This window comes from Perca flavescens, chromosome 1 (genome assembly GCF_004354835.1).
Source record: "Perca flavescens isolate YP-PL-M2 chromosome 1, PFLA_1.0, whole genome shotgun sequence".
NCBI lineage: Eukaryota > Metazoa > Chordata > Actinopteri > Perciformes > Percidae > Perca > Perca flavescens.
The window spans coordinates 34,427,814-34,571,992 of record NC_041331.1 but is presented as its reverse complement, the minus strand read 5'-3'; the positions used below and the strand labels follow the sequence as shown (position 1 = coordinate 34,571,992).

At 40.4% G+C, this 144,179-nt stretch overlaps 3 protein-coding genes across 8 annotated transcripts; all 3 read right to left on the bottom strand.

The window, feature by feature from the left end:
* Nucleotides 1–29,087: 29,087 nt before the first annotated feature.
* On the bottom strand, nt 29,088–41,173 carry LOC114561085 (retinoblastoma-like protein 2). Its single transcript, XM_028586789.1, has 14 exons — nt 40,991–41,173; nt 35,805–35,924; nt 35,215–35,321; nt 34,728–34,831; nt 34,459–34,596; nt 33,555–33,719; nt 33,296–33,365; nt 33,092–33,201; nt 32,528–32,704; nt 31,704–31,775; nt 31,355–31,415; nt 30,502–30,659; nt 29,756–29,920; nt 29,088–29,524 (listed from the first exon to the last, which is right to left on the bottom strand). Exons 2-14 carry the CDS (start codon nt 35,873–35,875, stop codon nt 29,270–29,272), a joined length of 1,653 nt encoding a protein of 550 aa, XP_028442590.1. The 5' UTR covers nt 35,876–35,924; nt 40,991–41,173; the 3' UTR covers nt 29,088–29,269.
* A 1,210-nt stretch (nt 41,174–42,383) lies between these two features.
* On the bottom strand, nt 42,384–124,231 carry chd9 (chromodomain helicase DNA binding protein 9). Of its 5 annotated transcripts, none has more exons than XM_028585851.1 (39): nt 124,060–124,231; nt 116,852–118,478; nt 95,690–96,096; nt 82,745–82,850; nt 78,185–78,331; nt 77,295–77,366; nt 76,997–77,052; nt 75,434–75,551; nt 74,994–75,080; nt 74,577–74,714; nt 72,287–72,408; nt 70,573–70,816; nt 68,409–68,585; nt 68,155–68,298; nt 66,101–66,356; nt 65,357–65,567; nt 63,011–63,206; nt 62,493–62,675; nt 60,533–60,721; nt 60,261–60,371; nt 59,961–60,160; nt 59,431–59,630; nt 59,154–59,313; nt 56,163–56,252; nt 55,333–55,436; nt 54,798–54,915; nt 54,617–54,674; nt 54,469–54,517; nt 54,047–54,293; nt 53,735–53,940; nt 51,211–52,086; nt 50,857–51,026; nt 50,363–50,593; nt 49,223–49,400; nt 48,732–48,880; nt 48,352–48,582; nt 47,852–48,001; nt 46,843–46,947; nt 42,384–46,012 (listed from the first exon to the last, which is right to left on the bottom strand). In XM_028585851.1, exons 2-39 carry the CDS (start codon nt 118,373–118,375, stop codon nt 45,041–45,043), a joined length of 8,982 nt encoding a protein of 2,993 aa, XP_028441652.1. In that variant the 5' UTR covers nt 118,376–118,478; nt 124,060–124,231; the 3' UTR covers nt 42,384–45,040. The 5 variants fall into 5 exon arrangements, with proteins under 5 accessions (XP_028441652.1, XP_028441675.1, XP_028441668.1 ...); XM_028585874.1 differs by having other exon boundaries at nt 50,414–50,593; XM_028585867.1 differs by having other exon boundaries at nt 77,298–77,366.
* Nucleotides 124,232–126,278: 2,047 nt separating this feature from the next.
* aktip (akt interacting protein) lies at nt 126,279–133,271 on the bottom strand. Of its 2 annotated transcripts, none has more exons than XM_028578899.1 (10): nt 133,023–133,271; nt 131,668–131,792; nt 130,327–130,535; nt 130,074–130,138; nt 129,291–129,391; nt 128,852–128,940; nt 128,336–128,434; nt 127,043–127,150; nt 126,895–126,955; nt 126,279–126,685 (listed from the first exon to the last, which is right to left on the bottom strand). In XM_028578899.1, exons 2-10 carry the CDS (start codon nt 131,713–131,715, stop codon nt 126,578–126,580), a joined length of 888 nt encoding a protein of 295 aa, XP_028434700.1. In that variant the 5' UTR covers nt 131,716–131,792; nt 133,023–133,271; the 3' UTR covers nt 126,279–126,577. The 2 variants fall into 2 exon arrangements, with proteins under 2 accessions (XP_028434700.1, XP_028434692.1); XM_028578891.1 differs by having other exon boundaries at nt 130,327–130,538; nt 133,023–133,267.
* Nucleotides 133,272–144,179: the final 10,908 nt, after the last annotated feature.

Here is a 144,179-nt window from a genome sequence, read left to right as displayed (position 1 = left end):
GGTACAATTAGCAGTGTATGCTATTTGTACCCTGGTGCAATTAGAAGTGCTATTCGTACCCTGGTGCAATTAGAAATGCTGCAATGCTGTAAGTAAAAAAATTGCGTTCGCGGGTCCTGACTTGCGCAATTGCATGCAAATTATCTAATCCAAATTTAAAAAAATAAGATCACCACACAGGGGAATCAAGCTCCAAACTCCCATACCAAAATTAAGCATACTAACCACTCACCTAGCAGTTCTTTCAGGAAGTTGAACAACTGTTTACCTCTTGGTTTCTTCAAGCCTCGGTTGCTAGGTAACCATACTGTATACAAAAAAATAGGTAATAACTAACAAACTAACGGTTGTATGCTTTCACTGAAGACAGAAAGCGCAACTGTAGTATCCATTTTCCGCTAGAAATTCAATTGTTATAAACTTTAGAGACAAAACTTCCCTAATATGCCAGTTTCTGCGGTCATGGAAGATGAACGTCCGCCATGATTTCGGTGCACGCGAGCAACGTTTTTTTGTTGTTACGTCACAGGGTGTAAATAGCTCAGCTGTGTGGCCGAGGCTATTCGTACCGGGGGTGCAAACCATAGACAGTATATAATGGACCAATAGACCCCGTTGCTCTGGACGGAGACCAGTGAAGGCTATTAGAAGCACTTTTCCGGTGATGGCCAGCTTTACTGCGCAGCCTCCAACTGAGAGAATGTGACGTGAGCAACGTGTCTGAAAGTTGTAAGTCTTCTGGTAGCTGTGCCAAGAAAAATCGCAATCATTCCCAATCTTACAGATACGGAGACTGTAGGTGTATGTAAGGAGATAACATGGGCACAGGCTAATAATTGATCACTAACATGCTAGTTAACATTAGTAATTAAACCTAAACAGCTAATGTAAGTCGAAACTGCCTGAGAGCTTCTCCTGTACTATACGGTAATTCCTCTACTATGCGACAGTAAGTCACTTGGTTATGACACAATCGTTAGCCTATTTTTACAAAAACGTCTGCTACGGAGCCATAACGTGAGGTACAAGGTAATGGAGCCTTTTATACATTGTCGTGTTTCTTTGGAACTAAACAACGGACAAATAGAGTCTTTAAACGCTTCAGATGTAAAGTTATTCGCAGTCAAGTGACGTAAAAAAAAAATGGCGGTCAGCGGAATGCTAACAGGAGGTGATGGCCAGTTAACAACAAAATGGCGCCATGATGGCTCGAGTTCTGAAGCGAAGCTTACCCCCTTGGTGCAAACAGACACTCACATTTTTGTACCACCCTGTTTTGACACCACTTAGTAGAAGGGGATGCTGCCCGTTTAAACTCAGTGCTACAGTATACATGTCCATACATGTGCATGGACATGTCTTGTGCACAAATAAGATTTTGGTGTTGACATGGGTCCTGGCTCTCTTTTTTTAGTGTCTCCGTATGTTGTGTGTATAAGAATATTCACTGAGTTACACTTACTCAGTAGCCTGGATGCCAGCCGAACTTAGCCCCGCCCACAAAATTCGAGGTCGGGAAGTTCGGTCTGGAGTCGCTCCGTTGAGACCAATCAGATTGTCGGACAGATGATCAACAGTAACAAAATCAACACGTCACCAAAGAACGCTTGGGTTGAATTTGTTGAGATGTGTAGATTCCACCATTGCGTCTGTTACAGAAGATATCAACAGTGCATTCATTTTAAAATCCTCAGCGGAGGATCCTCAACAACTGCCCGAAAGCACAGTAGCGTTATATGGTGGAGCGAGATAGAGAGAGACTGAAGAGAGAGAGAGCGCTATATGGTGGAGAGACATAGAGAGAGACTGAAGAGAGGGGCGCTAGAACAAAACCGTGAATCAGAGAAATAAAACGTGTTTTCGCCGATCCATCTCTAGAAATGCAACTGTAGCAAGCATGTCACTATCACTATCACTATCCACATTTATATTTACAAGAAACAAATGATATATCCAGCTTCAAAAAAGTCTAAAAGTCGGAAGTTAGAACGAATGCCTTGTGCAGAGTGGTTGCTATGGAAACGATACACAGTGTTGCTCTGATTGGTTGGAGGTCTATCCAATGAATGCAGAGGCATTTTTTTTCCTGGTTCGGTTGGAACACGCCCCATAATCACAGCCCAATGGAGCGGTTTCAGACTCACATTCTGACTAGAATCTGAGTATGACCACGTCAGGCTACTTACTCAGTATTTCATTGAACTGAGCAGAAAGTATTAAAACTTAGGTTACTCATACTAGCAGTTAGAATCCAGCTCACATCTTTGTTGAAGGTTACACTGTCTTTTCACTATCCCTCTCTAAAGCATAAATACAATTAAATAAATAATAAAATATTACATAGAAATGTTCACATCAGGGTAGCACTCGCCTTAGGTTAGTCAACAAAACAATGGAGTCAAATGGACAGCTCAATGTGTCTATTTGTTTAAAGCCTGGCTCACCTTTCTTTTTTTTCTTAGGCAAAGTCAACCGGCGCGATTTATTTTTTCTACTGAAGTGGTATAGTAGTCTCTGCTTGCTTAATATACACCAACTTGCAGTCTCTCATTCCAAAAACATTTATCTTTGCTGCGGCAGTTGGTTAAAAGGAATAAAAATGGAGGGGGAGTGGCCAGCTAAATACCAAGACCACGTAGTGGCTGTCTGTTCATGAGAGGAGCTGTGCTCAATGATTCTGGACTGAATCGCTGGAGGCAGGGCATCAGAATCAGGTCGTTCTGTTTACTGATGAGCCCTGAGCCTCCAGAGAGCCACTGGGCTAACAATGCTGTGCAGAGCAGTGTGGGGAGTGTTCAGAACCCATGTAGATACCCATCACCCTCAGCCAAATTCAGCAGCATCATTTCTAAATGCAATGACCATAAGTCAGAAAAGTTGACATTCATGGATACAAGTGGCAATGCTGTAAATATTCATGATGTGCATTAGTATGAGTAGTGTTCCTGGCCTAAGTAGTGTTAGGGCTTTAGGCTACTTCCCATCCATCCATTCATTTTCTAAACCACTTGTATATACATAAGTAGCCTACATAATTCAGTACAATTTGGGTAAATACTGTAGTTAGGTGCTGGGGTGCATCATAAGTATTTTGTTTAACCCTGTGTTGTAACAAATCACTAAAGACAGCTTTACAGTTTTTTTTTCAAATGTTATTCAGGTATGTGTATTTATATTGAGCACAGACTCAGTAGTCAATGTTTAAGTTTGTGATCAAATTTTAAAAGGATAGGTTTTTTCAAGTCTGTCTTAAAGCAACACTCACATGTCCATGTGTACATTGACACAGTATTCAGTAACTGTAAAGACCTTTGCACACCAAGTCCATCAGATAAAAATCGTCACCTGCCACAATCTATCTTTAAATTCCACATCTCTGTATTCTTTACTTAGTCATAAAGTGCTTTGTGCTGGGAGACAAAGTGAAGCCGCTTATCAGATGCCATTTTGGATGATGATGTTTTGCATGTATGGTAAGGGTGGGAAAATGTTTTTATTATTAGATGCATCATGATTAGTGATGGGCAATCTGGTTTTAATTTCCTGTACATATGAATTTTCTCATCATCTCTTACATTGCAATTGCGTTATGAAAAGATATTTTTAGAGCCATTATGGGAAGAGGGAATTATTACAGCAGCCAATAACTGTTCATTGTACGTATGGATATATACTGTAAATAATGTTTTAAGATGGACTTGAAAATTGTGGACCTATCCTTTTACTGAAACATGATTGTGTCGTCTCCATTGTCACCATTTTGTAAATTGTTAATGTATTACAATAACATTGCAGTGTTTTTCTTACCTAAATGGGTTTTAAACAGAATGTCTTCGAGAACAATTATTATATAAAAGAAGTAAAACGTCAGTCGTCTTTTCAAACACTTTCTGTGTCATATCAGGAACATGTGGCCATGAGAGTCCTCACACTCCTCATCACTCACACCTTAGGGTGAGAAGAGCTGGGACTCATTTTCAGGATAAAGATTTAAAATTATACATTTTTCTATAAGCTCCATTTATGGATTAATTCATACCTTTACAGCCCTACCTGGTAACACAATATGCATCAACTAATCACATAACGGTATGGATGTGTGTGTGTGTGTGTGTGTGTGTGTGTGTCTGCTCTCCAAGAAGGTGCTGATTATTCCTATTAGAATCGTGTTGTGTTTCAGTCACAGTAACAGCAGTGTCATCTGCCAATGTTATTTCATGCTTGGTTGGGTGTGAATCATTTTCATTCCGGGGAACAATTACTGAAGATTGCTGATTTTTTTCCATCCTTCCAATCATATTATTTGAATCAAATCATTGTGTGCTGCTTAACATATAGTGCCAGAATCAAAACACATCAGCTGCTCAGTGCTGTGATCATGTGACATCTATGACAGGTTGTTTCCAAGAGCAAAGCAGTTCTTTGCAAACCGCCATGTTAGTTTCAGTTTCCCTCAATTTAAAACCACAGCAAAAATATTCCTCCTGGTTTTTTCTCCTCTTTTCTCTGGGTCAATAAATACCACACAGGACCTTGGTGAACTCTGACTCAAAGCGTTTACATTGTTGGGGCACGGTAGTCAAACAATACCCTGGATGGATGAGAGATAAAGCCTCACACATTCTCCCATTACTCACATAAAGAATGTCGGCCCCTGGGCGATAGACAGAGAGCCTGGATTCCAGGAACCTAGTTGGGCCAACGCTGACAGTTATTTCTGGGTTATTTCTAAGGAGCCATGCCTCAACAGTTAAAGAGGCTGATCAGTTTGAGGTTGTGCAGCTTTCACTAACGTGGAGGTGTCATTCAAGCCCGGCTACCTCTAACTGGAGGAAAGGGTCCATCCATGGATCACTAAACAACACAGACAGACAGGCCCTCTCCAATTAGAACCGGCTGCAATGTGTCCGCCCCATCTTCCACTAGCTTTTAGTTAGACATGGATAGGTATACTGTTAAGGGTTGAGATCAAAATGAGGATATTTAAACTGGAAAAGCTTAAACGACACAGAAGTGTTAAAAATTACTACTTTATTTTGAAGATCCAACTTACTTTGAGTTTAATGCTTGGTAAGACTTGAATAGAATGGAAATATTTATATTTTATTTCTATTAAATGCTACTTTATAATAGCGTTCAGTCAGATAAGGTGACATTTTACATTTAAGAGATTAAATGCCTACAATGAAATGTTTTATGAAATCGAGTGAGGAGCCAATAATTGTAACTCTCCCTGTGAGAAAGATTATCTGTTCTAGCATCATGTCATTCCTTTGTCACAGAGGAACACCTTGGAGAGGGTGTGTTCGCGGCACACACAGACTTCCTTCTTTCATGCCTTGTGTGCTACTCATCTCTTTCCTGTCCATATCACACAGATACCCGACTGTGTTCAACAAGGCTGCAATCATCAAGCCCAGATTTTTTTTCACTCAGGTCTCCGCAATATCAAATTGACTAAAGAAGAAGCTATTTCTGAAAGAGGCACAAAAGCATAAAAAGCACACAAATAGTAGAACAAGAATCGATAGATTCTCTTTTTGCAACATCAGGGATGTGCAATGTGGTGTATGTTCAATGTGGTGTATTGTATGGTACATCAACCTTCCACCCACACTTTGCAGATCTAAACAGACACTACGCTTGTTTGTCGTGTTGCCACAGCAATATTGCTATTTATCCTGTGAGACAGCTATACAAATAGATGAAGTGCAACAACATGACATTTTCTGTACTTCAATTACTTTGTGGGGCTGAGCCACGTGGGTTAAAAGCCAACAAACCATAACTTTCCCTGACATTTCCTCCCCCCACAGTGACCGTTGATGGATTCTCCCTGACAAAGCATTCATTATCGCGAAGAAGAGAGTGCACTAAAATCTCTTCTCTTTTCTTCTCCCCTCCATCCTCTGCCTCCCTGTCCAAATCGAGATGAACTCAACTGCAGGAACAAAATGGGCTCCGCACTCACCGTCAGAAAGGAAAAGCGTTGAATTGCTGCAGGATATCCACTGGCAATATAAAAGAGTATATCCTTATTGCAGGGCAGCCATTATGGTGCAGTGGGCAGAGGGGCATATCAAATGGAAACAACTGTTCTGTGCCAGCTCAGATTTGATCCTGCTACAATGATAGAGGCTGCTATTGAAATGAGCTATAATGGCATACCATTGAAGATTAGCTCCCTTTTATCATTTATCTTAGAGTTCAATGCACTGAGGCTCAGCGATCCAAGATGCATCGAGTCACCATATGTGGTCGAAAAATGCCCAAACCCCAACCCCCAAAAAGCCCTCTGGAAGGATGTAACTAAATGTAATATTCAGACAGTTTTAATTGCTGAAAGTTTGAACAGCTTACTTTAAAGATGAAATATCAGCTCTGGGTCAAAAATAACACCTGTGTTGCTTTGTTGTATCTGTTGTGACTATTTAACAAGGCAAGAACGCATAAGGGAACAATTTACATGCCAGAGTTGGTGTCCTAATCACACCCCTCTTATATGACTGCAAACAGACAGACACGGACACACACACACACACACACACACACACACACACACACACACACACACACACACACACACACAAAACAAAACACAAACACACACACACACAAACACAAACACATGAAGACGCGCACACACACAGACACACTTATCCACCCACAGGCAGGGGACTGATTGTCTGATAGCATTAGCATTCCTGTCCAACCCTGATAGAAGCAACACAGGAGTCAGGCTCACTTCAATAGGTTCACATTACAGACAGAAACACATCCATTCACTGTGGACAGGCTAATAAATAAAAGAGTAACCCTGTGGCAGTAACAAGCCTATAAAGTATAGCTATGTTTTACAAGTGAATGAGACGGACGGCCAAGAAAGATGGTTACCTTGCGAGAGCTGGGCACTCTGTACTTTACAAGGCTGCTAGGAGTGTGTGACTCCATCCACTACTGCACTCTGCTGCAGATTGACTCTGCTTCATCATGATATGAAAATGTTAGAGTCACCAACATGAGTTACCATGTTTACACTGGGAAGATGATATACGTCTCTTAAGGTGATGGGCATTTTTCTAAAATCTGAATTGGGGTTGGTCTAAGACATTGTGGTTTGGAAAACCTATTCAAACATTTTAATAAATCTGTTGCGTCTCCACAATCTACACACACATTTACATTTTGTATGAAGGGTTCATGGCAATAAATTACATATATCTATAAATTGGTTATAAAATATGGATTGGATTTAAATTATTGGCTTCAATTAGGACAATAATAATAATACGACAAGAATATTTGATGAATTCCTTTGTGGCTACAGAAGAGACCGTGCTGATGATTCGCAGATTTTCTCAATGGATTTTTCTTCATCACAATATCCCAGACTCCAAGTTGAGTCCCAAACCCACGTATATTTAGTGTACTGTCGTAGACGACTAAAGCCAACGGACTGAATGGATTTAGCCCAATTTTAGTTCAGAGTTGGTCGCCCCCTGACTAATTCTGAGAATCGGGGCACATTTCTGCCTGATTGGATGACGTGTGACATACAGTTTGAGGGGGGGTCACAGCGGCAGAGTAATTGCTTGAACAATCAAAAATTGGACTCTCTTGAACAATCGGATGGATTTCTGGCAGGTCAGAAATTTTGGCTGGTTGGCTGTCTTGCGGTTTGAGCAATGCAAAACTGTCCAATTTTATCACATAGCTGCTGTCAAAACATACGTTACAAACTGCTTAAAAATGACAAACGATTAATCAGTTATCAAAATTGTTTCAATTTCCTATTCTGTGAGTTAACTAAATTGACTAAATTAACTGATTAATCAACTAATTGTTTCAGCTCTACTGATACTACAAAGTAGACTATAGGTCAGTCTACGAATACATCCAATATATATTCATGTCAATATATATGTATATTATATGTACTGTACATACAGTTACAGAGATACACACACTTTATTGCCACAATAGGCACAAGTGTACTCAGAAGATAACTAAATCAGAAGTGGACAAAGGACAGCAGAGATTGCCGTGAGGCTCCAGTCTGGCTGTCATGCCACATCCAAGCCTGGAGGACACCAGAACAACTCAGCACAGCTGAACAAAATGACCCCATGTCGGCTCCAACATATGCACGTCAAATACTGGATCAAAAGCGCGCCTGGTGGACACGGGCCTTTATATTTACACAGCGTCTGTTTTACAAGAAGAACCAAAAGCCAACCAATCAGAGTAAGCTAACTCAGCGGCCTCAATTACAGGGAATGTCTGAGCAGCCAAAACACTGGCCTCATCATGTCCGCGTTAGCCCTACTCCAGTCCACCGAGACTGCAACAACACAAATATAAACACATTAGCTTTAATTAGATTGTGGCTGGTGCTTTGACTCCATCAAATCTAATACATATTATGCTGGATGTAATCCAGCTGGTTGCTATGGTATTGTTGCCTCTGCAGTGGAGGGGGGCTGGGAGAATGTGTGCTGCTGGGCAAACAGTGATTTGTTTAACTGGAGATGGGAGTGAGCGAGTCTCTGGTCTGTGTGGGTGTAATGTTTGTGGGCAGGTATAGGTTTGTAACAGTGTATTTAATGTTGCTGTGCATGCATATGCACGTATGTGTTATTGGTCATATCCAGGTGGTTTAGAGAGAGAGTATGTATGTGAATGTTGTTTGGGAGGTGGGGGTTGCTGTTTGTATAAATGCATGGCCACGCACAAGTGTGTCAGTGCGACCATGTGTCACATGCAACATATGCTCCCCAGCAGCTCATCCTTCGGAGGGGTGCTGAGCTGTGGCACACAGCAGGACTTTGCCTGACATGATCCAGGGGGACAACATGGAGCACGGTCCCGGGGGCCAAAGTGCTCAGCCGGGGGCCTTCGGAAGGCTCGAGATCTGTTTGTGTCCTCACTGTCACCATCTTGTCTGCTCACTGCCTGTGTGAGCACAGAGATGGACTGCACTACACATGTGGACACATACAATCTTTAGTACATTCCTACATAATGAAATGTATACACACTGTAACATGCACATACAGTATATGGTGAGCTATCTGACATGATTACCAAAATTGACCTTATCTACATATTTATGACTTTATTTATGAATCTTACTTTTATAATGGATGTTTCTTGGGTTAATAATATAAAAAGTACAGTGTTTGTACTTTGTATACAGCACCAAATGTTTGGTACTCAACAGCTTAGAAATGCATTTCATCAGACTAAGTGTGACTTCTCAGCAGGTTCATACACACTACACACACACACAAACTAAAAATGAATGTATACAACACGTGTTTACAAATGCATGTTAGCACTTGCTTACAGCCAAATACACAAGCAAACATGCACAAGTGTTCAGCACATGCACATACGATATTTTCCCCATTATATATTGATGAATTAATTGGATTAAGGGCTGCAAATAATCAAGTTTCATTATTGATTCAGCTGAAACGTGTTTTCTCAGTGAATCAATGTATTGTTTTGACTTTGTAATGTCAGATAAATAGATAAAATTCTCACCACAGCTTTCCACAGCCAAAAAATTCAATTGTCGTTGTTGTTGTCCAACCACTCAAAACCCAAAGACATTCAGTATCCAATCAGATGGCAAAGAAAAACATCAAATCCTCACACTTGAGAGGTTGAAACCAGCAAATGCTATTTTTGCTTTGAAAATAGACTCAAATGATTTATTAAGGTTATCTCTGAATGTAATAGTGGGTCATCGTCTTTTATAGCTCAATCAATTTAAAAAAAATCACTTATACCAGTAAATACACAACTGGTTGAAACATTAACCAATGGCACCATTATCAGTGACAATTCAACTCATTGGTGATCAGGCTCCCTACCCATATCTTGCATCCACCGTGATTAACTTAGCCAAACGGCTCCAGAGCTACCATTGCTGACACATACCAGTGTCTCTGCAGCCCCCATCAGAACAGAAGAGCTCTGCAGACATCTCAGTCACCTCTGTCTACAATGTATTAAGACACCTCAGGCTGGCCCGTCCACAGCTCCGGCCATTCTTCTTATCCTTTAGGACCTTGGGAAAAAAACTAGTGTCTGCTTTAAAGCTTCCAGTCTGTGCATTATGATGCCCTCCCTGTCGCCACATCTCTGATTTTACTTACTTGGTGCTTTAATGGAATGATGCTTTAGTTCTTTTTCCACTTTGACATGGTCAATATTTTCAGTCTCTGTTATACAGGGATTATTTGCTGCATGTAGCATTTCTTAGTAGTATAGTAAGGAATTAAAGGGAACAGAAAAACAAGTAAAACATAGCATAGCAGTTGCTGTGTGTGTGTGTGTGTGTGTGTGTGTGTGTGTGTGTGTGTGTGTGTGTGTGTGTGTGTGTGTGTGTGTGTGTGTGTGTGTGTGTGTGTGTGTGTGTGTGTGTGTGTGTGTGAAATGTTTCAAATATTTTGAGAAATAGTTTCTTGCTGATCTATCTGTATAACCAATGTGTTTATTATTAAATTGTTTACTAGACCACAACATTGTACAGTAGACTCAGCCTCTTAATTTTGCTCTCAAAGTGCACCAGATTGATGCATTTAACTTTAAAATGTACAAAATGAGTATTCCCTTATTTGTGAACAGAGTTTTCTCTGGAAGATATGGTAAGTCCTTTGGGGTGGACTTTGGGCTTTTTCACTTTGTAAACCTATAACGTGCACAAAAAAGATATATAACACAATAAAGGAAAGGGAAAAAGCCAAAAAGCATAATATGAGCACTTTAACTACCATTTCCACCTGGCCCAGAGTTTATTATCTGCTCAGTGTGTACATTCTGATATCCAAAAATTCATCAATAAATAAATTAAAATAGTGGCAAGGAGTCTGCTCTCAAATGTATTTGTATCATTTAGATAGTTATTGATTCAAATAGTTTTAGTAGGGACTTAATAACTATTCATAGATTAAATTCTCACCGGGATGCCCATGTTTCTAATTATTGTCATTTAACTCAAAAAACAATCCGGTTGCACTTAAAGCAGTTTAAGGTTGTAGCTTCATTGGCCATGAAGGGGAAAGAATTTAAGTCTTCAAATCGAGAGATATTTTTGCAGCGTTGAATGAACCCTCACAGAGACAACCCTCAAATGTCACAGTCGCAGCAGCCCCAGCAGATCTTTGGCCAACGGACACAATGACTGACGTACAGGGCCTTTGCTGCTGTAATTTGCTAACATCACTGTTTGAGCTGTTCTGGCTTTGGCCTGCACTAGTCTCTCTGCCTCTCCAAACTTGGAGAGCAGCACCCAAAGCTGTGTGCAGTTACACGTCTCTAATCCTGTAATTACTGGCCCATCAGCGCCTAGTAAAACCATAATTGGAACCAGCTGTCTATTTGTTTTGTCTTTTCCTTTCCCAATCTGCACCATGACCAATTTGACATTTGCAAACGCATCTCTGGACCTCCAATAAAACCTATTTTTTTAACAAGTGGGGACAATTTGGTCAAGATTACATTTGTCCAGAACCAAGAGCCAGAGAAGGGGGAGCACCGTCAAGTATGACCAACCTTTTCTCAAATATCTCATGATTCCACAGGGCACAGTGTTTGGCTAACTATGAGTCAGACATGTGGTCCAGCTGTACAACAAGCCAAACAACAGACCTGGCTGAAAGAAACATGAAATTGATGATCAGACAGATGGGCATGCTTAAAGGGAGATATACCGTTGTTTATTGCAACCGGGCAGGTTAAATTTAACTGACGTTATGTGGAGATAATTATAGACACTTTTAATAAGAACTGGATACAGTGTGTTTGTGAAGAAACAGTCGGAACTAAGCTAAACGTCCTGGATCTATTTCTCTAAACAGCAATGAGACCAGCAGTAAATGTTTCAATGGATCCTAACTAAGGAGTTTAATTTGCCTAATCCCTTAACTATAGAGGTGTAAGATAAAAATATAAATTTATGGAAGGTACTTACAAACTATTTAGTTGTGTAGGTATGAAGACTTTCTATGTGAACCTGCTATTGATCAGTCTCAATATCACAGTGGGTGTGGGTTAGGCTAGTTCCCAAAATGGTGAAAATATCCTTTTGTCAGGGGTCAAGACTTAAAACAGTGCAAAGGATTACTTCCTATATGTGAAACATTTAAATGGCAGTGATTTATTTTGCTATTTAGACAACTAAAACATGTCACTGGGCTAACACAGGTTCCAGATGGACAGAGGGGACAAACAATATTAAAGTGTACAAATACAATACAAGTTGATGGCACATTTTGCTCCACACTGGAGTTAGCAGTTTATTAGTTACACCTGTGCAATCTGATACAATCCAACACAAGAGCCTTGCTGTAAAACCTACCTTTGTGAACGTCATCATGCACACGTTTTATAGCTGTCAGAGAGGTGTTGATTCAAGTTATTTTTTGATGGAGTAGTTAGTGGTGGCGTGCTTTTGGATTGTGTTATACTAAGATGTGCTCCTACTATTCTGCACTGCTCATTTTGTTAGAGAATGGCAATAAAGAAAACGCTGGTCTGTTCAGAAACATCTGCTTAAACATAGTAACAGTACCTGCAGAACTTAAGTCATTCTTAAAGGGGTGATAGAATGCAAAACTGATTTCACCCTGTCATAGTTGAATAACGACAGTTCGGTGGGTAAATAAGACATACATAGAAGCTCAGTCCCACTGACACCCCTTTACTATGAAAATCTCATATTTTGAAACTGCCGCTGAAAACGGGCGAATCTCAACAAAGCTGGAAGTTGACGTCAACCTCCCAAAAACCGGAATCTTTATCAGCCCATGGGTGTATTAAGAGAATGGTCACGCCCCAACATTTACATAGGCTACACAACTGAACTGAGATCAGGAAGTCTTCTGAATCTAGCTAGGTCACGCAGATCTCTGCTATTCCATTACAAAATTCACTTCTGAAACTTTTTTATGCGAGAAATCAACTATGTAAAGCTCAAATATGGGCCACTTTACGAAAATGGATGGCTAATTGAAAATGTTGTCCGACTGTGTGTCGGAGTTCAGCGCTGGTGCTGCCTCGCCGCCCAGCCTGCCTTCCTTCACAGACCCCGGCCTGCTATGAGGTACTTGGAGCTCCGTCACGACTGGCAGCCCACAGCACTCCATACCCGCGCAAAGTCACCGTCTCTTGGGGCAATAACCAACTAAATGCCCCTGCTCTGACAGAGCTCCAGGGCCTGAAACTCCCCTCTTCCTGCTAGGCCCGGTGTATGTGAGTGAGAGCACGGTCAGCTTGTTACACCAGCAATCTCTTACCACAGGTGTCAGTTAATCTTTTAATGTGTATAATTATAATGTGTTGAGTTATTTAAACAAACGATTGGTGAAATACACGCCTCTTGTCCGCGAGTCTCATTGATAGAGCCTGCGGCTGGATGGAGCTAGCTAGCCTCCTCTTAGAATTCCTCTGGAATTCACAAAAATTCATTAACTTGAAATCGGACACCGTTGTTAGCTTTATAAGACATTTAGTTAGATGTTGTATAAGTGGCGTGACGAAATTCAAACTGTAAATATACTCGGAATTACGCCGAAAATGAAGCTAACTATCCGTGATTTATAGCTACACACAGCTAGGATTGAAGGGACAGTCGCAGCTAACGAAACCCTTACAGTTCACAAATTTTTGGTTGTAATACTCGAATTACGACCAAAAATGAAGCTAACTAGTCGCAATCTTGTACACATAGGATTGTAGGGACAGTCGCAGCTAACGAAACCCTTACAGCTCACAAATATTTATTAACTTGAAATCCGACACCGTTGTTAGCTTTATAAAACATTTAGTTAGATGTTGTATAAGTGGCATGACGAAATTCAAACTGTAAATATACTCGAATTATGACAAAAAATGAAGCTAACTAGCCGCAATCTTGTACACATAGCTAGGATTGTAGGGACAGTCGCAGCTAACGAAACCCTTACAGCTCACAAATATTCATTAACTTGAAATCGGACACCGTTGTTAGCTTTATAAAAAATTTAGTTAGATGTTGCATAAGTGGCATGACGAAATTCAAACTATAAATATACTCGAATTACGACAAAAAATGAAGCTAACTATGCGTGATTTGTGGGCACTGGAGCTCTGTCAGGGCTGCCAGCCTAACGAAGCTCACAGCAGGCCGGGGTCTGTGAAGGAAGGCTGGGCGGGTGGCGAGGCAGCAGCACCGCCGCTGAAGTCCGACACTTACCATACGTCTTACCATATTTGCAATTAGCCATCAATTTTAGTAAAACGGCCCATATTTGAGTTTTATTTAGTTGATTTCTCACATAAAAAAGTCTCAGAAGTGAATTTGGTAATGAAACATTGCAGTGTCTGGAATATGAGATTCTGTCGCTTCTCTAATGTGTGTGTATTGGGGATTCGCTCAACCAATCAGCGCGCATCTCTAATGTCTGCGTATGGCAATTCGCTCAACCAATCAGCGCGCAGCTCATCTAAATATTCACGAGCATACCATATTTGGAAGAAAAGCTCTTGTTACAAATAGGGCCAAAACACAGGGATGCATAAGGGCCAATAAAATATCAACCAGGCCATTTTCAGCCCAACCAATGTTACATACCCCATTAGGAGACCATAAGGAACAGTGTGAAATACTCTATATAATCATTCTATCACCCCTTTAAAGATGATTAGTATTTCTGTAAATATTATTCTTAGTGCATCTTACATTGATAAAGTATATTGTCTCTTAAATAATTTGACTTTTACTGGAGTAAACAGCAGCAAGTAACCGTACCACCACATGAAATTGTGGTACTCATTTTCTGTGTTTACCATTCCAGAAAAGATGTTCCACACAGTCGTGCAAACCTTTTCATTCTGTTTTCTTTGTGAAGGTCATTGTTTGCTTTCCTCTTGCTGTATACATTACATTTCACAGTCTATTGCTTCATCTCGTCTAATGACTTGCAAGCTCCTCTGTCTGATTTGCCAGAAATGAAAGCAGACATGACAGACTAAGTGACTTCAATTCTGCTCTGGAGTAGAACTACATACCCTCAGTGGAAAATAAAACACACCAGATAAATAACAAATAAAGAAGCAGGCAGGACTATCAAGAAATACAATCATGATACAATAAAGCTGCACAACAACAGAAACGATATCATTACAGTTGTTTATGGAATCAAAATGGAAGCAGTTAGTATTATATTGATGAATTCTGCTTTTATAAAATTGCATCCTCAAGTGCATTTTGTCAAGGACTGTACACAGTTATAAAATACTGTCTCTGTGCAATGTTATCTCCAACAAATTATTTTCAAATGGAAGTGTTTTTTCATTGGAAAATTACATTTAGTAGTAAACATAATGCCACACATTGTTTTTAAGGTTTTTCTTCACTGAATAAGACCGTTCATAATGAACATTTTCAAGTATCAACTGCTAATTTTCTCAATTAGATTGTTATTTGGAAGTGGCAACTAACTTACTAATTAAAACAATTAACTCAATTTTGAGATATATCCTGATTAAACAGAAACAAATGCTGTGAAGCAGACTAAATTTCTTTCTTCACAATTGGTTATAAAGTTAGCCCTTTTCAAAGTGGAAGCAACTCCTTTGGAAATAGTCATTGTTTTCAAATCTTTTCCAAAGTAAATGTGTTAGCATTTTACAACCTTCTTATGTAACTGAATCAGGGCTCTAAAGATTAATGCTTTTCCATTTCTTTTTTTCTTGGCAAATTAAGTTGTTTTGATTCTTATTTTATGATCTTAAGAAGGAGAGTTAATTTAGCAATGTCACAGTTTACCCTGTGATATAATATTTAAAAAATGTTAAGCTCCCACAAAGATGGAAGGATGTTTTAATGCTCCATAAAACATTGATGTGAGATAAAAGTATTACTTTACCTCAAATGATAACATCATGCTACGTGTACAGAGTTTGCAGGCTTTGGTGTTTATATGTATGATGTTTGATATTGTACTTTTAGCCAGCCTTGCCTCAGGGCTCATATTTGAAATGCTACATATGCTGTAGCAACACAGGATAATTTAATAGGTTTCTGGCTGCCAATCCCCAGGAGCCAACATGGGGGGGGGCAGCTTTTCTAATGTGTGCTTGGCTCTCTTCCTTGACTCGGCTACAACTAGCACTGATAGGAATGATGGTTTTTATATGTATCGCTTTCTGAGTGGCGGCAGATGTTCCGCATTCTCCAGCAGCACTCTGTTCCGGGGGGAAATCAGGGAAAACTACGCACTATAAAATTAAACCACTGACACTTCACCGGCCCTGAAACCAAATAGGGCCCACAGCATCAGCAAGCTGGAGCGAATCCATCATTTCTCATTTTTAAAGGGTTCCATCTGTGCTAACTTTCATTAACACTGGCTGTATCTGCACTGAACTGCTTTATAATAGATTAACACCGCACTACTTATTTACCAGGGCCCATTGTGTTTGATATCACATGAAAACATACAGAGTGTATAGGATTAGTAAAACCCCATGTGGGTTTAATGCTAAAATCATCTGATTTCATTATGTACAAAGCAGCAATAATTATTTACATTAGCGTGTGCCACAGTTAGACTCTGTCTTGCCAGAAAAACAACTCTGTCCAAAATCTATGCGCTCCAGTTTGAATCAGATATTTCTGGCTCTGAATGGTACAGATGGATAAAAGGATTTCCTAAATGAGTCATTCGAGTTTTATAACAAGCCAACGTCCCAGAAACGATTTGTTGCTCTTAGTAACAGGATCCAAAAAAAAGTTGTTTGGTTGTTTGATCTTTGTTTTGCAGGTTTGGTTAAGTTTTAGAAATGTGATTAATTTCAGTCTGAAATAGGCTGTAACGTCGTTCAACATATTGTGTGAATTCAAAGAACAAAGTATAAAAAGAAGAAATAAGATGCTTGCCAATCATCCACTGACCTCCCTGAGCACGGGGAAGGTAACTTTAAATATTGCTTGAAAATACATTGAGATTATAGTCAGTAAAAATCTGTAAAATCACTGAATGTGCTTTCCATCACTTGAGATGTACTTGTATTTCGTATCTTCTCAGTCGTTACAAAAGGCAAAACTAATGTGAATGCGATTTCTGGTAATTTTGTGCTGTTAGTCAATGCCTTTTTATTTCAATAACTGCATTCAGATCAATTGTTTAGCATTTTGAGTCCTTGACATTGTAATCTCTTAGCCCTCAAAGCTGCCTCCACCAGTAGCCAGTGACACCCAGTTGAACCTGGATAAGGGGATTAGACCTCAGGCATTATGGAAATACTAAAGATCAAAAGAGGACCAGCAACGGTCAGAGTCTTCATGCAGGTAGCCTGGTGGAACAAAGCCTTTTTAATTACCCTTTTAATTGCCCCTTTAACAGTATGAATTAGCATTTTAATGATGGGTATGTAATTAGAGTGGAAAAGGCTACGAGAGCTGCAGGCTGCTAATAATGCCTCTCAGCTCAGGGATCACAGCAACAGGAGACAAGAGCAGCTGCACCTGAGCGCCGACACACTGCACTACTCAGCCAACAATGAACAGATGCTACATATACACATGCATACAAAGAAAGACTTTCTGAACACAGGCACACACACACGGGCACATCTATTGGTGCATATACACAAAGATTTATCAGTCACTGGAGTGAACAATTGGTGGACGTCCAGATACCGAGAGCCATACGCCAACGCCATAACACAAACAATTTTCATACACAAAACCACACGCACAGCCAACTCTGCCCAGAAGCCTGATTAAATCATTGAAACCATTAAACATAAAAGTGATTATATCAACACTCACCACAGTGCATTGGAACTCAAACCTGATGGTGTTCTTTGTTCGTATGGTGGAAAACAATACCCTTGTTAACATCAACATACAACAACTTCTGTACATACAGATATGCACATGGACACAGATGCACATGAAAATGGATGCTTATACATACACACATGCATAGACACACACAAGTACTCTACACCTATCAGTGTCACAGCCTCACAGAGGATAACTTTAAGGACCTTGGCAATTTACCATTTACAACAGGCTCCCCTAACAGCACGCATGTGGAGATTGAAAGATGATAAAGGATGAGAGTAGGCTTTCCAGCTAATTAAAAGACTAACGTAGCCTCCAAATGACCATTAGGAATCATTTGGCTCAAATGCAAAAAAGGCAGAGATATATATCTCATCATGAAATGGGCACAAGATGAACGCAGCCAACATCAAATATGCCATTTCTGTGTCCCAGTCATTTGTCCAAACAGAATGCTTTACCTATGTTTACATGCTAAGCAAATTGTTCAACTGCACAAGCAACATTAAAGATGTTCTAGTAATGGTGTGCTCTCAGGCGGCATGCAGTTTGTTTTCATATGAATATTTATTAACTTAAAAAGGCCTAAAGGAGACACAATGCAGGCAGTAATTATGTGACATAATGGCACCATATGAAAAACAGCAGCGGCACATATCTCATTATTATCCAGTAATGATATCTGCAGTGTAACAATGGAAATATTTGCTCATGTAGCTATCTAAAAGCTCATACTGTATACTGTGAATTCAAAGCATTCTTTTGTTTTGGATGCAATTAAATACAAATGTTCTCCTGGCCCTAGTTGTATTGTTTACGATGCATCCTTAAGCAGCTTCTAGTATTTATTTATGATTGGACACTAATAACATGTGGCAACAATGAGATACATTTTTATGAGCTGAAAAGCGATCAAACCTGACATGTAGTCTTTATTTCTCTGGAACCTGTAATCAGCCTTTCCATTCAATCTGAAACTTGCCCCTCTTCTGGCTAATCTTACTCTAATTGCAGCTGCCCTTTTGCAGGCCACAAACTTCATTCTACTTAGCACCAGTATTAAGATTATTTAACCAGAGCCGAGAGAGAAATATCAAGGCGGGGCTAGCATCAAGAACAGAGGGCCGTCTTTGTGCAGTGTTGTTTCTGGGAGAGACTGAGGAGTTTCTCAGTATGCTCTGAGCGGCCGTCCTAATTATTTTTCCCAGACATGAGGTCACATTCTTCATGGCCCAATCATGGATAGAGGAGAGCTTGTTATTAACAATGTGCAGACAAACAAACATGAGCGCTAAAAGGCATCCATTCAGTATAAGTCCTTAGAGTTTTTTGCTCTAGTCATAATGATCAAATTCAAACAAACAAATGTAGAAACACAGGAAAGGTAAACACATATAATAAAAAATAATCTTAACATTTTGGCCATGAGAGTTTTAACTTGGAACAATAGAACTGATTTGTCTCTTTTCCCTCGAGGCATGCAGGACTGATGACACAGCGGGCAATAATGCCATTAGCAGACTATTATTGTTATTTGATGTGCATTAAGCAACCCTTCTACAGATGGCTTAGTAATGTTCAGGGGTATTAGGCTGTTGTCATGGTGAACACAAAGGCTGTTTGGGAAAATTGTTGTTATTATAATCCTTTTTTATCCTAATGGATTTGTTTCTCGTGATGTTAAATGATGAACAAACCAAGCCGAAGCACGTAGAGTAAACCAAACAGATATACAATAAAATGTACACATTTGCTTAGTTCCTTTTGACATGTGTTATCAGGCTCAGCTGCAGAACAGTCCTAGGGCTCTATCTTGCACCCAGTGCAGCGAAGCGCAAAGCCTGACACAAGTGTCTTTGCTAGTTTAAGACCGACACAGTTGTCAATTTCCTGTCCAGCACCCACGTCGTTTAAATAGCAAATGCACCTGCGTCCATCTGTGCGCCCATGGGCGTGCTGATCTTACAGGGAGGTGTGTTCAGGTGAATTCTTGGCGTATTGTTATCTTGAGGCAGCAGAAGGTAATTGTGCTATTGACCAAGAAAAACCTTGTCTAAAGTTAATAACGCAGCATTTCATTGTTATTTTACACCTGCTTCACCTTGTGGAGTTTTGGTGGCGTAGTGCTCGTGCCATATATGATCTGCTCGCGCGCTCTCACTTCACGCACGAGCAGATCACTTTCTTCTCCTGAAAATCTTTCCTTCCTGCTTAGCAAATCCGCCATCATAATAATAATCATAATGCGCCAAGGTACAAACGCGGCAGGCTTTTTAAAGGGAATGGGACACTCTGATTGGTTTATTGCATGTTGTGCCCAAAACACACCTATGATTAATTAAGAGACTAAGTACAACCCTTTTGAACCATGCACTTGGCGCACGGACCCTTTTTTCCGGTTTATCAGTGTTTTGAGCCCCCAACGTCTCCTTCCAGGCAGCGCTGCCTGGAAGGCACTAGGATTAGGCAATGGTTAGGGTTAGGGTTAGGGTTAGGGTTAGGTGCCTTGAAGTCAACAGTCGCAGCGCTGCCTGGAAGGAGACGTTGGGAGCTTAAAACACCATCAAGCTTTTTTCCGATGTTAAACTAGCAAAAGTGGATTCGTACACGGCCTAAACGAACCTGCGCCAGGCGCTTCACGCCGTGCGCTTAGATCGTTAAAATAGGGCCCCTAGAGTTGTTATTGACTCATGTCTTGCTCAAAGACATTTCAGTAGATGTTGACAAACCAGAGCTTGAAAACAATCAACAGGAAGCAAGTGACCTTTCGCTAAACCCTGCCCCCCCCTCCTTAGTTACTGTTCTACCCCTGTCAAGCTCGGCTAGTATATATTAGCTAATTTGTAAATGGACTGCATTTATATAGCTCTTTTAATCAAAAGCGCTTTACAGTTTTGCCTCTCATTCAACCATTCACACACACACTTACACACCAATGGCAGCAAGCTACCATGCAAGGTGCTGGTGAACCATCAGGAGCAATTTGGGGTTCAGTGTCTTGCCCAAGGAGGCTTCAACATGTGGACATTCCCATTCCTTACACTTTTGCTCTTGTGTTTTTGGTTATGTAAAGAAAGAAAGACATCAGCCTCCACACGCTTACTGTCTAGGAGTCTCTCTCTTTAGCACGCTTTAGCATGTTGAGAAATCCAACACATGAAATGCCTGCCGTTACAGTTGTTAAGCTATAATTGGACAATTGCTGTTTAGTCGATGTTTGATTCAAGCAATGTCAAGATTGCAAAGATTGTAAAATGTTACACTTTACTCTTGTTTGCTTCATGGTGCTTGGTTTTGAGCTACGTTAGATCCATTGTTCTAGCTGTAACATGCCACCTAATCAGAATTAGACAAAATATATGTAGTGAATGGATTGTCCCTGTATTCACAAAGGTTATCTAACAAACAAAACAAAGCAACAACACCTATAACACACAATAGTACCCTTCCATGTCGATAACATATCACAGATCACATCTGGACTCATACTGACCACACTGCATGGCTAACATCACACGTTTGCTTTCATGCAGACTTTTTTCTTATTACATGTGATATTTTACAGAGCCCACTCGTCCATGTTCACAATAGGAAGAGTTGATTCTGCTGAAGGTCAGCCTGACATCCGAGCTGAATGAATGACATTTAGAGTACAATTTCCTATTTTTCCCCATGTTCTTTGAAAGGCGTTACTCTACATGTACGCACACACACACACGCACACACACACACACACACACACACACACACACATTGAATGCTTTCAGCTGTCACAAAGCTCTTGTATTTTACTGCAATGAGTTCTACGTTCCAATATGACTTAGCGGGTCCCACAGTCACTCTGCTTTGTCTTTGGAACACATTAGATACAGAAACACTACGAACTGGAATGACTGCTCAAACATTTATCAATAATTTAAAGAAACATTTGTTTAAGTTGACTAATTTCCCGTATAAGTGTGGTTTACATCATCAGAATTCTTCCATCATTCAGTACTTTTTGTAGGACTTCACTTACTTATATGAATTTTCAACCATTTATAGATGGCTCTTTTGTTCTTGTTATTAGAAGATGGTATTTCCTCTAACCCGGTTGCAAAAGGACACGTCTCTTTGTGCTCCCATCCAGGATAATCAAGTCATCCTTGTCCACATGCCTCCCTGTATCTCTCCTCCAGCGCCCTGACCTTTATCTTCAACTAAATCTTATTTGCCTTCAGGAATTTATAAGGTTTTCCACTCGTTCATAATCTATTTGCAGTGTCCTACAGAATTTTCATTGCTATGACATTTGACAAAAAAACTTAATGGTAAGATATTTCAGTCCCTGTATTCATTTGCGACCGACTTTGAGCCAATCCTTTTGGAAGCAGTGGGTAGATGGATTGTGAGCAGCTTTGCTCTAGGGACATTTTCTCCATAGTTCAAGGAGATTACCTTTTTGACTGTGTGCTCCATTAAGCAGCTCCTCAAATCATAAAAATACTCTAGTCCCAAAGAAAAACTCTGTAGAGTTGCTAATGTTTACTGTCCACTAAAAGGAGAGTGTAATGGACTATATAACGAATCACCACTGTTTCTTGTTTGACTTTTTCTCCTAAAATGAGATGAGATGGCACTGACTCACTGACTGAAAGACATGTCCAGTGGTTTAAGGTGAATGGATGAAGTTGAATGAATACAAAGTGAAACTTGCAGTTAACTATTCATATGATGTATTCTACTCCCGCATAACCTATGGAGCACCTTGTCCATTTTTACATTTGTCACATTTCCAGTTTGTCTTTAAACATCTGGCTGGACACTACTACATCCATCACAAATATCAGATTAAAAAAAAAAAAAAAAAAGCAAAGTAGCGGTGTTGCATGTAACTAGCTGACAATTAGGTTATAACTAGCTGTTTCTGTAGCTTGATGTTCCAATGGTGAAAATGTATTGTTATTGAGCTATAAGTATTATTTGCATTCTTCACAATCACTAAACCAGCTGATTTTTGCTGCATATCCTGCATACTATTATAGTGTGACAAAGAGTGTCCACTGTGCACTTTGTGTTTAGGATAGGGAAATGTTTATTGGGTGCACCTGTACAGTCTAATGTAATCCAGTCTACTTTTAAGAGGACTATATGTTTTGAGACTTACAGAGGTTATAATTAAATTATATGTTTCAGCATTAGGGTCATAGGTGTTAATAATACAAATATAATTGAATTTATACATTTCTAACAATGTCACCAAAAACTGTACATTATGAGCATCGAAAGAAAGATAGATAATATGGCAAGGCTGTTGTGTTGGATTGCACGAGATTGTACAGGTGTACCTAATAAAGTAAAATAAAAAACACTGTATACATTAGAAAACCACAGATATTTGCTAACGTGCAGGTGCAATGTGGACAAATCTTTTCACAGCGTTTCCTTGTTGAAATGCAGGAGGTCAATTAGGGTAACCTGTGGTATTTGTCCTGAAACCTTCAATATTTATTCAAATCAAGTGTCCTCTGTCATTACCTGGGGATTATAAACATATGACATTGTGTTGATCAAGTGCTGTATTACCATATTATTATGCTATTAGACCTCCTTTTTCTGTTTCATGGCTGAAGAGGATAATTAATACTGCAGAAAAACAAAAGTACAAAACCAGTAAGGAGATATGGCATGCAAAATTGTTTGGTTCCAGGAATAAAGAATACCAAAATCATATTATTTGACTGCTACAACTATAGCGCCCAGCCTGCAGGTTATCTCACAACAGAGAGAAGATGTCTGTGTACAAATTGCCCTGACACTGAAACCCATGTCTTCCAGAGAGGTCAACAAAACAAATTTCAAAGTGGGTAGCTCACTGAGAGAGCCTCTGCAATTTGTGTTCAATCAACTGTTTATGAACCAGCACTTCAAAGGCCTTAGTGGCTCTACAAGATCAGATGGTTGTGACAAGTTTTTATGAATATCTGAGGGGTTTTTTAAAACTCAAAATAAAGAACCCCATACCCCTCTAAACAACCAGAGATGCGTTGCTGCACCGCAGTGTGAACAGGATGGTGTCTGTAGCCTGCAGTTGTGGTGATGGTGGGGGCAGAGGAGGAGGAGGGGGCGGGGTGGTCGGAATCAGTGACATTCTTCAAGGCCAGTGTAAGATTAAAGACCAGGGCTGTCGTGCCTCTGATCATATATTCACAAAAGATACCCTATGAAGAACACATCTTTAAAGAGAGGCTGGCTGAAAATAAGACCACTACTTGTGAATATATGTGGCAGCCCCATTATACATATCATATAAATGGTCCATTACTGAATAAAGAGATTACACCCCAGAGAGTTTTTTTTAGTTACCCTTCTCATTTTCAGTTTGCCCTCTTTTTTTTGGCACAATCCTATGAACAGCTGCCTCCAGTGGCACGGGTTTGTCCTCTGTGATGTTTGTATGGAAACATCATGAATTCTAGGTTTGGATTTAGCCGGGAGAGCTATATGTAGTTTTTTTTTATCATACAGAATCACTCCAATATTATAGCATTGTGGCATTGAACTCAAAGAGCACAGATAAAAGAGAAAAAAAGTAACACCCTTGGGCATAATGTGCAACCAGGAGCATTTATGCAGAAATGAAAAATGTCAATAGTACTTCCTTCCATAATATTGCCTATTTCACTGGCACATAACACTGGCCTGTGACTCAAGAACATAAATTCAGCGCACACAGTACAGTAAACCGAATAATGATTAATATAACTTTCATCTTGGGTTTGCTTCACTTGGTGTGGCCTTGGGTCCTTTAATCTTTAATAGTCATGGCACAGTGGAAAATGTAATAGCTTGCTATTCTGCATGTCCTTCAAATAAAATGTTTCCATAATGGATTCTCATTGGTATATATGTATATATATATATATATATATATATATATATATATATATATATATATATATATATATATATATATATATATATATATATATAGAAATCCATTATGGAAACATTTTATTTGTACATGTATGTACTGTAGTACATACATGCATATATACTGCACTGTAAGTCTTGCCCTTTTTGTATTTTTCATGAGAAAGTAAAAAAAAACTATTACAGCAGGGAGGCAAGGGACAGAGAAAAGCTTAGCTGCTGAGAAGTATTAATATAATAATCAAGTGTTTCAGGTTGTTCTTAATTCAATTGTGCCTCTTAACACTTCCCAGCTATGTCAATCAATGTGCTTGCCTTGTCTTTAAAGCAACAAAGGAGTTATACATTCCGGCACCATTAAAACATCAATGTCTGATTTCTGCTAAATGGCAGAGGAAAGATAATTGGCATGTGTGCATGCATATTAATTAACTGATAATGAGACGATAAGGCCCCCTCTCTATCTGCAAATGTGGAACCACTAATCAATTGGCACTGAAATGGGGTAAAATGTGCTTCTTTTATCCCACTACTGAAATTAAAAACCTATTTAGTACCACGTTTTCCAACAAAGTGCTTTTCATTTATCTTTTCCAGCACATTATTCAATCACACTTTCCATTTGTATAATGGTAATATTTTCATGTAATTTCCCCGCTGCCTGTGAGATGGGTATTTTTGATATGGCTTTGTAAAATGGCTATTTCATTCCAGCTCCATTCACTAGCTGGTAATAAACTTACAACCAATATTTCAGATTAAATGTCTTCAGCAAATGGAGCCAGCTTCAGATGTCTCATAGCATTGTGGAAAGATCACTTCTGCTCCCTGGTGGCGACACAGAGAACTACCTCAGTGTTTGCCCATGCCCCCTGGTGGCATAGACTGAAAAGTGTTTGAACATGTTTGTAACCCAACTCTTGGCAGCATTTCATTATTTGCAGTGTAAAACACTCACTGTCTCTGATATGCAGAGCATGCAATCTAGTTGGAGGGCTGCAAGGTACCCACAGCTGAAACACAAGCTGACTATCCGGGTTGCTGCTTTAGCCAGCAGCAGAATTGGAAGCGTTTGAAAGAGTGTGTTGTATCTATCAGCCCTGACCAGAGGTGTGTGAGCGCTTCAGAGGAGGAGGAGTGGAGAATGAACATATAACGGCTTTGAAAAAACAAACAAAGGCGATGCAAAGCATGCCGCAGGCGGCTGTACAAAGATCTGAAAGAAAGGCTAGAAAAGAATATAAAGGCAACACAGGTACACAACAACACAACACAGTATTTGAATCAGCGTATTTATCACAAAATAATTTCTGGAATATGAACATATGAGCTGAATTTTTTTACTTAGTGCGTGTATTGGTGTGTGTGTGTGTGTGTGTGGCTGGCCCAGATGACACAGAGGTTGATGGACAGTAGTGCAGCATCGCCTCCTCCTGCTGACAGGCCCTCCTTCACCCCGGACAGGCCAATCTGTACACACAGCAACACAGACACACTGAGCCCATTTGTCATGTCAAATAGCCTCAGAGAGACACGGCGGTCAAGTTATAGAGGTGATTGTATCAAAGTGACCCCAATGCAATGGTCATAAATTGCTTGCTTTATGGTGAGGTACTATAATCTTGTTCCATAGATAGATATGAAAACAATGAAAGGTCATAGTCAACTGCTAAGTAAAATGTAGATTGTGTATAATATCTGAGATTTTATGAAAAGGAAGTAGTGGAAAAACACAGCTTTTAAAAAAAAAAATCATATTTCTTACCTTGAGAAGAGTGATGAGGTCTAAATATGGCACTCAGCTGGAATTCTCCATTTTTTGATCCTTGTCTTTGTCTGTTGTTCCATTGGCTCCCTCTCTAGACGCCTCCTTGGTGGAAGTTGCTGTCTTCGGCCTCTCCTCTGGCATTTCAGAAGGTTCCATCACTGTGGTGCCCCGGCTTGTGTTGCAACCCATGATTTGGCGAAATCTTAGTTTCTACAGTGCGCTGCTCAGCTGATGGGAGGCAGAGGCGTATGGAGTGTTGGAACACTGGTCATAACCCTAAGACCCTTATAAGTGTTGTGGGCTAAGGTGCTTTTGTTCTCTATGGCAACCTCAAGACTTCCTGTTAAGTTTGGGCACCTGACTGTGTTGGTTTCATTTTACGAGCCTTAGTCTGCCGTCTGTACTGCCTTTTTGTAATTACCTCCTAAGCAACATTGGTTGAGAATTAACTCCGTAGCATGCCAAAACATGGTTACTGATAAACACTGAAGGGGATTGTGTGTCAGTCACAGGGCAGCCATGGTTTCCAACAATGGATGTGCTGGGAGTTTTTGCTTTTATTCCGTCATAGGAATTTAGAATTTTTATTTATCACCAGTCAGTTAATGTCAGAGCAGATCTGTATTTACAGGTCTACTGAGTCTTAGGAAACAAAAAGTGCAGATCATTACTACAGACTGCTTTGTATGAAGGTGGAGTGTGAGACATAAAACTGAAAATCAATTATATTAAATAATACAATTACAGTCTATACTATAAATTATGGAAGTGGGTCCCTTGCTGGTTGGTCATTAGGTAGTACTGCTCTGCCAAGTAAAAACAGGAACCACAGCAGAGTGAGAGCATTAACTTTTAAAATGGAAATTCAACAGAATCCAAACGGTCTTTGCTGTTAAAGTCTGACAATTTTGTTAAAGAATAAAGAGAATAATTTATTGAATAATAGTTTATTGAATAAGACTGTGTAACAAAGTTATACAAAGTTATACAAAGGTTATACAAAGGAATATACAAAGGAATAGGAGACATATTGTCAAAGAAATTTATGTTTATTGTGTATATATCTTTTTTTTTAACACTGATTGCTTTTCAAAAACTAGAGTTCATGGTGACACTTGGAAGATTACATGAAAAGTATTTCAATTTAGCAGCATTTATTTAACAACAATTAAAGACATGGTTTAAGACATGAAAATACTCTGTTTTATGTTTACTTCATACATATTTTTATTATTGTCTATGCCTATTTAGAAAAGAAGATGTCTCCTACTTTACTATAAAGTGAATTATCAGTGTTGGCTATGTGCACTGGAGGTTAAAAGTTTCCACATCATATCTGTGTAATACAGGACCATGATTGTCTTTCAAACAGATGTCACAAAATTCTCGTACACATCTAAAACTCAGACTGAATTTAGAGAAACTTTGTCTCTTCAGCAGATGAAAGTGAAACAGCCTTCTGTCAAGCTGCACAAACAATATTCTGCAAGGTCAAATAACCAAATGATCTAACAATAGGTAAAACACTTTTCTTCAATATAGTATTAAATCACCCATGATATTAGGTTGCAATCAGTAATGGCTGGAGCTGATGATGGGATATACTGTATAAGCATTATTATTCTTAATTCTTTTTTTAGTTTCTCAAATCTGCCTCCCTACTTCAAGTACCATTGAATAAAGTTTCATGCTGCTCCAACTTCTGCACTTTCCCTTCATTCTTGCAAAGAATAAAAGAAATCACGTTTCATCCTGTTTTCTATTGCCAATTTTAGACCCTTATTAGGGGGGCTCAAGCCAGGTTCAAAGCGCTTGAAACAGGTTTGATATCCAGTGTCGCTGTCGTGTCGTGTGTCAGGATTAGTTCCATCATAGTGTTAATAGTGTCAAAAAACGCTAGCTGATGTTGTTCAGTAGCTATTTTAGAGATTATCAGCTTATAAAATTACCAATTTAGCAAGGCACTCTAATTAGGGGCTGGGGCTGAGCCCCCTTAAAGGTCTGGGTCTGATCCTAAAATCGACCCTGATGTTTTCAACAGTCCCAACTTAGCAGGACTTTTAAAATTTTGAGTATATTCAAGAATGTATCATTACAGGATAAAAACGCACTGAACACTTCATCATCCCCCACTTAATCCGAATCGAGCCAGTTAGAATCAAGTATTCATTAAAGCCATAGACACTGATGAAGCTTGGCATTTGCTCACCCACATGAGCAGGCAAGCTTGTCATACAGTTTCAACTGCAGTACTTGGTTTAACTTTATTTATCAACTGAGCACTTTCCAGCCATGCTCTACTTCATACAACATTATGATTCATACACATCCACCAGTAAACTGCTCAGGACGACCACAATCATCTACAATCGGCCACTGAGCTGAGGGTTTAGTGCCTTTTTCAAGGACCGTACGTCTCAGAAATAGTGCAGGGCAAAAAACCCAAAAACATTTGGGGCATTTTTAGGCCTATATTGACAGGACAGCTGAAGAAATGAAAGGGCAGAGAGAAGGGGAATGATACAGCAAAGGGCTGCAGGTCAGAGTCAAACCTGGGTCCACTGCATCAAGGAGTAAACCTCTATATATGGGCACCCGCTCTACCAACTGAGCTATCCGGGCACCCGATATTCCCTTTTTTTAATATTGGCAAAGTGTTCCTTCCACAGATATCTGTAAAGGAACACCTGCCATTGTAGTTACAGCCTCAGAAACTGGAGCAGTGAGACTTCGTGCTCCTCTCTGCTCTAGTGCAGCTTAGGCCTTGTAACTGGAGATGGTTGGTGTTGGTCTCTTCTTGTCACGCGATCATTCACCACATTCCTTAGTCGCCTCTGCCAGGCTGACTGACCCTCCAAGCAAAGCCTCTTCACTGAAGGACCATCTTCCTCCTCTTCCTCCCCTTCTCCCTCCTTTCCCTCTTCTCTATCCAGTGATACCACATAGCATCGCCTGTTGGGTGACCTGCCCGTCCTGATCATGTTATTTATCTCACGCAGACACTGTGGAGAGACAGGAGGGATATTTGTAGCAATATTCAACCGTAACTTATTTACTTAATCATATTTAACTGTGCTTAATCACTGAATCATGATGAAATCAATACTTTTATCTCCATTAAAAAGGTGTACGAATAAAAATTTATATTCAATACCTTCTACCTACACTGTGAACAAATTGAATTTTGAACAATTTCATCACATAAAAATGTTTCCAACATTATGTCCACAGACCTCTCGGGGGCTTGAGTTGAAGTAGTACGAGAGTCCGGGTGTACGGGGGGGAGTGGTTTCTGTGTTGTGTGGTGAAATGTAGATGGAGTGGCTGCTGGACAGCCGCTGTCTGCGAGGAGATGCTTTCCACTGCCGGGGGTATGGAGACAAAGGAGGAGTGTCTCCCTACACAAAGAGTGAGACAGCACGTGTTAAAAAAAAATCCCATCGTAAGTGATGTAGTGATACAGTATTAGGGCTGCACAATATATCGTTTTTTTATCGTCATCGCAATATCAACTGGCACAATGAACACTCAGAGATTTTTTTTGTGTTAGAAGAAAGAAAATATCAGCAGAATACTGCGCTTTAAAATGAAACTGTCATTCTTTTTTCAGTGGTGCCTTTTGTATCCAATTTAATGTTTAATAATAACGAATAATAATGAATGTTAGATATGATTTCCTTTGGTTTGTTTTAAATTCAACAAGCAAGTCATTGTATTTAAGCACAATACTGAAAGCAGCAGATATGCAGAACTGACACTTTTAATATCAGTTTATTTATGGCAAGTAATATCATAATCACGATATTCAACAACGTTATCGCATATTTTCCTCATATCGTGCAGCCCTATACAGTATTATGATATTATGATATTTGACATATACATTAATGGGCTTTTGGGTTTTTGTGACCTCAGCTTGTCTGTTCTTTCTGTTCTTGTTTAGTTGTCAAAATTCTGAGACTTAAAATGGTTCACTTACTGCAGAGGTTGGCGCAAACTGCTTGGCAAAGTGCTGCATCTTTGTCGTGTAGATCTGGTTGTAAAAGTAAATAAGATTTCCCCTCTCCTGGCTTTGTTCTGGGTAATGTGTTGACAGTGTGTTGGGGGTTGGGATACTGACGCCGTGGTTTCCATTATCTGTAATCAACAATGTAATAAATAGTCGCCTCTCACCGTAGAATTACAGTACATTGTCTCCCGTTCCATTACTGATATAATGCAGGTAATATAGTGTGAGTTATTTTGGTAACTTGATGTGTTTCATTTTTTATACAAAAAGTCATTGCTCTCCAGCAACATAATACGTGACTTATGGCTGACATAGATGTGCTGCCTAAAGGGCTTCAGTTAAAGGTAACATGTTGGTGGTGGAGCCAAAGAGGAAAACAATCTGGCCAAGAAATTCTCTAACATGATGCTGGTGATGCTCCCATGTTGATGTAGATGTTAGATGTAGTGTTTCATTTGGGCTAACAGGATGTGTCTGTCATTGCGATAGCAAAATCAAAGCATGTGTAATCTTTTAATTAAATTAGCATTGTTTTAGCAACTTTGCGCAAAACAATAAATAAAAAGTTGCAAGTAAAAATCATTTAGTAAGTAAAAGGCTAAACAAAGTGGCTAAACAAACACATGTACAGTAATATGAGTATAAAGAAGGAAAAGTGAAGTTAATATATACTGATGTATTTCTTAATTTGTGTAAATCAGCTTGTATTCCTCACCTCTGGGTAATGAGAGGAAATACTAATTCCATACTGTATTTTCCTGCATGCAGATGAGTGAGTGTACTTTTTTTTTTTTACATATTTTCTTACTAAAGGGTTTCTTACTGTTGTTTCCCGTGAGATCATTTTCTGTCTCTCTTCTGGACATCAGCACATTTTTGCAGACCTGAGAACAGAAAATGTCTGTGTTCATAATTTTTGAACTAATATAGCTGAAACCTTAATCACACTTTCAGTATGTTAACCACACAATCTGTCAATTTGATGCCACAGTTTTGATATTCAGTAACATCTAAGTCACACATCTTATATTTTAACTATCCAATTTTGTAAGCAATTTAGCTTCTTGATATGACAGTGACAGAGAGTATGCATCAGCCAAACTGTTTTCTTTATGGGTCACAATGACAAGCAGGAATTATCAAAAAAATAAATAAATAAAATAAAAACTTACACTTTTGCTGGCAAGTGGCTGAGACTTGTAGCACTTCATTATGCATTTGAAGGGTATCTCCAGCTTTGTAATCTATAAAAGCAATGCCATAAATGAATAATTGTTTATGTAATATGTGTTGTTACAGTACATGCCGGAATCTGAATGGAGTCAAACCATAAACCTTTCCTGGAAAAAAACTATTATGCAGGTGACATAAGCTGCATCAGGACAACACACCACAAATGGACAAAACTTAAGTATAAAATGGTGAACTAGGTTAGCCTAAAGGTGTTCTTTTTACCACTTCTTGACCAACAGTTATAATATCCCCTAGACACAGACATCCAGTTGCATATACTGTACACCAGCATGTTTACCAAATCAACAAATGACCATAAAAGGTGCTGAGAGAGTACTCTCAGAGCTATCAGTGTCCACACAGCATTCCGGGATGGGAGAAAAACGTGCTCTGGTTTATTGGCATTTCTTTAAACCAATCACAATCGTCATCATTGGACAGTGCTAAGCGCTGGACGGAGCCACGGTGCCGCTGCAAGAAAGCCTCGGGAAGGAACTTGTTTGGTGGAACATGTGTACGTTCAAAAGTTGTTTTAGTCGTGCAACAGAAAACCCAGATTGTACAGATAGTCTAGCTAGCGATCTGAGGAGCAGCTAACCATAGTCCTCATAAATCGACCGGAGTTTAAAATTACAACACAAAGAAAGCGAAAGGTACCGGACATTCGGCCGAAAAAAGGGACATCCGGCGGAATTTCTGGCAGCACCGGAGCAATCCCGGAAGTGGAACGTTGTGGATATACTGTAGACTAATCAAAGCCCACCTTAGGTATAATGTAGATGGCACACAGGAGCAGTTGGTCCAGGTGACGGTCTACCATGAGGTCAGTGGAGTGGACCAGAGAGTATTCAAAACCAGTCCAGATCTTCAGCCGCAGCTCATCCCTAATGTTCAGTGTGGAACACAGCTCCCTCAGACGCTTACCCATCAAGCTGTAAACCTGAGCCAAAGAGAAAACATACTAAACATCTCTAAATATTCCAAACAAATGATTACATTTCCATATTATATTGTGTCAGTGTTATAATATACAAACATAGTGTATAATATATAGTAAAAGTAAAGTTTGGCAATTTGATCAGCTGGACATGAGCTAAACAGCACATAATACAGTGTACGCATAATCGTGCATAATTTTAATCAACTTTAATGTAGATAAAATTATTATTATTATTATTATTATTATTATTATTATTAGATGTATATTAGCTGGCTTTTTTTCTCTCTTTTTTTGATTACATTTTTAAATGGTTATTGTAATTGTGGCTCCAAATAACAGTTATCGTCACACTCGAGCAGAATGTTATGGTGTGGTAGATTAACTGACCTTGCGAGCAAACAGATGGAGGGGGTTGCTTCTCTGAGGCCTGTTTCCAGCTGACGGGGAACGCTGTTGGTCAGTGCTGTCAGACAGTTCAGCTCCCAAATTGAGATCCACTGGCAAAAACAGTCAAATCCATAATAAAAATACTGTAGTCCGTTTTCAATTACAATTTGTTAGAAAAAGGGAGCTCTGACACTACGTGTATACCTCCTGGTCGGTTTCTGTCAGGTTGAAAGTCTGTTCTCTCTGAATCTTCAAGCTGTGTAGGAAGCATCACCTGCATATGACATAAAACCCCTCATTAAAGCCACGTATGTGTGAAAAAACACTACTGCTTCTGCTGTTTTCATAAAGGTCTGTGATTTGGTCAATAGAAAGAAACATTTGAATCGGATGTCTAATTTAATCTCATTTAGAAATTGTATCACCTTGGAAGAACCTTGATTATTTGCGTGTTATTGCCAACCTGTTTGCAGGTAGGCAGATGGTCCTCGTTGGCTCTGATGTCTTCCCACAGCGGCGAGTTGCTGGTCCAGGCCAAGTTCTCCAGAACTTTCTCTTGAACTTGGGCGAGGTGTCTGACTACAGCGCGAGGCAGGGCCACTTCAGCCCGCAACACCAGCTCAATCACCTGTCAGACCATAGGAAAACAAAATGGAGGACGGAGGTATCCTCAAAACTGGAGGTGGCAGGGATGTTGCTTTGTAGGGCTGTGCTCGATTAAAGAAATTCTTAGTCGACTAACACTCATTCAATTGTATCGACTAATCGATTAGTTGATTTAATCAACAGATCTGTAAATCTGAGTTTCTCCGCAAAGAGTCATGCAAAAGCACCACTTTGATTCTTGTGTTTACCAGAGATGTGCTCGTACGTTTCTTGGAAATAAGTCATTCAGCATGAAAAAAAGCATAAAACATGACTAATCGACTAAAGAAATCTAAGTTGACTAAGACCAAAACGACCGATTAGTCGACTAATCGACTAAGAGAGAGCAGCCCTATTGCTTTGGTTCAAATCTCAAGCCAGATGGGAAACTATCTGGTAAAAAAAAAGTCTCTACTCCCTCAGAAACCACTGTTAAGATTCACATGAGACAGGGATGTAACCAGAGTTTCTGCTGTGGAGAAATTATTTGTGTCTGTTCATAAGTGTCTGTTTTAAAGTAACAAACGCTGAATTGACATCTATATTGGCTAATGCAAACCCTGACAAATATTTGTAAAATCCTGTCTGTGCACATTCTCTTATTTCATGGACATTTATTAAATGCCATGCATTTTTCATTGAATGTACATAAATGTGCAGACATGTGAACACCTACAGTAAGTATACAATAAAGCAAGCAATAAAAGCAAGCTTGGGCACACCTTCAGGAAGTGATATGGTGCCAGTTTTAAGATCTGAAGGAGAAGGGGAAAGTCATATGGTAGATGGTTTGAGGATATGGTAATCTCCAGACAACAGGCCACCAGACAGCACTGGAAAAGATCATTCTCCAAGATGACCTGTGACAAACACACGCACATCACAAAACGAAAATGTAAATGAAATTTAGAGATCAAAACGCCCCAGTGTGCAGAAAGGGTTTTGTTAAACAGCAGTTCCACCTGTGACCACATGAGGGCAGTACACTGACCGAGATGTCACTGATGCCCAGCCTCTTCCTCTCTTGACTGGCGAGGCACTTGAGGATCCTGTAATACCAGATCCTGGCTTCACAGCAGCACTTTGCTGCCAAATCTGTGAACAGTATCACATGGATTGTGCGTGACATGTATCAACAACAAAAGTTTCTTTCAGAATCTGATACCTGTCATTAAAAAACACTCTCTAGCCATGTGGGGATTTAAAATACTGTAGGTGAGCAGAGAGTGGTTCTATGCTCTGCTCAAAGAGACGTTGTTGCTTCTGATAGAAACAGTGATCATAAAATCAACCATAAAAATTCTAGGCTAAAAACCAGAAAACACTGTGCAGCCTCTAATTTTCTGTCCTCCCCGAAATATTGAACATAAGGTAACTTTAAGGTTCTTTAAATGTGAATGCATTTATCTCCAACATTGAAGTTACTATCACATCCCCTCGTTCCCATTACTGTAGGATCATTAATAATTTAAGTATACCATTGGTGTTCTCATTTCCTGCATTATCCCTGTGGTGTTGCAGAAATGTGCGTAGCATAGATGTCAGTCTCGTTTCAATCACCTCGGTTGGATCTCTGGAGCAGGCCCTGAATCAGAGGAATCATATTAGTTAGTATAGTAGCATAGTGGTTAAATGAACAGGAGCTGTTAGAAAACATTTAAAGTATTTAAAATCCCACACCGGGTTTCTCAAAGCCCTCACCACAACTGTAAAATAATTTAAAGAGTATACGGGAACCTCCTAAACTAAACATAATTTTTGTCTTAATGCAAACCTGTGTGCCTTAGTAGCCCTTGTTATATAGTGTCAAAACCAAAAGCTATGTGGAGTGATATTGCAGTAACACTACAGAGACAGCATTCTCTCTGTGACACTGATGAATTATTTAAGGTCTTTTGTGGTTTATTGTAACTGGTATAGTGTAATAAATGAACCTGAACCTGAACCTGAACCTGAAGTGTTCTGTTACACTACTTGTTGTGTATATGTGTAACTAAACATAATTCTGAGATTCCATACCGACAAAATGGCCGCTGTGTGAGTAATACTGTAAGACGGCAGCGCTAACCTGAACACAGCAATCAGCCAGTCACTAGGGCCAAACCTTAGTCCTCGGTTACCCTGAGGCCCGGTTGCCATGGTGAAATCCACGCTCACACAGGATGAGAGTCAACACTGGAATGGGCACCTAAACAAGGAAAAGGACATTAGAAACAATCCTTTCAGTGCAGTACAATCTGGCATCATCAATCAACCACTAAATAAATACAATTTGTAAAAATGGTTAAATGTCATATTTTTATAGTTTGCTTTATTTACATTTACTATTTTCATGTATCTTTAGCTTCATATCAGTCTGATACTACTTTTTTTCTAAGAAGCTAGGCATAATCACAACACTCACATATTGTACTTATTAAAGTGATAAGTTTCACACTAGAAAGTGTCTTGCACCAAAACCAGGGTGACCAGACGTCCCGGTTTGACCGGGACAGTCCCGATTTTTAATTGCTTGTCCCGAGTCCCGACAAAAGCCTGTCGGGACGCTAAAATGTCCCGGTTTACACCAGGAGCGTCGTCAGCCGATTTTGCCGTGTCTTCAGCCCCGAATGTTTTGAATGTAGCCCCGAATGTAACTTTGTCCATTTATTTTTCCGAGGCGAATAGAACGGGCAGCTACGTGCGGGGTCCGACCATGCTGTATTTGTTGCCTATCACCTAGCAACCGTCTCTCCGTGAGGAAAGCCGGGTGAAGTTTTCGGAGGAATCGTAGCCAAATCAGTCTAATACAGTGATGCCATCAACACAAAGTTTAGGAGCGCAATACTAATGATTTAGTTTGAAGTTCCCGTGACGTGACGTTTCCAGTCTACGGTTCAGACTCAAACACACGGAGCTCTGAAGCAGACCTGTGGGTCGCTTAGTGTCCACTCTCCCTGTAAAATGCAGCGCAGCTTCAGGTTCATGGATGCGCTCAGCTGTGGCCATGCTGCGGCAGATGTGTTGCGTTTGTGCTCCGTGTATTCTTTAGTTTTGGGTTTCCACCTCCGACGTAGAGCAGCGTACAGCCACTTCCATAGCTAAACAATTTGTCTCATTCAGAGACCAGAGACCCAAACGGGGCTCTGTGTCTGTCAGAAGGTCTGAGATCTACCGTATCAGCAGAGCAATCACGTAATGCACAGCAGACTATGGTGCAGGTATAGATTATTTTTTTTGAAATATAGCTTGTGATTTTATTCTTGTAATAGCCTATTATCACTTTATTTTTCTCAAAATATCACGACTCCTCCAAATCACAGAGAACACTACTGTGTTTATATACTTTGAATGTGCACAAAGTTTTGGACAAGAGCAGTAAATCTTGCTCAAACATCTGAAATATTACAGTCCAGGGGTTTATTAATAAATTAAAATGAATGAATGTATCATTGAGGTGAATAATTGTCATATGCACATTAAGGAGGTAACTTAACCAACAAAAGACGCAAAACAGGAGGTAAGAGTAAATGATGCCTATAGGCTACATGTGTGCTGACTCAGATATAATTAGAAAAGCCCATCCAAAGGAGAATAAATAGTTGAAAGCAATACAGAATGCCTGACAGCCTTACTGCAATATATTCCATTATGTTTTTATATTTGGATTGTAATCTGTTTGTCTTTAAATAAAGATATTTGCAGCATACATTGATTCAGAAAAAGGTAGAAAAAGGTGCATAAAAATTCACCAGATTGCAGGAAATTAAGTGTTTAATGCTCAAAATGTTCAATAAATCATTTTAATTACTTTGCTGTTATTGGAATAAATAACACTTAAAAAAATCTCAACATAAATCTCACACTAAACTGAAAAAGGCTGTTACTGCAATTTTGTTAATTTCACAGGAAAAAACACTTATTATTAGACAAGGAGCCTAGGATCAAAATAATGAAGTTACTGTCTGTGTCTGTGTCTGAACAGGGCTGGCACATGTTCACGTTAAAAAGCGTGTGCGTGCACAAACCCACTACGGTCACGCGCAAAGTGTCCCGGTTTTAGCTCCAGGAAATCTGGTCACCCTAACCAAAACCAGACTGTAGAAGAACACGGACAGGGTTTTTGTGAAGTCAAACAGCCAGCCTTTCCAAAGCTAAACCATCTGCCTACCAGCATCTCACAAATCTACACATTACATCTGGTTTGAACACAAACACAAATGTACCTACCAGGTTTAGGCTAGTGGTTGTTACTTCCTGTAACCAAGTCAGTGGCCCAGCCAATAAAGCCTACCAATATGTTACAGCATGAAACTCTACAACTTGTGTACAAATAAATTACAGTAGTAATGTGTACAAATATTACTTTTTTAGATGTGCTAGTAGGTGGATTTTGGACTTTGGACAGAGCTAGGCTAGCTGTTTCCTCCTGCTTCCAGTTTGTATGCAAAATTAAGCTAATCCCCTGCTGGTTGGAGCTTCATATTTAGTAACAGAAACTGAAGAGTTGTATCAGTCTTCTCATTTGTGATGAGTCACATGTGGGTTGAGCTTGTAACAAGAGGACTATTTGGCAAACAAGATCATTTCCAGCTTCCATTACAGGAGCTTTAGTCCCAGGCTGTATGATGTGAACAGTGATCACAGGTGATCGGAGGCCTTGGGTCTTATCCAACACCACTTGTAACGGGGTATTTTTACATAGTTGTAGTACTGTTGGTACTTTTACTCAGAAAATGAATTCCTCCACTGGAAAAAGCCCTCTTCTCTACCTCACCCATTTCAGTTTCTGTGTGTGTTTGTTCCCCTCCACGTCCGGCCTCTATGGACACTCTGTTCCTCTAATCATTCCCACATGTGCTGTTTATCATTCTTTTACTGTCCTCACTGAGTCAGACAGACCTGCAGTTGGCATGTGGTGATACACGTGTGGGTGTGTGTGTGTGTGGGTGTGTGTGTGTGTGTGTGTGTGCGAGATACAGAGAAGGAAACACAAGCTGAGAGACCAAGGAAGCTGGGAGAGGTTGCACGATACTGAACTGTGATCAACTTTTATTGTGGTAATGAACCTAATACTTCCTCTTCATGGAGCCATTTTTAGGAATGGAATTGTAAGGTAAAAGTGTTGTTGTATATTGTTGTATTGTTGTAAGTTATTGTAAGACCTAAAAGATTGTATGCTGTATTTGCATTGCTATTTGTTTTGTAATAATGTGATATTGTGAAGTAGGGACCTAATAAGCTATTTGCTTCCGCCTGCTCCTTCTCAAACTAATCCTTTTTTATTATTTATTCATTTTATAGTTTTTGGTAAATTCTGATTGTTTGTGTTTTATTTTTGTGGTTTTAAATTATTTTTTTTTCCTTTGCAACATTGTTGATTGTTCGAGATAAATAATGAAATGAAATGAAAAATGAAATTTTGAGGCCATCACTTTATCATATTTAGTTAACCATGTTATTTTCTTTCTTTTGGAGATACAATATATTAATAGTCACAGTCAGTCCAGCTGCCTGTTGTAAAAATCTCTCTTGACTTTCTTCCTTAAAACATTGCTTGTCCACTCACACAGGCTGGTATTCTAAATAACACTTTCTTAATGAGCCTTTTTTTGGACAATGAAAGTGGCTTTACAGCTAATAGCTTTTATTACTAGCTACCTTTGTTTCAGTCTGCAACCGTTTCCTCCACTAATGTCACACAGCTTTGCTATTAATAGTATTTGATTCTGACCTTTGCTTTAACGCTCACGCAAGACGCTTCTTCACTCTTGCTTTATTTGTCTGTCTTCACACATCTCCAAGATAAGGTCCCTTTTATCCTGAGATGATCTTAATGAAGTTGTTAATGATGTGAATTAGTGATCATTACTGCAGCTCATTTGTCTACTGCCTCATGTCGGTTTGGCCCGAATGGATTTTAAAATGTTATTGTTAACATTAAAGGACTTCTCGTTTGACCTAGGAACCGCAGGTCTTAATTGTTGTACAGATGTCTAGGTAAATGACCAGGTTACATACTGTATGTTAAGATCAGGCATCCTTATTACGGAGAGAGAAAATCTCTACATCTTCCCATTCCGTTTTGTTTGAGAATTTAATTATTTGGGGTCAAATAAGGTTAATATGTTTTTACTGTTGTGTAATGCCAGGTTTGTCTCTGTGAGAGTGTAAACTAGGACATAACGGTAATAATCAGCGTAAGGAACAGAGACTTATATAAAAGATACTTCTTCACCAAAGCATATTTCCATAAAGCATTGTCCGGTGTGTCTGCAGTGTATTCTGTGTGGAGGGAGCAGAGACCTCAAGACCCCGTCTTTAATCTGAATGAGCACCGTCTTGACAGCACTGCAGGTTAATGGACTAAAAAAAAGCTTTCATTTGATTCACTTTATTCTCAGATGCAACACTTTCAAATACTGAAATCAGGAGAGTAGACCATGTATTTATGACACGTTATCTCTTCATCAGTCAATTTCGACAGCTGCAGGATTAAGACAAGATATTTTTTTGCAAGAAAACACTCAAAACTAATACAGACTGACTGTTTCCGCGTTAGGAGGCACGCAGCTGCTCATACACACCGTATGAAACTTTGAGTCATACATATGACCTCCAGCCTGACCTGACCATTAATTATCTGATTAACATGGACCTTTGACAACCGATGGGTTAATGCGCCATTACCAAGGGTAGTCCCAGACAGCTTTCCATATAATGTCAGAATCAGTTTTAATATGTAAAACACATACAGAGAATTTATTTTTGTTGCTCTCAAAGTACACAGAAATAGACATACGGCTAAAAGCAACATCCAACACATGTTTTTTTTGGTGTTTTTATTTTCATGGAAACTCTGTAATAAAAACTGAAATTAATGTATACAGAAATGCACAATCTGCTGCCAATTTTTATGGGTTACACCCATTTCCTGTTTTCTTCACTGACAGAAGTTACAATGAAATAGGCCTTACTTCCACTTCCAGACACGTGCTAAGCATTTAAATGTTACATGTTACTGAATTGATGTCATTTTTTTGATTATCAATTAATCTGTATTGTAAGTGCATTAGGCCTGACTGCAATTGACCCATTTAAAATAGTCAACTACAGCATTTAGTTATTATAACTCATGCAGTAGTGGATGATGACAGTGTTACATTTAGCTCGTCAGCTGACTTTTCATGCAATATATCAGTCACGTCATCCAAGTTGAACTTTTGCCCTAATAACAAGAAAACTAAAGTCACATAGATGGTAAAAGTCACTTACCAGTGGCAGTCACTCGTATGAGTTGTCTTGGTTTCAAGAGCCAGATCGAGGGTCTTTTGCTCTAAGAATCCCCTGTACGGCTCTTCTGTGTCCGGCTGGTAGCAGAGAAGTGGTGCAGCATGGCTCACAGCAGATTGAGGAAGTTCAGCTCATTGGCCTCTCTCAGACAAGCCCCAACTTGTCACTTTGGTCTTGTTGCTATGAGAAGCAGTGAACAGTTGTTGAAGTAACCTACACAGGCCACTGAGCGCCACCAAGAGGAGGAGTGGAGGACTTACAGTAGAGAGGAAAACTTGTTTTAACCCTTTGCTGATGTTCAGCAGGTGAACTGTTTAGCCACTGATGTGTTAAACCCTGCATGTGGTATTGGTTAAGAAGACAATTAGAAAAATGTTTGATGGACCCTTTCTTTTAACAGCAGCACTGTTTATTGGGAGTCATAAAAGCTACCAATAATGTGCAAAGAACATTGGTAACACCAATGACACATTTCTAGATACATTTAATATTAAGTTGATCACCAACACTGAAACAGTTTTCAAAACGTTTATGCAATACTTAGGCTATGTACTGCATGCTGCATTACAATAGCTATAATTAGCACTGAGAGAACCCAATGATGCTCCTTTTTCTACTTGCACACGTTGTTAGTAACACCTGTTTTCTGATTTGTTATTCTAGCATGTTGATTAAAAAAGGAACCCCTTTATACTTACTGCTTTTAACTTAGTTAATTTCAAATTTTCTAATGTAGAAAATTCTACTCTTACCTCAATTTAAGTACAGTTTATTTTCTGTCACTGCACTTTGAATGCACAGAAAAGCTTAAGAAGTGCTTTCATCCAGGATCAGAAGATCATTATTTCCTGTGCCTTCCCACTGAATCTTCTTTCTACAGTGAGTGCCAGTGTGGAAACGGATTGGAGCCGAACAGTAATAAAGTGTACACTTGAGGAATGCCATGAAGATCCTGACATTAATTTCTTGAATAAGGCGCCGAGACAAAGCAACAGGCAAGGCACGCTTAATTGATAGTCAGAAGAATATGTTTAATAAAAATAATTAAACCTCAATTTCCTCTATAGAACTTCATAGAAAGTAATCCAATAAATTACAAATGACTTTTAAGACGCATTTTCCTGCACTACATAAAGAATTATTTTGACTACACAGACCACAACTTGCAAATATTACAACTGTCCAATGAAGAAGAAAAAAAAAAAAACTAACCAGGGTGACAATTAGGATATTATCAAGCTTGAAAATCAAAATACAAAACCAATGATGCTCGTTTTGTCATCTCAGTGATAACATGTATGAAAACGGAAAGTAAACCTCATTGTACAGCAGTAGTGTGTTTTGTCATTCCTCTTGCATATTGGTCATTGTTTACTTGTGTTTAACACAGATTCAACACTGCCTCTCTAGCAGCAACAGTGCTTTGGGAGTCCTTGTACAGTTACAACCTCGAAAAACAAAAAACAAAAAACTTAAAGACAAGCAAAAAGTCCAATCTTTAGTCTACCATTTTTTCCATATGTGGCCTAAAGAGGTTTAGCACAGTCATCAATCCATCAACCCATCGCTGTGGGGCAACAAAAAAAATGAACAAGTCGTTAGATCGATCACCTACAGCAGAAGAAGCAATGGCTGAGTGTTTGCATAAGGGCACTACAAGTTTAAAGAGAGCAGAGGTGCAGATATACAAAATGACAGTGGCATGTTTAAGTTCATTGCTCAGACATAGAAAAATACTGTAATGTTAGTAATAAAAAAAAAAAAAAAAAAATGCAATTGCATTGCAAGCAAAACCCATGACGAGGTCTATATATAACAAGCATACAAGGAAATCACTTTAAAGCAACGTTGGAAATCAAAACGTGTCTTCAGTCTTTGTATTCAGACCGCGGGGATGCTCATGGTTTCACCCACTACAGAACAATGCTACAGCAATACTTAAGAACTAATCGGACTGAGTTAATTCAGGGGGGGGGGGGGACGGGGGACGGTGGACAAAAACCTCACCTCAGAAATAATTTTGAAATGTGTATCTAACAGTCCACTGTGTAACAGCAGTCCTAGAGCCAGAGAAAATTACAAAAAGGTACTTCGGCTTGAGTGAATTCCAGTGTTTATGCGTATCCTGGTTACAGATGAACGTGAAAAATGCGCAGAGACGATGAACGAAATGCACAGGCATGGACGCGGAGCACAAATCTGAGCGGTTAGTTTGTCAGACAGTCAAGTCAAATGAGAGCGTGAGGTACAGGATAAGGGCACTTCTACATCTAGCTGAAGCTCCATTAATCAGCAGAACAGAGTCGAGACAAAGTGAAATACACACAACCAAGCTGCAAACTCCCACCAACACACGCTGCTATTGTTTAGCCCTTCCTGACGCAAACCTGTCTGGCACAGTGTTAAATGTAATACTCAGACGATCACGATTACTACAATCTTAGAGAGGATTCGAACTATTTTGTGCTTGTGCCGTGCATGTTGTGTAAGACTTTGGTAGACAGTTGCTCATGTAACACAGCGTCCAAAGGACTATAATTTCCTCCAAATTTCTTATGGCATGTTTGAAAGTCAAAAACACTTGTAATGGTAGTTTTCTACTGGTCGTAGCGTTGGAAGGCTCCCTCCTTAATACACAACATTCAAACTGGAAAGTTATGGAAGCGGGAGATACCAGGTGAGAGGAGTCCAGCCAAAGAAAACACAGTGGAAGCGCTCAGTAAATAAATAAAAAAAAAAAAAAAAAAAAAAAAAAAATAAGGGCCTCTGACACACACATTCCAGCAGAAACGAGGACATTATGTACATGGACAGCAAAATAACACCCATGCACATGTACATCTGCACAGTGAAGCCAATCCATCTAGCACAGTTGAGGTAAGATGCAGTCAAATATGCCGGGGTTGTTGTTGGAATATCCATATCATCAGTAATCCTGAATTCTTCTTTTACACAGAGACCACAAAACTAAGTCAAAACGTCAAAGGGCAGTTTTTTTTGGCACACAGTAAAAGGTTGCTTTCTGTTCCCCACAGACTCCAATACTGTAGTCAAAATCAACAGATGTGCAAGTGAACGTGTACGCCTACTGGGAGTAGCTAAAGTGCGCCAGGGACATGTTGTGACATGTTGGTAAGGTGATGTTGAAAATTAGTTTCTAAAATCAGATAATGTGAAAAATGAAACCTAAAAATTAAAAAAAAAATCACAACAGCGGATTTAATTCGAGTCCATTTGTCGGCTTTAAGCTAATGGGTTTTATAAAAAAATTTAATAAAATACTTCTCCAGGTTTCCCCGCAAATTTGATATTAAAACGGGAGCTTCAGGTGATTTGGGTTTCTAAAAAGTAAGCGAACTAATGCAGGAACAAACTCAAAATGATATGAAGGTATGTGAAACGTAAGTGAGGCTGCGTGAGTTGTGCACTGGGGTGGAACATGGCAGATAGAATCTACAGCTTCAGTGACATTCATTAGCTGCCCAAGTTATTGCTGACATATCCAACGTATGATCTGCAAAGCATAAGTGTCAACGAACCTGTAAAAGTACCGACTATTTACAAGAGAAACCAAAGTGTTTGTCAAGTGTCATTCCCCCAACCCCCAACAATCAAAATATATTAATAGTACAGCTCAAGGAGCATGTCGATGTGGTTTCACTTTTTTAATAAAATTAAATCCTGACATAATTACAATAATGCCATTTTTTGTTGCAATTGTACATAATTGTGGTACAAGTTCACAGAGTTCAGAAATCTACTAAAGTCTGACATGCAAAATGTCTCAAAACAAGACTGTACCTTGTGAACAAACACTGAAATTTTATTTCAGTTCATTTTAAGTCAGTTTTTCCTGTTTTTTTTTTAAGGTTTTTGTAGTCTTTATTACACAACATTTTAGTTAGTTCTTGTATTTACATGTAAAGAAATCGCAACATTAAGTGCTGGAAAATCCATATATATGTGAATATATGTTTACATTTCTAGGCGATACATAAATAAATTTATAATTATATATTCATAGGATCATTCCTAATCACTGGAGTCTGAATCATCTGATGAAGAAGAGCTCCCAGACTCTGATGAAGATGACTCAGCTTTCCCCAAACCCTCAGGACCACTGTTTTCCTTTTGTTCTGCAGAGTCGTCTTCTTCTTCTTCTTCGTCTTCTAATGCCTCGTCATCCTCGCCTCCGTCCCTTTCTGCCGCTCGCCGAGCTATCTCCTGTGGCGATGACTGGGAGACTGCAGGTGGAGGAGGACGAGCAGGAGGTAGGGTGGGGTCACTGTTTGAGCTCTGCGGCTGTGTGGCAGACACAGGAAGGTTAAGGCCTGGAGTGAGAAGCATCCCTGGGTAAAGCATACTGGAGAGTAACAAGGGGTTAAGAGACAGTGGGTGACCGGAGGCTGCAGAGGCAGCTGAAGCACTTTGTGGGGCGGTAGCAGAGGAAGCGGAGCTGGAAGTGGAGGAAGGAGTCGAGTTTGAGCCCTCTGTCCTTTCTCCTTTGGTGTCTGAGGTGTGAGAGGGGGCTTTAGAGGCAGACAGCTCTCCTGTCACAGCGCTGCTGGTTCCCTTTGTCTTCTCCTCAGAGCCTGCTGTGCCTTCCTGAGCAGGCTTCCCGAGCAAGCTGCTCATGCCAAGCAGGTTTGGCAATCCAGCCATACCAGACAGCATCATGGGAAACATGGCAGCTAAGTTACTTGCAGCCAGGTTGCTAGCGTCGGACGGCAGCCCCATCAGGCCTGCGGTGAGCTGCAGGGACTGTAAGCTCTGGAGGTTTTGCTGGAAGGCCTGCAGGCTGCTCAGGTCCATTCCAGAGAGGAGGCCGTTGGCCAGTAGGGGGTTCAGACCCAGGGCGGAGGCTGCTGGGTTGGGTGCAGCAGCGGCCGCCGCCGCCGCCGCCTTAGCCAGAGGATTCTTAGGTCGGCGTCCACGCCGGCTCACCTCCTCAGGAACGATGGGTCCCGTCAGGATCCTGTCAAACATGCTCTCTGGGAGGTAACCCTGGAGAAAACGTGGAAGATACATGCAGGATTAGCAGTTTTACACAGCTAAAGATGCTTTTTCATTACAAATATCATAGTATTAATAACAGTAGGGTAAGTGGTGTAAAACAGTAGGGTAAACAAACACATTCATTGCTAGTTTATTAGGTACAGCTAGCTAAAACTAATGCAGTCTACTACAATAGCCATGCAACTAATCCTACATTCATGAAGGTTATATAACTTTGTTATATAACCTTAGCCTGCCCTCATTCATGTACAGTATTATTAACACATCTCAGTATAACACAATGCAATTCAATAGAACCACAAAATAGAGCCTTTAAAATGTTCATAAAGTTGAATCCCCTAAAACAAGTCAAGGCCTCCATGAAAAGGATTTGTTGCTGGGCAGTTGGCTGCATTACATTTGTCTAGAAGTACCTTATAAAATGACAATTATATCTAGGGCTGCTCCCTCTTAGTCGATTAGTCGACTAATCGGTCGTTTTGGTCTTAGTCAACTTAGATTTCTTTAGTCGATTAGTCATGTTTTATGCTTTTTTTCATGCTGAATGACTTATTTCCAAGAAACGTACGAGCACATCTCTGGTAAACACAAGAATCAAAGTGGTGCTTTTGCATGACTCTTTGCGGAGAAACTCAGATTTACAGATCTGTTGATTAAATCAACTAATCGAGTAGTCGATACAATTGAATGAGTGTTAGTCGACTAAGAATTTCCTTAATCGAGCACAGCCCTAATTATATCAAGGATTTTTAACAGTGTCAATATACAAAGTCCCAGTGAAAGTTTTCATCTGATGAATGTGTTACTTTGTGACTCACCGACTGTTTGACAACATCAGCCCATTCAGGTGGGACTCCATACTCAGGGTTCTCCTGAAGAAACCGGCACAGATCCTTCAGAGGAGGAGCGAAGGCTCCACCAACCTACAGGAAGGATGACAGGCAACATGAACAAACGCACAACAGGTGTAAGAAATAAAAATAATCAGTCAAGCTGGCTATGCTTTATGAGGATACAAATTATAGTTGAATAGTATTGTGTGTTTAGTGGAAGAGCACTGTGACAGCTTAGTCATGCAAAATGAGAAAAGGATACTGTTGTACGTGCAGAAAGCAGCACTGTATGACGGTGGTCAGAAAGCAACAAGAGTGCAGCAACGAAGTTAATATCAGTTTGATATCAGTTTGACCATGAAAGTAAGTTACTTCTCAATCTGTGACGGACAACAGTGGCGCATTGTTCTTTCTGACCATCAGCATAGTTAAAGTCTGCCTAACAACTGACGAAGAGGGCGTGTGCCAAAAGACTGGGAGCAGTCTGTGCACCAACCAGGGGAGGCTAAGTCTAAACCACGGTACTCCTCCAACTTTTAATAAACAAATCAAAATGCTCTTAGAGACTGATATCTGAATTCATGTATAAGCCAGAAAATCCAGTCTGATGAGAGAAGCCTGTGTGCCTGCTCAACTCGGACCCGTGTACACGTTTATGCTCTTATGATTTTACTTAAATAAACACATGTTAAACTTTTAAATCCTCTCCTTGTCTACTTAGTGGATTTTGAAACGCACACAGGCAAGATACATATTTTACATTTAGGAAACATGCCTTCATCTCAGGTGCGTAAACACCACTCTGTCAATCATACTGCAAATCATTTAAATATCACTTACTTAACAACCTTGTTTAAAAAGGGATAAGTAGTAGTAGGATCTAATTTTAAAGTGAAATTATTGACCGTTAATGGCATAATTTTGGAAGAATTTTTTAAAGTGTTTGAGGATGTTCTCAAACCCACATATAATACCACACACACATAAGACACACCTTGCGTGCATTTCTCCTGTTGATGATCTGGACCCTTTCCTCTCCCGTCAGGCTGTTCACATCAATCTTGTTGGGGTTCCTGCAGCGGTGCCTCTTCTGCTTCGGCCTACCGTCCTGGAAGTGGAACTGCATTTGCATCTTATTTACCCCCTGGAAAATTAAATGGAAAAAATATGTCATGTTGACAGAAAATGTCTAACTGCAGTGACTTTTCTGCACGAGCTAGCTATTAGTTTAAAAGGTGTTGCATCAATTGCACTAGAAAAAACTCTGCCCCTGTGGGTGTATTTATCTGACAGCAATACAGTATGTACAGCATATTTATTATTCCATGAAATCCTAATTTCAACTATCTGAACATTTTTTATATCTTATCATGACCTTCAACTGCATGTTAACTCATCGCACGTATTTACCTTTAACATAACCAGAAATAAATCTTTCTTTCCTGTAACGCCACAAAAAAAAAACCTGTATGTTATAGGAAAAAATGGACTCACAGGGATAAAGGCTCCTGTGTCTGCCACAAAGCCAGGGTGCTCCATTAGCCACTGTTCTAGATCTTTCCTCCTGGGAGCGTCGTCCCCAGCGAGCCGGGTGCCATCTTTGAGGTTGATGACAGGGACCCTGGTGTCAGTGTCCGATGGGACCTGACTGGAGCTCTGGCTGAAGCCCGGCACAGGGGCCACAGCCATGCCCACCTGGCCAATACCACCCCACCCTGGAGGCACCTGGAGATTAGTGAGCAAAGAAAAGTGTTTTACATCATTTACATTACATCATATACAGGAAACTTTGGCAAACTAACTTTATTATTTTACATTGTAATCTGTACATAAATATCTATTATGGCACACAAGCTCCTTAGTTAACTGCTTACCTGATCAGGAACAGCAGGGACTTTACCCCTGTTCATGAAGAGCAGGTCCATCCCCTCCACGTTCTTCCTCCTCCCCCTCCGCCTCTTAACCACTGGTTGGCCATCCAGTACTCCGTTGAGCCTCATCTGACCAGTAAGACCTGGAGGCACTGCAGAAGACGCACCCTGTTAGCTGTGAACTACTGTGTCAAGTTTTAATTTAAAGAGTAATGATGAAGCTTTGAGATACATCTGGAAATTTCACCTCTAGTTACTGTATTTTATGAAAAAGTCCAGACATATTTCAGACTGAAAATTTTCCCACTTAAATATCTGTGTAAACAAAGCGAGTAGGGCTACAGAAGTTGGCTAGTGTTTATGTGGTCTTCAAGTCACCACATATTATACTTTGCTGCCATCTAGAGGGGGTAAAAGGAAAACAGGATGGCTTGTCTCAACACATTCTGTATGCACAGGTCTCACTCCATTTGCTGCACTTTAAATATACACACCAGTCTGGAAGCTGCACTGAGGCTTGGTGATGTCTGCCAGGCCTGTGTCCGAGGCACTCTGCAGCTCATGAAGCCGTGCCAGGTACTGCTGCTGGGCCTGGGGGCCCTCTTCCGAATCCAGGGGCCTCTTCAGAGGTAGACCTTGTTTCTGGAAGGTCAACTTCAGACCTCCCTCATGCTATACACACAGACAAACAAAGGTGTTGGATACGCATAGGAAGATTTATAGTCACAGAAAAAAAAAGAATTATAAACAAGGGTAACTTTAGCTTAATTTGTGTTTTTCTAATTCTTCTCAGACTGTTTAGGGAGCTTTCTCTGTCCGTTTGTCTATCCAGCTATTTAAGGCTCAAAGCAAATTTGTCTTGTGTTATTTCCACATTTCTAGGTATGTTGAATTTCTATTTATGTCAAATTATCTCATTTATAAGAATGTCTTACAATGAAGGCAAACATGTTTAAGGTATTCTCTTGTTAGTAGTATTGGGACAAATGGACACACAGAGGGTAGTGGCTATTAGGGCAGTGGGTCAGATCTATTCATAGTTTGGACTGTAGTGGAAAGCCATGCCAAAGAGATAGCTGCTGTCAGTATATACATATTGTACAGGTAAGAAGCAGCAGGTGTCTGAAGGTCTGCTTTGTAAAAAAAAACCAAAAACAACATACAATTTGGGAAAGGATCCTTGTCAAAAAGCAACATAAAAGCAAGGAATAAATGGAAGCAAGTCAGAGGCCTGCCAAGTTAATAGCCACATTGCCTAGAAGCATATTAGAGAACACCCACAGCCGAGGTCTCCATTTCAATCAGATTATAAGCAAGACTCCTTCAGTCCAGAGAGGCTTCAAACTGAACCTTATTATATTCTCATGACTGAGTGATTTGTGCTCATGTAATCACAGCCTCGGAGCCCCATTCAAATTGAGTGTGTGGGAAAAACGAGGAAGGCTGCTATTAAATTAATCTCTCCTCCTGCCAGGCAGTCAAAACCACTAATCACACCCAAAGGAAAGAAGGAAGAGAACCAGAGAAACATGCTGAACACGGCAGCTAGCACCAGTCATGGCAGCAGAAGTGGTAGGGTCCTACGATTAGGGCGAAGCGGAGGAAGGAGGGGAGGAAGGGAGAAATCAACATACATCGTTGAGTTTTACTGAGAACTCCTTGTTTTCTGCAACATGCTTGGTCACCTTTGACCCCTGTGGTGAGGAAGAGGGGTCCTCGCACAGGCTGTTGGCGTTGTCCAGCAGCTTGGTGGTGTAGAAGGAGGCCACTGCACCTCCAGGCTCGTAGACCCGACGTGTTCCTGACCACTTGCCCTTCAGCACTGCCTGGCAGATGCTGTCCAGGCGGTTGATGATCACACGATCCTGAATAAACAGCACAGACAATCAGCCCACTCAAACTCTTGTATCGGGTTGATTTCCCTTCTCCCCACTTTGCTGCATGTTTTTTATATTGATTCGTTTTTATGACTTCCATCATTAAAAGTAATCAGAGACAAATACTTATTATATTCAATGATCAACTATTCCCCTTAGCTTAATACACAATTTGATGCTTTGTAAGCCATGCAGTTTTGTTGTCATGTTCAGTAACAGGAACTGGATTGCACACATGTACAGTAGTTCACCTTTGGCCAGTAGGATGCAGCGAGCATGTATCCTCCTCCCTGGAAAGGATGCGAGGAGTTGTTAGTGATGCCGTTCTCGGTCGCATGGGTGTCTTGGGTTTCATCCAGTGTAGTGCTCAGAGACGCCACACTGTCCTCATCAAAGCCCTTTACAGTTGTTGCTGCTGGCACTGAGAATGTCACAGGACACAGAGACAGACCTGAGAAACACACCTAAACATTTTAAAAGTATGCTCACTTCTTTGGAGACATTTTTATACATCTCTTATTATTATCCTCTAGAGAGTCAGCAGCAGAAGAACTAAAGGAAAAAAAATAATAATTGGAGAAAGAGTTCGGGTTTGAGATTCTCACCTTTCTTCTTCCCTTCCCCTCCCTCACTTTCACTGTCCTCGGAAGAGGATGAGGAGGAGGACGAGGATGACGAAGAGCCAGAGGAGCAAGATGATGATGAGGAGGATGAGCTGGACCCGGAATGTGACGAGGAAGAAGAGGATGAGGAGGAGGAGGAAGAGGAGCGTGATGAAGAGCTTGAGGAAGAGCCATCTGAGTCAGACTCAGAGCCACGCCTAGCCTCCCTGCGGCTCCTCTTGCTGGCCTTCTTAGGTTTCCTCTCAGAGGAGTTGGGTGTCAGGGGTTTGGTTCGCGCCGCCACCATCTGCCTCTCTTTATCCCTCATCTCAGACACCGGCTTCTCCTCCAGGCCTGTGGGAGTAGCTGGTGCTTGAGGAGGGCTCCAACTCTCCCCCTGCTTCTCCCGGCCGTCCTCCCCCTCTGAGGCTAGTTCCACTTTAGGTACAACCCCACTGGGCTCTGCATCTCTCGGCGCGGGTGGAGGCAGTGGAGAGCCTGTCAACACCGAGCTAGAGGCCTGGCACTGAGGGTGTAGAAGCAGGGTGGATGTGTGCGATTGCTGCTGTGCAGCTTTTGTTTGGCTGTAGTTGCGTTGGGCAGCCATGAAGCTGAGCTCAGGGTCTCTCAGAATGTGGTAATCTGTGCGGCTGACGCCATGCTTGGCAGCTCCAATTAGCAGGTCATGGTCATGGGTACCAGCCTCCCACCAGACGGGCAAGTCAGAGCTCATCTGGCACAGCGGCAGGCGCTCATAGAGTAACTGATGGCGGATTACTTGTTCCCTCACCTGGCGAAGCAACTCTACTCTGTACAGTGTACGAGATGCTCGCTCCTCTGTGATGGGCTGGATGGTCAGAGACGGGTCCACTGCAGAGTCTGGAACAAAGACGAAGAAGGAGGTGTGAGAGAGAGTGTGTAAGACGAAAATAAGTCTGCTCCACAGGTAGGGCTGGGCGATATATCGATATATGAGACTAGATATTGTCTTAGATTTTGGATATCGTGATATCGTGATTTGACGTGTCTTTTCCTGGTTTTAAAGGCTGCATTACAGTGAAGTGATGTACTTTTCTGAACTTACCAGACTGTTCTAGCTGTTCTATTATTAATGATTATTTATCTACAATCTAAGAGTGAAGATATTTTGCGAGAGCACCAACTGTCAACTCTAGAATATATCGCCGCAATATCGATATTGAGGTATTTGGTCAAGAATATCATGATATCTGAATTTCTCTATATCGCCCAGCCCTATATTAGAAAATATGGGATGTAGAAATAAGCACTGAAAATGTGTAGAGGAGAAATATTTAACAATTTAAAAAGTTGGAAAAAACTAAAACAAACCTTATGGAGCTTTGATTTAAAAAAAAAAGGTACTCCTGTTGTTATACAGTATTTATGTTTACATTTTATTGTTATTTGAACAGCTAAGTATTGAACCAGGTGAAGTAATCTGTTTATTATTTATTCATTTGATTTTGCAACTGTTCACTGAAATAGCCGGTTTCTATGAAACTACATGTGACATGTCATATTTGGCTTTGAATTTGACTGAACATTTGCTCTCACTTTGCGGAAAAAATATCGATATATATATTGTATATCAATATTCAGCCAAAATATATCGGGATATGACTTTTGGTCCATATCGCCCAGCCCTATCCACAGGTACAGGACAACCCAAAGACCTTTTTTTGTGCCTGGAGCTTAAACATCACTATGTTTGTCTTTCCACAAATGATTAACCTTATCAGCCCCTCTACCTCAGACAACTTTTTATTATTAAGGTACTACTGACCTCTCTCCAGCATAAAACCATTTACAGCCAGGAATAAATTTAGGTCAAAATGCACTTTGCAACTGTGGTGTAATCGGTAGCAATGGTGCGTTGCTGTGTGGAGAGGAATCCGCCGACACCGTTTCTTGATTATAAAGGTTTATCTACATCGAAGAAATCAGCATCATTTGACAAGCCCTGCAGAGCTCGGAGAGGACCTGTTTTCCCAATTCTCCAGTGAACCTCTGACTTTCTTTGTTTTAACATGGTATATATTCTATAATGTGTGTAACATAGATGGGGGAGGAAACAATACTTTGACCAATGGCTATCATCCTTTTGGAACCAAGCCAACAAGGGCATCCCTAATTCTTTCCAGATGTTTCCAGAGAAGTGTCCAGCGAATGTAGGCTAAAGTTCATACGAGTTTCTTTGTTACCAAAAACTTAAGACAAAGTTTATTAAAAGGTCCGTTATAAGTCCAGATACTACACAACCTTAAGCAACTGGCAACTAACTGACATTATGCTGAGAAAAGTGTATACGTTACATCAGGGCATGGTATATTAAAGTATAAATACATAATATATTCTAATATGGCAATTCTTTTGTGTGAAATTTTGTGTGTCCAGACTTCTTCACTTAAGGTGTGTATAAAAAAAAGACGGCGTGTGTGTGTGTGTGTGTGTGTGTGTGTGTGTGTGTGTGTGTTCACATGAGTGAATAAGCAAGTAGATTTCTGACCTCCCTCTTTGGGTGGCAGGCGACACACCCTCCGGCACATGGCGGTAAAAGCACACAGGTATTTCTGCAGGCTCTCGTCAGTCTTCTTGTGCAGCCGAGCCATGGCCCTGAACTTGGTCCAGTCAAACCGGCCAAGGTTTGGGTCGAAAACAACACCGAAAGTAGAGACCACACGGTAGAAGTCAGCCTCTTCTCGCCTGGTCCACCTGAGGAAAGTGAAAATATAATATATTGATATTCCTTCTCGCTTATCCAAACCTCCAAGATGCATTTTATTTCTCAACCACACATTGACCCGCTCTGTGTTCTAACCTTTGTTGCCGTTCAATCTTAGCAACCATCTTGGGGTTGAGCGTGTCGTTGAGTGTAGGGGGCAGCGGGCAGAGTGGAGCCGACAGTATCATGGACGACGGAGAGGGAGTCTGGGTCTGGTGGATCTGGAGGATCTGCCGGCTCTTGGTGTAGCGTTGAGAGGCTGTGATTAGTCGCCTTAGTCTGGCTGTCAGCACCGAGGGTGAGGGCCAGTAGGACGTTTCGCCTTCTGTCACTGGGACTGCATCTGGATACAAGTACAGAGAGTGCCATTCCATGTTTTGCTTTGCGTCATGCACGTGTCATTTTTATCCTAACTTCAAATTTCACAACTTTTCCAGATTTCCGCCCGTGGGAAGCCTGTATTTATAATTATCATAGTAATGATAATCCACTGTGGATTATAAACATCTAACACTCACCTCCAGCGTTGTCAGTGACAACCAAGTCTCCAGGAGAAGAGGCGTCATCCTGCATGAGAAGACAGTGTTTGTTTATAGCAGGAATATAAGGTTACCCAACTGTGATGCAGTCTTGCACCACATGCACCTTTGGTTCAGGTGGCCTTACCTCCATATCGTCCTTCAGCAGGGCTGGAGCAGGCTTGTACTCTGGGTCATCCACATCCCTACACACACACACAAAGTTTTATTTTTGCAGTTTACAACCTATCTGGCACAATTTTTCAAAAATATATCTAAACTTAGAACAAGCACAATAAAACAAAAGACCACATAATGTTTGTACTGACCCATCCATAAAATCGTTGCCTCTCTGTTCAGCAGCAATGGCCTTCTCATCTGGTCGTCCCACACGCTCTAGGAAGCACAGGGTAGGATCTGCACGAACAGTGTTGTACTTCTCATAACCTGGGAGTGTACAGGAAGATAAGCAAACACCAGAGTTAGCAAAGGATAATGTGTGGAAACTCGTAGTTAGGGACCAGGCAATATACACAAGCTGAATGATTTCCCATAATCACATGGTATCAACAGAAAACTCAAAACTCTAAAAACAGTGCAGAATAAATTATCAGTTAATATAATGTTTTACTTTTTAAAACAATTAGTCTTAGAATAACTTTAGATACTGGTACTGTTTCATAGTAGATTGTTGTTTCATGTCAGGTACTGACTATTCCCTCTTCTGTAAAGTGACCACAGATGCTTTGTAAGTAAAAGATGAGACTAGTTTAGTTTAATTTTAAATTTAGGGCACAAGTGGTTTCTCAATTGGATTACCTTATTAAATAAACACAAGTGACAGTAAGAGCTGAGGTTTCTTACCATGCTTATAGACACCCAGCAGCAGACACTTGTCAGAAATGGTATCCCACCACAAGGCTGGCAGCTCCGAATGATCAGGGTCTGGCACCCAGATCTTTATCTCACTAAGAGGAGGAGAAGATTTAGACGGATATTAGGTGGGGAATCTTTATTAATTTGATTCATTTACTGAATTTGTTTAATCTGCTCACATTTGCTTTATTAATATGTTGTTAATGCAAACACTTCCCACTGTTCAGGAGGCCCAACATATCATGGCTCGCCATGAAGGACTTTTATTGTGAAACAACAAAATGAGAATTGTGAAACAATAAAAGCCTCTTTTAACGTTGTATGGTAATTTCCTTGTTAAGAGTGATTTTGATTAACCATTTTTAACAGCAACGTATAATAGAAAACAGAAAGAAACATGACCATCTTTCACCAGCAGGTGGAGCTCTACAAACATCTTATTCATTTGGCTAATCAGTTGTTTCTTCTTTCAACAGGTTGATACCATATGCTAATGTCCACAATTGCCACTCAAGGAGAAAAATCTATGAGGCAGCTATTTCACCTTGATACGGAAACTCTGCTGCTGCCAATGGAAAACTCTGCCCGGGTCTATAGTGTATTAATGCTGCTAAATCCATCTGACCTTCTGTATACATCATGAATTCAGTCTTACCGTTAGTTGAGCAGGGCATAAGTTACATAACCACACTACCATCCACAGTTTTATATTTTTTTAATATAGTGTTTCAAGAGTCTCAAGCAGTCAGGACAGTTAACAGCTAACATTGACAAAACAGGGAAGGAAGGGTATGTAAGACAAGGTAACGTCTGCTCACCTGAAGTCCACGCCGTCTAACACCCTCTGGGCCTGGCTTCCTATGACCTCTTGTTTCAGGTAGTAGAGCATTCTGACCCTGAGCAGCACCCTGCACAGAGAAAACCCACTGGTCACAACAAAGCCCTGACCACGCACAAACGCTGAGCGAGCAGAACCAAAACACACACGCACGCAGCAACCTGTTGAACACAATGCAAATGAGTGAAATGTGTGACCATTCAGCTGTTATCCTAAAATTGTACTGTATAGTCCTTGTCCTATCATTTTAAACAAACATTACTCAATTAATTTATGTATAATACCTATGCCGGTTCTCTAGGATTTTATTTTAGCATGTGTACAGCTAACAGGCCTTCCACAGAGCAGGTTTAAGCCTGATTAATCAACTTGGTGAATTATAGTTTTACTGAACTCAACATTATTGTATAGACCACACAGGGAGTCCTGGGCAGCTCCACAGCCAGGCTCCCAGGACAGAATGAACAGACAACAGTCTCTCTCCAGTCGTCATGTGGTCGTGCTCTGGCAGTAGATGAAGGCTGGCAAGTCGAGGCTGACAAGGTAGCGAGAGGCTGACTCACAGAGGAGACATTAGCTCTGTGATGCATGATCACACATCACAGCCAGCATGCTTTGAGCGAAGACACAGTGAAGTGGTGGGAACTGTGGTGTACTGGTGTGCCAGGCTGGAACGTCTGGCATGCCTTAAGATTTTGCTTGATGTAGAATGCGTTCTGTGTAATCAATTTGGCTGAACACAAAATTATTTCATTACTTCATCATGTAATGCTGGCTATTGGAAAAAAAAGTGAAACAGAGGTTGTAAGGATTTCTGGCATGAGAGCAAACTTCTCTGTGGGGATTTATTACTGTGGAGTTATTAGCTGTCTTACTATTTACAGAATGGTAACATCTCAATGAAGCCCCTAAAATCTTCCTATTAAAACTACTATTCAAACCAAATTAGATAAGAAAAATAATCAATTTGCCAAGTACATGTAAATTGTCAACATTTAACTCATTCTCAATTAGTAAGAGCACAATTGTCTGGCACCTTATGCCAGATTACTGATAAAATCTGAAAGTTTCACAAATAAGAATAAGAACTAGGAGAGTGAAAACATCCCTCTAAGTAAACTGTGACACTTTCTACATCTTTGTATTTGTAGCCACTTAATCGTAAACATGTGGCCTTGTCTCCTGATAAGGCTTCTCTACAGTGCTGCTCCTCTTTCAAGAGCACCAAAAGAGTTGTGAACTGCTGCTCTGAAATATATGTAGCATGCCAGGCATTCCATCTTTTTACACTGTAATTCAGCTAAATATTGTTATAAATGAGCCCCAAATCATTCCCTGTATACTAACAGGACAATGAAAAACTGTAGGGTTCCCAGGTCTGTCTTTCTGTTGAAGTGATTGATGTTTGTGGTGACCAGTCTGGACATGTAGCTCTGGTAAATCAAAGCCTTGAACTTCTTCTCTTTTCCTCCTCCACCCTCCATCCTCCTGTGTGACTGGACCCGCCCAGGAGCAGCTGCCGCTTCCTCTGCCTGTCAGCACAGCCCTTCATCACTCTCCTTCTATGCCTTTGTTAGTCAGTGTGTGATGTGGTTTACTAAGAGAGGCTGCAGAGTATCTCAGAACAGTCATACACAGTCTTTCAGAACCAAATAAGCCAAGTATGCATGACATGAGTGGCATGACAACAATCCCTCATGGTGTGTTCACAGAAAATAATCCATCAAAACCCAGGGTAAAGGGGAGCTACTGAGTAACAGATGTAATTCGGATTCAAAACACACTGACACTATGACATTTCTATGTGCCTTCTCAAGCATGTGTCCTTGATGTCAAAGCAGATTTGATGAGTTTCACATCTTTACTACAGTATACAGTAAAGGATATCTGATATTTATACAGTAAAAAGCACAAGCACACTGCTTGCTGAGGACCAAGAATCCATGGTGATCTGATTATCTGACATGTTGGTCTTTCAAACTTATGAAGACTTTTGGAAACTGTCAGAAATTTCCCTCTACTTCTGATACTTTCCATTCCTGTGTAGAAGTCCTACATTTACGGTCCTGTTAAGGAAGCCAGTCAAACCCTCCCCCACACCCACACCAGTCACATTCCAGGTCCTCGGAGTGAAAACGCAGAGGTCAGCAAACCCTGCTGACTGTGTCCCCATTTGCCTGGCATGTCACATATCAGACAATCCCTGGATTCAGCACAACTGGACCGGGAAACAATGGAGAACTTTCTATGGAAGCTGTGGACGCTCTGCGTCTAAAGCCCTATGGACACAAGCCCCCCTTTTAAAAAGAAGCAGCCAGCTATTTGGCTTGATATCTCAACGGCCCATGTTTTAATAGCAGCCATCTTTTTCCCTCTGTCTGTAAATAAGAGAGATCCATGACGGCCATTAGCTGGGTTGAAGTCTCATTAGGAATTAGATCAGTCAACTGGTCTCAATGTGATGCATGCCCGTTAACGAATCAGTCAACGGTCGGCTCCAATAGATGTTTTAGTGCCTCCTTATTACTGTGGCTTGGAAATGCCACTGTTTAAGTTTAAGCCATGTGCAAATTGTATTTTCAAACACTTAGACTTCATTCTAATAAAAATAAACTAATACAATCTGTGCTAGAAGAGAACAATGACCACCCGCCGGTTTAAACACAGACTATTAGTTAGTAATTAAGTTAAATGCATGAATATTAGATATTATAAATGTCTCTTTTAGCTTATAACAGAATTTTTTATTTGCATTTGTGTATATATATATATATATATATATATATATATATATATATATATATATATATATATATATATATATATATATACACACACACACACACACACACACACACACACACATATATCTCTTTCTATCTATCTATCAAACTAAACTGGATAAAGTGTAAGCTACATTTCTTTTTTATTATTGCATATACAATGTAAATTGGAATAAGGAAACACCTACTTGTTGCAGTGGTGTTTGAGGTGTTTCTTGTAGCCATCGTCCTGAAGCATGTGCTCTGGGTTGTGCTTCCTAAGCCACTCAGCTTTGTGGATGTCAAAAGAGCTGGACTGGATCTTCATTTTCTTACCCTTTCTGCCCCGAGGGACTGGAGCAGACAGACCTAGTGGAACAAGAGTAGGTTGAGAGTCATGATGCAGTATAGGAAATTAAATTGTTTCCTAAATCCCACTACGTGTTGTGATAAGGCCAGTTAAATGTAGGCTGGAAGTCCACTCACCCAGGTGATTCTGCAGCTCCTTGGTGCGTCCGTCTTCAGTAGGGGCGATCAGGTCCCACATGAAGCTTTTAATTTTGTCATCTCCACGGTAATGGACCAGGCAGTAAGACAGCAGGGCCCTGCAGATGGACTCCACATCCCTCTCTGTCAGTTGCTTCTTAAAACGCCCATGGTTGAGAATATCCTTCCAACGACCCCACCTGGACAACGAAAGAGAAAAGCCAAATTTAAGATTAAAAGTATCCCACTTGTCAAGCTATACTACTTGGAGGACACCTTTATTGTGAAACTCAACATGTGTGTGGCTTTACTATCACAGTGACAACAGCCTTGTTCGTTTGTATATAACCGGCATTAGTTTCATACAATTAGGGATCTTAAGACGACTCGATTTAAGGTTCCTGTATCCTATTACAATTTTTTTAGTTAGGTTTCTGTTTCTGTTTCAAAACACCAGTTCATTCCTATCTATGGACAAGATCAAGACAGTTGCTATGGTTTAATGGCTTAAACTATTTTAATCATCTTACCCATAAACAAGCAGGTTCTTCTCTACTCTGAAGCACTCTGTGCGTCCATAGCTGTTGAGGCGGTCGTGGTTTCGCCTGAGCTTAGGTTTGGTGTCGTCACTGTCGCTGTTGCCCTCTGAAAGCTCTGCCAACTCATCCTTGGTGGCACTGAACGGCTTTGTCTGCTTTCTGACGCGAGGAGTGTCGATCACCAAGCTGTTCTGTAGCGAGGGAATGGAGGGCACACTAAATTTTAGCAAAGGGCTTTCAAGGTCTATAACCTAGGTCCTATTTATGCCCTTTATTATTTGTGGTACATACTCTGCCGTTGGCCATCTCCATATCAATGTCAGCTTTTTTGGCCCATTTATCCCAAAAGTTGGGGTCATCCAGAGAGATGTCTGTGCGGTTTCCGGACGCCACAAAACTGGCCTGAAAGCAGACATTTGAATCATATCAAACCATAATCTTTTTTGCCATTTCCTGTATGATGTATCATGAGCTGCTCCTGGTTTAAAATCAAAGACTGCCAGTGACCTGTAAAGACATTTACATCTTGTGTTAGAGCAGTTGTCTTTATCCATTTTATTCACCTTAGCAAAGGTGGATCCTCGTCCCTCAGACTCAATGGTGATGGTCTTTGTCCTGCGCTGGAGGATCTGATCGATATCCTCCTCACAGAATTTGGCCCCTTCATCCTCCTCATCCATGATGGCCCCGTATGCACCACGTCGCAACAGATCTTCAATCTCCTTCTTAGACAGCTGCTGTTGCTGCACTGCCTGAGGTGAGAAGGAGAAAGGTATTTAGAGTCAACAAACTATACACAACAAATACAAATAAACGACTAAGACCAAACTGAATATCAAATGGACTCGAGGAGCAAAACGATCTCTGCATGAACAATAGACGTCACAAGCAGCACGCTGTAGCAAGGCTCTGTACAGCAGCGGGGGCGGGGAGTTGCTACATCTTCTAGACGGCACACTGATTGCGGTTCACCGGCTCTGCTACCAACAGAGAGCCTACAAGCCTCTGTACAAATATAAAGCACTTTGTCTGATAAGGTAGAAAGGCACTACAAAAATGCAATACCATCGGATGAGTTGTTCTTGAGAACTCTTCGAACGGGCACGCCACCCGACAACGCTGCAAGCAGCATGTTACCAGAGCCTAAGTGACAGCGAGAATTGCAGGTGTGTTGAGCGAGTGACGTCAGTGCATGTGTGGTCGAGCAAGGAGAGCAAGCGGAGCCATAGGGAGAGTAGCGTATGAGTGCGGCTGTGAGGAAAACGAGAGGAAAAAGACTGCGAAGGCGATGTAAAGTGAGTTTACAGTGAACAATAAAACAACAAGCTTATCAAGACACGGTTGCTTCATCCTTTGTCCATACTGCCGGTAAAGTGAATGGGTGAATCAGGGAAGGTGTAACAAGCAATACTGGGAACCAAGTGTTTTAGAACTGCATTTTGTGAGAATTTACACAATAAAGTTCTGAAAAAAAATACTGGGAACCAGGCATGCGCTCCAAACAGGCATTGCACTAGTACTATACAGTATAATGCACAATACAAACATAAATACCTACAAAACCGTACAATTTTAAAAAGGAAATAAATGAACAGTAAGTGTAACAGACATATGCTGGATTATTAAAATCATAGCATCAGCAGCCCTGTATCTAACCCAAGCAGATGTTTATTATGCAAATATGTTCAGTCAGACCAGATGTGGAGACCTGCTAATAGCTCAACCTCCTTATACTTCTGATAATTCTCAGAGGACACCAACTGCAGAAAAACATCCACCTACACACTTCACACACTGTTGACACACTCTCTCGCAACAAGATTAGCCTCTAATAGGATCGGTTACACTTCAAGTGGAAATTATAAGACCAAGTTTCAAGTTTTAGGGTTTGTGAACAGTTCTTTTTCATTGCTTGGCATCTTGTTGTCTGCCATCTGTTACTGTGTTCCCCTGATGTCATTCAGAACTGATATTAAAAACGGTTGACTTTTATTATTATTGGAAAGACAACTGGAAGCAGTCTTTTGTCTTATTTTTTTTAATGTCACTCATTCTTGCCCAATGACAACAGGAAAGTCTGAGTTAGTGAGTGTAAGAAACGTGTCTGCAATTGTCTTATGACTGTTAAATGTGTTGCTTAAACTACAGTCAAGTTGCAAATTTCACTCAAAAAATGAATTGGAAAAAATGGTTGTTACATGAGTTTAGTGGGTGTGGTAGAGGTACATTAAAAAGATAACATCAATAACAAAAAGGATGACAAGTTTTGTCAAAATAAAATAAAAGTGTAAACACTGTTGTATGTTTGTATGTGCACATTGCCACACCCAGCTTTTTCTGTTTCCTGCTCGTTTGTGTAATAAGTTGATGAGATGAAAAATGTCATGACTCGTAAAATGGATGGTATTCATCACAAGCACTGTTTTAAAACAAACTCTTTGAAAATTAACTGAACATAATTTACATGACTAAATTATTTCATTCCCCATTATTCCGGGCCATTTGGACAATTCCCAAACATACCGCTCCCCCGGCTCCTCCTCCCAGGCTGTTATCTCGGCCACTCATGCTCTGCAGCACTGCTTTGTCCAGGCCCAGCTTGAGGCTGGCGCGATCAAACATCTCTCGCTCGTATGAGTTCCTGGTGATCAGTCGGTACACCTTCACTGCCTTGTTCTGACCGATCCGATGGCAGCGAGCCTGGGCCTGTGAAGGGCAGAAAAAAAACAGAGTAAAATGCACTACACGTACAAATAGGAGCTTTGGGGTTTTGATATCTTTGGTTTGACCCAAATGTCATCTGATCTTTAATGATTGATTTGTTGTGAAATTTGTACGTGTTCTTGACTGGACACCAAAAGTGGTGTAAAGCACTTTTCGTGGCGAGGGGTCTTTTTGGCAGGTGTTTACACGAGCAGATGTCAGACAAGAGACAACTATCAGAGTGCCACAATTCTTTAATGCCTGCACTAATGGTACAAATCTACAGCATTATGTTGCATCTACTGCTAAGTGAGTTTGTGTGTGTGGTTGTATTGTACCTGCAGGTCGTTCTGCGGGTTCCAGTCCGAGTCAAAGATGATGCATGTGTCTGCTGCTGTGAGGTTGATTCCCAGGCCACCAGCTCTTGTGCACAGAAGGAAAACGAAGCGTTCCGAGTCAGGCTTACTGAAGCGGTCGATAGCTGCCTGCCGCAGGTTCCCACGAACACGTCCATCTATTCGCTCATACAAGTACCTGCAACAACAAAAATGACCCATGATGCATGTTCAGTATACTGTATGCACTCATTAAATATATGGCTCAATCTGCAAGATATTCACCTTCAGCTTTAGGTAAAGTTTATTTAAACATCAAAATTGTGTTCATGTTTGTGCTTTCCTGAAGAGTTTGATTTAGTGACGTGAGCTTTTAATACATTTTTTTTTAATTCAACCAAAGTACACATGAATTTACCAAAAAAAAAAAAACAGTGTCCTGGGACACTGTATCCTAGACAGATAGATACATTTTTTTTTTTTTTTACACAAGGAGAGGTTATGCTCTTTCATCCTTGTGTCCATTCTCATTCCCTCCCACAATCCGACCCCTCGCCCTCCCAGGGGTAATCCACTTCGTCAGGAGAAACCTCAGAAACTCCCGCTTGTCTAATGTAGAGGAGCCTTGAGGGCTTCTATAACCTGCTGCTGAACCCTGTCTGAGGTCTGTGCCGCGCAGCACCTCACATGTTTACAATAGCTTAGGGTCTGCTCCAGCTGTTGGTTGGAAGCCAGACCAAAGAAAGAAAGGAAGAAACAGAAACATGAGAGCAACGAAAGGATGTAGGTGGACAAAGAGACAAACACGTCAGGAAAAGGAAACCGAAAAGACTGAGGAATGAGAGTTGGGACATGAAAGAACAAAAATAAAGACAAAGATGAAAACCAGAAACCCAAACTTGTATCTTTAATTATTAAATTCCTAAATGCCATTACATTCTAACCCTTATAGCTAGTTCTAAACCTTTTCCCGTAACTGTCTTGCTAAACATTCCTGACCACTCACCTGATTTCAGTTTTTGAGACACTTTTGGGCATTAGCTAAGACACAGCTAGAACCAGACACATACAGAGGGAAACAAGGTGAGAGCGCTTTGATTCTCAAAGCAATGTTGTACTTTGGCAGAGCCTTAGGTTGTATATAGAAGCTCTTTGCCCATAAGTAAAAATTGTTGTCTATTATCTTAATCAGCTGCCCCTGCGCTCTGCAATTAAGGAAACAAGGGCTTGATTTGTTTTTCAATTCGCTCTAATTAGAAGCCTACAAATCATACATTTGCAAAGAAACAAAAAAAGCTTCTTCTTACTGATATTACTGTATTTATTACCCTTTGTGAAGCTTAGACGTTATATAGTTAGAATGCTAAAGGAAATTTTGTCTAAATGGTGCGATTTTCTCACGTTTGGCCATACAATGGTAATAAAAGAAGAGAGAGAGAAAATACTACTTCCAAAGTCCCAATAGGAGCAACTGCTTAGGTCAATTTACAGTTTCCTCCAACAGTCCCATACTCTTTCATACTCACACCTATGGGTAATTTGTGTTTGCCTGTTTATTTATGTGTATATTATGTTTGTATGCTACCTATTGACTAGTGCATGCTATGATATGTCACAGCGTCTTTTAGCCCTGAAAAGGATATGGATGGATGAGTGGATGGGTTGTTTTGACTGTTTTGAAACACCAGGCTCCATACCTTTAATCACTAAGGCTGCTGCCAACTCTCACTGGCAATTGGCCATTATGTATTGAATGCTAAAAACATACCACTACAGACATACTGCCCCTAACCAGTTGCAGCCAGAGGAGTCAGATCATCCTTTACAACATAGCCGGAACTTAGCAGCTACTGAGTGTTCCCAGTATACTGTACCACTAAATCCTGCCTGTCATGTGCACACGACTTGGTGCTTCCTTTGCATCATAACGGACCTAATAAAGCCAGAGGATGAGAGGGACTTTACATTTTTGAGCAGCAGCACTAAGTTAACAATGAAATGTTTCATAAAGACAAAAAAAAAAAAAAAAAAAAAAAAAAAAAAGACTAGTTGAGTTTCCTTCCAATATGGACTACGACAGAAGCCATTTAGTAAACAATGTAACTACATACTACACACTGCCGACTTGTCTTTCCAGAACTTAATTCCTGCAATTCATTTGCATGGTGTTTTATATGATGTAGGCTGATGCTGACTGAATAACCTGTAACAGCTGATTTTTCTGACATGTTTTGAAATGCATGATGTCTTCGAGGGATTAACATTATTAAAACCACTTTTTTAGACTTGTGTAGGAATTCTTAAGTCTAAGCTTTAACTAACCAACTCTTTATTATCTGTCACCATTACCTTCTCTGAATGAGGTAGTCTTCCAAGATGTCCAGGCAGCGCACCATTTGGGAGAAGATAAGCACCCTGTGCCCCCCGGCCTTCATCTTGGGCAGCAGTTTGTCAATAAGGACCAGCTTCCCGGCAGACTGTACCATAGCCTGCAGGTGAAAATCGATGGCAGTGGGGCTATACACCTCCCTGAAGTCCTCTAGGATCTTCTCTTCTGCCCCTGACGTCGCAAAAACATGGATACATCAGCAAAACCATGTCTTTTATGCTTTTTCAACAATATTTTATTTCCCTTTTTTCATTTTTTGACAGTACAAGTGCACGAAAAATAACTTTCGAAGCACATCTAACAGTCTATCTCGGATTGTCAACTTTTTAGATGCCTGTGTAGCATATAAAATATTAAAAGGTTATACGTTATAATTTCAAGATAACATACTAAAAAAGGGGTCCTGAAGTTTGCATCAGTGACACTGTGGTTGACACTTGACAGATTCAGTGCATATGCAATATCTTAAAAATATCTGTGGAGATTATCATGACTGTCAAGGCAACACTACCAGTATGCAGGGTATGATGTAACAATCTCTTGAGGTACCAAATTATAGTGAACACTTAAATCTTAAGTCAACGACACCTCCTGAAGAGTAAACAGGAAATTGTGGAGACCTTTTGCTGCTTTGCACAACTATACATTTGGACTATATTTAACTATATGAACCTATAATTAGCCTTAAAAAGGTACCATCCTACCTTTGATGAGGTAGGGGTGGTTGCAGCACTTTCTTAGCTCCATCATGGTGTTGACCAGGTTGGGCATATTTGCCTGGCCAGCTCCTTTAGCCAGGAAAGAGAAGTTCTTCTCTAGGATGGCACGGTAGTATTTCTTTTGAATGTTTGTGAGCTCAACCTCGATGATGGTTTCCTCTTTAGGAGCCAACTTCTTCTCCACGTCCTCCTTTAACCGACGCAGCATCATGGGCTTCAGGATCCCCTGAAGCTTCTGTACCTGTGGCCCCAAAGATGAGAAAAGAATTCTAGTTATCACATTCAGTAACTGCTGCGGGATATTGTATACTACACAGGTATGGGGTTACACATGATGAGTTTGTGCTGGTTCTGATTAAAATGGAAAAAGCAGTCTCATAGATGACATTAAATTTTTTTGTATGCTTTGAATTTTCTTAGCCTGGTTGACACCAGACCCTTCTCAGTTGTAACTGAGAGTGGGTCTGGGGAAGGTTCATTCACAGCCCATTTCCAAAGGGCGTCACCAACGGACCCCCGCTCAAATGCCTCTGGGCGATATTGGATAGTCCTTCAACCAATCAGACCAACGATCCGGGTGACGTTGCAGCAACAGCGGCATCAACGGGTTGCTGTGCTTTGATGGCCGTCATTTTGAATGTAAACAAAAAGCTGCTTGCCGTCGCTGCGCTATCGTCATTGTGTAAAGCCCGCCTCAACGGTTAGGATTGAAAAATTGGAAATGGGCTCGAATGGGCTCTTGGCCAATCTCAAATTTGCCGGAAGTTTATCAGGGTTTTCCCAGGCTAGAATTTTCCATTCCCAAGTTCAGAATAATTTACTGTATTCAAAATTTGATTAAAATGCAACATCAGACGAAGATATTTGTTTCCTATCCAACTTACAAATCAACAGGTTTCACCACATGGGAAATCTGTGTTTCATGACTGTAATGGACACAGATGCAAAATATCATACATTATGTTAATTATGACTGTGCTGTTAGCTACAGCAGATGCCTACTACCTGGCCCTCCATCAAAGTAGGAGTCACCAGACCAGTCTCATCTATACTATTTTATATTAAAGTCTAATGAGGTCATATTCTGGTATATTATTGATATCTGACTGTAGAGTTGTGTAGCATGTCTTTATTTTATATCAATATATTTAGTTTTAAAACCAGTGTTAAGATTGTATTTTTTTTTCATTTGATGCAGAACCACATTTCCCAAATAATGAGTTTGTGTGAACAGTACAGCATCACAGCTTATTACTACTTGACCCCCATGAGTGGGCCAGCTTTACCCAACCAGTTTTTTTATTACACATATTGGCCATTGTATAACATCAGTTAGGTTATGTGTTCAAAATGTACCTCTTAACAGCAGCAGCAACTTTTACTATAAAAAGGATTTCACATTCCCACTGGCACAAAGAGCTTCTAGATTTAGTACCGCGTGTTGAGTACTAGCCGTTTCAAATATTTAAATTTTTAGCACAAGGACCACACTTCACACCAATTTTAATTGTCTTTCCTCAAGTGTCTCTTTATTGCTTCTGACTAAAACTGAATACGTATTGTAGAAGGCTTTTTTCTTGTAAGCAATTGTGTCAACACATAGTCTAACAACAAGTAGCATAAAACCCCATTATCTGTGCTCGTTATCCACCATATGTGGGATTTGTGTGTGTGTGTGTGTGTGTGTGTGTGTGTGTGTGTGTGTGTGGTACAAAATGTCACTGTGGCCTGGTTAGAAAAAGCCCCACTTCAAGGGTTCCATCTGTACTCATTGGATCTTTATACTGTATTTGAGCAACAATGTGTGTTGAGGAGCCAAGTCACAACTTTCACCAACACTAAACATTGTTTTTAATCTAATAATTGTAAACATTATGGTGACAAAACATGGCACCAGAAGCTCTAAAAACATTGTCTGACCTGATCTTGTAACATGAAGATTGCTGACTTGTATTATCAAATCAGAATATTCACAAAAAATAACAATGTCGAAACACAATGCATGTATTGTATGTACTGTAATGTATTCGCGGACTTACCTGCTCCTCAGTCTTGAGGTCTCCAAACTCCTGCATGAAGGTGATTTCTGAGGGGAAGCGTGCCGGCTCCAGGAAGTGGAGCAGGCTGAAGAGCTCCTCCACTGTGTTCTGAAGAGGAGTACCTGTCAGCAGGACCTTGTGCTCCTGAAAGAGAACAATAAGCACAAGATTAAAAATTATTCAGTCTAATTTAGTGATTAGACATTGATTAGTTTTTATTTACGCATCTCTCTGTAAGTTGATGGTATATGTACCAGATTCATGAGCTTAAAGCCCTCTAGCAGTTTGCAGTTCTTGTTCTTGAGGCGGTGGGCCTCATCGATGATAACACAGCGCCACTCTATGGCGTTGAGTTCGGGACAGCCTCCCAGGATCATCTCAAACGTTGTGATAACGGCTTGGAACCTGTAGGTACCTCGCATCACACGGCCCTTAAGACAAAAAAAGGGGAGAAACGTAAGACAAACTGTGAAATTGGTTTATTTATAAAACAAATTTTTACAATTTTGGGAGCTGACATTTGCATTTTTATGCACAAGAAATTGTGTCTGTTCTACAAGTGGAGGTGTGTAAAATATTTGCTTCCTAGTCTTTTTAAATTTGAATGATGCAGAATGTGTACTGTACGGTCATTAAAAAAATTGTTTTCTGAGAGAATACAAAGAGAATGTAACTGTTAACATTAGAAACCTACTAACTTGCAGCCTTATGCTGTTGACAGCGAACACATGAACGCACCTCGTGATATGAAGCTATCTACAATATAACCAGGACATGAGTGCACACCTGCTAGTGAGTCTTTGCAGTTTGTTTATTTGTTTGTCTGGGGAAGCTTTTCTTCATCCCGCCTCTCCATTTGTATCTATTGCCTTGACAACAGTTCTCAAGGGATACTCTGTTATCAAATAACCCCCTCCCACAGCCAGCCTGCCAGCCAGCCAACCAACAGACTGCTGTAGAGGAGCCTCTCTCTCTGATATGCCTGAGCAGCGCTGACAGAGAGCTCCCCTTGGGGGCTGCTATGACATCACAGGCTGCCTGGGAGACAGCCTGGTGGCAGCTCCGCTCTGTTCTGCTCTTGTTTGCCTTAATTCTTCCTACGGTTTGTCTGAATACTAAGAGCTTCTAACTGCCTGTTGTGACACATCACATGGCCTGCCAACCATAGAAAGCCTCTGCCTAAGGCTCACTAACTACCGAGCAGCCTACTCACTGTTGCGCATGTGCCCTTCTTTGAATCCTGTTATATGCTACGTTAGTACTATGAACCACTTATTCATAAAAATGTTCTCTTATCCAACACAGTAAGAAATCATGGGTGTCATAAAACTATGTAAAACCTGTGGCAATATTTAAGTGTACAGATATTGAAGAAATTATATATATATAATTTCTTCAACATCTGTCAATATCTATCTATCTAAATAAAAAGACTGAATGACAAAAAAAAACATTTTCTGCCATTATTTTAACACAGACCTTTTTCCTTACAGGAAAGATTTTTCTGAGATCTTCACTATCCTTCAACTGCTGCCTGCTTTTCTCTCTACAGGTGATGTTTGCCTCGGAAACATTGTGGTAAGTGAGTTTGCTGCATTAGTTATAGAGTCCCAGGCTTTGTGTTACACATGGTAATCGCATTCTGCCTGGCTTTTCAGTTTCCGACTCCTATCGTTGTTTACAGGCCTCCTGTTTTCAAACATATCATTAGATTACTCAGAGGACGTCATCTTGCTGACAGTGCTGCTGTTTTCTAAAAAGCACTATGATTATTTTAATCAAACTGAATCACTGCTTTCCAGTCTCAAAGTAAGCACAGCAATGCTGCTTTCTGCTCGTCGGTCTTTAAAAAGGGGAAGATTAGGTATGTCAGGATGAACTAAACAGCTTCTCAATCCTCCAATTCTATTTGTGTTAGGTATGTGAAAACAAGCTGAATGCCCGGCTGTATATCCATGACTGATTGTTGCCCGGCTACTTAAGGCTTTACTCAGGCCAAAACAACCACTGTGGTGACAAAACACACAGCAGTGTCTTTTCTTAAATCATACAATAGCTACACTTCTATAACGACTGTAAACCTAAAATATACAAGAAATGTATAATGTATTATGTACCATGCATTATCTAAGGGCCACTAGCAGGTGCAGCTTTAGACTTTCAATCTTGGCAACTTTCAACACTTGATATAATGAATGAAAATGGTATGTAATATACTATATGTGCTGTACTACAACTGTGTAATATGTTGAAGGTCTGATTTTGTTGTGGGACTTCAATATATGTATTTATGCTACCAATTTATTTTATTTGAACTTTATTATTGAGTAATAAGAGTATTTGTACTTAGAAAACTAACATCCTGAGCACAAAAAATACTGTAAATATAAAAAGGCAAAAAGATCTTTGTCCATTTACCTGTGCATCCCTGAAATACATCTCATACTGTTGGAGCATCTGCCTGCTGACCATGCTTCCATGGTAGACAATGACATTGAGATGGGTCCAAGTACGGAACTCGCGCTCCCAGTTAGCAATGGTGGAGAGCGGCGCAATGATGAGGAATGGCCCTTTAATGCCCACACGATAGATCTCCTCTAGGAATGTGATGGACTGGATGGTCTTTCCCAGGCCCATCTCGTCTGCCAGGATGCAGTTTCGTCTGACAGGTGGAGATAACAAGTGTTAGTAGAGAAAAACTGGAGACACGATTGGGGTTGCATAAAAGCATCAGCGGAAATTGAAGGCAATACTGTAGCAAAAGGTGATGTACCATTTAAAATCAATATTTTATCCCTGGTGTGTACAGCAGTATGTGGATTTTAAAAGTCTGACTATGTTGATGCATGAGGTGTTATGTCTCCATAAAGACAAAGTTGTGTGATACAAGAAATACAAGAAGAAAAGATAAAACAAGGAAAATACAAAAGTCCCATGATACTAAAAGAATAAACAGCGAACAATGGAAGAGAAAACAACATCATCAGCAGTAATTACAGACCAAAGACATGAAATACAACATAATGGCAACTGCAACTGCAACTGCATCTGCTGCGTGGTGTACTCCAGCAAACCATTTATTCAGCTGTCCAGTGGGTGGGGGTATTATTTCTTGATGCTAATTGCAACGTGCAGATATTCCCACCGGCTCTTAAGCAGCTCTCTATTTTTGATGAAGCTCTCTGTGTAGGCACAAATTCCTGCATGCTCACACATAAAGCTAATTCTCAGGGTTAATGCAAGCACACTGACACTCCGTACTCCAGATGTAAAACTGTGCAGCATTTCTTTTGTGATCGTGGGCGAAGAAAAGCAATTGTTGCTGCAGCAGTGTGCACCTTGACAGGAAATGTGGCTCTCCTTGCATGCCCAACCAAATAATGTGAATACAGCCAAATCACAGCATGTTCCACACACACACACACACACAACAAGAAAAGTGATTCATAATTCATTTTCTGCGGTCCCAAAACTCAAGGGCATTCATCTTGAAATACACAATGCCTAAGTAAATCTCTGAATCAATACATATACTGGATTCTATCGGCATGGGATTGCTGAAGGTTATAGTAATACAGTATGTTAAGTGATGCTTTTTTGCTTGAGGTGTGAGATAGGCTAAAAAAAAAAGCTGATGAAGCTAGCTTACCTATGCAAAGTGACAGCATGTCCCTATGCCAAGGTATTTGCTTGAAAAGCAAAATAATCTATAACATTTAAAATTTTAAATATTTCTTCCATTATTTGTCCTCATTGTATTATATTGGTATCAAATGTGACCATGTAGTCCAGATTTACAATAACCTACAGCCACCTAGAGCTCTATACATTGCACAATGTGTGTGGTTCGGAAATAAATTGAAATATTATTAAAGTTACTTGCAATAGCAGACATTGTGCAGGGGTCCTAACTTTAGCTAGCAACTTTATTGGAATGATCGTTCAATAATCACAAAATAACTATGTTAACCCTTTCATACCACAGCTAAGCAGTGTCATACCCACAAAACCCTGGTCAAGATCAGGGCTGTGAGTATTGGTCAGATAACCCACAATGACCGCTTCACACCAAACTGGGTTCAGTGTGTACAGGCTGTAGATGTGTGCACGTATAGAGTATTTAAAAACTGACCTGTTGTACCAGTTGAAGAGGAGCCAGTTGACCCCCTCTAGTTGGTAGTCCCTGAGGCTGTTGCCATTCCTGTATTCTCTCGAATGTTCCCTCTTCTTCCACAGATTTGCTGGAGGCCGCTCCTAAGTAACACATTTTATATAAAGAGTTAGAATTAGTGTTTTCAAATTACCTCTAATTGACATTTTAGATGTGGAATGAAAGCATTTCATACATTATGATGGCAATGAAAGACAAGGGCCAATCTTAGGAAAAGTGACAGATATGAAGCAAGCCTCAGAGTGCTGATGTTTTTAAAAGGTAAGGCAAGTAGGAAAAACACAGAAAACATTGCTGTGGTGGTGTTTGTATTCTAAAAAAACGTCTCTCTGGAACCACTCCCGTCATATTGTAGGTGCACGGCCGTAAGCATTTATGCATTTGTATCAAAAGGGAGAGTGACTATGGCGAGAGGAAAGATGAAAAACAATAATGATTGGACTGTTCAAATCGTGCTTATCCATGACAGTACAAATTACATGACTAATCTGTGTGTAGTCTGGTTACTATACTATAATGTAAATACAACCATGTTTTTGCTTTATAGAGCAGAATCTATAGGTTACGGTTGAAAACATGGTTCTCTTTAAGCCCATTTGCTTTTTTCTACCCCTTCAAAAGTTCTTAACTAGGAAATGTCTGAGAAAAACAAAGTCATAATTTTACTTTTACAGCAGAAACATCATTGCTCTTAAAGTGACTGGCAGCAGGTGTGTCTGAGTCCCTTAGTTTGTTCACTTTGCTGTGTGAGTGTGGGTCTTTTAGCTAATGATGCCTATTCAATTTCACCATTCAGCACGTTTGGTGGGTGCAGTTTAAACCCTCACACACACAATTTATTTTTAAATCAAAATCGACCAAAATCAAGTCACAATCTCGAATAAAAAAAAATGGAATAATCGATTCTGCCACGCCCCCATGTCACGTCCGGTCGGCTTGCCAAGCGGAAAACAAAACCATTGAAAAAAAAACACCCACATGTAGCCATGATGTAGCCTCATTGACATATGTGTAGCCTGCTCGAGGTAGTCCATTTCCTGATTGATTCTACCACCACTCCAGCAGAGGCGCTAATGAGCTAGATTACCACACACACACACACACACACACACACACACACACACACACACACACACACACACACACACACACACACACACACACACACACACACACACACACACACACACACACACACACACACACACACACACACACACACACACACACACACACACACACACACACACACACACACACACACACACACACACACACAAGCAGAAGAAGACCAGCTACACACACAACGGAGCATACACCGATCACACTCAGCTTGAGCGAAGCGCTGCCGGCACGAATGAGGTAAAAAAACAGGAGTGAGTCGGTTCATTCTCCCGGTTCAGTGACACTACTCGGGTTAATTAACCGGCTCTTCGGTCAGTTTGTCAACACGTGTTGAAGTGCTGCGAGTCAGTCAACCTCCTAATTTAGCTACAGCCAGTCAAAAGATAGCATGGCAACTGCAGATGCAGGAGACCCATCGACAGAACTTGAACCCCCTCCTCTTTCACTGAAGTCGCCAGTGTGGAAGTATTTTGGATTTCCAGTGAGTTATGTTGACAACGTCCGCGTTGTCGACAAAAAAGCCACAGTTTGCAAGCTCTGCTATGCGCGTGTACCATATTCTTCCACTGGCAGAACGACTAACATGGCAGTTAATCTGTGTGGTAAATGCTCAACTGTTGGGAAATGTTTCCTGTTTCTTAAGATACTTAATTGTTCAAAGAAGACTATGGACATGGCTGTTTTATTGTTTTTTTGTTGTGAACTTGAATGTCATCTCCTGTGAAGAAGACTGCAGTTACAAAAGAGAAACTAGATGACAGGTTATTAAAACTGACATTAGGTTGTTAATAAATGTTTTAAAATTTTACAATGTAGTGTGGTACATTGCGAACAAAGGTCATATATTATATTGCATAAAAGTCTAGTCTAAAAATGGCATAGCAACCTGTGCTTTAAAAAAAAAAAAAAAAAAAAAAAATGTAAAAATCGAGAATCGAACAGTGACCTTAGAATCGAAAATGTAATTGAATCGAGGATTTGGAGAATCGTGACACCCCTTGTGTGTGTGTGTGTGTGTGTGTGTGTGTGTGTGTGTGTGTGTATATATATATATAAAAAAAAAAAAAGCCATAGAGGAAAATGGAAATACAGTGATAAGTCAGGAATGTCAGTGGGCATGGCTTACCATCCTCCGCGAGTCTGGCTTCACTGCCTGCAGCTGCTCAAACTCTTCAATCTTGCTCTGATCTACGTCGTCCTTCAGCTCCCAGGTGCTGTCCTCATAAGGCAGAGAGCACCACTTCACCAGGTAGTACACCACCTCCTGCAGCAGGCAGAGGAGAATTATCACTGAAAAAGACTGGAGCAAGGCCAAGGTCTGCTTTTATAATATTAACAAAGGCTGTGGGGAAACCCGTTAGGATGGCCTTGGGCACTTCTGAGATACAAAGACATCACTAGAGTGGAGAATATACTGAAATGAACAAAAAACACAAAAAAAAAAATTGAAAAAGAGTAAAACATGCTGAGGCACGTAGACACAAATAAACACACACAGACTACTCATGGATATGATTAACACATGAAAAGGGATTCACTTTACCTCTCCTGTGTCTTTATCCTCACAATACGATACCTCCAGCACTCTGTCTACCTCTACATAGTCAGGGTTAAAGGGGTCCTCTTCCATCTGAGAGAGATAGAAAAAGACAAGTAGGAAAGAAAGCGAGAGACAATAAGAGCACAAACCTAAATGCCCACTCACCATCTGGAATCTGAGACAAGTATCACTACTGTATCGACTGAGCGAGCAAAGAGATACCAATATATGCACACATATGTGCCAGCCCACACAGACAAAACGCAAAAAGTAAATTAAACATCCGCACACACAACATTCATATGCATATACACAAATCACACACACCCACCCTAAGAAACACCACATTGTGAAAACACACACCTGCTCATAGCAAATGCCCAAATATGACATAAAGACAGTATACAGATGTCCACAGGCAAAAACACAACACACAGCCTTACATCTGCAAAGAAGAGTGCCCTCTGTGCTTGTTTCATCTTGAAACGTTTGATCTTCTGCTGAATCCTCTTGTCCTTCACCAGCTGCTGCTCTGTGGCCCACTCACAGTGTAGGTAGGAGCTGAGACACACACACACACACACACACACACACACACACACACACACACACACACACACACACACACACACACACACACACACACACACACACACACACACACACACACACACACACACACACACACACACACACACACACACACACACACACACACACACACACACACACACACAACTCTGAAATACACCTTCTAAACAGCATCTGGGTCAACCGTTGAGGCCAGTAGGTGTTTCTAGATGTGGTCACAGAGGATTTTTTACAGACATGCTGTTCAAAAAGTCGCTGATATTCTCTATCATATTTGCTTTCATCAAATTCCTAGTGTGACATTCATTTTTCAGTCCTTTTTATCATTACGCTGAAAACATAATGAATGCGATCTGGCTGATGACAGATTATCTGGCAAGTGAAATGAAATTATTTCTCTGGGAGGCTGTGGAAGTAAACTTATGAGGAGTTCATAGAAGAGAAATTGAATCACTGTTACAAAATGTACATGGCAATACTGAAAGCTGTCCCACAGATGCCTAAGATGCTTGTATGCTTGTGTAATCATGTAGTTCTTATTCAGCATCCCGCAAAGCCTTCAGGACATCTGCTTCAATTTTTATCTAATTTTAGTTTTGAGAATGTGTGTTCTAATTTAGGAAGTGCAACAGTAATGTCTGGAACAGTAAACGGACCACACACATACTTAAACTGGGAGGATTATACAGGAATAATACACAATATTATTTTGAAGATTTCGGTTATGGTTCATGGAGTAGTTAAAGGAACACGCCGACTTATTGGGAATTTAGCTTATTCCCCGTAACCCCCAGAGTAAGACAAGTCGATACATACCCTTCTCATCTCTGTGTGTGTTGTAAGGCTGTCTGATGGCTCCAGCGGCATCAGGCCAGCACAGAACATGCAGGTGACTGGTTCCAGTAATCCTACTGCTCCGAATAAGTGACAAAATAACGCCAACATGTTCCTATTTACATGTTGTGATTTATAGAGTCACAGCGTGTACAAAAAAACAACGTAACATGAGACACAGCCGTCTTCTAACTGTAAACAAACCGGGAACAATATTCTCAGGCGGAAGAATATAGTACTTGGGCGGAGTGATATGCTCGCAGCAAGCCTGTCTGAGAATATAGTTCCCGGTTTGTTTACTGTTAGAAGATGTCTGTGTCTCATGTTACATTGTTTTTTGTACACACTGTGACTATACAAATCACATCATGTAAATAGGAACATGTTGGCGTTATTTTGTCACTTTTGTCACAATTGGGAGCAGTAGGCTAGTTGGAACCAGTTACCTGCAGGATCTGTGCTGGGCTAAGCTAATGCTGGAGTCTTACTCTGGGGGTTACGGTGAATAAGCTAAATTCCCATTAAGTCGGCGTGTTCCTTTAATATAAACACCAACTTAAATGAACCGCAAATTAACTTACTAGTTTTTGTATTTTACAAAAAACTCCTCCCCTTCGACCACCACTCCTGGAGAGACCTAGAGAGAGGTTTAAAATGACACAACAGTATTTAATTACAGACAAACTTCATTAAGTTCTTTTTTCACTTGGCTAATAGCTGTATTATGCTATATCATAAAGTAATGCAAGTTAAAATAATGTAATCAGATGGCAATATCTAGCAAAATGGTTGCAAAAGCAACTTTCATCCCAATTGTGCAGAGATTTACTGTATCTTTTATGATCACTAAAAGCAGGAAAAGAAACAGCAGCAACTCACTACCTCCTTCTTGACGATACGAGAAGACATGATTTTGTCAACAACAGCAGCGTCCTCTTCACTGGGATTCTCCTACAAATGCAGTGGACATGAAACATTTAATGTCAATTGTTACTTCATAGTCTCCTACAGCATAAATGTGTATAAGGCTATTAACACTTCATCATACAAAAACCAAACACACCATAGTGTGTAATAATAGTAACAAAAACGAGGAACTAGAGGAACTATGGTTTGAGGCTGTTGTATAGATTGTAAAGCCATCAGGCATATTTGTGATTTTGTATCACGTGACTAAAACTGACTTGAGGGGTAAAGTTTGCTACTTCAGCACTGCCTCCACCTGTGCAGAGCAAGTAGAAAAGCATGCCTGATTTACACGACAGAAACCAGGGTGGAACTTTTGGGCAATTTAAATGTAGAAAAATGTTTGTGAGCAGAGCTGTCGTCACAATAATCCCATCATGATTTCTCTGCTTTTGCATCTAAATTATTAAAAATGGGCACTAAATCTGTATGTTCCCCGTTTGTACAGGCATACTGCAGGGGTCCTGGTTTGTACGTCACAATGTGTTGGTGAAAAGAACAGGCTGTGCTGCACTTCACTGAACATGTTGTTCTTCTATGAAATGTGTTCTTGTTTTTCGGTATATAAATAAGTTCTTTCAACAATATTCATGTGCAGCATTGCCACAAAAAAAAAATAAAAAACTATTCTTTGCATGTATTTTTGTTTGTAAGCCAAAAAATACTTAAAATAATTTTAAGATTCATTAGTTTTGAAAATAATTTGGCTCTACTCTGCTCTCGAGTGCAGTATTTTGTTTTTAAATTAATGGATTTAAGCTCTACTTCTTAGCTTCTAAGGAGTTTAAGGCAGAACTACTTACTACAAAGAGTTGAACAGCAGGCTGCTTGGATGCTGCAGTATTGGTTTTCTTGGCTTTGACAATAACTTTGACCTCATCATCTGACAACCTGGCCTCCAGCTCTTCAGCGTATTTCTTTCTTTTCACCTGCCGACCTGATCGCCTCTTCTAGAAAAGCAAGACAAGGTGGAAGAAACACATTTACAAAAATATCCAACTGACCACGGAACAATAAAAACATTTTAGTCCTAAGTTGGGGCAGGCTTGATCTGCACTAAACAGATGTGAACCACCCTCATTACATTATTAGGGCTGCCACCTCTTAGTCGATTAGTCGACTAATCGGTTGTTTTGGTCTTAGTCGACTAAGATTTCTTTAGTCGATTAGTCATTTTTTATGCTTATTCATGCTTAATTACTTATTGCCAAGAAACTTCTGAGCACATTTATGGTAAACACAAGAATTAAAGTGGTGCTTTTGCAGGATTAATTGTGGAGAAACTCAGTTTTACAGATGGTTAATTAACTACATTTATATTGTGCTTTTCTAGTCTTAACCACCTCTCAAAGCGCACAGCTCTGTCAATTAAATCAACTAATTGATTAGTCGACAAAATCGTATAAGTGTTAGTTGACTAAGAATTTCTTTAGTCGAGGACAGCCCTAATTATTATTATCATTATTATTATTATTACATGGGCAAATAATCTCCATCAGTGTGCTTGTTAACTTGTACTGTGTCACTGTATAATCAGAAAAAGAATCATTGTGACTATTTAACACTTACTTGAAGTTACCAGAGCTCAGCGGTAAACCACACAGTGCACACTGTTTCCTAAATTATGATTCAGGACTGATCTATTATCAACCTTGTGAGGCTACTTCTTGCTTAGCTAAGCTAAATTATCTTGCAATTTCACATTTGCAGTTCATTTTAATCAAAGAAACCGCAACAATGCCCAGACATTGTGGTTACTACTGATCCAAAATATGATCTGTAATTGTGATACAAAAGATAACTCTAGCTATTCTTACATTTATAAAACATTAGGATAATATCCTTTCTAAATTCTACTGTATTTTCTCCAATATCACTATATCACCTGACCTGTTGTATTCATTTTATTTTTCATGTTAAATTTCAATAAACCAAGAAAGAAACTCTGAAAAACATCATGCTCAGCCTCCCCCCACACACACACACACACACACACAAGAGTGCTTTAAAATCCAGCTTCTTTCTATTCCTTCTGTCAAGCCTTTATAATTATCATATGCGTGGGCTGCTGTATCCTCCATCAATACACAAGACCCTCCTAATGATAATATGTAGTTAATTAGGAATAAATGCCACTGAGCCAAAGTTAATTAGGTGTGGAGTATAATATCCCCATGGAGATATACCCTCACATCCCCAAACCCAAGCTGACCAGAAGCTGGAAAAGCCAATGTGCCACATGCCATGACAATAGGGACGAACCCCTGAGGTGGCCATGCTTCTTGTCTAGCTGTCAGCCATGCTACTTCCACAGGATCATCCTAAATGAGTCATCAACCTACTGTTTTAATTAAGGCCAGGAGTGCCATTTAATGAGCATAATTATATCATAGGCAATAGTCCGGATCGGAGGGAAAAAGGAGAGAGAGGTGATGGGGCGAAGGAGGAGACATTTCATTAGACAAGTCATTTTGTCTTCTCCACTCATTCAGACATGTCACTCGTAACATAGCAGATATCCATCATGACTTAGGATAAAAGATGTCTCACCTACTACAGTGTTTCCTTTAGGATTTCTTTTAGCAGTGGGGGGAGATCTGTCGGAACCCCCCCCACCCCCCAGTCCCGCGCCCTGCCGCCAAATGTTTTAATTATTAAACGGAACTGACACTTCGCTGCAACACAAACAAATATATTTATTCACCTCTATTCACACACAATGAGGCATATTTTTTTTTTTTTTTGATTGAACTGTATTTTTGAGGAAATTAATTAATTTTACAAGAAATTCTTCATAGGGAAACCAAAACCCAAAGTAGGCTATAGTATGAAACTATTCATAATGAAACTAATTGCATATTTGCCTCAGTGGCAAAGTTGGCAGCCTTGCTGTGTGCATTTGATTTGTCTTGGCTTTTGGAAAAATAAGTCCAAGGCTCGGTTATAGGGGAATTCAGAAAGAGGTGGCCCATTAATGCTGAGTAGCATACATGCTGCTAGATGGTCCACCTGTGGCCTGTTCCTTAACACTAGAATGGCCAGGACGGTCATTTTGACTGTTTTGAAATTTATATGTATAATAACTTTGCTAAATAAAAAAATACAATCCTGCTGGTACCTGACTTTTCCTAAAAGAGTTTGTATTTTCATTTCAAATTGTTTTCATATACATTACACAAAAGGCAAAGAAAATACAATCACTTTTACCTATTTTGGGCATACACGGTCATATTGACCGCTTGGATTTTCGCAGTTTTGTTTTTAATCTTTTGTGTGGTTGAAGATGCATCTTGGTTGCTTAGTAATAATCATAGTCTCTGTCAGAGAAACGTAACTAGCGGTCTCGAGTCACAAGTGTGGGCATCACCGATGGGCCGAAGGCAAAGCCAGAGTCAGTAACGTAGGCTACGCCGTGGATGGACTCTGTTCTGAATCAGAAGAAAAGCACCGGGCGCTCGCTCTGTGAAAGGCGCGGTACACGTAGATGGCCGGTAGCTGTCTACGTGTTCATAGAACTTTATACATGCTACAACTGGCTGGAATCATTGCACACATCTTCTCCAAGGAGTGCACCAGCTGTAAAATATCCCAGAGGAAGTTCATGCAGCAACTGGCAAAGTAGCTGAGAGCGGAGTTTATGGAGGAAAAAAGGGCAGCGGCGCACAGTCCGAGCAGCGCTGTGAACCGCAGCTGACACCAAAACGGAGGCAGTGCCAGGTTAGGTTAAGTTATAAATGTTCAAATAACATACTTTTAATTGTTATTTGGCTGTGAATTATGTTAAATGAATTTCACCCAATAGGTTTCGGGACATGAATGTATGAAATAATCACGGTTTAGCCTACTATGCCATGATATGAATTATTGAAACACGTATTAGGATACTACACAAAAGTATAATTAAAATCGTTAAAATGTACATGGCTGTGTTATTACGTTGTTCTAAAGATATCCTAAGACAATGCATGCATTAATATCCCAATTGGCTATTTATCATGAGAGATTATAGAGTTTGGAATCTGCTCATGGCAGTTCTGGTAGTTATGGAATTCCGGCACTTCCAGTATCTTAATGCAGTGTAACTACTTGTACTACTTTACAGCATGTAAATAATGCACATAAAATACAAACGTGAGCAAGGGCGTTGTATTGAATCAACAGCCTCATGCAATTTAGCTAGCAGGTGAAACTAAAAATGTGCAAGAACTATAGACTAATACAGGCTTAAATGAACTGACAATATAAGTTATACGACTTACAGTTCTCAAGGATGCACACATGCCATCTCAACTGGGTCCTCCGGACAGCCCGTCTCTTCCCCCCCCCTTCTCCCTTTTCTCCGAGTGGCCCACTCCCGTTGTGAAGCGCGTGTCCGCGCTATTCTCCGACGTGCTCTCTAACAACCACTGCTGATAGACGGCTTTTTGTACATTTCTGATACCGTGGCGGGAGAAATCTAACCATGGCGGACCGCCACTTGCCAATCAACATAAAGGAAACACTGCAATTGTCATTTAGGATCAGATCACACAGAAAATAGCCAACATACATCTTAGAGAATATTTAGGATGTAATGGGCACCCTCCCCTTGGTGCTTTTTTTGTACCTTACAAAATCTCAACCTTAAGTGTGCAATCACAAGCGGTACCTTGTGTTAAGTGAAAAATAGAATCATTACTCTGGATTTAAAATTAAAAAAATGTAAAACTATGTGATAATTTCATTTAGCAAAGTGTCCTGATATCAAATAAACATAAGATCCCTGGAGGATTTCAATTTCACTGGCTGCTGTGGCAACATTTCTTTTTAAAAGAAAAACTGTTAAATTTAGGTGTGTGCATGTGCACATGAAGGTGCTATTGTTGGTGCGTTGACCTAGATAATGCAGTGTTGATGCCTCAATCATATCTCCATCATCAACACAGATAAACATGTGTACTTGAGATAGCATACCACCCACATGAACCACAGAGTCAATCCTCCTAGGCTCCCTCTAAAGCTGCGAAGCCTTCCTCTAGGCTCAGCAGCAGTGTCAACAGTCAGACCAAGGACATCACTTTACCCAATGCCTTAAACCACAATGTAAACTGAAAAAAAGCAAGAATTTTCCAGAATTGTTTTTAGCAGAGGTGTGCCACCATCACATTAAATAACATCAACACTTAATCTGAATAAGGTGGGCATTAAAAAAAATGAAGGCAAACTCCCACGGAAAATTGTTTGTCTCACATTTTAGGATTAATATTTTAATACGATAAAGTGGGATGTAATACACTCCAAGTATCCCCAATCATTAAAGCCCTGATTACAATAGCAGTAACTTGTATTGTAGGTTGTGAGTGTGTGTATATGCTGGATCTTACAGAGTCGTCATCTTTAGAAGTGTGTCGTGTGGGAGGGTCATCATCCGACTCCTCTGAAGACTCAGGCTTTCGCTTTTTCTTCTTCCCAAACTTGATAACAATTTTCCTGTGGGTGGGGGGAGGGAAGCAAACCATGAATATGATAAGATAAAGGTTAGATTAATAAAAATAAAATTGTCCAAGTACATACAGCAATGTTAACTGCATTGTTGTTAATCAGTGTTTTTTGTTGACAAATGCCCTAAGAATAGAGCCAAATAATCAATGCTTCGATCAAAGGAGCCGGATTTGACTGCAGATGTGAAACGAGGATCTTGTCATTTTGGCTATATGGGGGTGCTTAATGTCTGATTTTACGTAGAACTACCGTTTTTCTCCCAATAAGTTGATTATTATGATATATCAACATATGCTCTAAATAAAAATGTGAAAAGAAAGAAGCTTTTCAAAAATCTTTTAAAAAAAGTGTGTGAATTAAATCAAATCGCCCCATGACAGATTTAAGTTTCACTTTCCATGATCCGTGACTAATGGAGGAGCATCTTGGCAGCAGGGATTTAAACCTTTAACTGAAAATGTCTTGGAAAAGAAAATCTAAAGTGTGGGTGCACGTTGAAATAGTAAAAGATGGACAGGAGCACAGCCGTGATCCAGTGCGCAGCCCATAGCATGATCCATCTGCCCCAAATCCTGCACACTAGAACAGCAATGTATGCCGGGTGAAGCCGAGACAACGGTTGCATTTGTAACAGAAAAACATTAGGACAACGGTTACAGGACTGTAAAAGAAGTATAGAGCGCACCAGCAGGACAGCAGACTTTTGCTCCATACGCTCCACTTCTCGACACTGGGGGCCAGATGCTGACTGCTTGAGTGACACACAAGCGCACGCTCCAAACCACTTTCAATTAATCTACTCCACCCCTGCACCACTTATGCAATAAGAAAATACTCTTTTTATGTCTGTGTCCTAATCAGTTGAATGTTTTCATACAAAAAGGAGCATTACACACAACCTTATCACAGCTGAATATTTTGTCGCTGTAGTCAGCCCCCCGCCACATAATTCGTCGATAGGCCAGACTTGACTTGACAATTCTGATTCCAATATGTAAATTCTTAGTCGCTGAAAGACCATGCCAGAAAATCTAATATGCAGCACGTCATTGACATGTCTTGCAGGAAAAAAAAAAAAGATTGAAAACCATTTTTTTTTATTTCATTGTAGACCACAATAGCATAGGCCCCTGCATGTTTGAACCAGTATGCAAGATGGGAGTGAAACAAGAGTTCATACATTTGCACCTGCTGTACTGCAGTTCATATACAATACATGCATTTACAACAGCAGCCTATATTCTATAAGAATCTCTCTATGTTCAGCTGTCAGCATGCTATTTTTTTGTCCCCAACATACATACAATAACAGTTTGTGAACCGGCTGAGGTATGGTAGGAAATGCTTAGACGTAATAACATCTTCACAATGGGAGCTGCTGCCTGAGTTTATGGAGAAAGGATTTCAGTGCTTTGCTAAAGTTCTAACCTAGTCTGCGGATTCAGACCAAATTCATTCGGTAAATATTGTTCCGTTTAAGATATCATTGCTGATTTGTGAGTGTTGCTATTCTCACCATGGCCTAATGTACAGTTGTAGTTAAAGACAGACTGCTGGGATGTGATGATATCAGGAGCCGAGATAGCAGCAGATTGCGCGATGAATAGACACAAGCTTCTCCTTTTCGCCAGTGCTTCCTCCTCCAACTCTCTCTTTCGCACACAAACACATTACTTCTGTGACCTCGTCCCATATATTCTCTCACCACATATGCACACACTTTCTATCTTGCGCCTTTCCACATGTATTATCTCTTGGAAGCCACAGGCGCCAAATCTCTGGCTTGGTGTGGTGTTAGTGGGGGGATAAAAATAACAAAACACTGCTATCATACTTATACACAATGGCATCTTCACTCTCTCACTCTCCAATAGGTTTGCATATACATAACAAACCCACAAAGCCTTCCGTTCCCACAAAGGCAAACATGCTCTGTGCTCCACACACACTAAATCAAAGGCCTACTCAGACAGACTGTTGCATGAGCAGGTATGTCTCTAGTGAGAAGGATGTCCCTGTGGGGCTTTTTCATATGAGATTACATTAGAGACTTGTATTGAGTGTGAACAAAGGTTCCCACTTGCCTATCTTCTATTGTTAGAAAACATTTATTCTCTGAGACAGCAAGGCAGTTCTTAAGATGCCAAGTGGGCCCACTGGACAGGAGGACGGCCTGTTGTAAAACATGCAAGTCCTGTAAGGGACAGCAAGCAAACCTGTTAAGACACAATAGCTTGTTCTACATGACTTTTTTTTTAAATATCAATTCCATGTATTAGATGTGCATGTTTATAAGCTTCCAAATTTTGCTGATAGCAATATCATAATTGGTTCACTTCTATCAGACTGACATCGTAGATGTCAACAGACAGTGACAAAGAGACATTTGACTGAGATGGTTTTCTTTTCTGTCTCTCATTAATCTTCACACAGTGTGGAGATACAACAAATCAATAACCACAACAAGACAACAGCAACCACTAAACTGTATATTGTTTAATACAGCACAACATTGACTATTTTTTTAAATCCAGCTTTTGTCCAACTTTAAGATCTTTTCAACTCAATTGACTGTGGGGTTGATTGGCTTCCCATTCAATTCAGAGATGAACACAATTTCTCTGTTTGAAGGGCTTTGAAGCGGTTACAGTTTGCACTTACCCTAATCCATGTACTAAGTGACATAGGTATACAGTATACTGTGGGTAGTGGTCATTCGTATCACTGGGCCTGTTCTGACCTGGTATTAAAATCCAATCTGAGTGATCCAATCACAAGTAGACAGCTCTAGGTACATGTTTTCACCTGTCTCTAGAATGTGTCTCCAAATGCGTCCTTCATATGAACGGATCTTACTTCCCTGTACTATAATATGCAAATAAACATGTATATACACTTAGTATACTGCTGATGAAGCCCCAACATTTCCTGATTTTGCTGCTTCATAATAAAAGCATTCAAATACCAAATTAACGGAGGATTTTAATTGCGAAGAACTTACAGGAAATGAAACCATTTCAAAGCCGCTCCTTTGACCACGCATTTTACCGTCAACTCCCGACAGTGCTGGTAATACAGGACTAATAAATAACAGAAAAAGATGACATAAGAGTAGGATGTTTTGTAGTAGCAAAATGTCCTACATTGGTGAATTCGGGGACGTTTTATGATACTAAAAATAACGTTATTTTCAAGGCAACAGCGCTGCAGAGAGTTTGAGACAGCCGGGGATATAGGAGCAGGCAGCATGTAGGAACAAAAACACAGACACACTACTAATAGAATATGATAACATCCAAAACACACAATTCACTAAGTGGTTTCTGTGACATGAGAAATACTTTGAATGAAGTAGGCCAGCCTACGTATTTCAGCTCACAGTTGAGTAGGCGATCTTTTATCTTGACACAGCACACATTCCCGTTCTTACTGCTATGAGTATGTGGACACATACGTCTCAAATGCGCTTTTTTGTGATCCGATCTCAATGCATCCTCAATGCGTCCTGAGAGTGTTTTCACCTGTACTTAGAGCTGTCCACTTGTGATCTGATCACTCAGGATGGATGTCAATGCCTGGTGAAAATGGGGTCAAAGACATTTCAGAACCCACAAATGCTCACAAACCTCACATATTGTAATATCTGAATGTGTAAAGTGGAAAACAGCAGATTCATCCAATGAAGAGCTGTCCCTACTTTCTGGTGGCCCTGCCCCCCTCTGTATGATATTACATTTTAACAAATCGTCTTCACAATGACACTTTATGGTTGCCATGCAACATGCACTTGGGCGTATATTTGGCAATGTTCATGTTGACATCACTTCCTGTGAAAAGCAACACCAGCACATGTCCACTGACACTATGAATGGTTGAGAAATGTGCCAAGTCAGAGTGACACAATGACAAAAAAAATATATATATATAACAGCTGTCACACCCAGAAGAATAGAAGAAGAAAAAACAAAGCAGCTGAATGGGACAAAACACAACGTTCTCCCTCTACCAAATAAAAACTGGCTGGGATATGACATACGAGCCTAGCAAAATAACAGTGTCACATCACCAGGCAGCAGCTAACAGCATATACTGTAACAGGGCTAAAGCATCTCTCTGATCCCCATACGGAAAAACCTGAACTGTGAAACGAGATACTGTGAAATCACTGATTGAGCCAGTACAGAAAGATAACATTGATGGTGGCTCCTGGGTACTGCCATATACTTTAAGAATGGATATATATAAGAGCAACATGGCATAGTAAGAGCTTAATGTGATAAAAAGTATATATTCTACACACACAAGCCACATCTTAGTGATGGTTACAGCCTGTTCCACCCTGCTGTGGCTGATACACAGGACCACCCAGGGGTTTACCAGCAGCACCAGTGATAAAGCAAAGACTCCCATTGACTAGATCGCCTCCCCACAAGCAGAGATGTATTAACCCAAATGACAGGGAGGACTTTCAAATTAACCTCTTACTGAGAAAAAGAGGTATGAAAGCTGTCAGTTCTACTCTTCAGGGTCACGGTCAAGTCTCCCTGATGTGAAGAACCAGCTATAGAGCTTTTGCACAGGTAGTTCAAATGCAATAGAAACCACACAAGTTGGCTGACCTTGAATCATAAGAGAAGGATGGCTTAGCGTTGTCATATATACGCGTTTGAAGGTTAGAGGGCTAACAACTCCGACAAGCTCAAGAAAGAAAATTGACAAAATAAACAAACTGGTTTGTAGGGGTGGTGGTGGGGGAATCGATACAGCTTATTATCGCGATATTTTCTGTGGCAATACTGTATCGATACACAGACGCCAAGTATCAATCTTTTATTATATAAAATGCACATGAGAATTTAACTTTCTGGTACTAGATTAATAAGAAATTGCTTTTCAGTCCACTAGATGAAAAACTGAAGTGAGATTAACAAACCAGAGACCGTTTTTTCTTCAGAAAAAACAGATGTGGACAAAGTTTTGCTTTGGGGACATAATTTGAAGTTGGGAAAAAGGTAATGCATTGCAATGTATATGTCGCAATATGTTTAAAATCGCAATAATATTGTATCGTGACATAAGTATCCTGATAATATCGTATCGTGGGGCCTCTGGTTATTCCCACCCCTACTGGTTTGCATCACTAATATATATATATATATATATATATATATATATATATATATATATATATATATATATATATATATATATATATATATATATATATATATATATATATATATATATATATATATATCTAATCAGAAGAATGCTGCCTATATGACAACTGAAAATTATTTCTTACTGATTTCAAGAAATCAGTTTTATTTATTTGAACACCGTTTACTCGCAGAAGGTGTCCGTCTCCTCTTCTAATCCTACCCTCTGGCAAAGTAGTAGAAAAACCTGTCCTAAACCATGCAGACAGAACTTCTGGTCCACCAAATGAAGAAATGAAACATGAATCTCAAACTGTCTAATTGTAACTGTCAGAGTCAATATAAAAATGTGGACATGTATTTAAGTACAGTATAGCCCCAATGGACCAACTGCAAGACATCTGGTAAGTTTAATGGTTCTCAACATTTCACTTCACACGGTATCCAGTTAGATGTGCCCTGCAGAACAGTATGGGGCATATTTAAGTTAGTCTTCTCAACAGGCTGGAGATTTCATGCAAGCCTGCTTTAAAAACTATTTGGGGGTACATCGAATGCCAAAGCATTTGGCAGGAAGCTTTGCGACAACTGCCATGCACTTTTTGTTGAATAAAAAGAATACAAAAAGAACAGAATTGAAACCAGTAACCAGATAGCAATGCAGAGACATGTTAGAATAAAAACATGGCATATGAATCTTTATTTTAAAAAATTTTAATTAGCTGGATTATCATTGCTTAGTATTTGAATAAGCAATCTTTACGTCTTTATGACTGAGGCCATCCATAGTTGTCCTCTGTGATAATTACGTTATTTCTGACTTTAGGAAGCAATTAAATGGTTGCTTTACTATTATTAAGACATCATTTTGCATCTCTAATAAGACTACAGCTGCCCCTGATCTGAAATTACAGAGTGACCCCCGATGATAAACTACCACTAGCTTTTTCCTGAGAGTGATAGGCTAGTTGCGGTTAGAGGCTTGCTTGCCACCCATCCTCCTACTGTGCCAAATAACCTCCATCCCTTGTCCCCCCAGTGTTGTCCTGCCCTACTTGGCATGCCGCCACTGGGAGTGTATGTGTGATGGTTTGATTTTAATAGAATCGAGATATGATAGTGCTTTGCAGGCCAAGACTGCAATGTGGTGCTAAAGCATCTCAGAAAGACCTTCCTCTCTTTAATTGTGTCTACCTCAAAAATTATGATAGTGTGTGACTATCCTTCAAAACTGCTGTTAAGTGTGGTGTTTGTTTGTGTCTGTTTCTCATCCTGAGGGGCTTATTGAGACAGTAGTGCTGGTCCTTGTCAGGAAATCCCACTTCTTATTAATGGAAGGCTATAATCTTAGTGCCACACAGCACACAACTAGAAACAGTAGTAACAGCACCATCAAGCCCCCTCTCAAAGACAAATACTGTATCAGCACAGTGCACATGGCCACACAGGGGATTTCTGCTTTATTCAGCAAACATTTTAAAAACCGGGTAACACTCACACACGCAAGAATGTGTACATATGCATGAATTTTAACTCAAAGGCAGGCAACATAGACCAACAAACATGTTAATATATCACACACAAGCACACACGTAAATATGCACACATACACACCCTGCAAGGGATTAACTAGGAAAACACTCAATTAAAAAAACAGCTTTAGCTCTTCCTAATGAAAAAGTGAGGGAAAAGAGATTAGACAGCTAGCAGGCAGGCCCTGAAATATGAACAGCTATACACTGCTGCATATAGGCTAGACTTAAACCTCCATTTTCTATCATGTAATTGATCTCACGAGCACCATTTTGTTTGATATTTTCCTGCTACCCTGCTGCTTTGTAGTATCAGCACATTTAGAACATGCCTGCTTACATTGGATGCACAGATTTGAGCATGCTGGAGGAACCAAAATTACATTAGGAAAAAAAAAATGGGGAGGGGGAGGGAGAAACAAAAAAAAAAAAAAAGGAATGAGTGGCACGGTGCTTTCATCTGATGATTATATGAGCTTATTTTTCAGCAGGTAGGCTGCCTGGAAAAGCAAATTCCAGCACACAGAGAGCTGTGATCAGTCAAGCCTGGCCAGTTATAATAACCCTTGCCTCACCAAAGAGTAGTTTTTGTTGTTATATTTTGATACACAATATGTACCAATAGAACAGACCAAACCTAAAAATTTGCTAGGGGCTTTGTTTTAATTTGATTAAAAAAAACAATGAAATACTACAATTTACGGCAATATATTCTCTTAGTAATAATCTCTCAGTGTATGCATTAGATTTAGAGATGTAGGCCCTGTGGTCCTCCGGTTATATCCCTTACTTACCAAAAGACGCATGCTCAATATGTTGAATTTCAGTCTTTCAAGGAAAAGAGGCCATTCAATTTAAAATGGGAAAGTTAAATTAGACATGGAAAACAAGCTCAACTCTTATTTTTTAAGACGGGATAGAACGGAGCCACCATGTGCTTTTCCTACTACATCAAGTCAAAATGTCTGCTGTGAAAAACGCCTATGGTATAACATGGAGCTCATACAGCTTATCTTTTTTTAGGTTACCTTCCAGCAGCAATGCACTGGAGCCTCCATGTTTTTATGTTTTGAATTGTCTGAAGGCTTTTGGATCTTACAGTCTATGTTTAAGCTTTGATAAATGTTCTGCGCAGATTAAAGACAAGTTAATGATAAAGAATGTTATCAACAAAAATTTACATTTAAAGCAATTCCTACAATTCCCCAGTAGCTGACATCAATGTACCACTTTACATCAGTTAGGACTCCCTCTCTCCACTTTATGAATGGAAATGTCTTATGGAGGTTGCATTTTCCTCAAACACCCCAGATCAGGAGCCCAACTTGATATTAAAGCACTTTTAAAGCAAACAAAAAGATCACTACAAATAGATAACATCTTTGCTTGCATATGTGTCATGTTGCTAGTCCACCTGCCACAGCGGCTGGTGCATCCATATTTTAATCAGCTGCTTTCATTTATGTTTCTCATCAGTCAGACAGATTTTCCATTTGTATATGATATGATATGACCCCTAGGCTGCTTGCCAAGCGCCTGGTAGAGTAAACTAGCAAAGTAATCCAGAAGGCACTTACTAGCAATTAAATGGAATTGATGATTCTAGAAACCCAGGTAGTAATGACAGCATAGTAATGTCAGAGAAAGCACCCCTAAGTACACAGACAATTAGGGTCAATAGTCTTATCTCAGGCCCCTTTCCCTGCTTAAAGAAGAGCCAGATGCAATGGAAGAGTGAGCATACACTGAACACCAACTACACCCACACACAACCTGAAGCTTTCTGAATACAGGCCTGCACACACCCTCACCAGAGCGGAGGCTGAAGTAATGACTTTAGCGGAAGGTTAGTACCTCTGCAGCCATGATGCATTAATATTTTATGGGGAGATCCTGGGTGGCGCATGCATATGATCAGGACGCTTCTCGAGTACCAATCACTCCCCAGAGCTTTTTGTCATTGTGATACGCAGACTGTCTCCATTACCCCACATTAGTAGTAACAGAACAATTGTCTCCCATCGTTGCTGTAAAGACACACATCCCAACAACATGTATACAGATGAGCAAACACACCAGGCCTCACTGTATTTGGTGGTTCAAGCCAAATTCAGGTACAAGCCAACCCAAACGAGTATGTGCACTGCCAGGCCTCCATCACTGACTTTGCCGGCTTTGTCTCCACTCCCAGACAAAAGTTCTGAAGTTATTGATAAGAGGGCCTGGACAGGTACAGAGAACATGGAGTTGCAGTGCAGTTTGAAACATAAAACACTGCAGCACACCCACAGTCTTGATACAAATGGATTAGCTCAAATCTTTTTGGAGTACAAATGTTATAACAATGTATGGTGCGTGTTCCAAAGCGGTCTAATTCCTAATTTCACCTACAGGGTTAATCTGCTTTTTTATGCATTTACTGTATTTTTATTTAAAACGTGACAATACATTTTAATGTGTTGTAAACGGTACATCTGCCTACTTTGTTTTACCAATGTTTTAATCCCGGCTGCATAAAGAAGTCCAAAAGCAAGTGTTGAAAAAGAGGGAGTATAATAAGGTCATCCGGTGTACAGGCCAATACGGTAGTATTTATGTTTTAGTTCTCATGTTTACATTACAGTGCCATGAGCCTGTGACTGATCGTGCTCTGACTTTTCATGATACAAGGACTAGACCTGCTTGTCTCAGTAAAACCGAACTGGCTGGATAGGTTACTGTCTTTTACGGAACACAATACAATACAAGGTTTATTATCCTAATCTTTTACAGTAGTAGTAGTAGTAGTAGTAGTAGTAGTAGTAGTAATAATAATAATAATAATAATAATAATAATAATAATCACCACCATCATCATTTCTAACAAAAAGGGAATGGTTTAAACAAAAAAGGGAAATGGGCATTCCACTACTGTAAGTATATTTTTTTCAATGTATGTTGGTTATTGAGGCCTCAATCTTCATCATTAAGTACAGCTCTTTCGACACTCCGCTCCAAATTGTGTATGTTTTGTTATTGTGCAGTTTCTACTTAGATAAAAGTAAAAGCTCTACTAGCATGAGCATTTGCCAGCTATAAACCTTCACACCTCAGACAAAAAATTCACACTCCCACAAGCCTCTTCTCAACAACAGACAGTTATACATCATTGCCACGTTTGCACCAAGGCCCCACACATCTGAACTTCTTTCTTAATTAAAACAAAGGGCAAGTGAACCGAGTAGGTGCTACAACTGTAAACGATTCCACATCCTAATGGACTGTGAAAAGATTCCGCATTACACATATGAAACCACTGAAGGAGCATTGCAACATTCAGATTTTGTTAAGCAGGACAAGCTACAGGGTCATATTCAGATTTGTCCTGATTGCTTTTGTCAAAATCAAGCATACTTTATACAATTGTCACAATTCTGACTGGTCTGGGGCTCAGTCAAGATAATGTGCATATTATCAATTGTCACCTTCACCTATCACCTGACTCGTTAAGATCTTGAAATATTACTCACCATTGCAAAATTGGAGGTAATAATTTAACTTTAAAAGCCTTTCACTACATGCAAGACGTATTCCAAAATGACATTATTCCAAGGAGTATCTACAACTGTGGCTATGTAAAACATAAATACACTGAAAGTACCGCATAAATAACACAATATGTTACAAGTTCAAATGCATCATTTAGATTTTACTATGCTTGAAAGAGGTTAATAAAATGCAGCATAGTACCATTAATACCAACGCCACAGACCGAAAGCATTTGTCTGTGTTGAGAAACCTAACTAGAATTGGTTTAGAAACTAAACAAATAGTAACAAGTATAAAACGTCATGGTGTATATAAACATTTCTGTAAGATTATGCCAGTCTGTCATCGGACCAGACTGAATAAATGTGATGTTTCAAAATGGCTGGAACGCATGATGTAATATATGCTATAAAAGGTTGACTGACACAATATTAGCCTCCATACGCAGGCTATGTTGCATGCACCCTAATCTGATGCTTTTTCTGCATGTAGGCCAAATATGGTTACACTGAAAAAAAATGGGTTACACAGCTCATTACCTAGTAACGACAAGGATTGTTATCAGTAACACATTTGATTAGAATGACAGAATGCAGACCAGTTGTCAGCTGCCCTTTAAGACTAACAAGTCGTGGATTGCATTTGATTAAATGCTGATAGTTTTATTAGCTTTGTCTCCATGACTGCAAGAAGGAAAAAAGGATCTGGTTGTGCACTTACTAAAGGTAGTTTTCTGATCTCAAAATGTTTTGTCACAAAGTAAAAATGGCATGAATAATCTGAGCCTATATTTAATGATCAAAACTGCTACGAAACAAACGACCAATCCTGAGTTACCGTCCGCATCACCAGACATGTACATACAACTAAAGCTGGAAAGCTAGCGGAACTGTATCACTATGACTGATTCCTCCATCATCTCACCATTTTCCCAAACATCAGCACTGCCACAATTTTCTCAAATCAAAATCAATTATCTGCAACAGCTTTTCCCCGTCCGCCTCACTCATCTGATTATTAATCAACAGAGCTGCCAGCCAGATATTATGGTTGACCATTGTCAGTCGCTCTCATGCCAAGTGTAAAGAAAAAGCCTTCTCAATCATGGTTAAAACTAATAACGCTACAGTAGTTGTTTCCACCAGCACAATCTGACATTACTGTATCTAAACATTGCCCCTTTTCCTTTAGCTCCCTGCCTCAGCCCACACATCTGCACCAGCTGATATTTCAATAGCTTGTGTTGGGTGTGGCTTATAGCTACACACTGCTTATAGCAGCTAAATAGGGGGATGGGAGGAGGATCACGGTATCTATACATCAGCACTACTTGCCTGAATATACTCGACACCACTGTCTCACATGTAAATGCGACCTTTGTTTGCTCCTCCCATGTCTATGCTGGTGACTGAGCCTGGTTTATCGTTATGGCGTGCTGTAAATTCTGTTGAACTTTGATCTTGGCAACCACAGGCAGAAAATAATAACAATCAAACGGTACAAAAGCAGGTTAAATCAGTAAAGGCAACAACAGTGCAGGCAGCAGGTGTAAGCAATCTAAATAAATATGAGCATCCTTCTAACACAAATTTTGTATCATTAAGTAATAGAGCTAAGATTCTAAGCTCAAACTCAATGGACACCTAACTTGGACTCAAGATAGATCTTTCTTCAAAGTAGAGTTCAGATTTTATTCATGGGGCTATCAATAGATCATGGAGAGAAATGACCCAGGGATTCAGCAGCTTGTCAGATACAAATGAACAACAGCAAATCTAGCCTCTTAAGATAAAACATTTAAAAACACAAAAGGTCATACCATCTTATGTTAATAAAAAAAAAAAAAAAAAAAAAAGTCTCAGCTGTTCCCTTAGGCTTATAGGATCAGGGTGTTTATTTTTAGTGTTTCCCCCTAAATCAGAGCGAAAGTGAAAGTGAAGTCAAAGGATTGTCTTAACATTGTACATCTGCATATCTGGTTCTGCCAGTACTTTGTAACTGGTATCAGTTTGCCCTAGGTTAAGCATTTTAACTAAAAAAAATGGATGAAGTGAAGAGGATCTGAGAGAATCTGAATGTCGAAGGAAAAGTCTTGCAGTGAAGAAAAACTTTTTTTCAGTACTGACAAAACACTAGTGAAATTATGTTAGGATTTTTTGATGTTGAGAAAATAAATCACTGTTTTGCTGCATTTTCCTGCATTCACAAGGATATTATCACTGTAAATTGAATATTTGAGTACCTAAATGTTGTGTCCCATTTGTTCATTCTATGATTTGTCATTATTATTGGCATGCTATTTAATGATCAATACATGTATTGGTTTTAAACAATAGTTTAGTGCAGCTCTGCTTCTGGGTTGAATGTGTATACATCTCCTTAAGTATGGCAGCACAATGACAGGGTGTTTACCTACTGCAGTAGCATATGTCACCTGTTCATTCAGGCTCATTAAATGCTTCAGTGGTTTGGGCTCGGGTTGTGTTAAAAGAAATTCTACATAGCTTTGGGTAGGGTAGGACCTGATCAAATCTCTACTTACAGGATCATTTTAACAAATGATGGTGCATTTCAGTGGTTAACAGTATTAACGGCTGGGACTACATACCCAATCTTGGCCTTCTGCTTGGGCTTGGAGGAGGGTACAATACAGGCCTTCCTACAGTTCTTCTCTTTAGGCCGTGCCTTGCCGTTTCCTTTGTGCTCGCGTTTACGGTGCTTGTACTGCGAGGAAGAGCTGGGGAAGCTCTCAGGGCTCATAACTCTTGGGATGTTCTTCTCCCCACGCTGCCGGGCCTTAGCAATTGCCTCTGATATTATCCTATTGGCCTTCTCCTGCTTGTCCTGTGTAGGTGACTCCATTTGATGATGCGTCCTGCGTGGCGTCCTCTTCTCCGATGACGAACTGGATGAGGGTGACGACGATGAGGACGAGGAGGAGGACGATGAGCTGCTCTTTATTGGGGGACTGAGGACCCGTACCTGGCTACCAGGACCATTAGCGTTCTTTCGAGGCTGAGTAAAGAGGGAGAAAAGTAAAAAGAAGAAATTATTGAATTGTAGTGATTGAATTGTAATGAATTATAAATCCTTTTTAAGACAAATATAACAGACATGATGTCATCTATTGTAGATGACACAAACCAAAACTCCGATGGCGTGCTATATGTGCTATAGAAGGACCAAGTGACACAAAAACCTAAAAAGTTGACACCTGACCTTTGAAGCAGAGTTGAGAGACTGAAGTGGATGTTGTACAAAACACAAATTTGCCAAATAAAGTAAACATGTCTTTTATGTTTTGCAATATACAACATGTAATGATATTACAATAACAGCAATAAATATTTAGTGTGTTATATATATCTGATTTTCAATGTATAGGTGAGCAATATAAGCAAACGTTTACAGAAAATGGTGCAACTATCACACATTCAGAAAACAACCTGTGTGAACCTCTCAGACAGCAGAGCTCATTGCTGTCCTCATCTCAGGTGCTGTGGGGGGATGGGGGGGTGGGGAGAGAGTTGGACCTGTCTAGCTCTACATGATGCTCACTTCAACTCTACGCCTCCTACGTAATTCTACCAGCACACCTTCAGCATGAGTGTTTCTCCCAAGAAATCATTTAGATCAGGTGGAGGAAACTGAAACTTTGAAACCATGTGACATGAAAACTCTCAGAGCCTGATACAAATTTAATTATTTTAGGTGGAGTAAGCTACTCAAAAGGTACGGTAAACACTGGCTCAATGTGGCAGGTTACAGTGAGCCTTTCAGACATAAATTATCCAGCCTGGCTGATACATGATAATACGTAAATAATAGATGGTGTGACTGCGGTTATGCCTACACAACACAAGTGCCTTGTGGTAGGCCTTGAGCCCAGCGGAGAGGGAACCCATAAATGGATGACCTAATCTAAAAATGTGTTGCGTATGCCTACATGGCCCAGGCGCGGCCGGTTGCTTTTTTCCACACTGCTAGCTAAATAAAGAGAATTAGCTTGAACCTCGCCAACAAAGTGGGGGGAGGGAGTTGAATAACTAGCGATTCATTTGGAAAGAAGGAGGGAAACACACACACACACACACACACACACACACACAAGCTGCATTATGATTTTCACGTGTGCAACGCTGCTGAGGCTATTAGGAAGAAATTTACTGGATCATGCTGGAATGTTCTCATTCAAGTTAATGGTAAAAAAGGGGGGGGGGGGAGGGGTTTGAAAGTAATGCTCAAGAGCAGAAGAACATGAGGGCACATGAAAGAATCAGCAAGAGGAAGAAAAATATAAAAATATCCATCAGAGAGACAGAGAGAGAGAGAGAAACGATCAAATGCACCAAAACTGGGAGCACTGCAGCTGTGTAATACATCTATAAATAACTGAAATTACAGCCTGCCAGCACTGCGGTGATTTAAATCCCTCTAGCAGCACGTAGAAAACGGTAGGGACCATTACAGCCCACGAAAAGGTAGAGTGAGCTCCATTTGGGCCGGCCAGCTTTCCCTCACTCTCACCCCCTCATTTCCACATGTAGTGAGCTCTCTGGTGACTGACAGGTTCAACTCATGGAGGATACCCACACACAAATGCACACACACAAATCCTACACTGTACATAACTACAGCGCAGGGCAGCTTGGAGAGAGGGTGGGAAATAGAATATTGAATGAATAGACAGTGGGGGTGGGGAAAAGAAAACACTGTAAATCTAGTGTGCCTTGATACGGTCTAGCACAGCAAAGCAAATGAGTATGGAGGGGAGGAAAATAAAGCAGCAATGAGTTCAAGATGGCGGCAGTGCAGCATGAGCCAGTAGCAGAGGAGGTTGTTCAGTTCCTGCCGGCCCCTCCTCCTCCCCCTCGTCCCTCCTCCCTCCTAGCTCTCAGAGCAGCTCACTTACCCTTCCTCTTGGCCTCTTCACTGTAGACATGGTGGTTTTTTTTTTTTTTCTTCCTCTTTCCTCCCCCTTTCCAACCGGCTAACAAAAGCCTTGCCCTTTCGCCGGAATTTTTCTCTCTGTTGCTCGCTCACGCTTTCTCTTACAAACACTCACGCTTTTCCCTTTTCGTTTTCTCTCACTTCCTTGAGCCGTGTGTCCCCCCCTCCCCTCCCTCTCTCTCTACTTGTTTTTGCCTCCCCTCCTCCCCGGTCAGCTCTTCTCCTCAGGCAGTGCAAGAGCGCTGAAGCTGTTCGTCTCCTCCTCCCCCAGCGGGCAGGGCTCAAGAGGAGCGCATGGGAGCTCTCTCTCTCCCTCTCTCTCACCCTCGTTTGTCTCTTTACAGGGTGATGAGGGAGCAGCGATGTGGGCGGTAGAGTAGGTGCGTGGCAGTCCAGGAAGCTCTCATTCTGCTGCTGCGTGCTGCTTCGCTGTTGTCTGGCTTTACCCAAGTCTCTCTCTCTCTGTGTGCATGTGTGTCAGAGTTGCCTTCCCCTGGCTCCTCTCTCCTCCCCTCTCATTGATTCCCTTTTCCGCCTTCCTTTCGTTTGCGCCCTCTATGCCTCTCGTAGCCTTCTGCCTCTTATTTCTTGTTCTTTCCTGCTCTTTCCGCTTTGCCGTTTCCCTTTTTGAACCTCTCCTCGTGTTCTTCACCAGCCAGGATAAGGTAGGTTCCTCCTTTTAATACACACAAAAAGGCTTTTGTGTTAGCTTGCTTGCTTGTTTGGCCGGTTGTTTTTTCTTCCTTTTCCCACTTGTCTTTTTCCTCGTTCTCACTCGCTGCCCTCCCCTCTCCCTGGCTGGGGCGTGTATGGCGAGCTTGAGGGTCTGGCAGGCAGAGCGGCGGAAAATGAAAGCACAAAGCAGCAAAATGCATCAGCATGAATATTAGAGATGTCGTTAAAACCCAGACTCGTTTTTCCCTCTCTCTCTCTCTCTCGCTCACTCACTAGCTCTCTCACTCTCTCTCTCTTTGTAAGGAAGTAGGCCAGCAGATGGTGCTAGCAGTTATTACATTAACTTTCACAACTTAACCCCCAAAGTACTGGATTTCGCCCACACCACAGATTGTCAACATCGTAGCTTTTTTGTCCCTATATAAGTTACTGCCAATGACATGCTGATTTATTTATGGAACAGTATCATACAAAAGGTCTAAATGAACAAACAATTTCCCAAAGGCTAAAAATCTATTCCTAATACAAACTGCACACAAAATTGCAACCATTAAGAAATAAACACAGTATATAGCAGACCTTCTACTCCCTAACCATACCAAAAACATGCAGCTGAGCCTACACGGCACTTATTCTCCAGTGGTGAGTTCAAGCACTTGTGAGGTCAAGGCCTGGTCACTCTGCTATGACTCTTGAAAAGAAACTCCGAGAGGGGAAACTGGGATGTGTCCAAGAAATGCAGTGCTTCCTGTGCGCCAGAACAGATCTAGGAAGAGTGAGCCCGCCTTTCAGAGGACTCCTGACCGCATGATGAAGGCAGGGGCCATGTGTACCAGCTGGCACATGGTATTGGGAATTATGCAGACACACGGCTGGCCTGAAGCCAGGAACAGTGCACAGCACTACTGGGTCAGGCCTGAGTTACTGACAGTCACCCCATCAGCTTTTATATATTTATTTACAGTGCAAAATCAGCTGAACAGGCTTCTTTCCCAGTCAACACCCTGTTGACTTTTCATGCAGCTGCAAACATTGGCATGTGAGCTGCCCAGTGCTACCAAGACTACTGCCCACATACACGGCGCTAGGAAGGAGTGTGCTTTTGACAATGTCAATTCATATCTCCTGACAAGTTAAGGTTACTACATGCTACTGACTTAAAAAGGATTAGTAAATAAAACATGAATCTTAATAAGCAACAACAAAAATGTGTTATTTTGGTAAATATGAAATGTCTTTTGTGTGCTTCCATGACAAGAGCCTGACCTCCAGGCAGGAACTTCAGTACGACTTAACATATTGTTCCATTCTGATCTATCACAGCCCAAAGCAAACTACACTACTTGTTGTAGGTTTATTCAAGCATGGTGTGAAATATGTGGGTGAGAGTGTGTATGCTACAACACAATATGGCTTTACATTGCATGTTAAACTGATAACCTAAATAAAGTTATATGCAACTAAACAACTGGAATGGTGTGGACAGCCTTGTTTAAAATGTGTATTTGCGAGTGAATGTGTGTGTGTAAGTAGAGAAGGGGAGGTTAAAAGTTTAGTGAGATGACAACTGCCAACACACAGGAATGACAGTGGAAGTTCTCTCACTATATATCTGTATGTGGTTTGTGTATTTTTACATTTTACAGCTTTATATCTCCTACATAGACAGAGATGACTGCCATGTGTGCATAACAATGTCTTTTCCAAGTGTGTGCACTTGCAGGCATCAGATCCACCTGCCATGCCAGGCCTTGGAGTTTGGACTTTAAAAGCAGACCACACGCTTACCGGGAGCTGAGCAACAGTGTCCTTTCCAAGCTAAACAAATCCACTGTCAGATAATGCCCACCAGGGTACAGTCCCTGAGGATGAGCTTTGTACTAAAAGCACATCAACAGTGCAATTGGTGTTAAAACTTGTAAGCACAAATTAACAAAAATGGTTTCTAATAAACTGTCAGACAAATTAACAAAAGGGAGGTCTGCATAACTGCACCTGCCTTAAGTGCAAATGATTATGCAACCTCAGTTGCAGTGCAGAATGGCTTTTCCATTGTAAAAAAAGGTGGAAAAATTATGCTTAAAGAAACAAGTAAAAATTGCCATCTACTATCCAAATAACTCACTGCTTACAGACTATTTGATGGGTAAAATAGGTAAGATTTGATAGACATCAAATAACATCTTATTTAAAACAGAAATACTTAGTTACCATACATTGCTGTTAGTGATAAAACATTTTTTAAATGTTTGTTAAAAATGTTTTCATGGAAAGGTTTGTTTGTGTGCGTGGATCAGAACAAGAGCAAAGAGACGGCAAAGGAAAAGAGAATAGTAGTCAACAACATACACATGCTTCAACGGTCACATGTCACAAAGCCACTGCTCCTTCGCCACTAAACAGTTAATATGCAAAGAAGCCTGTCGGCTCTGTATGAGGGGGAGTGGCTATCTTTAAGGACAGATGAGGGAGGGAAGAGAAGTAGAGGAAGGGGAGGGGAGTAGCAGCGCTGGTGAAAGGAAGAGAGTTGAAAAAAGAAAAAAAAAGTGCGCGCGCGTCCACAGAGGGAGATATAGAGGGAGGGGTAGGGTGGCTGCAGAGGCACAGGTGTCTGTCTCTGAACACTCCATTACTACCTCATCAAAGGGCCTGTATTAGTGCGCCACCGCTCTCATTTCTTGCCTGTACTACAGTGAGAGTCTCCACTAACTCACCATTAGGGAAATGAGAGTTGAGCGCTAGCAATGCCCTGACTGAAAATGACAAGATGGCTAGCACCCACCACTGCTTAAGAGTCTACAGCTAGCTGCTACTCCCATACACAGATGAAACCCATAGCCAACTGAAATATAATGTCACCCAGTGTTAATAGCAACATTATCATATAAAAAGGCCTTTTGATCTATTATGCACCTATACTGTTGTAGACAATGCACATGTTTGATTTCAGTTTTAAACATTTGCAATTAAGGGGTAAAACCCTAGTTGGTTTATATAATGCTGCTTGCACTGGGGAATAACCCTGCTGTAGTGTCCTTGAGCAAGCCATCACATCCACACAAAATCCTGGATAATGTTCTCTAGCTGCTGACCCGGTTAGAAATATTATGTCTTTTTTTTTTGGTTGATATTTTAGCTCAAATTCTCTGGCCAACACCTTTTGCTTTTCTGCTATTATCTGCAAAACATCAACACATTTAAAAAAAAAAAAAAAAAAAAAAAAAGGTAACCAGAAGTTGAGCCAATGTCTTCAGTTTATTTTCTTTGGTCAGTGGCCAATAATCCTTTAAGTTTTTATTTAGGCTACATGATATGAAAGGGATGCATGAATGCATCATAACAGATAATCAATTATTAACTATTGATACAATAATTCATTTTCTGTCATCTAACTTATCAATTATCAAAATAAAAACAGTCTTTGTTAACAAAATAATGCACCATAGGATTCTCTCATTCAAAATGAACATCCATCAGACAGCGAGCAGCATTTCTCACAGGTTCAGATCTGATCTGTGGTGGTTTGACATCCAACACTTGAGAGTCGGCTGCAACACAGCGTATCACTCACATATTAACAGCTGATTAGCAAAGTATTTTTTTATTATATGTAAGACTGCGCAAGACCGCTGCTTGCTGGGAGCAATTCTGATCTATCTTAATGTCAGAAGAATGATTCCCACTCAAAAGGTATAAATTAATATAGTATTTTTTGCTCCCAGAATGCAGCATTCATGCACAGTCTTACAGATCCAAAAAATGACTTTGCTAATCAGCTGTTAATTTGTGAGTGATACGCTGTGTTGCAGCCGACTGTGTTGGATCTCATACACCAGTGCCCTCTTCTACAGCTCTAACACAAAATACTATAGATGCCAAAAAACAATAAACAAAGTCTGATCACTTTTGCCTCCAACTTTGGTTGAACCTTAGACACTTCTTGAAAATGTTTCTCAGTGTTGTTTACTAAGAATAGGCTTGGCCTTCAGTGTTTCTTACAGAAATAAAAACATCACAAAAACACCTCGTCTTACCCATCACTAGATCTCATACCTATAGCTTTGTTAATGATACACTGATTGCACCGTTAAGTCTAGGTGCGAAAAGATTAGGTCCTTCTAATTAAGCCTTAGGCTACAGGTCAGTTTGCAGCCATACTAGTGTTAGGCAGCGGCAGGGTTGATAAATGAAAGGAGACAAGATGCACAGCAATGCTTCCTCAACCAATTAAATACAGCACCATGCATTAATGATCCTTTATTCAGGGCTTAGAGAACAGTAGATGGGCCGCGCATGGTGCCCTTTAGAGAAGCTGCTGAAAGTCCAAGAGAGCATTATTACTACAGGTTGGCTTCCTCCACTGTGACCAGATAGAACTGTAGCTGCATGATTGTGTAACTCACACTATGTAGATCTTTTAAAAAAATTATATTTGGATTAACTTTTTAGAAAGGCCTGACTAAGGACTGGGGTTGAAAATTGGCTAGAAACCTTTTATGAAACACATCTACTCACATTGTTATGGCTTGACTATGATAATTGTATGTAATAATGTGCTCTGCATTGTCCTTGATAAATAAATTAATAATAATAAAATAAATAAGCCCAAAATGTAAGAAGAAGTAGTAAGCAAAGTGCAAGTCTGACAACTGCATTGACCTCAGGAGATAAAACATTGCTAGCAGTGTGTGGGTCTTCCTGAGATATTTATATTAAACACTGACACACATAAAGCTCAAAAGGACCATAATCACAAATGCAGACAAAAAAAAATCTATCCTTTCTCTCACACACACACACACACACACACACACACACACACACACACATATATATTCCCTCTCTGACGCACACAGTAATCTTAACAAGTTAATACGGTGCAAATACAGCAACTAGTGCACTGGATACAATTAACCAACTGATCCAGCTATAGCAGGGTCTCACCACTACAGCCCCGCAGCACTCCCAATCAACTCTAATCCAACAGGCTTTAACAAAAACAGACTATTAGTTCGCCATTATGCAGTCAGCTAACTGACTCCCTTATTTAATCAAGTTCAGCACAGCGAGCCATTCCTATAGCTAATAACAAGGTTCATGAGTGCATGTGAAGTGTTACAAGTGCAGCATGTTGTATCTAGTTATCTGGCTAGGACCGAATTTAACACTAGGGGGTGACTGTGAGGAGAGAGGGCAGGAATGCATGGTAAAGAGAGAAGACATCTGCCATCACCTTTAAGTGTCTGTCCTATTTGAATCAGTCTAGTGTAAATACCAGGATGTTTTTTCTGCATTTGACCAACATCAGGACAATACAAAGATGAAGTTAGATAAGTAAGAAACAATTCACACTACAACATATATTTATGGAGCCTGACCTCCGTTTTGTGTCTTGGTTTGGCATCCTCATGATGCTCATTTTCTCACTAACCCCTGTAAAATAACAGCTGGGAGTTGGGTTTGAGGGTTGTGCAGAATACAGAGTATAGCCTAGCTCTGTGTCAATTAGGTCCGATGACTGAGAAGAGCAGGCACCGATTCTAACTAGGGCATCTGTCCTTCTTGTATCTGTAAGTGTCAGCTCAGAGGGCAGTCACTTAGCAAGATTTAAGATGATATTTTAAGGGCTACCACTGTGTGCATGCACTAGCAAGCATGAGCCAAAGTGAAAGGAAGAGGCCATCCATCCACAGAGGGTCACCCTTCACAATAAGTAGCCGACTCCCAAATTTTACATGCCAGCACTGCCATTGTGCACCCTTTGCTGTTCAAACACGCACTGCTCTCAATGCAGGTCTCTTTTGTGTTAAATAAAATATTTGTACTTGAATCTATTCAGAGGTAGTCAAGGTATTGGGAAGGTGACTTGTATAGCTATCACATAGGATACTGGCAGTTCTGACTTTTAACATAAACATTTGTTGATTTGATAGAAAACATCAGTAGAACATTTACTGGAATTTTTTTTTAAAAGCTTTTGCAAACAAATGATAATTCTAGTTTATTAAAACATGGACTTTATTTTTGTAGACAACAAAGCAACAGTGAAGTCCGACAGGGAACGTGACCCAAGCATTCAGATGATTGAAGAGGTTGTTAAAAAAAAAAAAAAGCCAACAGTTTAGCCAGATTATCTAAACCACCTAATGTGAAAGTAAAACCGAAAGTGGCCACACCAGTAATGTCAGCCACAGTTCCTTACTGTACAGGAAAACAGAGTACAAAAGTAATAGATGTTGCCTGCTTCCCAGATCTCAGAAATTACTACTGCATACAAAGTCATCATAACCAATAGAAACAATGACCAAACCTATGGAAATAAGATCCATGTTGCAATAAATTTAAATAATGCTTTGAAATAAATATAGGGGTCTCCTCATTCACAAATCTAAACTGATCACTAACCATGACTTATTTAACAGTATTTGATTGTTTCTTTGAACAAGACTATTCTCCCAATAACCAAAAATATGGACTTGAAAGCAGGACAGGTGGCCTCTAAAGAAGTGACAATTTTGCAGATGTGGTATGATTCATCTACCCCAGAGGAATTAAATGCGTTTTGCATATTGAACAGTTCTATTTTTTTATGCACTTCACATGATGTGTCACATACAAAATCCCGAACCTTCTTTGAGGCGTTTTTTTTTTTTAACTGTGGTTGTACAGAGTAATGACGGGGTGCTTTTGGAATCAGAGACAGCACAGCAGTTCAGACACCAGGCAGAGAAGTGAAGCTGAACTGTGCAAAACAAGCACGCCAGATGATGCCATTCATTAATGGGAACATCGGTGCAAACTGAAGAGTGGAGCTGAGAGGAGGTCCCTTAGGATGCGAAAAGAGCCAGACAGAGAGTGAGGTGAGGAAAGAGGAAGGCATGAGGTGGAAGGGAATACAGCAAGACCTTTACACACACACCTCATTATTGACACACACACACACACACACACACACACACACACACACACACACACACACACACACACACACACACACACACACACACACACACACACACACACACACACACACACACACACACACACACACACACACACACACAGTCAACCTGCAGCCTTCAGGACATGAAGCAAGGATTGTTTTTTTCCTGGTCTGATTTCTACCTCCTGTTCAGTGTGAAGCAGGTGTCTGTGGCATAAATCTCCATTGGAATGGTAGAGGCCAGGCAGACAGGCTTTCTCCCACCCAAAAAGAAAACACAATGAAGAGAATCAACTTTAACCCATTCATATAAGGATAATTTTTATAAAATAACAAAATATTCTAAAACTGTGGGTTAAAATGCTGGGGTTTTCTGGTAAGTAAAAATAATAGAAATATTTTGAAATGGAGAACCAGTAAATAAGTAGAAAAATGCATCATACACAGATCTCAAAAATATATCGAACCATGGAGGAGAGCGGAGATTGTACAGGGAGTTGTATACAGTATTCAACGTGCCTAATGCACAGTGCACCCTCTGTAACAAATGTTTCACCAACGTAACAGAAAACAAAAAAACAGTTTTCACCATTTGCCTTGTTAAATTTATTATCAATTAAAAAAATGGGGAAGAGGCCATTCTGTCAGATTATTATTATGAGATTATGAGTATTTGCTTATTTGGTGGACACAAGGAAATATAGACACTTCTCCACAGCTGTTGCTGTCAAAGATGGACTGGATTTTCGTCAGTATCCTTCAGTTGCTGCATTTCATCAAATTGTGGCCGTCCACATTTATAAGTCAACTCAGCTCTGTAACTAGCCTGGGTAAACCCTGACGAACTTCTGGCAAATTTGAGATTTGCTCTGCAGGTCAGTCTGGCGAAGAGCCCATTCAAACCCATTTCCAATGTCCTCAAAATTGAGGCACCAATCACAACCGCTGAGGCGGGCTTAACACCAATCACAACCGTTGAGGCGGGCTTTACGCGACGAGGATAGCGCAGCGACGGCGAGCAGCTTTTTGTTTACATTCAACATGACGGCTACCGAAGCCGTGCTTCACCAAGACCAGGGACCGACAGGTCAGTCTGACATATGCCGATTTTATACCGGTCAGTGCTATAATTAACGGACAACATAAGTTACAGTATACGAGTTACAGTTCTCAAGGACGCACGCACACACGGACAGAGACACAGTCTCTTTTTCCAAACCAAAATCACATTTATTTTGTTGGATGTAAAAAGCGTCACCCGTATCGTTGGTCTGATTGGTTGAAGGACTATCCAATGAGCCCAGAGGCATTTGAGTGGCGTCCGTTGGTGACGCCCCTTTGGAAATGAACTGTCAATGAACCTTTCCCAGACCCACTCTCAGTTACAGCTGAGAAGCATCTGGTGTTAACCAGGCTACTCTGTAACGCCAATCAATGTGACAATCAGAGTGACTGCCAGGCTGTGAGACAGAAAGGACAAAGAGCAAGTAATGACAAAGAAATACAAAATAAAGAAAAGTTAATGCTGTTCATGAAAGCAACTGTACTTAAAAACGTGACCAGAAAAAAAAAAACTAGCTAATTTCATGTATGAAAAGAGAGAGAGAGAGAGAGAGAGAGAGAGAGAGAGAGAGAGAGAGAGAGAGAGAGAGAGAGAGAGAGAGAGAGAGAATGTTCTTGAGTAAAATTGTCTTTTTCGTGTAAAACTACAACCCAGTGGGCACATTAGTTTAATTTATATTTTAGCATACTTTTTCAACACTTACTCAAAGTACAATAGTTTTAATAGAAAAGGTTAGCTAAAATGAAACCATTTGGTGACATAACTGGTTTATTAATCCCAAAGTCAGACATTTCATGTTCAGTTTACTTTCCCAGTTTAACTGCTTCCTGGCTTCTATTCAGACTGCACCTGCAAGTTTGAAGACGCTCTGCTGTTGATAAGATTTTATCTCAACGGTTTGCTTCAATAACCCCAGATTAAAAAGAGTTTTGGAAGTGTGCAGCTATACCTTCTGGACGATTCGCTGCAAATCAACATAAAAATTATGCACTCAAATGGGTCTTCTTTTTTAAAATCAGACCCAGACTTAAACTCAGATTTTATGCAGTGAAATGTCATATTTTCAGTTGCACATCAATTAAAGTGTAACATTTTGACTGGCAATTCCTCACATTTAATTTAACCTGCATTTTAACACTTAACAGATAATACCCTCAAAAATATGTCTGCTACACAACAATAGTACACAATGGGCAGTGATACACAGGGCACATTGTGGATACTTTTTTTTGGATCTGTTGTATCTCTCTTAAAATCTTTTTTAAATGAATGTTAAAAGTTAGTTTAATGGTTGAATAAACACTAAAAATCTGTAGGCTTTCAAATTTGGAAACCTACTATGAGTACTTTATTAGCAAGGGTACTACGTAAAAAAGCTAAACAAAAATGATATTCCAAATAGGGCTGTGCTCAATTGAAGAAATTCTTAGTCGACTAACACTCATTTAATTGTATCGACTAATCAATTAGTGGATTTAAATCGACAGATCTGTAAATCTGAGTTTCTCCGCAAAGAGTCATGCAAAAACACCACTTTAATTCTTGTGTTTACCAGAGATGTGCTCGTACGTTTCTTGGAAATAAGTCATTCAGCATGAAAAAAAAAAAAGCATAAAAACATGTCTACTACACTAATCGACTAAAGAAATCGAAGTTGACTAAGACCAAAACGACCGATTAGTCGACTAATTGACTAAAAGGGAGCAGCCCTAATTCCAAATCTTTGATTTCTGTGAATAATTTCCCATTCAGCAAAGTGAAGGCACTTTCAACTACAGACATGCTTGCACGATAAAAAACTCCATTAAGGTAGCAGGGACTACACTGGTTTTGATGGGTGGTGGTGTGTGGCAACACTAATGGTAGGTATACAGTAGGAGCCCAGCCACATTTTCTCCTCTAAGCCAAGGAAACCTGCACAGAAATACCAAGATGGGCTCGGTTCTCAAATGACTGCTGTATGACACTTATTTAATCATTCTCAAGATTAAAAATACATTTTTGCAAAGCGCTATGAAGCAAGTTAGAATAAATAAATTAATGGAAAATTTTTGAGGAAAGGACCAGAAATTGTGTCAATAATGTAGAGGACTTCTTGAACAGGCGATTGATTAGGTAAATCCTACAATCAATGTTAGGGGTGTCATGATTCTCCAAATCCTCGATTCGATTACATTTTCAATTCTATGGCATTGAAGGCATGATTACTCGACGATCGATAATTGATTATTAAGAATTTCGTTGATCACGTTAATTAGTTATCAATTAAACTAATGCTGGTTGCGTTGTGTAGTGTGAGTCTTGAAGCAATTAAATGAATTCCACAGTGTGGCAGCAATTCAACATTTTATCACCTGGGGGCAATATTTGACTCCATACTCCGTTACGGCTGCGAGTTTCCGTTTCGATTTCAAAGAGGACACGGCGAAGTGTGGCGTGGGACCATTCTGATTAAAAATTGATTGTTCACTGCAAACACGGAGATGCCGTGTATAAGTAGAACACGGCCACGACTCATAGCCTACCACTGAACAAAGTGCACCCGACCCTGGTTAATGTTGGTGGCAGCCGCGATGCATCCTGCTCTCAGTCTCAACCTAGCATAAACTCAGCGCATATATCTAAAATCTATATCCTCCAGTTTAACTGCCATTAGTTGTTCTTCTTGTAATTAAGATTTCATTGAGGAAAAACATGCTGTATTTTTGTATTTTCATATTTTCATTGCATTTTAAATTTATAAAAAGTTAAATAAATAATGAATTTTAATATAAAAATATTAATGATTAAATCGATAGTCGATCGTTAATTCTCCCGACGACCGACTAAGAAAATTCAATTGAATGCCCATCCCTAGCATATACCACACAGATTAACTGCCATGTTAGTCATGCTCCAGTGGAAGAATATGGCACACGCACATAGCAGAGCTTGCAAACTGCGGCTTTTTTGTCTCGCAGTACTTCAACACGTGTGTTGACGAACGGACCGAAGAGCCGGTTAATTAACCCGAGTAGTGACACTGAACCGGGAGAATGAACTGACTCACTCCTGTTTTTTTACCTCGTTCGTGCCGTCAGCGCTTCGCTCAAGCTGAGTGTGATCGGTGTATGCTCCGTTGTGTGTAGCTGGTCTTCTTCTGCTACTGTGTGTGTGTAGTAATCGAGCTCATTAGCGCCTCAACTGGAGTAGTGGTAGAATCAATCAGGAAATGGACTACCTTGAGCAGGCTACACGTGTGTTTTTTGCTACGTTTTTTTTTTTTCTGCTTGGCAAGCCGACCGGACGTGACATGGGGGCGTGGAAGCATCAACAATTCCATTTTTTTTAATTCGAAATTGACTCACTACACAGTGAGTGATGATATATTATGACATACAGTACCAGTTTGAACTTTCTTCTCAAGTTAAGTAGACCATGTTGGAAAAAAGTGTTTTTCACTTTTACATGTTATCCCTTGGATCCCCTTGTTGTCTTTCTATATCCATAAAAAAAAAGAAAAATAAATAAATAAATAAAAACCAAGTCAGTCAATTGCCCCGTCAAAAGAAAGAGTATTGTAAAACACAAGCATAACATTTCAACAGACAAAGACTGGACCTGCAACATAGGCGCCCATGGCAACTAGCAAAGGACTTCCTACTGACACACACAAGTTTGCTAAACTTACAAATCAGTAACCAGTAAGCCAACTTCTGTCAAAGTCAAACTGTGGTAAAGAAACCACATATCAAGAGGAACAGTAGGACAAACCTATTGCAGGTACAGTAACTTCAACTAGCTTTACTCTTGCTAGCTTTATTCAAGCTTTCCTTCGTATTAAGAGGTTTTATTCCAAGATTTCCTCAGACAATCCCTCCCTCTTACCACAATACGACAACCACGGTGTCAGTTGTAAACACAAGGGCAAAGGGGTCATTACCCCTTCATGCCTTTTGTAATTTCCTGTGTTGCACACTACACGGATGCTAATTCACAAGTGAGTTTCATGCAGTCTTCCTCAAGAGAGTAAGTACTTTTATACCCTGAGATACTGTGGTAGTCTAACCACCCAGCTGTCCCTTCTTCGCTAGTCAAAGGTTAACAAGTTCAAGGAAGTTGCCTCACGTCACAACCAAAAAGCCTTGCATTCCAGTCACATACACACAAAAAACCTCCACATTTGACCACTGAGTAAACACCCCAGAAAAATATTCAAAGCCATTTAATCCCAGGAGAAAGAGGCAATAGAGAGAAGGAAGGATAGAAAAGCAGAATAAAAGAGCACACTTTAAATTCAGACCTACTGACAGTTTGGGCTGGCAGCTTTCCCACATGCTCCTGACACACGCAATCCAAACTCCTCACCCAGCTCCTCCCCCACCTCCTCCTCCACTGAGCCCTCCCCTTCCGCCCACAGCAAGGACCACCTGACTTCCTGTTTACCTCTGACCCTTAGTTATCCCCCGCCCTTATCTGGCAGGCCTCCAGACAGGCTGATGAGGCCGGATGCAACCAGTCAGAACACTTGACATAGCGAGCAAGCCAGAGAGGGAGGAGTGGGTGGGGTGGAATAGAAAGAAAGAAAGAAAGAAAGAAAGAAAGAAAGAAAGAAAGAAAGAAAGAAAGAAAAAAGAAATATAGTGTATGGATGGTTGGGGGAGGTGATCAGGGAAAGTGTGTGAATGAGACAGTCTAGCTCAATGTGGCCACAGAAGCAGCAGGTTTCCCAAGGATATTTGTTTGTTTATGTGCAAAGTGTGTGTGTGTGTGTGTGTGTGTGTGTGTGTGTGTGTGTGTGTGTGTGTGTGTGTGTGTGTGTGTGGTGGGGTGAAGGCTGGGGTGATGTATGGTGTCAAGTTTCAGAGCTGATTATGGCATTGCCTGCCCAGTCTGGCCGGCTGGTTGGCTAGAAGTTATATAAACCTCAGAGAGGTCAGGAAGCAACCAAGCTTGCATATTACACAAAAACGCACCGGCCCTACTTGCAAGAGCACACAGATCCTAATTTGCATACTCACGATACAGTTGAGAGGCCAAGGCAAGGTATAGAGGGTTGAGCAGCAATAATACCCAGTAAGATAATAAATCTAAACCAGCAATGCAGGCAGGCAGAGAGGAGGCACCATTATATTTGAAGCCTCGGGTCTGATACAAAAATTAAAAACAGCAGAGTGTAATAGCAGGGCAAAAAATTGCCAAGCCAATCATTTAGAATACGTGTGTCACGATAAGGGAAAAGGGGTACAAATTTACCAGAACAGATGAAAATGCAGCAATGCTGAAATAACATATGAAACACCTGGCTCTAAAAAGGGAAAGCAAGTCTGAATGGCAACATAGAACAACTGAACAATCAGTGTGTTTACATGCAGTTCAAAAAAACTGATTATATTTCGGGTTATGGCAATACCCTGGTTTCTCAAACGCCATGTAAACACCTGAGCCATGTAAACACCAGAGCTCTCGCCGTAGCCTACGTAAGTGGCCTGATGTTTATACTTGTGCGCTGGTGTGTGCATCGAGCCGGCATGCGTGTGTGTGGGGAGTGGGTGATAGAGCGAGGGAGAATTGAGAGAGTGACGGCAATTAGCTTTGGAGCGAGTACCGACTCTAAAGTCATAGTGAGAGAAACAAAGTGTCTCCCATGCGTTTTCTGACCAAGGTGGGAAATCTGTAGCAGGAAAAGTTAACCCTCTCCTTGATTTCACGTTGTTTATGGAGAAGGAGAACTAGGAAATGAGTCAGGGGAAATGCAACGCTACCGGCCGGGCGGGGTGCGCGTCAGGCTACGCCTAGGGTCTGGCGTAGACGCAGAGGGGTCTGCAGGGCTAAGCCGTCGATTTTACGCACGACTATAAAATGGCTTTAGAGTTACTCCTGACATTCTTTCCATTCTTCCCTGCTCACGTATACGGAGAGAACTGGCATAACCCAGTTATTCACTTAAAGTGATGGTTCGGAGTAATTTCACCCTAGGGGCCTTTGCACCATGACCTCGAGCCAAACACCCCCCCAGAAGCTTTTTTCACCTGGGTCTAACATTGGGAGAGTTAGCGTAGAGTAGCGTTATCAGCTGAATAGCTTAGCGCAGGGGCTAATGGACCCACGTTTGTATCTTGTAAATGACTAGGGGTGGGAATCACCAGAGGCCTCACGATGCGATATCATCACGATACCTATGTCACAATACGATATTATTGCGATTTTAAACATATTGCAATATTCTGCGATATATTGCAATGTATTACCTTTTTTCCAACTTCAAATTTTTCCCAATTTCAAATGTCCCCAAAGGAAAATTTTGTCAACATCTGTTTTATCTAAAAAGATACATTTCTCTGTCTGTTCAAATTTTATTACTGCAAAATGGGATTGTCAAGCAGACAGAGTGACCAACACATATATCATAAAAGATAGATTCTTGGCATCTATGTATATCGATACAGTATTGCCACGAAAAATATCACGATACTATGCTGTATAGGTTTTTTCCCCCACCCCTACAAATGACCCCACTAATAATGCCCGAAATGATACCAAACTTCTACACTAGTACAAATAGGTTATGCACTCATAAAACGATGGATTGGAAAGTTTGTAAGTACACCAGAAGTTTATGAACACTTGCCTGCTCTCTTCTGCTCTCTGTTGCTGCAGCTGCTGCTGCTGCTGCTACCTACAGTTAGACGAGTGCTTAGGGCTGTCTTCAAATTACTACACCGAAAAGAGATACAACAAAAATATTTATTAATTTAATGATTAAATAAGGTAACGTCTCCAAACTTACCTCAGTTATTAATTGTCTCCTGTTAGTTATACTACAGCACTTACTTTAAAAAAAAAAAAAAAAAAAGTTAAATTAAAAAATATTTTTCTTGCATCTCTTTTGGTGTTGTAATTTGTAGACGGCCCTAAGCACTCGTCTTACAGCAGCAACAACAACAGCAAAGAGCAGAAGCCAGCAGGCAAGTGTTATTTACATAAACTTTACATAACTGGTGTACTTACAAACTTTCCAATCCATCATTTCGGGCATTATTAGTGGGGTCATTTACGAGATAAAAAACGTGGGTCCATTAGCCCCTGCGCTAAGCTATTCAGCTGATAATGCTACTCTACGCTAACTCTCCCAATGTTAGACCCAGGTGAAAAAAGCTTCTGGGGGGGTGTTTGGCTCGAGGTCATGGTGCAAAGGACCCTAGGGTGAAATTACTCCGAACCATCACTTTAACCGGGGTAAGACCATACCCAGTTTACTGCTAAGCATGTACACGCAAAAGTGTTTAATTTTTCCAGTTCTAGTCTGACTGCTGACTCATATGAGTACACGTAAACCTTACAAAATGACATCCAGTAGGGCTGAACGATTTTGGAAAATAATCTAATTGCGATTTATTTTTACCAATATTGCGATTACGATTTAAAATTTGATTATTTTTTGAGCTCATTATCTGCTGTATTATTGCAATGATTCATTGATGCATGAATTTATATGAATGACATTATTTATTTATAAACTACTTTAATCACAGTGACCGATTTGTTGAACGTCCAGCCTTGTAATACAATGACATGTAATAATTACCATGACAACATAAAGCACTGACAAATAAGTCTGTAAACATTAATATTAAAGTCAGTAAGAAATCACACTAAAGCGCAGATTGCAGAAAAGCACTTTTTAAACACAGTCTGTGAACTTTACTGGACAGTCTTTAAATATGTGCACAACGGAGTATGGCAGTGATCCTACGGCTTGACCACGTCAGTTGTAGCAGCAGAAAATACTCTTTTCAGCTCCGCTGCAGCTCTCCGTTTACATTTTTGGTGTAACGTTAGCTTCGTTATGGCTAAAATATGTGCAGAGGGAATGTTGTACCGCTTATCCAGTGTATTTATCAAAGCCGTCAGTCCAGGCTTGGTCACGGTACTGAGGTGCATCCTTTCTTTCGCGATAAACTTACTACTTGAGTAATTTCCACGTTCTCTTACTGAATTATGTTCATACGGAGTTACGCAGCCAGTGATCCCTGTCGGGTGGTATTCCGCTTACTTGACAGTTGACACCCTGGTGTTAGGCTTTTTAGCCATGCAACTATCGGACATGGCTTTGTGGTGTTTTTTTAAGTGGTGATACAAGTTAGTAGTGTTGCCCCGTTAGGTTAGCAACATTAGAAAGGCACGTTTTGCACAATACGTGACAGTTTGCAGAAACTTCCTCTGCAGACTGTTTTACTCTTGCGTGTCACGTGACCAGGGTGTAATCACAGCCTCTGGGATTAGAAAATCTAATTTTAACATATCGCAATTTAACTGCAAATGTAATGAATCGTTCAGCCCTAGCATCCAGCTCAGATGGGTCTCACTAGAGTGCTACCTCCTCAGAGAAAGACCCATGCAGTCCATAAATGTTGCTGAAATGATTGATGGGATAGGCTAGAGTTCTACACACATCTGTTCATTTGAATATAAATCCATTGCAACAGGGCCTACAAGATTATTTTTACTCAATTTAACTTTTGAATGTTGCAACTTGGGAGAACTATTCAATCTTGAACCCTAAGTGCTCATCACAGCTGCAGCTGACCATTACAACAGTTGGAAATCCTAATTAGCCACATTCACTGCGGGGGAGTGAAGAGTGGGCAGCGAGCCCCTGATGCCTTGCCTGTTCAGCAAACACACTATCAGCAGGCTCTTCACACATCAGTGCACATGAATAGCACAGTCAGCCTGTAAGCATCAACACAGGGCTGGATATTGACACAGACGGGGAGATGCTCATTCGTATAGCTGTGGTTCATGGCCCCATTTTAATCACAGACCTTTGCAGAAGAGCAAAAGGTCTGCCTAACCAGAGCTCATCCATACAGGCCACCAGTTTTTTTGTCACGTGCTGCCTGTTAGGGATAGCCAAGGCAGCACTCAACATACCGGGGGTTCCACATGTACAGGTTTCTAGTTTGAGATAATCAGTTTCTGCTGCACTCACCAAAAGATTTTAAATTGTTACAACATATGTTTTTGTAATAACATTGCTGAAATCTAAGCAAAAATATGAAAGGAATACATGTTGAAAATGTGTGTCCTTTTTTAAGTGTGCAAACCATGATGAAACGTCTGTTGCTTTTTCTGCTGGTCATGTGTCACTTGTGGGCCAGGAGGGTGTGTGGTTGCTGCTAAGTTACTAGCCAACTGAGGTCCAGGATCCGCCTGAAGCCTGTTACAGCCAGCTAATGCATTCTCCCAACCTCCCCCTCTACTGCTCTTCTCCCTCTCGTGCTCTTTCTCCCTGTCTCTTTCCTGTCCTTTCTTTCCTAAGCTCTCCTTTTTCCATGAGCTACTACCCTCTCCATCTCCCAAACCCCCTCCCCCTCCCTCAAGTGCTAACCACTCTCCTCCACCACACTCTTTTCTTCCCGTGCGCTCTCTAACATGTGCACATGCATACACACACAAACAGTCACACAGAAACTGTGGCAGCTACCACAACAGTGTGCAACCTCCCCCACACTCAAGCGAGGCTGTGTGCAAGTGCCTCTAGCTTGCCCTGACCCACATCTTGATATAGCCCTAAGTATGCTTACAGCTAAGTCCTGAAGACACTCCTGCCACTCTTAGCCTAATCAGGCCTGACCTGCTGTCGGGGGAGATAGACAGGCCAGGCTGGACAGACCATTATCATTTTCAGAAGGCTTTCAGATGGCCGTACTGTAGGTTCCACCACTGATTGCAGGTTTCCTACAGGCACATGTTCTATCTGGGATAGCTAGTTAAACATTACATGAGAATAGTTTCTGTGCCATGCCACACTAGGACGGATACAAATGATCTTAATGTCAGCAACGACATTTTCTCCATTAGTGAAGCACATCTATGTGCAAATGTAACATCTAATTAATTTAAACTCATTAACCTTTACCCTTGTCAAATTCACCTCATTATTATCATATCTATACTGAGCAGAAATTGGGGTAAAGGACAGGGTGCAAAGATTGTACAGATATAAATTGACTAGGACAAAAATATTACATTCAGAGGCTTGCTCTGCTACAATGTGGCTAAAATATACTGCCATTTATGTGCTTAAAAACAGACGAATGAATGCTTTGTATTTTTTAAGAACCAAAAAATGAATAGGTTTAACATTGTATTACCTTTTCTTCCTTGTAGTCAACAGGTGGAGGTTTCCTGTGCTCATGTCCCGTCTCCCGGCTGGAATCGACCCAGGAACAGTTGGATTCATCATGTTGGCTGAGTGCAGCCTCCAGCTGGGGCAGGAGGTCCGGCAGGAGGTCAGGAGGCTCCAGGCCCTCCAAGTCTCCATCCTGAGCCTCTGATGGCAGGAGAGTGTCTCCCAATGCTTGGTATCCATTAGTGTTGATGGCCCTGCAGCTCTGAGGCTGCTCAGAGGGCAGCTGGCTGGACATGCTGGGGTAGCAGTTCATAGACGCGCCAAACATCTCAGAAGACTTGCAGTTTCCCTGAGTTTCTCCAGAGCAACGAAGGGCCCGGAAAGGACATTCCTCCGCCTGGCTAACTGGGGTCCTCATAACTGCTGTGGATGGAAACTGACATACTGTCCCTGAGAGCTCAGGCACTGTAGAAGTGAGGGGTGCCGTGGTGGTGGTGGGCATAGACAACGACTGATGACTGAGACTGGGTATTTCTGGCTCTCCGGGGTAGGCAGGGTACTGAGCAGCTTGGTAAGCAGTGGCAGAACTGACTGAGCATGTGGACAGGGAGTGAACCATAGATGAAGAATGCATGGGGAAGGGCAGGTTAGGGTCTTCCAGTCGTCCCCTCGTCAACTGGTAGCTACCCTGCTGCTGCTGTGGTTGCAGGCAAGTCCCACTCAGAGAAGCACTTTGACTACCCAAATAAGACTTACTTGGCATTGCCCTTGAATGGAACCTTGGTCCTTCTACAGTTAGTTGGTGCTGAACCTGCTGTTGAGTATGGTGAACTTGCTGTTGGCGCTGAGATTGACCTCCCTGTTGAAAGGAGAAATTGTGACGTTGCTGTTGCTGCAGGGACATAGTCTGTGTATTAATTTGTTGGTGCTGGTTTATCAGCTGTTGCTGATGATGACTTTGCTGTTGTTGCAGCTGCTGCTGCTGCTGCATTCTGTGCTGCTGCTCCTGTTGTTGATGACACGGGTGGTGCTGTTGCTGCTGTGTTTGTTGTTGTCGGACATGAAGTTGCTGGTTGTGCAGTTGCTGCTGACAAAGCTGTTGTTGCTGTTGAGATAATGGATGGTACATATTCCCATTCTGGTCTTGGTTGCCCCACATTGGACTGCTACTGTTACAGAACAGCCCATTGGATTGAGGTACTTGGCTCATGGCAGCATTATGGTACTGGCCATGTTGGTCTGCAATCAAGTTACCACCTCCACCACCTGTGCCCCCAGGACCAGAAAATGTCTGCCCCATAGGATTATGTGCCTTAATGCCAATGTAGTGACCTATCTGCTGACTGTAAGCAGGTATGGCTTGTTGGGTAGTAACTGGTGGGATCATGTCTTGGTGCTTCCCTGGGTCTAGAGGCTCCACTTGGAGGGGCTCAAAGTCAGCAGTGAGGTTAAGCTCATCCACGAGTGATGGTGCTGAGGGGAAGCCATCCTCGTCCAGCCCTTCCAAACCTCCAACAAAGAGGTTGGGGTCATTAAAGAAGTCCATGGCAGAACCCGGAGGGTAACTGGAACCTTTGGAACTCCACTGGATCCAAGCTGGTCCCAATGAGCCTCACTGTGAGCTACAGCATGGCCATTATATTGTGTCCCTTTCCAAAAACAGAGGGGAAAAAAATAATACAACATTAATATGAGAAGATAAAGATGGTGTGTTTTAGGGATGTCACGAGAACTGATACTTTGGTACAAAAATTCTGAAAACGTGCCGGTACTCATTTTTCCACAGTACGTAGGTACCGGGGGATGCAATCCTTCAGATCTGACAGGGGCAGTATATACGCCTAATGTTAAAAAAAGAACACCGACCAAAACTGAAAAACAGCAAATAGCATTCTGGCTTTACAGTACATCTAAGACTTTCACAACTTCACCTGGAACTCCCAAAACCACAAGTGAGTCTATTTCTCTCTGCGGTTGTGTTTATTTTAAACGGACCTCTATTACATCAGTAAACTAACCAGCCCGGTTCTTTGTGAAAAACAACAACGGCAGAGAGAAACAGACGTAAGTAAACATGCTTGCTGTCTGGGAGTTCCGGGTGAACTCATGAAAGACGATACCGTACGCTGGCTGTGTGGTGATGCCAGACTTCAAAAGCAACAGGCTGTGGGGTCCAGAAGACTGACATTTTTGTAAATCACGCTCTCCTTGCCCCCTCCACTCCACACCATAACAAAGTTGAAACTAAAAGAAAACAGAAAAGAGTGACATGATGCTGACCCCCCCCAATTTTAAATAAAAGTAATTAATGTTTAAGTGTATATATGTTTTGTTTTTTTTACACACACACACACACACACACACACACACACACACACACACACACACACACACACACACACACACACACACACACACACACACACACACACACACACACACACACACACACACACACACACACACCGAATTTAGTATTAAGTATTGTGTACTTTTGTTGGTACCGAATACTAGATTTTTGGTATTGTGACATCCCTAGTGTGTTTTTAAGTAATTTATGGTCTAGATAAAGATCAGATCAGTTTGCATACAAACAAGCTACTCATTAAAATAATCTAGCAGAAACCCCACCACACAAAACACAAATTAAATCATTTTCAGGCTGAGATGACAACTTTTGCAATATCCCCCCCCCCAACCATATCTACTTTTATTATCCATTTCATCATCAGTGATACATGCTTGTAGGCGAGTAGAATTGCATGAATGTCAAAACCCATCTAGTTAAAACTTTCAAAAGGCAGGTTATGGCTAGGTCAGAAGGGTCTGGGAGAAATTTGGTACAGTTAATTACCCATCAGCACTTCCTTTTATGTGTGTAGCAAAGCAGCTGGTGCAAACCAACCGGCAGCCATAAGCAGGTGCCTCTTCCTTCACCCCCTCCCATTTCACACACACACACACAGATACAAACGCACCTCAACCCGCCACCCCCAAAACCAATGAAGCGGCCTGCCCTGCTACTGCAGAATGTGTGGGAGGTGCAGACAGCTGATAGAATTTCAACAGCTAGGAACAGAGGCAGATGAGGTTCTTTGGGTGTGTGAGTGTAGTGTGTGTGCGTGTGTGAGTGTGTCTGTGTGTTCTGCAACCACAGACCAGCGGAAGATGACAGAAGCTTACTCAGGCCAGTCATTATATGCTGACTTGCTATGCACACAGGCAGGCACACAAAAGCACAAACAAGCACAGCCATTTCTCTAGTGTCTTAGTCTAACTTGTAGAGGTACGTTTTGTTTCATTGGCTAACATATATTTCAAATGACAGACAGCCTCAACTATTGCACGTGTGATTTGTAATCATAATAGGCCAAAAATGGACATCATGCCTATTACTTGGCTAAAATCATAGGTGGCTAAACTTCCTTAAATCCTAATACACATCCCAAGGCAACAGACAACCTTAAAGGGATGGTTCAGAGTAATTTCACCCTAGGGTCCTTTGCACCATGACCTCGAGCCAAACATCCCCCCCACCCCCAACAGTGGTCAAGTTAGCGCTATCAGCCGAATGGCTTAGTGCAGGCACTAATAGAGCCAAAGGTGTATCTCGTAAATACCCCACTAATAATGCCCGGAATGGTACCAAACTTCTACAGTAGTACAGATAGGTTATGTACTTATAAAACAAGGCATTGCAAAGTTTGTAAGTACACCAGGAGTTTATATAAATAACACTTGCTTGATGGCTTCTACTCTCTGCTGCTACCGCTGCGTCGACGTCACTTCCGTGATTTGGGAAAAGCCCATAAAAGTCCTGTCAGAAAGCGATGCATAAGGATGTCGTCTAACGACGCCCAGTCCCAGGAATGCACTAATATTTTGTTGGTAGTACCAGTATGCAACGATTATTAGTTAACACTAAGTTGTAAACACTTTGGAAAGAAAATAATTAAAAACTTTGGATATACCAAAAACGCTTTTTCAGCAACACCGGGTAATCGCGCAAGATCCCACACAGAGCACAACATATTGCCGGAAGAGACTACCGGTAATGTAGTGAAGAAGGAGATAGAACAGCAGAAGATAAACAAAATGGCAGAGTTTGAGGTTAGCATCAAACGCGACAATGAGTGGCTCAATTTCGAAGGTCGCCCATACTTATTCGAGCCTGAATACACAGACGAGGAGCTACAACTAATGGAGGAGAATCACAGAGTAGAAGCAGTAGCAGCAGCAGCAGCAGCAGAGAGTAGAAGCCATCAGGCAAGGGTTATTTATATAAACTCCTGGTGTACTTCAAACTTTCCAATGCCTCGTTTTATGAGTACATAACCTATTTGTACTACTGTAGAAGTTTGTTAGCATTCCGGGAATTATTAGTGGGGTAATTTACGAGATACACCTTTGGATCCATTAGTGCCTATACTAAGCTATTCAGCTGATAGCGCTAACTCGACCAATGTTAGACCAAGGAAAAAAAGCTTCTGGGGGAGGGGGGGTGAGGGTGTGTTTGGCTCGAGGTCATGGTGCAAAGGACCCTAGGGTGAAATCACTCTGAACCATCCCTTTAAAAGGTTGTCTGTTGCTTGGGGATGTGTATTAGGATTTAAGGAAGTTTAGCCACCTATGATTTTAGCCAAGTAATAGGCATGATGTCCATTTTTGGCCTATTATGATTACAAATCACACGTGCAGTAGTTGAGGCTTTCATTTGAACTATATATGAAATAAATGTATTTGTATAGTCTGAGAGCAACTTTAAAAACCATATTCTCATATTTTACAAACATAAGCAACATGCCTGTCTGTGTTACACTATATTATTATTTTAACTGGCAACATTTAGGCTATGTTGTTACAAGGTGATTTTGACTTGGTGTGTGTGTGCGCGCGAGATGTCACAGCTGACAATAATTTGCAGCTCTAAGTTTTATTTCCAGCAGTCCGTTCAAAATGTGGGAATGTAATTTAAATTACTAATTTAAAAAAAGCAGCCTAAACCAAAGTCTAATCATAAATAAACAGAGGTGGGAAAATGCTCGAGCAATACCACTGCATACAGTTTCTTCTATGGCTCACTGTCATGCCACCAGGCAGGCACGTATATTATCACTCTCCCCACCAACCACCGTCAACAGATCCCAATAAAAAAAAAAAAAAAAAAAAAAAAAAAAAAAAAATCTGTTCACACAGGCAGAAAGCCATTCCTGTCAATTTGGGCTTTGCCTCCAACCTCAGGGTCACTCCAGTGCTTTGTTTACTATGCTGTTTATTGGGGAATCATGTGTTGGTCCTGGCATGTTGTTAATTGTATGGGACATTCCTAATTGGAATGTTGTTGTTTTTTTAAGCTTCTTTGGATGCCCATCTTCATAGGCAACATACTGATGACTTGTCTTACACTCCCCCAACAAGCAAAACAGGAGACACGCTGAAATAGGCTACTGAAGAATTAAGAGAGGACAACGTGCTGCCACATCTCAGCAATTTAAGTACAATAGGAAACCTTTCCCAGTCATACTCAAGGGATAATTACACCATCTGTAACCCTAGTAAAGAAGTGTTTTCTACGTAGCCTACTTGGGGTTTCTGATGATACGGATACTCATTTTAGATGTGCACTAATCATTTAGGATGACACCGAGTTTGTGCCAAACACAAGACAATGTATGAAGTGTGCTTGTGTCCTTTCATTTAATGAACACACAACAAACACGTGATGAAACTTAAACTCATGTGTGTCATTTGAAATGATTTCCAACAGATATCCTCTTGTTGGTGACTTTCAGTAAGTCAGAGACAAGTTGAAAGATGAGGCGAAGTAAGAATTCCGTTCAAGGTGGATTTCCAACAGCTAACTGGAGGCAAAACTGTATAGGCTAATATGAAATTAAAAACAAAGACACGTTTATCATCTTTCCTATGTAGGCTACCATGAATTAATGCAGCATATTCCTGAGCTTGATAACCAAGCCACTGCTAACCTTTAAAAACACACCCAATCTTGCCCTAAGCCACAGACCAGTCCCCTAGTCGCCTTCCAGCTGTTTCCTTAATAATAATGACGTTATAGCACAATCCAGGCACGTGCAACTCATAATATCAACAAGAACTGTCCCGAGGTCGCCATTATAATCATGGAAGTAGACACTTCTACGCACCACAGTCAAACAACGTCAAACAAACAAGTTGTAGCTAAAACCACACAAAAAAGAAATTGCGGCAATATTACCCTAAGATTGAAATGCGTCAAATTAGCTACTTTGGGAACAAAGTAGCTAAGTGTTGCTGCGACTGAAGGCGCATTCATTTAGTAGCAGACTCTGTAAATGTTTTAATTGGTACAATGGTACTATGCAACACGTCCGTACCGTGTTTTAAAGCTTAAATAAGTTTGATATGGAGTCTTCCTTTCATTAAACAGACACCGGGTTTACCTCTGAAGTCTCAGCAGCATCCTCTTCATCTTCAGCCCAGCAATGGCTTCAGCTCCGAGCGGTGTTTGATAAACCAGCGAGGCGGCAATGTTTTGCGCTACTTAAAAAATGACAACTGCTCGCCAAGTTGAAGCAAAATTAATGCACGTGGGACATTTTCAATTGTGGTAGCCGCGGGCCGTAGATTTGGTCACACGTGCTCCTAGCCAAACCTCCACTTAGGATACCACAGGGTAAAAGGGTGTCGTGACCACACTGAGAAAGAGGAGGGGGAGGAGGCCGGAGAGATGGATGGAGAGTTCGACAGTGGTATCCATGATAATACAACACTTGTTTGTTATACTCGACCGACTTCAGTTTTTTTTAATTTAGAACAAAACTCCCGACGTGTTGGCACTGCTAGTGCTAACAGTTACCGGGTCTAACGTTACATATGGGCTAAGTGCGGTGCTGACCGAGGCTGGTCGCTGTCAGTTCAGGACCACCATGACCAAGAACCACGGAGGACTACTTTGGAGCCACGCGCATTTTCAATTTCTCGACAAACTGTAAGAAAGTACGATGACATTTGTTATTTTATATGAAAACTTGGGGGAAACTAATGCGGACAAGTTGGCAAGTCAACGGTCTTATTTCTACCGGGAAGATACACACTCAGCAAGGCTGTGTGTGTCATCAGACAGCTGAGGCGAGCCTCACTAACCGACTGTCAGCAATTTGACAGCTCTTTGCCTGAATGAAACAGAACCGCGCGAGTCCGAAACATCTATCAAAAAAACATATTTCTTACCTGAAACGAACACCAAAATACAACTCCAGACGTCAATGTAGAGCGAGTGTTATCGCCGAAGTTGTGACTGTGTTGTTAGTTGTACTCCTGCTGGCGACCACGGCACAGCGGCTCTACCGCTGCTGCTGACGTGACTGTGATAACACTGCATTTGCATATTAGTGACCTCTTCTCTGATTGGACCAGCGACATTTTGCAACAATTTTGTCTTTAAGCGTAAAATGAAAAACCGGTTCCCTCAGTGGGAGTGCTTTTGGTAGGCTGCCGGCGCCAACCAGTTCCGGAAAACGGCTGATTAAATCATGGTTGCATATGTAAAGTCACTATTGACAAGAGTGCATAAGATGGCCGCGTACAAGCCAGAGCCAATCCGGAGAGGTTTTACATTCGCACATGCACCGGAGTCTCTCCTTAATGCAAACATGACATGGGTGGAAGACCTGCTCTCCACTGTGGGTACAGATCGACCTCTGGTGGCTGACTGGGCAACATACTGCCCTAAATTAAGTTGTTCCAATTTGGAATACGGTATTTATCTTTCGTCCTCAATAGTGTGTTCATGTTGATTTTATGCAATTCGTGACATGTTTAATCTTCAAGGGCACACAAGTATAATAAAAAAATACTTTGTCCTGATTACAATTTTGCAAGGACTCCCCGATAGATCAAATCAATATTTATAATAAATAACCACTAAATGGTCTTCAGTATCCTTCAATGTATTACATACTGTGGAGTATGGGTGGACATGATTCTATGTGACAAGTTACAACTACAATTATACAACGGTTTAACTTCCCATGTAGACCATATAATAATGTACCTTGAACATATTTACTTTTTGTTTCCCTTGCCCCTTCCCCTGCAATGAACATAGCAGGTCTGAGTCAATTGCAGAGCAATATCCAACTTGGAAACATGAAATAGAACTATTTAATTCCAGAAAGGTCTGAATATAATCTATGCTCTGCATCAGGTATTTCAAATAAGTAAAACCATTTATGGCAATCCACAAGTGTGATAACAAAAACTCCAATTATGAATTAGTTTTTTTTTCCAGAGAAAATCCTTTTTAATCTCATGTCATCTTTTCAGTAATGTCTTTCACAAACTGGAGCAGGAATGGGTCAATATGTAACTGATTCAAACTCAGACATTTAAAGATGCCGACAACCCTAATGCCAGTATGTGAAGTACACAGGGATTTTGTTATGTCCTTACCTATCACAGCAGCTATAAATAGATCTAAACAAGTTTCAGCACCATTTCTACTATACCAAAATAGTACTTTCCTTATTGGGTTCCCACACATTTTTCCACACCCTAAGTTTGACAATATTGAAAGTGGCTGGGCAATATTACTTAAAATTAGCAAGAGCGCTCTTCAGATAAAGACATTATATAAAACAAGACATTTGTCTGGCACACCCCAAAAAGGTGTATTCTTGTTGCTGGACAACACTTAATTTTGTGTTGCTCAGAAACTAGTTAACTGAACCTTAATAAAATACATTCCTGATTTTTCAGACTAATGCAGTAACTTCTTTGACTTGTGTCTTTAAAAAAAAAAAAAAAAAAAAAAGATCTGTAAGGAAACTTAAGTAACACTTGCAAAGAAAACCAAAAATATTCACTTAGAAAATCCAAGCTTCAATGTAGACAGGTCTCTAACATTCAAAGCTTAGCACAGCATCAGTTATTTACACGTCAAACCTTTAATAACCAACAGCCAAAAGGTACATAAAATATTCAAAAATTAATTTAAATTCCGACAAAATAAAATACATGAGCTTACTTATTTAGCATCTCATTTAAAACCTTGCCTGCTTTGCTTTATATATATATATATATATATATATATATATATATATATATATATATATATATATATATATATATATATATATATATATATATATATATATATATATATATATATATATATATATATATATATATATATTAAACTATGTAAGACAATAGTTTACACAGTGGGATTAAAAATAAATCATTGTCCAATAAGAAGCAAATATAAAACATATCATGTCAAGCTAATTAGGTAATGGGAGGGATGGTGTCATTCACACAGCTGGGACTGACAACATTCCAAGTCTGACAAATAAACAGTCCTGAGCCAATTTTAACAAGTGGTAGAGATCATGTAGTCCACTATACTTACCGTATGAATGCTTTACTGATACTTTTCAGCTCCTTTTGGGACAGAATGTTGTATCAACTAGCCCCACATGTGCATGGATCTGAAAATCTAAATGAGAAAGCTCTTTGATTGCATCACAGCCTAAATGATGTTTGCACGGACATCCATTTGTCATCGTCGATTTACATATAATAAACGTTTTCCTTATTCTAAAGCTGTTTGAGGAAATGCCTACAAAGCTTTTAAAGCTGAGCAATAAGGTGGAGATTTAACAGAAGAGTTCTCCCAACTGTTTCATGGATCCAGCTCAAATAAACAGCTGTGCCTCCCTCTAGTGGCTGCTGCAGCGACAGTGCAGGTTCAGCTCTGGGGAGGACTCTCATCTTTGCTGAAGGGCTGCGTCGAACCAGGCTTCACCCAAGACAGCCCCGACACCTGCGTTCCCTTGTGGTGATCCTCAGGCCGTCTCTAGAGCAACAAAGGCAAATTAGCAGCTACATAACAGGAACTGCTCAACCAATAAAAAATGCGTATAGCTCACACCGAAGATTAACCAAATCCTTTGGTTTTAATTCTGGCAGTAGACTGCACTGTCCTGCCCATATACAATCAAAACACTCTCAGATGTTTAACTTCTGTAGTTTATTTTCTTTCTTTTTTTTTTTTTTAAAACTTACTTTGTATGTGAACATCCGCTCTTTTGCTTCCTCGTGAACAGCTGGGTTCCATGGCGAAAAACTATCAAATGGATAAGACAGGACATTAGTTTGTTTTCTTGTCGTGGCTAGGGTTGTGGTATGTTAAAAATGGCAACAGTTTACCAACCTTATTGCATAGGCATCATCTATCTTGGGCTGGTCAAAAAGATGACTGTTGCATAGTTTCACACTATCCACCACTTTGCTTTTGAACAACTGCACATCCTTTTCATATCTGAAAGTCAAAAAAACAAACAGTAATGCTTTATAACATGTGAGGCATGCGTTATAACTAAATCCTAAAGCAAATCCAAACCTTTTTTTATTGTGGAGGAGGTTAAAAGACCTGCATATGGCTCTGCAAAATGAATTGCCAAGAGAAAAATAGAGCTACATGTAGAAAGCTACAGCAGGCAGCTGGAAAGAAAAATGGATAGGAACACAAAGAGTGGAGTTCCTGGTCCCTTTTTAATTTACAGATATTACATTTATTTTATGTTTTTAGAATGTCATGTTTCAAAGGCCTGTAAACAATATCCATCATATTTCTGGTTTATATCACATTCTATGGTGAAAAGCAATGACAAAATTGTGATGTTGCTGTTGAATTGTATTGCATTGCATTTACTAACAGGTGTCACTAATATTGTTCATTCCATTCATATCAACGAGGGTAGGCTAAATAACAGAAACAACTCTCTGTATCATGCAATACAATTCAACAGCAGTACAGCTGAATCAACACCTTTCTAAAACAGTTTCAGCAAAAGCTGACTATTACGGTCATGAAGGCACAATTTATTAGAGAAGTGTTGTATAAGACTGCATTAATTTGAGCTAGGTGTACCTAATAAACCGGCAACTGAGTGTATTTCACAGCAGACATTTTGGCAGGTCTAACACCGACTTTCCACTGGGCGCGTCTGTGATGCTGTTCCGGTTTTGTTCCGCCACGCACCATACCACACCAGGAGTGTCTCAGAAGCGGCGCATCATGCTGCCTGACTCACAGATTATATTGTCTCTACATGTACTTTACACAACAATCAGGTGTTTACTAACTAGTTTGTACCTTCCACTCCAAGCACTCCTACAGTTAAACTCTACACCTTCTCTTTTCTGGCGTTGTCTTTATAAAAAAAGATCTGTGAGGTCCATTATGTTTTTCCACCTCCAGGATGAATCTCTCATCGTCCGTGGTGTTGTTAAGGAGACATATACGATATTGGGGGGGTGTCTTTTGGTGAATTGACTGGATACTCTCGCTGTTTCACTTCCTGCCCGGCTGTCTGAATGGCCCACGGCTCGCGTGAAAACGTGAAAAAGGTCTTGAGAGCAAGCAGGAGAGCAAGTGGCGTTTCCTCATGGTTCATCTCTTCCTTCAGGATCAAAACAATTGAAAGGAGGCCTGGATACTCACAGCACAGCCGCCTCTGGGTTGAGTGGTTCCGTGGTATTGATCTTGTAGAAAACTGTACGTGCATACATCAAAACTTGCCAGATGTGGTTGTGATTTCGTCTACAAGAACACGACATAAGGAGTTGATAACATCATTAAACCTTTTTGCCAGGAATATGGGTGCATATAATCTTGTGATGTTTTTTGATGTGAGAAAACCAAGAAGGCTGAAAATGTAAAATGTGGTTTTTTTTTTTTCCTTTGACCACCACTAAAAGTGAACAGCATACGATCATAGAATTGTAGTTACATTCATGACCTTGATCTAAGTGAGGAAATATGTTAGAATATTAAATTAGGTGGATATTCCAAGTTATTCTTACTCTGATTTGAACACTAGGGCTTGGCGATATGGAGAAAATCAGACGGGGTGGCATTTAGTACACAATATGAATCATTTAATTTTCACTTAAATATTCATGTTTGAAAGAGAAAATAGGAAAGTAAATTGCATAAGCATAAAAGCAGAAAGCATACCTCCATTTGTTGAAAGCTCTTCTGACATCAAGCTCTCCAGACACAGGGTCAACAAGAGGATGGAAGACTGGGATGTCAAACACTAATTTCTGAAATAAAGCATAAGGAAGAGATGGTTGAAGTTTTGCCTCAACAACATTGTATGAGTGTTCTGTAACAAAAAGGGTCATTTTCAAGATAATTTGTCAACCGGTATGGCTCTTTAGAGTCCTCCTTACATTTTATCCAGGACAGTCAACCCATTAACTTCTTTTGAAAATAAGATATGTAGTGTAACGGTTTAAAGAAAAAAAAAAAAAAAAAAAAAAAAAACGACCACCAAAAAATCATCACCTTAAGCACAAAATAAGACTATGATTGGATGCCCAAAAAGTATTTCCTGATAGAAAATACACATATATACATATATATGCACACACACACACACAACTTTACTTACAGGACACTCTCCATCTGGATAGTTATCTGGAATATACACTGTGAATTTGAAGACTCCATCCTGGTACAAGCCATGTCTGATGAATATGACCCCAAACCACACTAAATAGGTGGAGACATATGGTAGTTCAGAATTTTTACTTCCATCAACACAGGTATGAATCATGCAGTGTATGCACAGACAGTTTAGTTATCTTTTTTTATTAAAAAAGGTCCCATGGCATGAACATTTCACTTTGAGGTTTTTTTAACATTAATATGCGTTCCCCCAGCCTGTCTATGGTCCCCCAGTGGCTAGAAATGGCGACAGGTATAAACCGAGCCCTGGGTATCCTGCTCTGCCTTTGAGAAAATGAAAGCTCAGATGGGCCGATCTGGAAGGTTACCTCCCCTTTCTCTGCTTTGCCCACCCAGAGAATTTGACCCACCCATGAGAGAGAGACATCATGGCTTTCAAACGAGCAAAGTGGCAGTTGGTCAAGGCCCCACCCTCCACCTTTCCCCCCTCTCTCTCCTCCTCAATAGCTACAGACACAGAAATGGCACATACTAAGGGAAGTTTATTGTGGGACTGGCTCTTGTGGCTGTAATTCTGCACCCAGGCTGAATTTTGGGAAAGAGACAGATACAGTATTAGGGGACCACTAAGGTCTATATAAAAGCATCCAAAGAGCACCATGTCATGGGACCTTTAAAGTAGGTGTTTAGCATTCAAGAAGGAAGTGGACACATTTTATTAGTGTATATATGAAACAGGCATCAACTTCAAAAAGGGCGTCCTTACTTAGTGCAGATTTGTAGGATGGCTGCACATAAATTCCAGGGAGTTTCTGCTTAATCACTAGTGTGCTGGAGGTCACATGACAAGAAGTCAGATCAATACAAAAGCGAGAAAAACATGCATGGAACTAATTTATTTCTTGTGTACCAAATAAAGGGATACATATGAATTAAACATATTTTAAAAAGGAACAAGTGCCAAGGTTATAAGAACCAACACAATGAACTTTGAATTCTGACAGTGGTCCAATACTCACAACTCAGCCAGCAGAGAGTACTCCAAGTAAAAAGGGCCATAGGAGGCGTGTGTGCCATTGGCTGACTGGGCTGGGGTGCCCGTTGATGCAGGCTTGGTAATGGGGGCTGCATTCTTAGGAATGGGGGGAAGCTGCTTTTTGCCAAAGGGCAGTCGGGCCGGGCTGGCTCTCTGCTCCCTGTGCCCACTCTGTTCCTCGACGTCAGATCTCTGCTATTATGTATGAAAAATATAACAGGAATCTCAACATTTCAGCTGTGAAAAAAAAGTTAAAAATAGCATGCAGAAGGCAAGTCTTGAGAACCAGATTAGAGAAGGCTACTGTTTATGAACTATTATGCACACTCAAAATGGCCCAGGGTAGTAACCATGTGCTGTGACCGACCTCTCAGGTTACACTGTTCATTTGTTTGCAGCTTATCAGGAAGAAGTGTCTAGACAACAGCAAGCACTTTCAAGTACAACTATCATTGTATCTTACTGATGCTGTTCAGAACTGTACACATGGAGCACAAAGCAGCATGATGCCAGGAATGCATCAGGAAGCCACAACGAACACTGCTGATACTACGACAAGTATTCCAGGAATGTTTGCAGTGAATAGTGTGTTAATGTAACAGATTTAGCCTGCATGTTCATTGAAGTCAGACTTGACTACATGATGTTTAAAATGTTCCTGACTAGGCAGAAAATGATTAACTCACACCCATGCTCAAGGTAAACTATTTTACTCACTACTTCACCCGGGTTGCACCAGCATGCTAAAATGTACCTCCCCTCCTGTTTGTTTGTGGAAATTAGGTCTAGCCTAAGTAGGCTAATGCTTACTAATATTCTAGCATTAATAGAGAGTTTTCGAAAAAGGAGTGGGAGACCACACCTTTAATTTAAGGTGTAACAATTCCGGTTTACAGAGATTCCTAGGAAAATGAATACGCAGGTGAAAGAATGAAGATATCCAACAAATAAAAAGGCTGGAATTGCTCAAAACAAAACACTGTTAACAGAACAGTACAGAGTTTTACACTGGAAACCATTTGCCAGCTTTCTCCAAAATCAAATGACTTGTCTAGAACTTGAAACAAAGTTGTGACTGCTGAGTACAGACACATCATCTTCATGTGTACAGAGTGTTGGTGATGCTGATATAGTATTCCGATTTATTGAGAGAGAAAGTCAAAACTCCATGGTATGTCAATCAGTTTAAACTCCCCTGGTTTTTCAACAAACATACAAATTTAACATACGATGTAATAGGACCTATGATGAAAAACTATCATGACTATATTCTCAAAAATGAAAATAAGTGTGTAGCATTATAGTTTAATGTGTTCTACTTTACCTTGCGACTTGTATTGGCAGACATGCTCCAGAAGGGGTTAAGGTTCATTACTCATTCAGAGGTTCAGATTGATGTCCCTCTTTCTATGTAGGCCCCACGACAAGTGCTGTCCAGGCCATCCGCTGCTGTAATGCAATACCGACACGTGAAACAAGTGACTGGGGCTGCACTTGAGATCAAATACATACAAACATCCAAATGCACATCTAACCTGCATATTGTATGCATGCACGTTTAAAAGGGCATATTTTACTCTTTTACTTTTAACTCTTATATTAGTACTTGTATTTTTGATTAATTCCCTGCACTATTCTTTGTTCAGTGTTTATCGCTGTTGTGACACGTGATTTTTTTCTCCGGGGATAAATAAATTATCTATCACACGACTTGTAAACAAACACAATCAAGTACGTTGCTAATACTGATCTGATGTCATCTAGCCAACACTATAGCAATCGATCGTTGCTTCTTCTTCTTTAGAGTTTAACGGCAGTTGGCATCCAAGTCGTTGCATTACTGCCTCCTATTGACAATTTCTCAATATCTATTTATTCAGACAAATACACTACATTTTCCTAAAAACACCAGTACCTTTCAAAAACGCAAATAGATATTTCCTTCCATTCATAATAACACCACTTTCAAGGACATCAATAATCCTGAGTTCACCTAAACCTAATTTCCGTAGTCCAAATCGATCGTTGCAATTTGACAGTTAACATTAAAATGTCCTAACGTGTTGACGGACTACAAAGTGAAAAATGGTAAAAGCTACAACTCCGTCCGAAGATCTGAAATGATTGTTTGGGATAACGTTAGCTAGGTTAGCTTGGTACTAACTTGGCTGTTTGATGAAGTATGCTAGCTAGCAGTTGTCGACGTTTAAAAAGTATTGATGTGTAACTAATGTATGCTGTCGTAGGACGGCAACACTAGAGACCCGTGTTTTAATTTCAATAAATTCTGCTATTAATATCGTGGCATTTCTAACAAGTTATCTAGCTAAGTATCGTGTCTTTCGCCATAACATAACAGTGCTAACTTTAGCACTGTTATATACCCATAACACGTTAACATTAGCTAGATAGCTAGCTAGCTAGTTAACGTTAAACTAACTTACGTTAGCTGACAGCTGGAAATGTGACTAAATAATCTTTCGAAGCGCAAGACTAGTTAATGTTAAATGTCCACACACTGACGTGGACTCACCTGCTTTCCTGAACTCATTTAAGGTTAACGTTATATATAACATAGCTTACAATGCTAAGGTTACCTTTGGGGCTGTCAATTGACTATTCCTTTAATTTTAGCCCTTGCAAGTAAAACAGCTTAGTTAGTGATGTATGCTAACTCACCGTATTTGCTAAAGAGCTGTAAAAGTCCCTTTAACAGAGATGTTAACGTGTGTCCCGGTGTAATTTTGGCAGAAACTGCTCAGCTGCTCGCCATTCCTTTGAGTGTCATCCAGGGCTAACATTGGCTAGGTAGCTAAATAATTTGACAGACACAGAAACTAGAGTTCAATCTAACTAATGAAGGGCGTTTTGGTGTAAGAGTACGGATTGTCATTGGTCTAGGGAATAAACGTCCTCGCATTTGATTTGCTGGCGCTTCTGTCACTTGAAAGGGAAGAGTCCTTATTTACTAAAAAAAACGTTGGATGGAACCATTGACATAATGGAACCCATTGCTTAAACCCCGGTTCGTTGTCAATTAAACAGTAGGCCTACATTAGCTAGTTGCTCTGTTTTTCTTTTGAGAAAGAAAGAAAGAAAATATTAATTTTATTTTTCCCAGTAAGCCATAACATCGAGCCAGAATGCAAAATAGAGGGGCCTTGGAACTACAGATAGCTAATTTAAATGGAATCCAGTTGTTTTTGATGTTATTGATTACACTTGTTCTTTTCCTACACATGTCAAGATGGCTGCTGTAGAAAAGGTATATTGGTTGTTGTCTATCACCCCGTGGCCACCCATGTTTAACATGTTTAAATGAATTAGCTTAGCAAAAGTTAAGTTGTAATTCAAAGTATTTAGCTCTATAAAATTATACCCAAAATCGCATTGACCCGTTTCTTTAAAAAATATTCCTACTTCGCTGTTTCTTTGGAATGGTTAATGGCTATAAATATTTTACCCTATCATAGCCTATCCCTGCGTTCATGGACATCGGAAAAACGTTTTTCCGAGTGAAAACGTCACAATTCACGTAACGTCCTGTGGGAATCAGAGGTCGGAAACTCGGGCTGGATTTTGATACCCGAGTTTCCCAGTTGGTGACGCGTTGTTGACAACTGACGTTTGATGTCGGCGACTTTGGGTCACTGAACATATTTTAATGACAATAAACTGTTTATTGTGGACAAATGCCTCTTCCAAGAAACATACACAGACATAATATGTTTCAAATTATTCATAAATAGGCCCACGTATAAAAAAACAAACACATTATCCGTGTCCTTTCCCGTTGGTTGTCCTGCAGATAACACAAACAAACACCTGTCGATGTGCTGTTTGGATGCTCGCATAAGAAAACAGCAGAAAATCTTTTGTTATTGTGGCCTCCATGTTTTCACACACCTGATGCTCTCGGCTACGGCCCACCGTTGGTGGCAGTAATGCAAAAAGTTGTTATGCCAAACGGCAATATAACAGAAGAAGAAGAGCACGCATCCCGACCGCGATATTACGAACCCCACTATGGCCACGCCAAGACCCGCCCTTCAATAGCGTTCACACACTACTATTGGCCAGGCGTCCATGCTTACATGTACAGGTCCTATCCCTGACCAATCCCCTAACCCTAACCTTAACCACTCGAGGTGAAATGCCTAACCCCAACCAATCGAGCTGCTTCGTAGGGCGGGTCTTGGCGTGGCCATAGTGGGATTCGTAATTTCGCATCCCGACCATGTGAACATAGACAGTATATAATGTGAACGCTACCAGTCGGAAAAACAACGTAACCACGGGGCGGTGCCTGTTATTCCCTATGGTTATATACTGTCTATGGTTATTCCGAGGTGGCATGAACGCAGGGTGAGTATGGGCTACATTAAAGGTTGAAGAAATCCAATTCAATCCAATCCACCTTTATTTATAAAGAACTTTAAAAACAACATAGTTGACCAAAGTGCTGAACACAATCTAAAATAAGCAATAACATATAGTAGTGACACAATAGAACAATAAAATAGCAATACAAAAGAATTCTAAAAAAAAAAAACAGCCTCAAAAATCATCCCTCAATACTAAATATTGTTAGTATAGAGCCATTGATTAAACTAACTAACTAACTTTTTTTTAAAGTTTATATTAAAGTACAGAGTACGAAATGTTAGCTTTAGGATTTATTAAGGTTAGCCTATATAAGTTTTTTTTTTTTATGTTGACATATTTTTTAATACAGTCCTATTAGGGGTCGACCGATACTGTTTTTTCAGGATGGATACTGATTATTAGTAGTTAATGAAACAGATAACCGATATTTGGAACATATATGCATTTACAGTAAAATATTAAATCTTTTAGTCAAAATTAACATTTTGGAAGTTTGTTTAAATGCTTTAGGCACTTATTTAATAAAACTGAAACTTTAAACATGAAAACAAAAATAGCTTACTGAAGTTTTAAACATGCTAACAGTTTGTTTGCAGGTGTTGCAGACAGCTTACAGAGCTGTAGCGGAGCCAATGTAGCGCACTTTTTAATTAATTAACTTATGTGGTCTGTAAAATAAAACACATACAGATAATCTGCTAATTGTCAAATATTGGTCGATCCCCAAGGCCTAGCATTTTTCTTTGTTTATCGGTGTTTTAAGCTCTCAATGTCTCACACTAGGATTAGGTTGTGGTTATGGTTATGGTTATGGTTATGGTTAGGGTATGGGTTAGGTGCCTTGAAGTCAACGGTCGCAGCGCTGCCTTGAAGTCGATTAGGCAATGGTTATGGTTAGGGTTAGGGTTAAGGTTAGGGTTAGATGCCTTGAAGTCAATGGTAGCAGCGCTGCCTGGAAGGAGACGTTGGGGGCTTAAAACACCATCAAGATTTTCCTTCCAGATCATGTGCTCTCCAAAGGTAAAAAAAAAATAGAGTTCTTATACCGAGAGAACAGCAGAGTCAGTCTATCTGGTCAATATTTTTAATATATCAATATTTTTTTAATTTTTGTATGTTTTAATCTTATACATTATCTGTTCATTTTTTTTACATAAGTTAGAGTTCTCTAAAAGTGCTTCAGTGCACTCTGATAAACATGAATATAATACACACTTTTATATTGCCTTAATTTGAATGTTTCGGTGTAGTGCACAGCACAAGTCCCTTGAGGGTAAGATGCATCCAAGCCATCTGTGTCACACATTTCTTTAGTTTTGACCACGCTTCATTGGCAGTTCATTCTGCTGATTGATTGATTTCCTAACAATTACCCCTAATTATTTTTCTGGGTGAGGAAAAAAAAAACTAATTTAATGCATGGGTGATTGCATTAATTGGGAGAAATGACATTGTCCAAGTTTCAGAGTAAATACAAATTATTGACTCCATTATTGTTATCTGATTGTATATTGTCCAAGTACACTTCACTGACAAAGGTAATTAGTGTCCTGCTTCTTTATTGGGGCAGCCAACAACACAAGGTCACCATCACTCTTTTGACATGTACAAATCAAAGACCACCTCAAAACAAATAAGTTTATGCCTGCTTTGCCTTCATCGACATTGAGATAAACTGTTTGACACAAACAAGGGTGCAAATATCCACACCATTGCTTTTGTAATGAGTTTTTTTTTTGTCTTTGCCATTGATTCTTTATCTAATCAACTATTGTGACCTTGTGTGGTCAAACAAATATACTAATGAAGGTAATTAAAGTGGTGAGATTGGATTAACTAATTGAATATGTGACCCGTTGGAGCTGGATTGTCTTTTATACTGGACATTTTACAGCAAAGGCTCTAGGGGGGTAGGTCAATTAACATACCCTTCCTGGGCAATAAGTTTTATTTAAATTAAAATATAAACGACTTGTAAAGAGTAAAAAGAAAATATGATAAGTGCAGCTGGAAGCTACACTACAGCAATTCTAGTGCACAAATTTGAATAGTAAGCATCAGATCCCTTTTTATATTTGCCATGTAGATCAATGTTGTAATGGGATATTTTATTATCTGATTGTTTCTGTCTGAAATATTTATATATTGTGGTTTCAGCAGTTTTTTCCAGCTACATGCCTTGAGCTCGAATTCAAATTTAAAATGAAATATGTTCCCTTCTGTCAGTCCATTTCTTCAGAGGATTTTAGGCCCACTGATTCAGGTCTACAATTTGGTTTAAATGACAGTTAAAAATTACAATTGGCAGTCCCTGGTGAAACCTGTCTTGACAGTGCAGACATAAAAAAGTGAAAAAAGATGACTCCATGTCCAGATAATATATAATAACAATGTTAGTTTAAAGAAAGAAAGCCAAATCTAGATTCTAATGTAATATTCATTTTAGAAATATGAACAACTGGGGAGTAAAGGATACAAAAAAAAACATCAACCAAATCCTTCATATAGCAATAGTCTTTCCTTATCCCTGAGGCTATGGCGTGGCTAAAACCTCAATACACCAATTATTTGCTGTAATGACTGCAGTTCAAATACGCCTGGAGATTTTATTAAACCAAATGAGAGAATCATCTGTGTATTATCACCTTGTGATTGACAGTGACAAGTGTTGGCCAGGCTCGGATGTGAGCATGATGAAGAAGCTCTTGGCAAAGCTCTCGATAATGTTACCCCTGATAAAGTTTCCAGGAAAACCTCAGCCAACAAATGGAGAGGGAAAGCTCCACGCATATTAATTCCAATTGTCAGATCCCTCCAGTGGGGGAGAGGGGTAATCTGGCAGGCAGCCCCGGCTGCCCCTCCATTCACTGAATGGCATTTTACACAACTAATGAAAAAGAAATCCATTGTGCTGATCATATGCATAGATTTAACTCTATAATAACGATGAAATAGAAATATTCATAATAAAAGTAAAGGTCACTCGCTGCCGCAGCTAAGCTTCCTAAGCTTCAATCTTTGCAATATAATAATATATATAATATTTATAGCAGTTGTCAGGTTACAGCGATAAAATAGGAAAAAGACAGACGTCAAGTTTTAACCCCACAAAGGTGAGACACTACAACCAAGCCCTGCAACGCATACATCCTGTAGCTCCTTGATCATGTGTTTACACCAAACAGTACACATGTGTAGAAAGCTGGATCCAACAGGTCGGTCTCCTGCAAGCGTCCAACGGAGAGGTTAAAGGCCAGCCACATGGTTGTGATTTACATAGTCCTCTCTCTGACGTACAGTACCAAAGCTGGTGTCTACATTCTTTGGGGATTTGTCTAGTCTAGTTAATAAAATACATGGAAATATGAACAGCCGCCTCTCTCCTCTTCAGCACTTCCATCCTGCCTATCTCTGTATGTAGGTCACCTGGGCTTCTTCAGGCATATCTCACCTCTGAACGACATTCACAGCATTATTATTGCCCGCTGCGACTTCCCCGCTGAGCCCTGTCTTCATATGCATCATACATTGGCATTTATTAGTGCCATGCACTAAGTACAGGCCATGTTATTGCATTTGAATATCAGCTCCTAGCCACATTCACAGGCCCTGGAAATATATTAAGATGAAGCAATCTCATTTAATAACACCCAAACTAATAAAAGGAGTGCAGATTGGAAATTAAATTTATGATTATTGCTTGGCAGCAGGAGTGATCCAAAAAAGCCCAGCTTGGTCTGTCATATGCAGATATTTCTCTAGCTGTAAGCCCAGGTGTTGGCAGGTGAAATTTCTGAATGTCTCCCGTTGAGTGTCATGTTGAGGCAGCAGGTATACGTTTTGGTCCTTTTGCGTTTGTCATCGTTCAGAAGTAGAAAGCCATGTGGTGGACTGCTTCAGTCGACTATTCTGATCTTATATAATGATAAAACAGCAATGGTGTGATTATCATTCTCCATATGGCGAAACATCATAGCATAATTGACCAAATGCAGGATGGGGCTGCATTAATCAACAGTGCAAGCAACATTTTGATGCCCTTATTGTACTGAATGTGTGATCTCGGCCTTTGTTTGGCAATAATCACAATGCTGTTTAGTTTTGGTATTCATAGTTTCTTTCCTATTGTCAAACTTAAGGTGTACATCCTGGATACAGTAAGCCCCAATACCACAAGATATTTGTAAGCCAGTGAATTATATTTATAAGTCTAAAACGTACCTGGCCACCTATATGTAAAGCCCCTTTTCCCTTGTTTTTCAAAAATCTTGAAACCCGCTTTCTGAGTTGGCCTTTATCCAACAGAAGTCATATCAGTCTGTGCCAGAGCTCAAATAATGGAATGCCACTTCTTCACTTTACTGACTTCGCTTCACAAGAGCCCGTAATTTCCTGTCTTATGTTGTTGATAGACGTGTGTGTGTGTGTGTGTGTGTGTGTGTGTGTTTCTGTGTGTGTGTGTGTGTGTGTGTGTGTGTGTGTGTGTGTGTGTGTGTGTGTGGCCAAGACATCCGACAGGCCTGGTCCATCTGTGTGTAAATGTTGACTCCCAGTGGAGCTGTGACTGTCACTCATTGCCCTGCCAGTGTAGTGCCAGGCATTGATCGCTACATATATCTTCCTCTGTACTTCCCAAAACCTTCATCAACAGATGCGGCAGCAGAATTGATTAGCAGCAAGTCAATGACCAAATCTCTTTGGAAACATTTTTATTTATGTGTGTGTTTATGTGGATAGCTTAGAGGGCCATTAGCGGGATTACCTTTGAGGCTTGGCTGAACAACAGATGTTCAAGGACAACTCAATCAATTTGACTTACAAGAGGCTGCAGTTGCCGGAAACAAGTGATAAGTCTGCGAGGGGGGAAAGAGGGGTTAAATAAAAACAGTTCACTGTGGTAATACACAGGTACAGCAGAAGAACAGCAGACTCAGACTTACAGTAGGTCCATTATTTAGACTGAGATCACTGACAGGTTCCCTAACACTGGAACAAACAGTTAATGAATTGAAATCCTCTTGACGTTGACAAAATGATTTCAAAAGATTTGGCGGTGCAGCTGTTTTAACTATTGGCAGCTTTGAGCCCATTTAAGTTATTGCTTCTACAAGTTATTAGTTAAACTCACCCTGAATGTGTTCTATACAAATACAGGTAATAGTTTGTATTAAAGTAAACACATTCTGAAGAACTACATATCATATTTATGTCCTTGGGTCTATGCTGAAAATCCTCAATAATTTAGCTGAGTCATACACAAACAAAGTTAGTTTGGCCATTTAATATAATAAATACATATATCACAAAACATGTTTATTAAATGGATTTTAGCCCAAGCAAAACTGCCTCGGTATAAGTCAAACACTTTCAATATAAGCAGCGCCAGCTTCCAGAAATGCCCGTTTTAATTTGTGCAGAGTAGTGCATTCAATTATACAAGCATCTATATTGAATTCAGATTAATGTTTGTTATGGATATTTTTATTATATTTAAATAATCTCGATTCAGCACAAAATGTATTATTTCTCAGAGACGATCATGTTCTTTTATTCTTTTCAATATTCCCCTTTCCTCTCATGAATCAAATAGTGAATAAATGTGTTGCAGAGACTCACGATCTGGCTTTCAAGTCAATGCTTATGCTTCCTTATCTGCAAACTTATTAAAATTAAGTCAGAGCACAAAATGGTATTTAAAAAGTTTAAGTGAAACAATTTGCATTGGGAGTGTGTGAAAATGCTAATGCTTTCTTTCACTAATCCTCACAATCACTGTCATCCATTTCGAGCTCTGATTGTTTTCCACATGGATGCCTTCATTCATTATTGCAAAATTATAAACATAAAGAAGATCTCTGTATTAATATTTCTGCTTTTTGTAAAAGCTCAATCAACCATAATGTTCTAATTTTTTCTCTGTGAACCTCATTTTATATTATCTCACTACTCAAGGAATGGATGTCCCAAAAGGGATTTATTTCATTTATCAGGATTATTGAATTAAATTAAACTAGACACTTACCGCAAGCCGAACAGAGGTACCTTATCCACTTAAAAGGTAGGCCTGCTCTTCACTGCTATTTAGGCAAACACATTAGGCAGCAAATGCCTTTTGTTGGCTGAGCCGAGGTTGCTGCATAATTCATTTGTTCATTAAGGAAAAGCGTTGAAAGTGCTTGAGGTAAGTGGAAAAGGTCATGTATTGAATGGATCTTTAATTAAGCTACTTTACAACCACTGTTACACGACTGATGACATATGCATCATGTTTGTTTACATACAGAATTAGTGTGTGGAAAGACAATAAGGATGGGAGAAATGATGAAAAAGAGGTAGGCGAAGTGGATTTGACCCAAATATTTTAAATGAAATATAACAACCTCCAAGAAACATGTAAACTATAAAAGATGTTACTATGTGTGTGCATAACGTACAATAGAGTTTAGCATGATTTTACAATGCCATCATTCAAGGCTTTTTTTCTCTCTTTCACATGCAGAAATTGCATATAAAATATTTGTTTCAGAAGAACAAAGATCTGAAAAACTCAAGTCTGAAGAGCATTTCAAAAGCCTGTCTGTTATTCTTGTGTCCAGCAGCAGATGGCAGGCTGTTTCCACTGATGAACCGTCTCCAGACACAAGCACATGCTGAACTTCTGTACAGTGCCGCTGTGATGTTGGCTTCCCAGACCTCACTGCTCTTGCCTGTGAAATGCATTCCCATTAAAAAGGCATTTTTAAAGCCAACACCAGTGCTATAACAATCATCTCCCCAAAGCCAAGGCTCCACACCCGGGAGCTCGGTATTGCCACACAGGCAGACATGTGGCGGCTGCCACAAACAAAGGCCCCGTACTCTCCTCCCCATTCCTCTTCCCTAAGCTTCCACATGGTTACAGGCCGGCCTGCCATTGGCACCCACAGCCCAGTGTGAGGTCTCACAGAGACCCCAATCACCACTAACAAGATCAAGGCTAACTCTCTATCACATGCACAGTGACAAACACACATACACCTGCATGTGTATGCAAACAGTCCCTCTTTCTTCAACCAAGCTCTCTCGCTCGCTCTCTGTCTGGCACGCTCTGAAATCATAACACATTTTGAGTGGCTGTGGAAAGTATATCGCTTTTTTAAGAGCAACAAAAATAACAGGGTGACAATCATGGTGTCAGACGCGGCTGTCTCAGTTCACTGTATGTCATTAAGTTTAGGACTTTGTCTTGGTGACGCTGCTGCAGAAATACATCAACATATTCCATTATTATACATAAAAGATTTAAATTTAGTCACATAGCTGACACAAACAAAGACATGGTCACACATGCAGAATAGGGTTCAGTTTTAGCCGCACTTGCTTATGAAGAAGTATATAAAAATGCACCTTACTGTGCCTCTGGTAAATATATATCGGATCTGCAAAAATATTAGCATGATGCCCATGAAATACTTCTGCTGCTCCCTGTCCTGTAACAAGTACTGACTCTTGTGGAATGAGGTTTTCTGAAAGAGTTGGTGTCACTTTTTCAGACATGATGAGGTATCTGATTTTAGAAGGACACTCTTTATTTGTTTCATCCGAAGCATTCACTGTTGTTAACAAGGGCCTTACATTTTACCCTCCTTATCAGGCCCGGCTGCTGGATGGGTGACTGGGGGGGGGGGGGGACCGTACCTCTGTACCCTGATACAGCCATCAATACCCACGAGGCTGTGTGTCATGCGGCAAGCAGCCTGAATGGAGGTTCACATGCCTCCTATGATACCTCAGTGAGAGCCCATGCTTCATGTCCTCACACCAAACGCTGATGTGGCAGCTTGCTAAATAATTTGTGCTTCTTTACCGGGGTCATTGGATAGAGAATCTGGCTGTTGAATAATTAATCGAGACACAATCTAAGCAGCCGACTTCTGTTTCCTTCTAGTTTCAGCCAGATTGTCTGCCGCTGTCCCCCGCATTTATACTCACTTGCCGTCTAATTCATCTAAATTTGGAACTTCATCACAATATTTGTGTAGGCAGACTGGTGTTAGGAAAAGCATGTCCTGAACATGACCCACAGGATCTCGAAAAAGAAAACCACACACAGCCGCAGAATCTATTTTTTCATCTCGGGGATAAAAATAAAACAAAAGCCTATTAACACCATGGCTTTGTTTAGCTACATAATTGCTTTTCATTATTGAGTGCACAATTGATACCCACAGTGTAGGTTGAAAGAGGCACAGTTGTTCGAGTGCGGCTGGAAATTAGATCTTTTATTGATAATGCTGTGTCTCAGATCGGATTCTTACAAATGCTGAGTGATAAAACTGGAGCCTGATTGTCTGTCTGTCTGTCTCTGTGAATACTAATGGCACTCTTCAGACTGTTTGATGGGTTCATAGCAGTCTTGAGTTTGGAGAAGAACCCTTGTTACTGAAAGATTTCCCACTTACTCAAACTGGCTGCAAAATCTGGGGCAGGCAAATTAAAACCAGTTATGCAAATCATAACACTTACACCTTACTTTAAGAAATCTTTCAACATTTTTGGAATAAAGTTTATTAGCTTTCTGGCGGAGAGTTAGAGGAGAAGATCAATACCAATCTTGAAAATTATAAGGCTACCACGAGCAGCTGTTTAGGTTAGCTTAGCTTAGCACAAAGACTGGAATCGGGGAAACAGCTAGCATGGCTATTTAAAACTTTCAGATTTGCGAAAGCTCATGAATCAACACTCACAGCTAATTGTGAATTTTACACTTGTAATCTTTTCTGTTTGCAGTAATGTTATAGTTCTGGGCCTTTCATTTTAGATAGGGTAGGGTGACCAGATTTCCCGGAACTAAAACCGGGACACTTTGCACGTGACCGTAGTGCATGTACACACTTTTTAACACTTTTTAACATGTGCCAGCGCAGGTCAGACATAGACACTGATAAATTAGACATAATTTTGCCAACAGCACACGTAGGCCTACTGCTCACAACATAGTGGGTTATCTCAGTTAATATTCATGAATTTTCTTGGTATGTAGCCTACATATCTAAGAAATATTTAAATAAAATTGAGTGAGTTTTGTGTGGGACCAACTTTATGTTTCAGAATTAAAGCATTCTTTTGGAAAATGCACCCACTGAACTTGTGAAAAACTTTGTGAAAAGGTATTTTTCATTGCATGGCACTAAACAAATTATTTGGAACTGCTGCCACAGGCTTGAACTAAAGTTATGGTAACACTTTACGGTAAGGGTACATGAATTATGAATTCATGCATGAATTAATTCATGATTTGTGCATTACTTCATTCCTTTAAATCTTATGAATCATCAGGAATTGACATGAGTTCATAGCCTCTCATTCATGACCTCATGCATAAACAACACATCAACTAAAGCATTAGGTAAGGTGGGTACATCATTATGCACAAGTTGTGTTCAAATCAGAATTTGCACAGTGATTTTT

Excerpts from the sequence above, each read along its gene's own strand:
- LOC114561085 (XM_028586789.1), bottom strand. The coding sequence starts at position 35,875 with ATGGCAACCGGGCCTCAGGGTAACCGAGGACTAAGGTTTGGCCCTAGT. Across the intron at positions 33,366-33,554 it reads ATCTGCCTACCTGCAAACAG|GTGATGCTTCCTACACAGCT; the intron begins GTTGGCAATAAC and ends TGTCATATGCAG. Across the intron at positions 30,660-31,354 it reads TGATCTCACGGGAAACAACA|ATAATGGAAACCACGGCGTC; the intron begins GTAAGAAACCCT and ends TGTTGATTACAG.
- chd9 (XM_028585851.1), bottom strand. The coding sequence starts at position 118,375 with ATGGACTTCTTTAATGACCCCAACCTCTTTGTTGGAGGTTTGGAAGGG. Across the intron at positions 66,357-68,154 it reads ACCTCAAGACTGAGGAGCAG|GTACAGAAGCTTCAGGGGAT; the intron begins GTAAGTCCGCGA and ends TTGGGGCCACAG. Across the intron at positions 48,583-48,731 it reads TCCCTGCTGTTCCTGATCAG|GTGCCTCCAGGGTGGGGTGG; the intron begins GTAAGCAGTTAA and ends ACTAATCTCCAG.
- aktip (XM_028578891.1), bottom strand. The coding sequence starts at position 131,715 with ATGAACCTTAACCCCTTCTGGAGCATGTCTGCCAATACAAGTCGCAAG. Across the intron at positions 130,139-130,326 it reads TACTCTCTGCTGGCTGAGTT|CACACTAGTGATTAAGCAGA; the intron begins GTGAGTATTGGA and ends TGTGACCTCCAG. Across the intron at positions 127,151-128,335 it reads AACCCAGAGGCGGCTGTGCT|ATATGAAAAGGATGTGCAGT; the intron begins GTGAGTATCCAG and ends TTTGACTTTCAG.